This window comes from Phoca vitulina, unplaced genomic scaffold (genome assembly GCF_004348235.1).
Source record: "Phoca vitulina isolate PV1807 unplaced genomic scaffold, GSC_HSeal_1.0 scaffold67, whole genome shotgun sequence".
In the NCBI taxonomy this organism is placed as follows: Eukaryota; Metazoa; Chordata; class Mammalia; order Carnivora; family Phocidae; genus Phoca; species Phoca vitulina.
This window is the reverse complement of record NW_022589770.1, coordinates 13,975,131-14,119,309: the sequence shown is the minus strand read 5'-3', so window position 1 is coordinate 14,119,309 and position 144,179 is coordinate 13,975,131. Positions and strand designations below refer to the sequence as shown.

General features: G+C 41.1%; 2 protein-coding genes across 2 annotated transcripts in view; one reads left to right on the top strand and one right to left on the bottom strand.

Annotated features, from left to right (window-relative positions):
• Positions 1 to 3,118, top strand: part of UHRF2 (ubiquitin like with PHD and ring finger domains 2) — a 91,639-nt gene extending 88,521 nt beyond the window's left edge. The window contains exons 15-16 of the mRNA XM_032392290.1: positions 1,036 to 1,134; positions 2,085 to 3,118. Of these exons, the coding sequence (XP_032248181.1) occupies positions 1,036 to 1,134; positions 2,085 to 2,231 (246 nt within the window). The 3' untranslated portion in view covers positions 2,232 to 3,118. The remainder of the gene's footprint in view (positions 1 to 1,035; positions 1,135 to 2,084) is intronic.
• Positions 3,119 to 24,255: 21,137 nt separating this feature from the next.
• GLDC (glycine decarboxylase) lies at positions 24,256 to 119,135 on the bottom strand. The gene is made up of 25 exons (XM_032392352.1): positions 118,635 to 119,135; positions 118,013 to 118,091; positions 100,247 to 100,382; positions 91,503 to 91,667; positions 85,437 to 85,514; positions 84,290 to 84,437; positions 83,587 to 83,783; positions 81,519 to 81,615; positions 76,426 to 76,531; positions 74,652 to 74,791; positions 74,025 to 74,105; positions 71,750 to 71,847; positions 70,956 to 71,040; positions 70,753 to 70,794; positions 69,242 to 69,384; positions 54,402 to 54,477; positions 46,638 to 46,763; positions 45,061 to 45,210; positions 43,593 to 43,705; positions 42,043 to 42,184; positions 39,043 to 39,154; positions 32,474 to 32,569; positions 28,265 to 28,437; positions 26,504 to 26,584; positions 24,256 to 24,957 (listed from the first exon to the last, which is right to left on the bottom strand). Exons 1-25 carry the CDS (start codon positions 118,887 to 118,889, stop codon positions 24,814 to 24,816), a joined length of 3,063 nt encoding a protein of 1,020 aa, XP_032248243.1. The 5' UTR covers positions 118,890 to 119,135; the 3' UTR covers positions 24,256 to 24,813.
• Positions 119,136 to 144,179: the final 25,044 nt, after the last annotated feature.

The following is a 144,179-nucleotide window of genomic DNA, read 5'->3' as shown; positions in this document are numbered from 1 at the left end:
TAAACATTGGTATCGGGAAAATACGGGATTTTTTTAGATTGAAGCAAAATACCACAGAAGATAATCCTAGGAAAATAAATATGTTGATTCTTTTTTTTTTTAAGATTTTATTTATTTATTTGACAGACAGTGAGAGGGAACACAAGCAGGGGGAGTGGGAGAGGGAGAAGCAGGCTTCCCTCAGACCAGGGAGCCCGATGTGGGGCTCAATCCCAGGACCCCGAGATCATTACCTGAGCTGAAGGCAGCCGTGCAATGACTGAGCCACCCAGGTGCCCTAAATATGTTGATTCTTCAGAGTATTAGATACTACAGAGTATTTGTGCTTTTATTTTCATAGTTTAAAAAATACTGAGGTTTTGGGGCACCTGGGTGGCTCAGTGGTGGAGCATCTGCCTTTGGCTCAGGTCGTGTTCCCAGGGTCCTGGGATTGAGCCCCACATCAGGCTCCCTGCTCGGCAGGAAACCTGCTTCTCCCTCTCCCACTCCCCCTGCTTGTGTTCCCTCTCTCGCTGTGTCTCTCTCTTGTCAAATAAATAAAATCTTCAAAAAAAAAAAATTGAGTTTTCATAACAGCAAAAGATTGAATAAATAACATGTGTTCATATACTGGAATACCACCCAGCTTTTTTGATAAAAGATCTGTATGTAATGACTGAGAGAAGCTGTCCATGATTGTTTTTTTTTCCCTTGCAAGTTTTTATTTAAATCCCAGTTTGTTAACATATGTCCGTGATTGTTTTAAAGGGAAAAATAGTAATCTCTGGAATGTGAGGTTTAAGGGGAACGTTCACTTTTTAATGCCATATATTTTGATTTTGCACATTTTCCAGTCCAGTTCTAAGGTTTAAAACTAATGTGTATATCTTAATGGAATGGAGTTTCTCCGTTTTGTATATTTGCTTCTAGTACCATCACTTTTTTTAATACAAAATGTGTGATAGTGACAAAGACATTTTTTCCCTAATTACTTAGAATCTTATTAATATTTTATGAAATACTAACCTTTTTTCTTCCTCTTGGGTACCATTCTAGAATTTTCTGAAAAAATTGGAACAATCTTTTATGTGTGTCTGCTGCCAGGAGCTAGTTTACCAGCCTGTGACAACAGATTGCCTCCATAATGTCTGTAAAGTAAGTAGATTTCTTTCTCATTTTATCTTGTTTAGGACAAGAGGGTTCACTAACCTCCAGACGTGTTTTTAGCATGTAAAGCATTTTTCCATGAAACAGAACAGTTGTGGAACCTTGTGAGCTAAGAAACATTTCATTACATTTTGGCAGTAATGCGTGTTTCAATTCTACAGTAATAGTTAAATATGTATAGTTGAGGTATTCTATCATATTTGGAGTTACTGAGGAGAGGTTGAAATGGAGAAGAAAGTAAGGTGTTGTTGCTGTTTTCTATGTTAGAGCATATGTATGTTTCATATAGTGCAAACTGAATTCCATCCACTAATGGAATCTAAAACATACTCTGTCTGGCAGCATGCCCAGAGGAGTTGAATATTGTATTATTAGTGTGGTGTAAAGGGAAAAACTGAGTTTTAGTCAAACCGAGGTTGGAATCCTGCTCTACTGCTCAGTGGTTATGTGCCCTGACCTAACCTCTGAACTTTAGTTTCTTTTGTAAAATGGAAGTAAACCTTTCGCATATGTTTGTGCCTGACCTATATATTTCTGGAAGACACATTCTACGTTTAAGTGATTTGTTGAAACATATAACTTAGTTCTAAGTAGGGGAGTCCTAAATTTTTTTTTAGGTGTTCTGTCATGAAAGATCAGGATTAAAATGCAACCTAGAAGATGAGGCTAGTGGAAACTATACATAAATTCTAACACTCTCATTTTATTGGATGAGGAAATTAAAGGACACGAAAGTTAAAGTTTCACAGTATGTGCTAGAAGTGGAACCTGAAGCCATGACTGTAGAGTAGTTTTCATAGTGCAGATTCAGACCTTTACAGTTGTTCATCCTAAGTTTCTAGTTCCTATTTAAAAGCATAAGTCATTGACTTTTCTACATGCTATTACTGTTATGAAATTGGGTATGTTTTTGTTTTTGTTTTTTGGTTTTGCCTTAGGATTGCTTACAGCGCTCCTTTAAGGCTCAAGTTTTCTCCTGCCCTGCTTGCCGGCATGATCTTGGCCAGAATTATCTCATGATTCCCAATGAGATTCTGCAGACTCTACTTGACCTTTTCTTCCCTGGCTACAGCAAAGGACGATGATTTGTCTATTTCTACTGTGTTGCTCTTGATGGCTTTTTGGACAATAAAGAATCTAAAATGATTGGGGGGAGGGAGCGGGGAGGGTGGAAGCGCAATGGTGGACCATATCTCTCACGTTCTGAAGCAGCTAATCCTCTTTCCTACATAGCCATTATCTTGTGTGTGTAGTAAGAGGCCCATTTCTCAACTGTCTTTTAAATATCAAAAGGTAGTTCCTGTCAGTAACAACTAGTTTTAAATGAGTAAAAAGTCAAAGCCTCAGCTCTAGTTGATATCCAAGTTAATGATTTATTTTGCAACTACCTCAGGACAGAAAAGACTTATGGGGATTTTTTAAATCATTGAGTAATTAGTTAAATGAAATTTTAGCTACGCACTGCCTCCCAAATATTAGTTGTGCCTGGTTTGTGTAATTTGATTTTACAGAGGAAATGACACTCAAGATCTTTGGAACGCAGCTTCTGTATTGTGCATAATACATTTTTAATGTCTTCTTCCATTACAATGTGTTTTGCAAGGACAGGTTCATTTTTTAGCCCATTTTGTGAGCTCCATTGTGCTTTTTTCTGGTGTTTTATGCAAGTTGACTACTAATGACTAATGAGAACAATATGAATGCATTGTTGCTGCATTAGTGTAATGTGGTGTGGTTTTGCACTTAAAAGAGGTATTCAGATGCTCTAGTTGTAAATGTTCATGAAAAGCCTCTTCTGTACTAGTCAAACTGCTTTTAGTGAGTCTCACCAGTGGTTTTACATCTGCAGAGCATTGAGGGCTGGGCTGACTTTTGAGAGGACTGAAATTGCTTCATATTGTGATCCTAAATTTTATATTCACTATATTCCCTAAAGTATACCTTAATAAATATTTTATGACCAGAAAAATAGCTCATCTTTCTTCACTTTTTTACATTTGTCTGGCTTATAGTACATATTTTTAAGAATTAATCACTTCCAGAGTATTTCATTGTATATTTTAAAACAGACATTTTCTATAATTCTCTATTCTTGATTTTTGGTAATACGAAATAGTATGAAATCTGGGTTTGATTTTTTTCTTTACTTTTACTAAATTGGAAAAATTTTCAAAATAAGTACTTAGTGATTGTTCTTTTATCTATAACAACTTCAGTCTTGCATTCAGTTTTAGTATTATCAGTGCTACTTATTTCACTGCCATGAGAAAACATCTTTCTAGTCTCTGAAAGTATATTGTTAATATTTTCATCAAAGTTTTAATGATTGTTATATTTTCATCAAAGTTTTAATATGATAAAAAGTTTAATATGAGAAAACATCTTTCTAGTCTCTGAAAGTATATTGTTATATTTTCGTCAGAGTAAAGATTTAATACCAGTTTTCCTGCTTCTGGATTCAGAGCCACACATAGCACCAATATTTATTGAATATTGCTTTGCACTAGTCACTTGTACGTTTTTATGTGTATTCATTTCATCCTCCTGACAACCTTTAGAGGCAGGTACTATTATCCCCATCTTATGGATGAACATCAGAGGTACAGAAAGGTTAAGAAACTTGCCAAAGTTCGTACGTCAAGGAAGTGGCCCAGCTGTGCTAGAAACAGGCACGGACGCTGGCAATCTTACTTCTGGGCTATATAAACTCTCACATTTGAATATAAGCCAAGCTAGGTTGGGTGCTTTTCCTGCCTTCAATTAAATTCAAAATCAGGTCCTGGGGATCACTTACAGCATAGTGATTGGAACTGTTTTTACTTAGGGCTAGTTATGGACATTGGAATAGTTTTCATTTGAAGAATCAAATAGGGCCTTTTTAGATTGAAATGAATCATTAAATTGCATCATCTAGTGTTGTATTTCCTTTGGCACTGGCCATCTCTCTGTGTGAAGGGTGGGAAACAAACATCTCCCAGTTTCAGCTACTTGAACTGGTTTAGTTCTGCTTTTATTAGCAAAATAAGTGATTCCCACAGTTAAGCTATGTTTTTTCTTAACTTTGCTATAATATTATGGACTAGGAAAGAAAGTGGACTCCAGCTTAACATGTTCAGGAGCCAAGAATGGCCCCAAACTAAGCAATTTTATGTTGCTTTTAAACTTTTTCAAAAGACCTCGGGTTTTTTTTACATAAACATTTTGGTTTGATATAAAAGATACAGACTTTTAGAAAATAACCACAATACCTTTGCCACACATGTAAAAAAAAAAAAAACCATTAACAGTTACATCATCAAATGTCTAGTAAATGTTCAAATTTCCATTGTCTAAAATGTCATGTATAGATATTTTAGGTTTGTTTATGTCAGGATCCAAATAAGGACCTTACATTGTTATTAATTGCTATCACTTATGTATCTTTTAATCTGTATATATCCCTTCAATTTTCCTTTACTTTTTGCAATTTGTATGTTTAAATTATTCTGGAGCCTTTCTGACAGAGCAAGATTTTGCTGATTATAACCATTGCTGGTATGGTTTAACCTGTTTTCTTTATTCTATGCAAATTGGTAATTGGAATTCAAGCATGACCAGATTCAGGTTTGATCCACTGCCCCACACCCCCCACACCCCCCACACCCTGGGCCAAGACTTCTTCATAGGTGGTATGGTTATTCCTTCAGGTGGTATACAGTATTTGGTTGTCTCTTAGGCTCAAGTTTGAAAGAGTAGCTTCTCACTGGATTCTGTTACATGTAGTAGGTTACAGTGATTGCTGTTAAGTACTCAGCCACTTTCATATGGGTAGGATTTTTTTTCTAATTAGCATAAGCAGGGCCTCTAGTTGTAGAACTCATTCTAAATAATATCGTTCATTCAACAAATATGTGCATGCTAGTATGTTTAAGAATATTAGGTAAACTTTGGGGAGTTGGCAATCTAAAACACCCTAAGCTCTCTCATAAGCTTGTTATGACAGTTTGGCTAACAGAAAGGGGGACCTGCCTGTATTACAGCTTTGGATTTTAGTATAGAGCCTACATACGAACTGAAGAGAGATCTGCTCTGACTTGCCCACTGTGTACTATTTCTTTTCTGCTTATTAGGGACCGAACCTTTTCCCATTCTTCAGGACACCCTGAAATACAGAGCTCATGACTCTACCTGATTTTAGGGAATTGAGCTTGATAATTCACTTATCACCAGCTTAAACTGGGAAGAGTTTTCCATGCTTATCTCCTGTATGCTGACTGGTCCACACACCAGACGTTTGAATCCCTGAAAGAACTGATTATTTAGTAACCTGGATTAATCAGACGGTACAAAGAAAAAAATACAAACACCAAACACAAACACAAAACATCAAGAACTAGCTAGAGGGACCAGGCAGGCAGACCAAGTTACAACTATTAAAAAAATGAATGAAAGAACGAATTTTACACTATATCCTCAAGTATAAAACTGCATTGCATTGCTAGAATAACAATAAGGTGCTGTGTGAAGAGTAGTTTGAGATTAAAATTCTCGGAAGTAAATGGTTGAAAACAAGAGTAACAGACAAAACAGTGGACAAAATCTGAACATATTACTGTGTATTCCATTATATATGGATATTCCACGGTTTGTTTATTCATCTGGTGATGGATATTTGAGTTTCTAGGATTTTGCTATTATAAATAGCTGCTATGACCCTTCATCTGTAAGTCTTTGGGAAATAGTTTGAAAGTTTCCTATCAAATATGTTCTTACCATATAATCCATCAATTTCATTAGTATTTACTCAAAACAAATGAAGAGATGTTCTCAAGTGGTTTATACCATTTTACACTCCTGCCAATCATGTATGAGAGTTCTAGTTGCCCCACATACTAACGCTTTGCTTTTGTCCTCTTCATTGTAACCATTCTGGAGGATATGTAGTTTCTGTAGGACACAGGAGTGGGTTGAATATATAGTGACCAGAATGATGAGTAGTCATCAGTACTGTTCTTCTGGTATTTCTGGCTCTCAAGTGCATGTGTTAGGATTGTATATCTTAGCCTCCTTGTGGTTGGCTAGGGTCATGTGACCAGTTAATCAGTGAGCTGTTTAATAAATGCTGTGTGTCACTTCAAGACAGAGTGTTTCATCGCCCTCCAGAGTTGTTTTTTTTTTTTTCTCCCTTCCATGGAGATCAGTAGTACCCAGACAGCTTTTCTAATAACATGGGTCCCAGAGTGAGAATGATACAGAGTTCCCCTGCCCAGCTTACAATGGACAGGTAACCATGAGTGAGAAGTAAATCTTTTTAACAACCTGACATTTTTGAGTTAACATGACCTAGCCTATCCTGACTAATGGAAGCATTCTTAAATTCCTCAGTTTCTCAGTAGACAAGGAATTGAATTTTTTAAATTAGTGTTTTAATAATTTAGAACTAGAACTTCCACTATGTTTAAACTAAATTTTTCATCTCTAAGTCAGTTGCCTACATGCTATTGATTGGTTGATGGTGTGGTAGGCAACCTGTAAGATGGTCCCCGATGATCTCCAGCACCTCATCTTCATTCCCTGTTGTAATCTCTTCCCTTTGAGTGTGGGCTAGACTTATTTTTTTTTTTTTAAGATTTATTATTTCCTTATTTTAGAGAGAGCAGGGATGGGGGGAGATTCTTTTTTTTTTTAAGATTTTATTTATTTGTCAGAGCATGAGCACAATCGGGGAGAGGCAGGGAGAGGGAGAAGCAGGCTCCCTGCCAAGGAAGGAGCCTAACGCGAGACTCGATCCCAGGACCCTGGGATCATGACCTGAGCCGAAGGCAGATGCTTAACCGACTGAGCCACCCAGGCATCCCGAGAGGGAGTCTTAAGCAAACTCCACGCTGAGCACGGAGCCCAATGTGGGGCTCGATCCCATGACCCTGAGATTATGATCTGAGCTGAAACCAAGAGTTGGACACTTAACTGACTGCGTCACCCAGGCACCCCTGGACTTACTCTTGTAATGAATAGGATGTAACCAGAGTGATGGGATATCACTTCCAAAGTGAGGTTAAAACTAATGTGGCTTCCATTTTGGGTACCCTCTCTTATTCACTCAGAGAAGCTAACTCCTGTGTTTTGAGCTACCTTATGGAGAGGCCCATGTGGCAAGAAACTGTTGTCTCCAACCAATAGCCAGCAAGGTCCTAAAGCCACGGGAGTGAGCTTGGAAGTGGATTTTTCCCCAGTTGAGCCTTCACCGGTGAGGTGACTTCACCATTCATTCCAGTTGAGACACCCTGAGCCAGAGGTGCCAGCTAAGCTGCTACTGGATTCCAGACCCACAGAAACTGCGATAAGGAATGTTGTTTTTAATCACTAAATTTTGGGATAATCTGTTATGTAGCAATACATGACTAATACAGATAGGGTAGCCTTAAGTGTCAGTTTGCCCAGGACAAACCAAAGTTGTATTCGTTGTTCCAGAGTGATTATGAATACAATTCACTTTTCCTCTTGTAAAGTACCCCAGCAGTCCCTCTGAAAATAACACCAGCATTTTTCACAGAACTGGAACAAACAATTCTGAAATTTGTATGGAACCAGGAAAGACCCCCAAATAACCAAAGTAATGTTGAAAACCAAATCTGGAGGCATCACAATTCCACACTTAAACCTCTATTACAAAGCTGTAATTATCAAGACAGTATGGTATTGGCACAAAAACAGACACATAGATCAATGAAACAGAATAGAGAGCCCAGAAATGGACCCTCAACAGTATAGTCAACTAATCTTCGACAAAGCAGGAAAGAATATCCAAAGGGAAAAAGACAGTCTCTCTAACAAATGGTGTCGGGAAAATTGGACAGCCACATGCAGAAGAATGATACTGGACCACTTTTTTTTTAAGATTTTATTTGGGGCGCCTGGGTGGCTCAGTTGGTTAAGCATGTGCCTTTGGCTCAGGTCATGATCTGAGGTTCCTGGGATTGAGCCCCACGTCAGACTCCCTGCTCAATGGGGAGTCTGCTTCTCCCTCTTCCTCTCCGCTCCCCCACCCCACTTATGGGTGTGCATGTGCGCTCTCTCTCAAATAAAATCTTTTAAAAAAATAAAGATTTGATTTATTTGAGAGAAAGTGGGGGGAGGGGCAGAGGGAGAGAGAGAATCTTAAGCAGATTCCCTGCTGAGCGGGAAACCCTATGTGGGGCTTGATCCTGGGACCCTGAGAATATCACCTGAGCCAAAGTCAGACACTTAACTGACTGAACCCCTGGACCACTTTCTTACACCATATACAAAAATAAATTCAAAATAGATGAAAGACCTAAATATGAGACAGGAATCCATCAAAATCGTACAGGAGAACACAGACAGGAGCCTCTTTGACCTTGGCTGCAGCAACTTCTTGCTAGACACGTCTCCAGAGGCAAGAGAAACAAAAGCAAAAATGAACTATTGGGACTTCATCAGGATAAAAAGCTTATGCACAGGCAAAGGAAACAGTCGACAAAACCAAAAGACAGCTGACAGAATGGGAGAAGATATTTGCAAATGACAGATAAAGAGCTAGTATCCAAAATCTATAAAGAACTCCTCAAACTCAACAACCAAAAGTAACAAAAAATCCAGTCAAGAAATGGGCAGAAGACATGAAAGACATACAAGTGGCTAACATGCACATGAAAAACTCAACATCACTGGTTACCAGGGAACTGCAAATAAAAACTACAATGAGATATCACCTCACACCTGTCCGAATGGCTAAAATCAACAGCACAAGAAACAACAGGTGTTTGTGAGGATGTAGGAAAAGGGGAACCCTCATGCACTATTGGTGGGAATACAACTGGTACAGCCACTCTAGAAAACCTTATGAAGTTTCCTCAACATTAAAAATAGAACTACCCCCGGGGCGCCTGGGTGGCTCAGTTGGTTAAGCGACTGCCTTCGGCTCAGGTCATGATCCTGGAGTCCCGGGATTGAGTCCCGCATTGGGCTCTCTGCTCAGCGGGGAGTCTGCTTCTCCCTCTGACCTTCCCCCCTCTCATGTGCTCTCTCTCTCTCATTCTATTCTCTCTCTCAAATAAGTAAATAAAATCTTTAAAAAAAAAAAATAGAACTACCTTGTGATCCAGCAATTGCACTACTAGGGATTTATCCAAAAGCTACAAAAAGTGATTCAAAGAGGCACATGCACCCCAATGTTTATAGCAGCAATGTCCACAATAGCCAAAACTTGGAAGGAACACAGATGTCCATTGACAGATGAATGGTATAAAGAAGATATATGCACACACACACACACACACACACAAAATGGAATATTAGCCATCAAAAAGAATGAGATCTTGTTGTTTGCAACAATGTGGATGAAACTAGAGGGTATTATGCTAAGCAAAATAAGTCAGAGAAAGACAAATATATGATTTCATTCATATGTGGAATTTAAGAAACAAAAAAGATGAACATAGGGGAAGGGAAGGGAGAATAAGATCAAAACAGAGAGGGAGGCAAACCATAAGAGACTCTTAACTCTAGGAAACAAACTAAGGGTTGCTGGAGGGGAGGTGGGTGGGGGATGGGGTAATTGGGTGATGTGCATGAAGGAGGGCACGTGATGTAATCAGCACTGGGTGTTGTATGCAACTGATGAATCACTCAATACTACCCCTGAAACTAATAATACACTATATGTTAACTAGAATTTAAATGAAATCTAAAAATATATAAAGTGCCCCAGTTTAGGGGTCCCTGGGTGGCTCAGTGGGTTAAGCATCTGACTCTTGATTTCTGCTCAGGTCATGATCTTGGTCGTGGGATTGAGCCCCACATTGGGCTCCACACTCAGCAGGGAGTCTGCTGGAGATTCTCTCCCTCTCCCTCTGTCCCTTCCCCCACTCACATGCTTGCTCTCGAACTCTCTCTAAACAAAACCTTTTTTTTAAGATTTTATTTATTTATTTGACAGAGAGAGTGAGCACAAGCAGGGGGAACTGCAGGCAGAGGGAGAGGGGTAAGCAGGCTCCCCGCAGAGCAGAGAGCCCGACTCGGGGCTCCATCCCAGGACCCTGAGATAATGACCTGAGCCAAAGGCAGATGCTCAACCAACTGAGCCACCCAGATAAAATCTTTTTGAAAAATAAGTGCCCTAGTTTAGGTAAGATCACCTTATTGATAGACTCAATTAAGGTCTCTAATGACTGGTGTGGGATCAAGCTCCAAGTCAGGCTCCATGCTCAGCATGTTTCCCTCTGCCTCTCTCTTCTCTCTCTCTCTCTCTCAAATATGTAAGTCTTTTAAAAAAAATCTCTAATGACTGGAGCACCTGGGTGGCTCAGTCAGTTGAGCGTTGGTCTCAATCTTAGCTCAGGTCTTGATCTCACAATCATGAGTTCGAGCCCCACATTGGGCTCCGCACTGGGTGTGAAGCCTATTTAAAAAAAAAAAAAAAAAAAAGATCTCTAATGACCTAACCCTGAATTCACTTTGTTTCTGAAAGTATTCTTTCCCTCATACCCAGGAATTTAATAACATTCTCTCCTTGAGAAAATATGGGTATTTTTTAAAAATCTCTGGTGAATTGCCATAGATGAGAAATGATACAGGTGTGGAAAGCATAGCAAATTTCTGTTTGGAGGGCACCTGGGTGGCTCAGTAGGTTAAGCATCTGCCTTTGGCTTGGGTCGTGATCCTGGGGTCCTGGGATTGAGTCCCATATCGGGCTCCCAGCTCGGTGGGGAGTCTGCTTCTCCCTCTCCCTCTGCCACTCCCCCTTGTTTGTGCTTGCTCTCTCTCAAATAAAATCTTTTAAAAAAATAAAATTTCTGTTTGGGTCTTCTGTATATCTCTTGTTCAAATTGGGATTTTCCTGGTCTTGATATGATGAGTAATTTTGCATTGTATCCTGGACATTTTGAGTATTATGAAACTCTTGTTCCTATTTAAATCTTCTATTTTATAAGACAGTCAAACCGTTTAGGTTCAGAATGCGCATTCTGTCCCACTTATGTGGTTCATTGTCATTTTAATTTTCTAAGCTTTTGTTTGCGTTGCTATTCTGGTCTGCATCCACTTGGGTCCTACCCAGAAGCCAATCTGAAACCTGGGCAATAGTCCACTCATAGTTCATTTTGCTGTGTTGATTATGGTTAATTTCATGCATGGTCTGCTTGAGGAACTCCCCAAGACTTCATGTACAGATTTAAAGGAACCCTTTGTGCAGCTCCCTTCTCTCTACAATCCTCCCCAATCTCCAGTGGAGATGGTTAAGGTGCTGCCTCTTTACAGCTGGTCACTTGGTGCAGGGCAGGGTGGGCTGCAAGGCTCCTCCCCATAGGCCTGGCCCCATCAGTGCCTAGGGGGATGGCTGTTCACCAGGAGTGGGACAGGAAATCAACTGGATTTTTCTTACAGGTCACCCTTTTCCCATTCCTTTGGCTCTGAGGGCAGGCTTTGGGGGGGGGGGGCAGCAGGTAGCTGCACCCATTGATGTTTTTGGGTTGTAGACTTCCTTTGCACCCAAGCCAAAAGAAGGTAAAAAGAAGGCAAAAGAAAAACCCCAGGAAACTTACTACCAGATCATTCCTCAAGTTCCAAAATGCCTAGCCAGGCTTCCATCATTTTCTCACCTTTCAGAGTCTTGATTGTTGCTTTATGTATTTCATCCAGGGTTTTTAGTTATATTTAGCAGCAGGGATAGAGTGGAATATACTTACTTTATCTTGTGTGAAACTTGAAGTCCCCCAAGTAGCCTTTCAAAAACGGATTTTTATCTACTAGGAAACCAAAATACGTTTAACATTAAAGGAACTCTATTTGAGAGGAAACTAACATTAAGCACTTATGTATCAGACCCACTATACTAAGTAATATTAAAACTTTCCAACAAACCAACCAATAAGATAATTTCCTTTTGTTATAAAACACACATGAGCCAGGGGTAGGAAAGTAACGTCTATGCCATGTTCTATGTCTGTTGGGGTTTTTGCTTTTTTTTTTTAAAGATTTATTAGAGCACACAGGGAGAGGGGCAGAGGGAGAGAAGCAGATTCCCCACTGAGTGCGGAGCCCAAACTCCAACCAAACGCTCAATCTCATGAGCCAAAATCAAGAGTCAGATGCTTAACCAACTGAGCCACCCAGGCGCCCCTGCCTGCTTGTTTTTAATATATGAAAAATTACAAAGAAATTGTAACAAACACTTTGCGTATAGACTACTCAGTATCATAGTTAACCTATTTGTTTTTAAATAAAGAACAAAATACTACAAATGAAGTTGACAACTTTCATTCCTCATCCTGCCCATATTCCCCTCCCCCACCCGAGGATATTATCCTGAATTTAGTGATGCCTTCTCAGTTTTACTTGTTATTATGTATTCATATATAGGTATTCATAAAATACAGTATTTCAAGTGTTAAGTTTTATGTAAATGGTATATTGTATGTATTCTGCAATTTGCTTTTTCACCAACTTTATGCTTTGGGTTAGTTTTCTCTTTTAAAAAAGGGAAATTTGGGGGCGCCTGGGTGGCTCAGTCGTTAAGCATCTGCCTTCGGCTCAGGTTATGATCCCAGGGTCCTGGGATCAAGTCCCACATCGGGCTCCCTGTTCGGCGGGAAGCCTGCTTCTCCCTCTCCTACTCACCCTGCTTCTGTTCCTGCTCTCACTATCTCTCTCTGTCAAATAAATAAAAAATCTTTAAAAAAAATAATAAAAAAGGTAAATTTATTATGATACTGAAATATTTAGACTTACTCCTCTCATTGCATTTTGTTTTCTATTTATCTTTATTATGAAAAGAGCAGGTATAATTCCTGGCTTACCTTTCCTTCTTGTCCTTACCTTTAAAGAGGGTTTGAACCTGCCCTCTTCCCCTTGCACTGGACCAAAAGTTATTCACATTTTAAATCAGTTATTATTATTTTTTACTCACTCTTTTATAATTTTATTTTTTATTTGAGAAAGAGAAGGGAGAGGGAGACCAGCAGACTCCTCACTGAGCAGAAAGCCAAAGCAAGGCTCCATCCCAGGACCCTGAGATTATGACCTGAGCTGAAGTCAAGAGTCAGGCGTGCAACCAACTGAGCCACCCAGCCGCCCCAATTTTGTACTCATTCTTTTTTTTTATGTTAATCACCATACATTACATCATTAGTTTTTTTTTTTTTTAAAGATTTTATTTATTTATTTGACAGAGAGAGACACAGAGAGAGGGGGAACACAGAGAGAGAGGGAGCACAAGCAGGGGAAGTGGGAGAAGCAGGCTTCCCGCTGAGCAGGGAGCCAGATGCGGGGCTCGATCCCAGGACCCTGGGATCATGACCTGAGCCAAAGGCAGACACTTAATGACTGAGCCACCCAGGCGCCCCTACATCATTAGTTTTTGATGTAGTGTTCCATGATTCATTGCTTGCGTATAACACCCAGTGCTCCATTCAATACGTGCCCTCTTTAATACCCATCACCAGGCTAACCCATCCCCCCACTCCCCTCCCCTCTAGAACCCTCAGTTTGTTTCTCAGAGTCCATAGTCTCTCATGGTTCGTCTCCCCCTCCGATTTTCCCCCCTTCATTTTTCCCTTCCTACTATTTTTTTTGAACATATAATGTATTATTTGTTTCAGAGGTACAGGTCTGTGATTCAACAGCCTTACACAATTCACAGTGCTCACCATAGCACATTTTTGTACTCATTCTTAAGTTTTTAACATACCTATACTTTAGAGCATGTAAATATTTATAAAATGATCATTGTCTCTGTTTTTTTTGAATAAGTATCTCACCCTATTTTTATTACCCTTCAAATACCTTTTCTGATCTATTTTCCATGTGTTTATTATTTTTGTTAGAACTCTTTAAGACCTGAGGGCGCCTGGGTGGCTCAGATGGTTAAGTGTCAGCCTTCAGCTCAGGTCATGATCCCAGGGTCCTGGGATCGGGTCCTGCATCAGGCTCCCTGCTCGGTACAGAGCCTGCTTCTCCCTCTCCCCCTGCCATGCCCCTGCTTGTGCTCTTCTGTCTATCTCTCTGTCAAATAAATAAATAAAATCTTTTTAAAAAAACCTCTTTAAGACCTGAGTTTTTTAAAATGTGTGACTTACTGATTTACTGACAAGTTTTGTCTATTTCTTTGCTCACTATTTCTTGTTGAATACTTAAAGATGTTTTTGTATCATAGACCTTCCAGTGAATGTCTATTTTCAGTAAATTTTCTCAATCTTTGCATGTCCTCTTTATTTTTCACACTGTTAGAAAAATTGGTTTGGTTTAGATCTAGGTTGCTAGTTATCTTTCTTCAGCATCTTATAGACATTCCATTGTGTTCTGACATTCCTTCTTGCTGAAAATAGTTGGATGTCAATTTGTCATTGTTTTGAAGGATGTAGCTTCTCTAATAGCTTGAGTTTCACTGAAATCCATCTAGGTGTGGATTAGTTTTTATTTGCTTGTATTGGGACTCATTGTATACCTTTAAATTGGGAATGCATGTCTTCATTCTGGCAATTTTTTACTTTCTCCTAAAAACATTGTGCTTTTCCTGTTTCCTCTGTCTCCTTGATCTGCTTTACCTTAACATCTCTTACATTTTTCATCTCTTTACTCTCTGCTATATTCTAGGTGATTGCTTATATCTTTCTTATAATTCACTGAATTTTCTTTTTTAATCTAGCCTACTGTTTAACCATCTAAATAAGTTATATTTGATTTTAAGAACTATTTTCTTGTAATTTTGTTTTCACATTTATCTATTCTTGTTTCATAATCTCATTTGTGGATTTTAGTCCTTGTGTTTTCTCTTTGAGCATTTAAAACATATTTATTTCAAAGTTGTTTTCTTTCTGTCATTTCCAGTTCCTTAAGTAAGAATTCTGCCATTTGTTGGTACTTAACGTTGAATTTCATTATGTTTTGTAAATTTGTGAGCTCATCTTCTGTGGCATTTTCTTAGAGAGTTTTCCTTATGGCTTATTTCTGTGTGCAGTCACTTCCTTTGGAGAAATTTTTAGATTTGTTTCTTCTAGGGCCCTTATAAGTTTCCTGAAACTGAACCAGTTGTTATGTGAATTGTATTGAATCTTTGTTTCCACCCGTGGCCTCGGATGGAAAGCTTGTTTCCTGCTATGACCTCCGGCCAGTAGATCCTGATATTTCAGTTCTCCTATTGGAACAGGCTTCCCCAGTTTTGAACATGCCTCATTTCTGCTCCTTACTATCTATTATAAATACAGCCTTGATTCCTAACATTCGTTCCCTGGCATTACTGAAACCCCAATCCTAAGACACACATCTAGTGCAGCCTCCTCCATGGCCCAGATGGTTTCAGGCCCTATGGGTTCCCTCTTCATTTCTGCCACCTGGAGCTTTCCTTTTTCTTCCTCGATAACCAGTTCTTATTTTCCTGTTTTTGTTTGTTTTTCATTGGGTGGAAGAAGAGTATTTTCCCAGCCTGTGCATTTGCAGCAGGGATGGTGACAGTTCCCACGTCTGTGGGGTCTGTGTCCAAACAGAAGAGCACTGTCAGCGTTTTTCCTACATCGCTTCTCACACACACCTTGTGAGGTAAATGGCATTGTGTCCGTTTTACAGACAAGGTAGTGATTTCAGAGTTACTCACCCTAAGTCACAGGTAGTTAGCAGCAGATAGAATTTAAACTCTATTTAAAGGCTGTGTGTTACTTTCTACTACTTTTTCTACATCACTGTTTGTTCATTTACTACAGTATTTACTTTTAATTTATACCACATCCTTTTGCCCTTTGAAAACCAGGTTTGGACGCTATCTTAAAGAGAACTCATGTGCAACCTGACAGTTTCATCTAAAAATATCCAAATGGTTATTGCCTGGTGCATATTTCTTTTAGAGTCTCTTCTTATTTTCATACTATAAAAACCTTGGGTTTCATTCTTAAAGGCAACTAATTTCTGGGAAATACTGAAATTGTCTTAAGAACTGTACTGAGCCTGTTTAACTGTGGCACCTTTCACCATCTCCTCGTGCTTAGGAGCATTAGATTTCAGATTAACAGCAATTTTCTGAATGGCAGGTACTGTCCCACGCTAAAGCCTGTCTTTTCGACAAAGTACAGAAAAAGTGCTGACCTCCACAATCCACCTCCTCCCTCCCCACATGGCTGGCACCACATACTATACTCACTCCTTTGCTATTTGCAAGTTTATTTAACAGCCTACCCAGCTGTCTCTTTCCATGGAAAGTATTTTCCTCATTGTCTTTTGGAATGCATTTCAAGCAGCTTCTTTTAACCAATAAAGATATCTAGTTTTTCTATTTTGGGAAACTTTAATATTCCTCTGTAGTTCACGTTGGATAGAATGTCTTGAACATAAGCAAGTTATTTTTTTCTTTCCATTCTTTATGCCCAGACTTTAAAAAAAGATCTGTTTGCATCTAATTCTGCTTTGGCTGCTCCTACTGCAGCGTGTAGCCGTTTTGTATCAAGTTCCCAGTGGCAGCACTGTTGGGGGAAAGTCTGCATGTTTTTAGGATGACTGACATCACTCCTGGTGCTGTTGGATCACACCCTTTTTTCTGGAAATTTATAACTTTGGCTGTTACTTAAAGCACTTAAATCTTCAGAATCTCACCAAGTTGGTTTTTTTTTTTTCAAATGATCTTCAGAAGTTCCGTTATAGACACGCCACACCCTGATTGATAACACTTTTATTGGTAAGGTTAAAGCACAGTGCAACAAACAGATCAAAAGCACACTAAAATTTCTCTTGCATTGGTTCTGAAAACCCTAGGCCTCAATAAGAGAGGTCCAGACACCCAGAGAGTCAGATAGGTCCATTAAAAAAATCTGTACTTGATTTTTTTCAACCCTCCATCAATTCTGTTGAATTTAGAAGAAATTACAGGCAATCTCCAACTTGCATTTTAGAAGCTAATTTGTAAAAGAATGATGGCCACGATCTTTGACTCGATGTAGGTTGAAAATGCAATAATCTCATTTGTATGAATTTGTACAAATATTACCTATAGGAGCAATGATACAGAGGAAAGGGGTAGGTTCCCAGGTTAGCATATAAAAGCCTATTAAACCATAATTTAGCAACACTGCTTTTATGGAAAAGGTATCTCTTACCAGTCCCAGGCACCAGAGTCCAACCCCGTCCCAAAATGACTACATTTTTCAAAATTTGGGGATGGGTGATCTGAGAGCACAGATTGTAACTTCTTTAATATCAGAGACTTCTCTCCATCCCCAATGAGTTGTATGTATGAAAGGTGGGGAGGAGCTATGGGAAAAGCCCTAGATGAGAGGAACAACATATACAAAATTGGGTGGCTGGAGCTTGGCAAGGTAAAGCACCAATGGGGAGGCACCCCTGAGCTGGAAGGACTCCAGGGCATGAGGAGGGAGGAGGGGAGGATAAGATCGGGCATTCAGTGAAGCAAGCAATGAGAACTGCATATGAACAGGAGCAGGAAGAAAAGAGCCACGGTAGGAAAAGCACATCATACTCTGATGTATATAAACACACTACACAAATCATGCATATCAGGGTACCTGTATACGTAGACAGTTGGTAATGAACAAGTGGGTCTTCCAGCACCTCAGCCTCCCATTCTGGGTTACTGCAATGGTCCTGGGAAGTTTCCACCAGCCCTCTCCTCAGGGCTTTGCTGCAACCTGGGCTCAGTTTTCAATTTTGCAGACTTTCTAACCCAAGGGCACTGCCTTCCCTGCCTCCCACTTCCCTACCTACGGCCTCAGATTTAGGCTCCCTTAGCTCAACAATCTGGCTGCCTAGTTGGTTTCCAAAAAAGACTTTCCCTTCCAACCATGGGCTTCTCTCTCTACCCCTTTACCAAGAGGCCACCCTGCTGTTGACCTAAGCCCCTCCCAGAATTGCACTCAACATCCTTTTTAACCATCCCCCTTCCCCATTCTCATCTTGCTCCCTGTCCTCTTCCTAATTTGGTGGAGTCCTCTCTCACTTTCTGACCCATGCCTTATTTCTCATGCTCTTGACTCCTTTCTCTTACTTCACACCGTGGAGATCCTTCTCCCATCTCTCCTACCCCACCACTTCCTGACTCTTCTGTCTGGTCATTGAGCTGATGATATTCTTTCTCTTTCCACATATTAATCCTTTCCTTCTCCCCATCCTTACCAGAGGCCCTTCCTATCTCCTCCCCCATTTCCTTCTTGCATCTTTCTCCCACTTTCTATCCTACTCTCTGCCTTCTTGTCCTCCATTACAGATCCTTCCATCTCTTCCTGACCCAAGGACCTCCACCCACCCCATTTCTTTTCTCCTTTTCTTTTTCCTCAAAGCCCTTCACCTGAGTCAGGGTCCCTTTCTTCTCTGGATCCTATTTTCATTCCCTGTGATCTTGACTCTAGGCTAAAACCCCTCCTCACCATTCCTAACTCCTAGAAGTCCCACACCTCTCCCCAACCTCAGCTTTTATTCCTCATCTTCTCTTTCCCCTATCCAGGGATTCAGCCCTTTACATATGAAAATAACCAAATGCTGGGGCGCCTGGGTGGCTCAGTCGGTTAGGCGGCTGCCTTCGGCTCAGGTCATGATCCCAGGGTCCTGGGATCGAGCCTTGCATCGGGCTCCATGCTCAGCGGGAAGCCTGCTTCTCCCTCTCCCACTCCCCCTACTTGTGTTCCCTCTCTCCTGTCTCTCTCTCTTTAAAATAAATAAATAAAATCTTAAAAAAAAAAAAAGAAAAGAAAAGAACCAAATGCTACAATGGAGATACTAATGTGCTTCAAACATGCTTCTCTCTATTCCTGAACACTCCCGCTACCCTTTCCCCACATCAAGTTATGGCTGTCTTCTTTTTTTGTTTAGATTTTAGTTGAAAAATCACCTCCTCAGAGAATCCTTCCCTACCTACCCAATGTGAAAGGGTCCCAGATCCCCCACACATACCATTTTATTTTCGTTTTCTAAAGAATATTTAACACTCAAGTCTTGATTGATGTGGTCTGTTTGTCCATCTAGCATTGGTGCTCCATGAAAGAGGTATCATTTAGAATGGTGCCTGGTACAAAACGGCTCAGTCAGAATTTGCAAAATAAAAGTTCATGATTTCTGGTGCCAGACACTATGCTAAGTGCTCACTTTGTGTTATCTCATTTAATCCTTACAAGCCTGATTCAAGTACTTTATTATTGTTATTTTACACCTTAACAAACTGAAGTGCACAAAGGATAAGTGAATTTGCCTATTGTCTCGAAACAATTGGCATATCTGAGAATTCAGTCTAGATCTGTATGAAGTCACAGTCCATATTCCTTCTACTTTCTCTGGCCGTCCAGAGGAAAAGGGTGCTTAGGAATGTAAAGAAAAGGAAAGGGAATGGATCTGAATGCAAGGTAGGTCAAACTGGGGTTGGAGTTGAGAATAAGAGCTAACACTTAACACGCTGTGTCAGGCACTGTTTGGAGCAATATATTGAAACTTCACCTAGGAGCGGTAGGTAGTACCATTTTACAGGTAAGAAGACAGGCTGAGAGATGCCATTTATCCTCTCTAAGGTCCTACAGCTAGGATATGGGGAAGCTGGGAGCAAGTAACTCCAATTGCCATCCTGCACTATCCTCATCAGCAGGAAATTAAACAGATACACAAGAGTGGTGTACTATGCGTTGGGCACTAACTCCTGCTTCCGGGATTTTGTTTTCTTCATGGAATGACCTCAGGTAATGGGACAGTCCTCCCTCCTGGCCTACTTCTCACTGCTCTCCGTAGAGGAGACAGTTCATCCATGGTACTCCACTAGTGCTGGGGAGACCCCCCTCTGTATCCTCCCTGTTCACCTGGGGTCAGCATGGGGCAGCACTTCTGCCCTGGTGCATCTGCTGCACAGACTCAGTTTCCCTGAGTGGGTATCCCAGGCTTAGACTGGCGAAGCACTGGAGGGACAAAAATGGAGAGCAAGCCTTAGTGGTCTCAACTAAAACGGCATTTACCAATCAGCTTTATTAGCAATAAAGCTGATTATTTTGAACTCAAAAAAAAAAAAAAAAAAAATTCCTTGATCCTTGATGCAATGCTGGTAGGAACAAGCCTACCAGATGAGAGAGCGTGGCCAAAGCACTGGTTTGCTTCTACTCCTGAATAGCCTCCTCCTGCCATAGGATCCTCAATGAAAGCAAGGGAAAGAGGGATTTTTTTCGAAATGGTAAGATTTGCACAAAAAATGCAAGGCTAGGGGCGCCTGGGTGGCTCAGTCATTGGGCGTCTGCCTTCGGCTTGGGTCATGATCCCAGGATCCTGGGATCGAGCCCCACATCGGGCTCCCTGCTCCACGGGAAGCCTGCTTCTCCCTCTCCTGCTCCCCCTGCTTGTGTTCCCTCTCTCGCTGTGTCTCTCTCTGTCAAATAAATAAATAAAATCTTTAAAAAATTTTAAAAATTTAAAAAAAAAAGCAAGGCTGACAAAGTCCAGCCTCTTACCCACCTTCAGCCTCCCAAAACCCATCCTTTACTGTTTGAAATGTGAACAAAGAAGGCTGAGAAGTAGTACCTGGAACATGTTAGAAATGCAGATTCTCTGGCTCTGCCTAAGAACTGTATCAAACTCTGAGGCCAGGGTCTAACAAGCCCTCCTGGTAGTCTGTACACACTAAGGTGTGAAAATCACTGCCCTAGGACACATACCTGACCTTGGCCAATTAAAAACCCTACTAAACATTCTGACCCGGAGCCCTGTGAACCTCTAAAAGTGCTAACATCTCAGCTCCCAAACTACTTGTCCCAGATGGCTTCTTGTACCCAAAAGTGGTACCTACATCCTTTATTTGGATGATAGGCACCAGTTTTGTCATTGGAAAACTTGGCCCCTGTATTTATATAGAGGTTTCATGGGGTTTCCACACTGGGCCCTTGCCCTCTATCATACACAGCAGCAAGGCAATGATTGTTCTAACAGTGGCCGGCCCCAGGGCTGGGAGAAGGCAGAGGGCAGTGCCCCATTTATATGAAGTCTGTGCATGTCTACCTCAGATCCTCATCTTCAAAACTGCTCAAAAGGCACATTCGACACAACACTGTATAAGTATTTAATGCTATTGAATTGAATAATTTTAAATGGTAAATTTTATGTATATTTTACCACAATAAAAAAGAGCTGGGGATGGGGGGGGGCGGGCATCCTGTACAAAGCCTGTGTGCCTTGTCTTTAAGGCCTGGCATTTTGTACTTTAACAACTACTTGCAGTAGGTATTACAGCAGGAAATACTGGTTTCCATGACAGTGTCCCTCTTTAAGATGAAAGATCATTCCTTTACTCAATTCCTATTTCCTGCTGTTGAACATACCCTCTGTGGAAGACCCTGGCTCAGCACTGGGAATCCAATGATGAATGAGATATGGTCCCTGCTCTCAGGGAACTTAGTCTGGTGAAGCAGAAGAAAACCAAGGAAACAGGGAAACAGGGTAATTACTAATTGTGCTAAGGGTAAAGGCAAGCAAGCTGAATGCCAAGATACAAAATAATAGCACATTTCACAGACGTGTGGAAGACCTTTTTCTTTTTTTTCTAAATGAATTCTTGATTTCTCCACACAATCCCTAAGCGTAACAGTCCCTTCCTGTTGAAAGTAGGGCAGGTTTTGGTGTGAACCAGTTAGCCCCTGGGAGGGCTCAGAAATTGATTCCCACCAATCCTCATCCCTAAACTATTCAGGATTTGCTCTTTCCTGAAGCTCCTCTTCTATTTAGATCCAAGATTTTTTTAAGATTTTATCCATTTATTTGAGACAACACAAGCAGGGATGAGGATCAGAGGGAGAGGGAGAAGCAGACTCCCCACTGAGCCACTGAGTGGGGAGCCAGATATGGGGCTCGATCCCAGGACCCTAAGATCATGACCCCAACCAAAGGCAGCCACTTAACCAACTGAGCCACACAGGGCCCCCTAGATCCAGGATTTTTTTCTTTTTTTTAAGATTTTATTTATTTGCCAGAGGGAGAGAGAGGGAGAGTACAAGCAGGGGGAGTGGCAGGCAGAAGGAGAAGCAGGCTCCCTGCCAAGCAAGGAGCCCAATGTGGGACTTGATCCCAGGACCCTGAGATCATGACCTGAGCTGAAGGCAGATGCTTAACTATCTGAGCCACCCAGGTGCCCCGATCCAGGATATTCTTAAACATGCTTGTTTTTTTGGGGGGGAGAGGGGTGTGGTAAACAACAAAGCATAAAAATAGATCCAGGGCATTCTTCCAAAGATGCTGCAGACTCCAGGCCTAGGACATCAGGTCATTTGATCGAGTGGCCTCCGTTTCTTTATCTGGAAAACGGGACTAAGCTACCACTCATCCTGCTAACTATAGGTTTTGGGATAAGCAAATAAGATGAGAGAGGAAAGTGATCTTTCTGAACCATCTATCAAGGACAAAGTGCTTTACCAGCGTCAAGTCATTTTCAAGAACACAGCAGCATGACGAACAACGACAAATAGCTTCCTGGGCATACAAGGCTGTAGTTGTTCAAAAAGGACCAGCCTGGACTCAGGCCCATCCAGATTCGGGGCTGGGCGCAGGTGAGAGTGAGGACCCGTCAGTGCCTGGCCTCCAAATCCAGGCAGAAGCCAGAAGTGGCAGGGCGACCCGCGTTTCTGAGGTAACGCGACTGGCCTGGGCTCACCTTGGTTTCCACGGTAGGCCCTTACCTGTAGCTGACCCATTCCTTGAAGCAGGCCAGGAACGCCGGTTCGGCCTGCCGCACGTATGAAACTTGGTTCCGCTTGCTCATAGCTACTCCGGGGGTGGGGGTGGGGGACTGTGGAAGACCTTCTTGAGGAAATGCTAAAATGAACAAACAGGAGCCAGTAAAGCAAAGGGAGCAGGGGAGAGTGCTCCAGGTGGAGGACACCACTCGGGCAAAGACCCAGAGGTAGGAAAGATGTGCACAAGCATCAGGTGAACATACGAGCAACTTAATAGTGAAGGACAATTTGAATATTTAATCACCTGCATTTGCCTCTGATACACTTTACAGTGAAAAGAAGAGCTGCTGTTCACCTTTGATGATTTGTTTCCATATGCTGTCCTTCCTCTGAAGGGACTATTCCATACCCTGAGGGCTAGTCTGTGTTGAGAGCCTGGTTTCCAGCTCAGGGAGGCAGATCTCCAGGGATACAGTGACCATGGCAGTGTGGTAACCTGTTTTGACCAGCTGCCACTGGAGTTCTGCAGCCTGGGTTCAAATTCAGGTTCTCCCTCTAATCAGCTGTGTGACCTTGGGCATCTCGCCATACCCTCTTGTGTAAAAGTGGACTGTTGTGAGGTTCCAATGAGATAATACATTTTAAACACTTCAAATAGTACCTAACCCCAGAGAAGAACTCAATAAATATTAACCATTTAATTATAATGTAAAAACAAACAAACAAACATGGATCCCATCATTTCTCTACTGCTTAGTTAGGCTGAAATAAATTGTTCTACAAACATTTGAAGTGTGAGAATAAGTGAACCGCTTGCAGAGCATTCAATAGAGTACTAAGACCTTTCTTCAGTTGACTATTGTAATAGCTTGAATAATGGTTGATTGAGTAAGCTGCCATGCAAAGAACCAAGTAATCGAACAAGTGCTCACAATCAGGGAAGAAAATCTGAAGCATTTGCTGTATCTAGGGGAAAGTTATTTTGTGGCAGCCATGCTAGTTGCCTACCTGAAACCCATATCCCCCCTTTTATTTATCTAACAAACTCCTGACTTCCTCTGGGGCACTAACATACCCAGGTAGAAGTGGCAATGTGAAACAATTCTGGCCAAAAGCAAGCAGAAGTTACTGGGTGGAGTCTCTGGGAAAGCATTTCAAAAGAAGTCAATGTGGATGGAATTTGCCTTTTTTCTTTGGTTTTTCTCCCTTTTTCCTATCTAGAATGGTTATGTGATGTCAATATGCAGGAGCCATCTTAAGACTATGAGGATGAAGATTACATACAAAGGAAGGCACAAGAGAAAGACTGAGGAACACTAGACCTTGGCTTATTATCTCTGGACTTAGTGTCTAATGAGAAAAACTGCTAGACAAAACTGATTAATGTAAAAATGGCTATTGGGTTGGGTATTCTCATTGCCCTTCAAATCTCTCTGAACTTAGGCTATGTGGAAATAAGCATGAAAAATGGACCAAGAAGGCATTCTTCAAATTGAAATGCTTTTATTAGAATACTAATAATTGCAGATAAAAGGAAACCACACACATGGGAAAGGGAAAACACTCAGAAATGCTATTACAGATTAGGCAAATTAGAGAAAAATTTTCTTCAATGTATAGAAAATGTAAACATTTGCCCTGGGATTCCTCACAGATAGCACAGTCCACAAGGACTTATTTGGACCAAGAATCTATCAGAGTCTACAGTATAACCTCTATAATGTCTCTGAACTTCCTACATTGAAAGTTAAAGTTCCTAGCACACCCAAAATTTTCTATGAAAAAAAACTAGATGGTTCCTAATCCAGGCAACTGGAACATCAACTGCTACATGTGGAAGCAGGCACTGAGGCACGTTGGTCTTCCAACGAGTTTCCACTCACTATGCTAATAGTATTTACATTTACCTTGACAGAGATTACAAAAATATACACAGTATATAAAACCCCAAGTTGAGTCTGGGATGGGAAATTATATAGTTCTTGCTCATCAAGTGCTCCAGAGAAAGACATCCAGTCAGTCGCTTGAACTTAGGGAGACAGGACTAAGAAGAGGCCCTCTTCTGTTCAGAAAATGGGGACTCATAAACTTCCATGGGTGGGCAGGTACAAACCAGGTGCTGGTCTCCATAGATGTCATCAATCCGGGCAATGGTTGGCCAGAATTTGTTCTCTGGTTTCACAAAGGGCTGCAAGGGACAAAAGATGGAAATGTTCTGGGGTATTCTGAAACATTTCTCTTGGGGAAAGAGGAGACTGCAGTGATGTCCCACAGCCTAACCCCAATAAGTGCCCAAAAGTAGAAGAAGGTAAAACCCACACTCCTATTTTTTATTGCAGCATTATTTACGGTAGCCAAAATATGGAAGTAACCCGTGTCCAACAGATGATAAAGATGTGTATGTATATGTATGTATACACACATGTGTGTGCACACATATACACTGGACTATCACTCAGCCATGAAAAAGAATGAGATCTTGCCATTTACGACAACATGGGTGGACCTAGAGAGTATTATGCTAAGTGAAATACATCAAACAGAGAAAGACAAATACCATATGATTTCACTTACATGGATCTAAAAACACAGAAAAAAGAAACAGACCCATAAATACAGAGAACTGATAGTTGCCAGAGGGGAGGGTGTGGGAGATGGGCAAAATGGGTCAAGGGGAGTGGGAAATACAGGCTTCCAAGTATGGAAGGGGTAAGTCAGGGGGATAAAAGGTACCACATAGGAAATAGAGTCAATGTATTGTAATAGCATTTGTTATGGTGACAGATGGTAGCTACACTTGTGGTGAGCACAGCATAATGTATCAAGTTGTCAAATCACTATGTGGTATACCTGAAACTAATGTAACATTATGTGTCAACTATATTCCAATACAAAAAAAAGCTATAAGCGACCCCTTCATTATTGTCCCCCCAAATCCAATTTTTGACTCTTGTCTCCACCCTGCCAGACTATGGAGTACCTTTTTCACGTAAGACTCAGAAAGGAAACAAAGACTGTATTTGGTGCATTTGGGGCTGTCTCCCTGTTGGACGACAGTAGAAATTTGACAGGGATTCCTATTTGGTCTTCCTCCACTGTGTACCCAGTGGATTCCCAAGCCTATGGCTGACACTCTGACCTCAGAGCCCTGAAAGCCAAAGCCTATGCTCTGCATCACTTGTCATGACCTATTTAGGAAAGTGTCCCACATAGGGGTGCCTGGGTGGCTCAATGGGTTAAGCATCCAACTCTTGATTTCAGCTCTGGTCATGATATCAGGGTCATGAGATTGAACTCCATGCTGCTTGTACCTCTCCCTCTGCTCCTCCCCCCCCCCCCCAAAAGCTCTCTCTTTCTCACTCACTCCAGTAAATAAATAAATAAAATCTATATTTTAAAAAAAAGTGTCCCAGGGTGCCTGGGTGGCTCAGTGGTGGAGCATCTGCCTTCGGCTCAGGTCATGATCCCAGGGTCCTGGGATCAAGCCCCACATTGGCGCTCTGCTCAGCGGGAAGCCTGCTTCTCCCTCTCCCACTCCCCCTGCTTGTGTTCCCTCTCTCGCTGTGTCTCTGTCAAATAAATAAATAAAATCTTTAAAAAAAAAAAAAAGCGTCCCACATACAGTTACTATAATGAGGCTGCAAGGACGGGAGCCCCACCAGATAGGTGATGGCCCTTCATACGCACATGAACACTCCACCACCTGGCACAGGCAGCTTCAGAGGAGAACTTACAAGTGGGAAAGCTGCCACCTCTCTGGAATAAGGCCGATCCCAGTGGGAGGATGTGACGCAGGTCAGGGAATGTGGAGACATCTGAAACAGACACAGATGGGAAAGGGATCAGAGAGAATACTGCCTTCTCCTCCTGTGCTTTGTTCAGCCAGTGAGCTGATGGAAGCCCAGGGACACAGCGTGGTTGTTTTGTTTAATTTCAACTTAAGGGGGAAAAAAATGTTGATAGGAAACTATTGTGAAATATTTCAAATATCAGAAAGTTATGGTAATATATTAGAACATCTACCACCCAACCAACATAAATCAACATTTTGTCATATTTGCTTAATCTTTTAAAATAAACATTGCAGAGGGGCACCTGGGTGGCTCCATTAGTTAAGTGTCCGACTCGTGGTTTTGACTCAGGTCATGATCTCAGGGTCCTGGGACTGAGCCCTGTGCCAGGCTCCATGCTTAGCCAGGAGTCGGCTTGAGATTCTCCCTCTCCCTCTGCCCCTCCCCACCCCAACTTGTGCTCACTGTCTCTCTCAAAATAAAGAAGTCTTAAAAATAAATAAATAAATAAAACAGGGGTGCCTGGGTGGCTCAGTCGGATGAGCATCTGCCTTTGGCTCAGGTCATGATCCTGGGGTCCTGGGTTGCTCCGAGGGGAGCCTGCTTTTCCCTCTGCCCGCCCCCTCTCCCTGCTTGGGCTCTTTCTCTGTGTCAAATAAAATGAATAAAACAATGTTGCAGATACATCTGAAGCTGCCTATATATCCCCTCCATCTCATCTCTTACCCTACTCCCCAGTGATAACCACTATCATGAATTTGGTGTTCACCATGCTGATTGTTTTTATACTATTACTGCATATATGCATAAACAGCATATAGCATAGTTGGGCACATTTTAAAATCTTATCATCCTGTATTATTCTCCACTTGTTTTTGTAACTCAGTATTATGTTCTTTAGATGTCTATTGCCATTTTTAAAAATGGCCTAAATCCTTAAAGAATCAGCAGTATCCACAGAAAAGAGAAATAATAATAAGCAAGATGCCTTCTCCTGCCAGCCACTGGCCTGGGTACTCCACCTTCAGCTGGGCACCTTGGAACTTGCCTGAGCTTCCCCAAGCATCTCAGACTTGTTCTCTGGCTTGGGGCCATAATAGCGCAACCAAAGTCTTCACAGTGTTTTCAATTCATGACCGCCCCCCCCGCCCCGCCCCTGCTTAATAATGCCTGGACCTAACGAGAGACTTACAGCTCACAATAAACATGTTTCAGATTTTCTCCAAAAATAGGCCATAACATTATAAAAGGCCAAGTACCAGTTAGTTGTTCTAAGAGATAACTACTCCAACATAAGAACTTGTCTTTATCCAGAGTTTGTGAGGTAAATAATCTCACTAGAGTGCATCAAACAGAGACATAGAATAAGAATAAGACTCCCTAAATAGATAGCTCTTCAGCCTCTGCTCCCTCCTTTGGCAACCAAGTTGGGTGCACGTGGGAGGTATACCTCCCACAATGACAAAACAATTACATAAACAAAATTAAAACATATCTCAAAACATCCACTTTATACTTGAGTAACTGCTACTATGTTGTTCAAGAAGATTTAAATTTGCAAGCAATGAATTTGTTCAGAAGAATGGTCTTAATCTAGGCAAGAATAATCTCACCTTCTGATGGGAGTTCAGGGGTTGCTGGCACCCTGTCCATACCCAGTCTTCTCTATGGGACATTTCGGATAGAGTACCAGCGCCTACACACCTTCAGTGGATTGACCCTGGGGTCAATGCGGCCCTCCTCGATGTCAGCAATTTCCTGCCGAATGCTGATCATGGCATCACAGAATCTATCCAGCTCTGCCTTGTCTTCTGACTCAGTGGGCTCAACCATGAGAGTCCCTGCCACCGGCCAGGACATGGTAGGGGCATGAAAACCTGCAAAGCAGATAGGGGGACTTGTGTCACTAACCTTGACCTCCCCAATTTAGAAGAGACCCTCCCCGTCGTGTCAAGGAAATCACTGGATGAATGTGCTTACGTATATAATTTGCATATATATATGGATTCATCTCAGCACTGTTTATGCAAGAAAAAAGAAAAACTTAGGAAATAAACTAACATCCAACAATAGAGGATCAGTTAAGCAAGTTTTACAGACACTTCAAATGTATGTAAATTTATATTTGCTAAATTGGGTAAACATTAAAAAATATTAAGTCAAAAAAGCAAGCTACATAATGATGATATTCCATTTTTATTAAAAAAAATGTGACAAAGTGTTTATGTATATATATCTTATGAAGGAAGACACTTTGAAGAATAAATACTAAAATTTTAACAGGGGTTATCACCAAAGTATGAGACTAAGATTTTATTTCACTTTGATTTTGTTTTAGAATCTATAATGCTTGTGTTTTACTTGCAATTAAGAGAAATTGAAATATCATAGCCTATCACAAGTTAAATAACAAGATAGCAACCATAAGCCTGAAGTGAGTGCTACTGTCCCCATTTTATAGATGAGGAAACTGAGCCTTGACCATGGAAAGCCTTTTGTCTTTACACTGAATACAGGCTGAAGGTATTTCTGTTTCCAAAAGTTTTCATATGTAAAATGACACATGCTTGAGAGAGATTTCCTGGACAAAAGCCAAAAACAACCTTTTCCCACTTCTTACCCTTTTTCTATGAAACTGTGAAAAGATGACGAACAGCCCCAAAGTTGATATATCTGTCAGTTAAGTTTAAATGGGTCCCAAATTCTGATCTGCATAAATCACATGGCGTGCTTTAGGGTCGTGCCTGTGTGCTTTAAGGGATTGTCTCCTCAACATGTTATAAACATTTTCAAACAGTATATTGAAAAGACTATAGAGTGAAGACCCATACACTGTTCACCTAGATTCTACAATGATGCTCTGTTTGCTTAATCACATATCTATTCATCCTTCCATCTTATTTTTGATGCATTTCAAAGTATGCTTCAGTCATCAGTACACTTCTCCCTTAAATAGTTCAGCATGCATATTATTAACTAGAATTCAATATCTCTTCACATGTATTTGTGATAAAATTTACATAGAGCAAAATGCACAGTTTTGACAAATACATATGTCACTCAAACCAGAAAAGGATATTTTAAAAAAACAAAAAACAAAAAAAAAACAAGCTAATCTCATTACCCATTAAGTCCAACCTCAATTCCATGCATGAGCAAATTCAGCCCAACATATTCTGCTGTAGTGGTTCCCATATCTTAAAAGAATCAGTTGTCTTAGGAACACAGATTCTTGGATCTTCACCCTGATTCAGGAAGTCCAAAGTAAGGCTCAGAAAGCTATGAGTCTTAAAAACTCTCCCTGTGACTCATCACTCACTAAGTTTGGAAACCTCTGCCCTAAGGCAGTGTGCCCCACATCGGGCTGTTAAGACTCATCTGCGGGATGCTTGTTAAATATACAGGTTACGAGGCTTCTCCCCTGGAAACTTTGATTCAGTAGGTGTGATTAAGAATCTGTGTTGTCATTCTCAATTGCTATTTTCGGGGTTTTTGGGGGTGGTTTTTGTTTTGTTTTTGTGTGTGTGTTTTTACTTAGCCATTCATTCATTCATTCTCTCACATTTTTTTCAAGTGTATTTATTTAAGTAATCTCTACACCCAGTGTGGAGCTCGAACTCACGACCCCGAGGTCAAGAGTCGCGTGCTCCGCAGCCAGGCAGCCAGGCACCCCATTCTCTCATTTACTAAACATGTAAGTTCTGAGGTGCTTACTAAGTGCTAGGCACCTGTACAATTCTAGACTTGGGGCAAGTGTGGCAATCACCCTATCAAACACCAAAATAATGTCAAGTTTGGAGACAGACCAAGACTTGGAAATACTGGGTCGTGACTTGCACTACAACTCCCTCCTCGCCCGTCCTCTCCCTCCCTGCAAATGCTGCCGCCGCCACACATGTGATATGGACAACACATCTCAGAAGCGAAGCTAGAGCCCACCTGAATCTCCATCACTCAGCCATTAGCCAGGAGGCTGAGTCAGGTCACGGGAGCAACCAAGAGATTTGGAGGGAGTAACTGCTAATTTCATTAATGAAAACTTTCTCTGGCTTTCCCATTTATTATAACTCTGCCTAATAAGATCATGCATCCAGGAGAGGAATGAGCCACACATGTGGGACTCCCATTATGATGCAGTTATTAAATTACTGAAGCTTTCACTTTCCTTATTAAGAGAAGTTATTCAAATTATTAAAATTCAGATAGGACTCCACACCCACTGAAAGGCAAAGTTCTCCCCACCTTAGCCTTTCTGAGAATTGAAGCGTCTTTGATATTATTGATAATGTCACTAAAACATGTATTTCAATAAGGACTGTGCTGAATGAACATCTACTAATTCACAAGGGCCTGTGTCTTTCAAAATTCTTCCAGGAAAACTGCACTGTCTTTATGAAACCATATTCCTGTGGTGGAGGAAATTCTTCCTAAGGTGAAGGAAGCCTATTCCTTCATCTATAGAAGCAGCTGAAATAGCTATGCCATGACTGAGGTGCTTATAAAACTCAAATGCCATTGGTCTTGAACACTTCTACAGGTTACCTGCTCTACTTCCTTCACCATTACACCAATTGATCTCTTCATGGACTCCTTTGTTTACCAAGAGTGGAACAGGAGTAAGAATTTACCAGAAACATAGGCAAGACAACACCAAAAAACAAACAAACAAAAAACCACAAAACCCAAATAATCCAATTAAAAGTGGGCAGAAGACATGAACAGACATTTCTCCAAAGAAGGCATCCAAATGGCCAACAGACACATGAAAAAGTGCTCAACATTGCTTGGCATCAGGGAAATCCAAATCAAAACCTCAATGAGATACCACCTCACACCAGTCGGAATGGCTAAAATTAACAAGTCAGGAAATGACAGATGTTGGCGGGGATGCGGAGAAAGGGGAACCCTTTTGCACTGTTGGTGGGAATGCAAGCTGGTGCAGCCACTCTGGAAAACAGTATGGAGCTTCCTCAAAAAGTTGAAAATAGAGCTACCCTACGACCCAGCAATTGCACTACTAGGTATTTACCCAAAGGATACAAAAATACAGATTCAAAGGGATACCTGCACCCCAGTGTTTAGAGCAACATTATCTACAATAACCAAATTATGGCAAGAGCCCAAATGTCCACCAACTGATGAATGGATAAAGAATATGTTGTATATGACATATTATTCTGCCATAAAAAAGAATAAAATCTTGCGATTTGCAACAACACAGATGGAGCTAGAGAGTATAATGCTATGCAAAATAAATTAGTCAGAGAAAGACAAATATATGATTTTCGCGTATGTGGAATTTAAGAAACAAAACAAATGAACAAAGGGGGAAAACAGAGAGAGAGGCAAACCAAGAAACAGACTCTTAACTACAGAGAACAAACTGATGGTGACCAGAGGGGAGGTGGGTGGGGGGATACATGAAATAGGTGCTGGGAATCACAGAGTACACTTATCATGATGAGCACTGGGTGATGTATGAAGTGTTGAATCACTATGTTGCACACCTGAAACTAACAAATACTGTATGTTAACTGTAAATGGAATTAAAATTAAAAACTTAATTAAAAATGTAAAAAAAAATGAAGCAACATAGGAAACAGCAACCATTTTCTTTGGGGTTTTTAATTCTATTAACTACAAAGACTTCTAGGATGCCAATGGATTCAAGATATATGATTTAATATCTTTTGAAGGGTATTACCAATGCACTCATAGGGCAAGTGTTTTCTCTATCATTTTGAAGCTTGCCTAGAATCCTGGGCTCACCGTTTAGCCTATGGATCAGTTTACTATGGTGCCTGCACATTTGGTTTGTGCCTTGAGGAAGTGGCCCATAGCCAGCATGAAAAGCTGCATGAATGTCAAAAACCTAAGTTGCCCTAAAAGCAGTTCTCCCACAAGGTCACTCACCATAATCCTGAAGCCTCTTGGCCACATCCACAGCCTCAATATTTGCAGACTTTTTGAAGGGTCTTGTATCCAAAATAAATTCATGAGCCACATAACCTGGAAAATTTTTTCAGCTCAAGATTAGCATCAGCTTGTTTTACCCAAACAAATGAACAAATAAATCAGCTTAAATCACATATCAATGAGTACCAAGAAGCCTGATCACTTGGTAAGTTTATAGTTGGCAACAAAGACCTCGTCTACTTTATTAATAAGTATAACTATAAAATATAAAGATAATTGTAAAATTAAAAATGTTTTTAACACATCAGGCCAATGTGTCACAACACACCCCGGAGCCAAGAGGCTGATGGGAGGTGGGACTTTGGTGCCAATGCACTGCTGAACTATTTGCCTGGAGATTTCTTGGGGATGAGGTTTTTTCTACTCTGAGGTTATAAAATCTACTTCCAACAGTTAAACATGTCATCACAGGCCTGACCCTTTTATTACAAAATATTTCTAGAGCTAAAGATCCACTGATACTGTTTTCAGCGACTCTGCCCCCAGCATCAAATAACTTCCTCCTGCGTGTGTGTAAATACATAGTAAACCTAGACCTGTAAGGCTCATACATAATTGTATGTGATTCTTCAAAGGGGCTCTTGAGGTTTTGGGTTCAGGCTTCAAGCTGAGAATTAGAAATCGGAGCTGTCAAACACCACACCACAAATGGCAAGAAGCTGAAGAAGCCAAAGGCCCTGGGAGTCCGTTCTCTTTGCTCTAGTTTGTAAACTGACAGCCTCCCCCGGCCCAGGCTGCTATCTAGCTCCCCAGCATGAGCTGTTTGATCCCCCACCCATCAGCAGGAACAAACCATCAACTCAGTCAGCATTTTCATAAATAGAACATTTCTGGGGGCTTCCAAATTCCATGGCCCACACAACTGATGAGTTTCCTTCCAAGAAAGTATCTGCTCATGAGATAATAATGTACTCCTTCTTCTTAACCTACTTTCCTGACTCTCAGCAAACAATGACTCTACTTACAGATACGTGGAGCAGACATAATTCCTCAAGCCTGAGAAGAATAGCTCCAGTCATTAATAGCCCCTGAGATCGTCCGGAACTGCTCTGCTTCTTATGTAATGAATAGATAAGAAAGGACTGGTTTTGTTAGAAAATGAAAGTATGAGAACCTGAAGCTTTAAATATACTGTCACTGAATATTTTTTAAATATTCTTTCTAACAGTGATGGGGATTAAATTTGTAAGAAGTGGGATTCAAAAGGAGAAAGTTGTATTCATAGCTAGGTAGTCGGGGGGAAAAGGTACCTAAAAGGAACGACCAGTTGGAATATTGGGCGGGGGTTGGGGGGGGGAGGAATGGTGAGACCATTTAAGTCTAGGAATCCTAAATACACAATTGTCCCTACCCCATTTTGGTAGCCCAGCCTCAACCTTTGACCTTTCTTCTCTGAGCCTCTGGCTGCCACCCCAGCACTGTGACAGTGACACAAGAAAGAAGGCTAATGAAGCTCACTGCTCTGAAGGATGCTCAGTGGGCAGGAGGGGAGGAGGGACACATGATGGAGGAAAGGAGTCACTCTTGCTGGCAGGCAGAGGGCAGTCTTCCAAGGAGAAGTTCAGTCACGCGGAGCCCAGCCCAGCACTGCTAACACAAAGCCTGCGTCTGCAGGGCCCCCACCACAGCCAGGCGGTTTGGGAAGAGCTCCATTTTCAAAATGAGGTTCAGATGTTATTTTCTAAATCCATATCCTAACGTGTTCAAATGGAAACGGTGGAATTTCAGCATATTCTTTCTTTCTGTACTTGAGCCCTGAAAGGGGTGAAATGGAAACTTGGTGGCTGTTAGAGGCCAGATGCCAAGATGTTCGTCTTTGTTTACACTTTTTAAGGAGAAAAGATAGAAGGGGCGCCTGGGTGGCTCAGTTGGTTAAGCAACTGCCTTCGGCTCAGGTCATGATCCTGGAGTCCCTGGATCGAGTCCCGCATCGGGCTCCCTGCTCGGCAGGGAGTCTGCTTCTCCCTCTGACCCTCCCCCCTCTCATGTGCTTGCTCTCTCTCATTCTCTCTCTCTCAAATAAATAAATAAAAAATCTTTAAAAAAAAAAAAAAAAGGAGAAAAGATAGAAAACCTTCTATGGCATATGGTGAGTCAGGAAAATTTGAAGTAGAAATTATATAAACTGATCAGCACAAGTTTTAATTTCCTCTGAGTAGACGTTCCTGCTGGGCCTAACCATGACTATAGCGGAGAGTCTGAAAAGATACCAAGTCAAAGGAACAAGGAGGGGATGGTGGCATGATGGAAAAGCAAAATAAAAGTGGCTTGGCTCTAAGCTTGGAACAACTTCCCTCCCGCTCCGCATCCTCAGAGTGATTGCCTAGAGATAAACGGAACTCACTGGCTAATTACTCTATAAAGCTTAGGTGAGCAATCAGGGCTTGGTCAAGCTTTTCAGTTGCAATCCAGGGACCATTACTAATAGAATCAAAACTGAAGGTTTCCCTGGAAATGAGGTCGGGTAGGTGGGGCCTCTGGCCTCAGGAGGGTCACCTGCTGGCCTGGGATGTGAAGGCCCATCCCCTGAGGCCCATGTCTACCCATAAAGGCGACTGGGAAACCAATTCAGGAATAGGAATTTCCAGGCAGCATTAGGTTTGTCTAAGGTCAAAAAGGGATAGGCATTTAAGAAATTAAAACATAAATAAAACACTGGGATACTAATAAAGTTGCCTACTCCGCTGACAGAAACTCCATTTAGATCAAACAGTGAGCTTAGCCTGCCAAGAGTAGACATCCGTGAATTTTTTTTAATTCCTCCTTTAAAAAAGGTACCATCTTAAAAAAAAAAATTCTCAACTGGATGTCTTTCAATAAATAAGAATTTATCATTAAAACAAACAAACAAACAAAAGGTACCATTTTACCTGAGGTAATTCCTTTCTTTCCTCATCCGAAATACTACTGCTTTTCCCCCATCCCAATTCTTGCCTGTCACTTCCTTGCTTCACAAAACCATAAGCCTCAGTGGTTTAGCTGGTATTTTCAAATCTCTCAAAAGAAATGGTTCATAAAGGGAAGCCTGGAGTTCATTAAAATTATTGCCTCGTAGTCATCTGTAATTCCAAAGTCTTATATAGAACTAGTAAATATGATTAAGATGATTAATGGTCTTTTAATATTGCCATTAGACATCTTGGACTACAATGCGTTTATTAAGAACATTTCTATTTTGGGCCCTCAGGAGGTACAGTGATAATTCTTTTTTAGGCCCTAGAATACTCAGCTTCAAATTATATAATGAATGTGTTTACCAGACCAAACATGAGACAGTTTTTTTATTTCATGAACTTTGGGATTGGGTAATAAAAGTCTGTAATCACCAATATATCTCTGCGTGGGATGAGAAATACAATTTATTATTTGATTCTGGGATAAAATGTCAAAACAAATGGAAATTGCATCTATCATTCTGTGCTGCAAATCCCCTAGGACTGTGAGACAGTCTCTGCTTAAAGCAGTCACTCAAATGCTAAGCACATGGTAGGCACCTGAGTAGGCTTGCTTGTTCAGTTTCCTCTCTGCTAGACCGCCACCATACCCCACATGCAGTCCCGATCACACACATTCTTGCTTTAAAAACTAAACTTCAGATTGCACAACTGTGTGAACACACTAAAAATCAGTGAATTGTACATTTAAAGTGGGTCATTTGTATGGTATGTGAATTCTGTCTCAATGTTTTCAAATAAAGTTAATCATAAGTAAATTTCAAATACCTTAAAAAAATAAACAGAAAAAAACCCTAAACCTCGTCAATTAAAGCAAAAAAATCATTTTTCAACCACAGAATGGCAAAGATACTTTGTTTTTGGTTGGTGTTGTTTTTTTCAGCCTGGCACTTGGTGTTCACTAGGCCCTGGTGTGATGGTCACTTCATATGCTATTAGCATGAAATAAATTGTTACAAAGTCTCTGTGGGGACAACCAGGCCACACATACCAAGAGCCTAAATGCATTCATACTCTGAAATAATAATTTCTCTTCTACAGCTCTAACCTCAGGAAATAATCAGAAATGTTTTTTAAAAATCTAAATAAAAAAATATTCCTTGTAGCAAATGCAAAGCAAACAACTAGGAGGAAAACACAATTACCTAAATCCTGGTATATCCATATAATAGAATCAATGTAGCTACTTTCAAAGAACATTTAATGACAAGGGGAAATGATCACAATATAAGATAAAGTTAAAAAACAGGACACAAACTGTATTTGTATTATGATATCATGGTCTAAATGTAAGATAAGAAGAAATACAGCAAAATATTAATAGTGGTTATGTCTGCTTGACGAAACCGTGGATCATTTATGTTTCCTTCCTCATGGTTTTTATTTTCCAAATTTTCCATGTTGAGCATATGAAAATTACTTACATAATCAGACAAAACAAGTATTTAAACTAATCCTGAAGGCCGACACATAAGCAGGATGCATTTCACAGGGCAGGAGCTATATTTGAATGAATTAATTAGTAGCTCTTGTAGATTCTTTAATACCCACCTCAGAAGCATTTTATTGTGCTGCTTAGAGACATATTGCCCACAAGTTTCTTTCCTAATCTCTGGGGAGCATTCCTAACCAGACCTACTAGTTATTTAGCTCTTTTCTATTTTCAAACTACAGAACTAATCCTTTGGATACCTATTTTTAAGGCAAGACCAGCCTTTAAATTAAAGATCACAGATGCAGATGTATACTCCGCCTGAGCTGGAGAAACAAAGAGCCCAAGAGAGGCCTCATTCTTTCGGCCCATGCTGCTTACTGACTGCTAACTCTCTGCTCCAAGCTCCAAGTCCCCATCTGTCCCTGTCTGTGACTCCGTGCCCACAGCCAACTTGCTGCGTGTCTCCTCCCATCACCTCCAGGATGACTTTGTTCGCCCACCTATTACTCCCTCTATCGTAGCTTCAGTCTCCCCTCTTCAACTCCTTTTCTCTGGCAGGTGAGTATCATGTTCTTTTCTTATTTCAAAGCAAAACGGCATCCTATTGGAGCAGCCCCCACCTGTCCCACTGCCTTCGCTACGAAACTCGCCCAAACCATGAATGCCTCTCCCTTCTTTTCCCCACCCTCAGTCCACTTCTCAGCTCATTTCCATTTGGCATCTGCCCTATCATTTTTGCCCTAATTCTTTCAAAGGTGACCAAAGTGTTCCTAATTGTTAAAGGCAGGTTTTGTTTTGTTTTGTTTTGTTTTGTTTAAGACTCCCGTCGTAAGACCAGTCTGTCTCTCCCGGTTGTGCAACACCGCGGACATTTATGGTGGGCCAGGAGTGATTGACAGGTACGGGTGCTGGAGCATGGAAGCAGGCACAGTCTTTACCCTGCTCAAGGTCTGACGGACAGAGCCAGACAACCGAGTGGGAGAAATCCTCAGTAGTGGAGGGAGCAAAGGAAGGAGTAGTTCTCTGTGCCAGGGAAAGGAGGCTACAGGGATCAGATGAGGCCAGAACAGAGACAGACAGGGCAAGCAGGGGCTTTTCTCGGGAGAGGCACTGTGACAAACGCTGCAGAGGCTCTAAAGCTGCCTCAGGCATGGAGCCCGCCCTCATCAGGTACGCCTTTCCTGCTCATCCCTGTTAATGTAGCCATCTGCTTGAGGGGTTTTGCTCTAGTTTCTCAAAACTCTTTTCTTGGGTTTCACCAGTTCGAAGAGTCTGCTCCTAGATTCTGTGCCCAAAGCCAAATTTCTGCAAATCTGTCTGGCTCCGTCTCCTCCCATCACTTCCAGGGTGACTTTGTCCCCCCTTCTATTATTCCCACAATTGCACCTCTATTATCAGCATAAGAGGCTTACCTAGAATCGCTCTTCACACTCAAATAATCAGTAACTAAGTCCTATTGATTCTACTTCTAATAGGATGTTCATCCCCTGCCATTTTCTTAATGACTTTACCATTCTCTTAATCCTGTCATTCCCCTGCTCAAAAAACCTTCCATGGCTGTCATCTGGCTCAAGGGTAAAGATGAGAGCCTTCTGAGACCTTCAAGGCCCCAAGCTGCCTCTCCAACTTCATTCTTATCTGCTCCCCTTCCTCCTATCCCATCCATCAACCCCCCAAAGCCTCCCACCACCTAGACAATTCTGGCTTGCTGCAGTCTCTGTTTACTGGGGTTGCTCCTCTGCCTTCCAGGCTCATCTCAAAGGGCTCCTCCCAGAAGGCTCTCCCAATTATTCTGCCCAGTCTGAATTACTCCTCTTCTAGAGGCATTCCCATAGCACTTTGGGAGGTAATGAGCTCGCGATATTTATGTATACATCTCTCAGTGGTGTGGCTCCTTGTTGACCTGGGCTGTGTACACTAACTGCATCACACAGCCTTCCAAATAGTGATACTCCTAAACTGTTCACTAAATAGAAGTTATTTCCAAAAAATCTATGCTTTTCTCTGGTATATGCTAAGAAACAGAAGTTTCCTACCCACTGCAGAAAACCACATCTACTAGGTCAAACTTGGTCAAGAAAAAACCAAGGTGATGGTAAACTAAGGTTGATACTTGCCTCTTGCACCCCGGAAAAGGACTCTGTAGTGTTTTTCTAATCGCTTGGCCATGTAGTTGGCATTTAATATAGCAATTTCTGTGGCCTGTTTAAGGCCCTTGCCTCCCATCATCTGCAACAGAGAGAAAAAGAGTCATCAACCACAGAATAGGTAAACCCAATGGACACTAACCAAAGACACCCCCAAATAAATCCCACCTACAAAGGGAGTCAACCCACTATCACTCTGGATTACAGATGGGTATAAAATCCCAACAAGGAGGTCTGCCAGTCTTCTCTAAGCCTGAAATAAATTTTGGTTTTCTTCTTGGAACATAACTTTTAATATTTCTTATAAAAATAACAAAGTAGTAACATAAAAGTAATAAGGAACAAAGTAACAAAGCTTACAACAGGGCAAAACTGACTGCTGATAATTGTGTTATCTAAAGAGGAAAAAGAATAAGAGACTCTTAATCACACGAAATAAACTGAAGGTTGCTGGAGGGGAGGGGGATGGGGTAACTGGGTGATGGACACTGGGGAGGGTATGTGCTGTAATGAGCACTGGGTATTATATAAGACTGATGAATCACAGACCTGTACCCTGAAACAAATAATATATTATATGTTAATTGAATTTAAATTAAAAAAAAGAAAAAATAAAGAGGAAAAAGAATCTTAGATTACATGCATTTGGGAGAGTTTTTGTTTGTTTACTGTGAATCTGAGATGTCTTGATAATTGCCAGAAATCTCGTGCAATCTTGACCAAAATCCCCACTGAATCAATTTTGTATGGTTTGTCTTACAGTTGTCCATAGTCAGGGTCATTTATATGTTTAACAACTGCCAGGGTTGATATTATCCCTTTCTGGTATTTTCTAAATCCCTGTAGTTATACAGGGTGAACACTATCACCAGCAAAGAGCTTAAAATCAAGATTGCACCAATTTTATTGTTGACATTCTTCCCAGAACACTTCATGTATGACGGAGCCTTGTTATATACCAAATACATAACTAATATAAATCAAATGAGAAAGCATCAAATAAAACAGGGACACCAACGTCCAAAGTAAGGAGAGGACACATCTTGCCAAGCGGGACAAAGAAGGATTACCAGAGTAAGAGCTAGAACTTGAGTGGAAATCTAAAAATGGGTAGAATTTGGAGGCAAAAAGAAAGGGGAAGGAGCTCCAGGTGATAAGAATAACAAAAACAAAGGTGTAGAAGTGAAGGCACAGGGTTGCAGTCTGGGGGTTACTGTAGAGGCTGGTGAGCTGTGACGACCTCCTACAAGCCTCAAACCTTTGCTATGAAGAACTTGGATTTGGTTCAGGCAGCCAACGGCTCTCAACTCATGCATCAGACTCACTTGGAAAGTCTGATGGCCCAATCCCTACCGCTCATAGGCTGAATTTGATTCTCTCTGGGATGGGGCCTCGGCATGTGTGTTTTGGGAAGAATCCCCTAAGGATTCTGTGTAGGCTAGAAAGACTGAGCAGTAAAGGCAAAGGGAAACCAGAAGATAATTTGGGGTCTTAGAGGGAATCCTGCACTACTATAGAGAGTGTCCAAGATGGACTGAAGCAGGGAAAGAAGGTAGTTCTAGAGCAAGTGGCAAGTAACAACAGCCTGAAATAAAGAGAGGGGTCAAGGTAGTTTAAAACCTATTTTATTTATTTCATTTATAACTGAGGTTCTGTCTGGTATTCCTGGCATATGGCCAAACCAGCTTTGGGGCATTTATTTTCTGTATGTGGGAAATAATCTCTAACCCAAATATATCCATAACAAATAATCCAGGTTTACAGGATCTAGGGACCAAAAGGAACCTGGGAATAAGATTCTGTTTGCAAAGAAGCAGACCTTTATTATGATTGTTTTGTTGTTACTATTTGTAAAACAACGCAAGTATCATTTTTAAAAGGAGGTTTTAGTCTCTGAGGTACAGAACTGTTGTTCCAGCTACCCAGAAAATTTTCATTAAGAAGCATAAATGCCACCCTGTTTAAGAATAACAGTCAGCCCCAGAGAGCCATCCACTATGACTTGCATAGCTGAGTTTTGGAGTCTTGTTTCACCAGAAGCCACCCTTCCTTTAAGGAGGGAAGCCAGTTTGGGAAAGATGCCCTAATTAGCTGCTGAACAAGTGTTCCTATCCAATGCACAGTCTTGTCAACCCAGGAGGTGGGCAGGCCCGTTTGAACAAGAGCTGTATAAAATAAACTCTGGCTCTAGAGTTTTTTGGAGAAACACAAAGAAAGGAAAGCTGTTCTCTAACAAAGTCTAATTATCCCAGAGAGTTACAGTTCTACAGTAAAGGGCAGAGCTTTGGGAAACTACCACATAAGCAAATTTCTGCTATTTTTTGTCTTATCTTCCAGGTTCCTAAGAAATATAAAGCAATGTGAGATTTATTCCTAAAAATTTATCCCAGGATTTCAACCAAGTGTAATTACTATGTGCACTGTTCTTCACTTGCAAGCGGCTATACAAATCCTACAGGAAACTAAAATGACGTAGCCAGAACATCCACATGACTCATGGAACTTAACTTGGTCTGGAAAAACATATCTGGCATGTCAGTTTCTGTGATGTTAAACCCACTATGAGAACCCAAAGGAAATAGCATCATGAAGAAGAGATGAAATAAAATTTATCTGATCTCTTTAAGAAGGTTTCTTCCACCCAAGTCAGCAATCTTCACTGAACCACATCTCAGATCATAGATTTCTTTTTTTTTTTTTTAAGATTTTATTTATTTGAGGCAGGGGAGGGTCAGAGGGCGAGAGAATCTGTAGCCGACTCTGAGCTGAGCACAGAGCCCCATGCGGAGCTCAATCTCATGACCGCAAGATCATGACCTGAGCTGAAACCAAGAGTCAGACGCTTAACCAACTGAGCCATCCAGGCACCCCTGGATTTCTCCATTTTTAAGTCAAGGAGAAAGTCTCCAGTCTTAGTTTCCCACCCACATATCACATCCCCCGCCCACCTAACACAGTCACAGGCCTCACCTTAATATAGGCCCACGAAATGGGCAAGATGGAACTGGAGCCCCACGGGGCTGCGCTAACAGTACCCACAGGTCGGTCATCCTCACTTGGCTTTACCGAGATGATGGGATGACTGGGCAGGAAAGGGGCAAGATGCTTCTTCCTGTTATTTTTAAACACAAATTCAGCAGATATAAAAAAAAATCCAGACCAACCAAACAGGCAAAACAGGCAAGAGCTGAGCCCTCTCAGAAAATGCTATTTCTAGTAGAGGAACTCAGAGTGGAAAGGACCTAACACCTGCTAAGAAACAGATGTTCAGGAAGGATTCCTTCCTTCCTCCTCTTCACCAGCCATCAGTGTCCCAGTGGTTCACCCAAGAACTACAGCAGGGGATTTGGCAGAATTAGACAGCCATGAAAGAGCTTGTAAGCCACGGACTCACCAGGATGTGGGGACATCCCAGCCCCACGCCCCACATTCTTTCCCGAGGAATCTAAGGGATAGAGGGTGCTGCTGAGAGGGAGCCCCATGGGTCTACACATCAGAGGCCAGCACATGAATATCACTCCCCCACCTCCCCTACAGTGGAGGTACTGAGGCGCCCCCACTTGTTATAAATAATAATAATAATCAAAAAGAAAAAACATGAAAAAGCAAGAAGCCAGGTTCCCAGCAACCTGAAGACTGGGCCCTTTGGTCCATTTTTGGAAAACTGAAGAAACTCAGGAAATGGCTGCTCAGCATCATTTTCACAAGGTGATTCAACTTCACAGTATAAAAAGTTATCAACAGCTATGAGACATTCCTTTAGTGTTATTCTGACTTCATCTAATTATTTCTAGTAATAAGGTCTGTTTCCTCCTTACTTTTCTCAGATGTAATAAGAATCCAGGCTGCAAAGTGTTTAACACTTTACATGCAATTCACTTCTTTCTTTTTCTTTCTTTGTTGAGAACACTTAAGTTCTACTCTCTTAGCAAATTTCAAATATACAATATAGTGTTGTCCATGATAATCACCGTGTTGTACATGTTACACATCTTATAAAGTTTGTGCCCTTTACCAACCTCTCCCTACCCACCCCCCTGCTCCCCAGCCCCTGGCAAGCACTTTTCTCCTCTGAGTTCCTTTCATTGTTGATAGATAATTCATGTTCAATGTAACCATCAGCTGATTTCTTTTTAAAAAGAATGAATAAAGAAAACCTTCTTGGAAATCTAAATTAAAGTCTAAGAGACACTTGCAGGTGCTAATATTCCAGTTCAGATTCATAATGCCCCAGTAAACTCCCTATTCATTGCTCTGCTCACAAGCCTGCCCTGTCTATGTATGACTGGGAGCTTAGTGTGGCCAATCGAGCACTGTGGTTAATAAAATCTACTTATGCTCCTCTTTGGACATTCCCTAAGTCATCCTTCTCACTGCTTCTCTCCCAGCCCCTCCAGGAACACTAGATATGAAGGTGTCCATGACACTTGAAGACCCTGATGAGAGGAACAGCGAATTGGGGGCCATTCTTTCATTCTTAATCTCTAAAACCTTCCTGAAACAAGCAGCCCAGAACTCACACGCCGATGGGCCCCATGCCAGGGCCGCCTCCTCCGTGGGGAATGCAGAAGGTCTTGTGAAGATTTAGGTGTGAGACATCAGACCCAAAATCTCCAGGACGACAGATTCCCACCTACCACACAGGGAAAGAGCCAAAATCAAAAGTCAAGAGTTGAAAGGGTGGTCTGGAAAGGTGGTCGTGCTCCTGACTGTGGCCTCTCCCCTTAGAGGAAAGGTAGGCAGAGCTGTTCACAGAATGTTCTCAATAATGGCCAAGTTCTGCAGTCAAAACCTCACATCCCATAGGCAGCCTGGCTTATGGTTTCTATGGAAACAGCCACTGACCATTTAGCCTAATTTAGATTTTAAAATACAGATTTGAATATACAGTCAATTCCTAATTTTCCACCACAAGAGGGAGAGGAAGCACCCTGAGCAAAAGAAAGGGAATTACCTCCTTGCTGCAGAAAGAGATTACTTTCACCCCAGCAATAATAGCTCCCCCTGCATGGTTGGCTTTGAGTATCATGTACTTTGGGTACAGCAGTGGAAGGGGATGGAAGGCCACCTGAGAGGATGCTGAGCCAAAGGAAAGGAAGGGAGGCTGACGGTTTTCCTGAGACCACCGTAATACCAACTACAACATTCAACAGGCCTTTCTGCCACTTTGGCATTAGGGCTAATTTTCAATGTGGCCAAAGATGAAGAGTGCATTAATGCTACTGAAGCGATAGACAATCCCTGGACCACACTGACAGAGGGAATCAGACAGAAGTAAAGAAAAACAAAGAATTTGAAATGGTAAAGTAAAACAAACCAAAACCAAAAACAAACACAAAAAACAAAACCAACCCACAACCACAACCACAACAACAAACAATGACCAAGAAGTTAAGAAAACTCTGAAAGATGATGACATCCTCTGCTGGTGTCCCCTACAGCATTTGTTCAAGGGTGCACATTACACACAACCCTCTCCCTCCTCCCTCTCTCTCTCTCTCTCTCTCTCACACACACACACACACACAAGTAATCAGGAATCAGGATTGGCCCTTCAGGGACAGAATTATTCAGCCACTTTACACTGAAAAAGTTGAAGCCAGATTAATGGCTTGTTCATTGTCATGGGATGTTGTGGGAGATGAACATCCACAGTGGCCAGAATTTGAACTCCCTTAGAAAGGGAGTCAAGTGACCTTCTTACTGGTAGCACCCCAAGAGAGATCACAACCTCTGACGAACTAAGGACATTCAGTTCATTCCCTGCATCCTGTCAATCTCTTTACCTCCTCCCCAACCTCCACTATCGCCCCCTTCAAATCTAATCTCAGTCAAAGTGCAGTACTTTGCTTGAAAGTGGTAATAAAGAAAGCCAACCACAGTTCTGAATTCAGTTAATATGTTGTAAAACAACTGTCCAGAAGTCAGAGGAAAAAATCATCTTCTGACTTAACCATTTTCCCAGGGAGTCCCTCTTGCGTTGCCTACCTGTGCATTCATATTTGCCCCGTCTAGATAGACCTGTCCTCCGTGTTGGTGGATCAGGTCACACACGTCACCAATATTCTCTTCAAACACTCCATTGGTGGATGGGTATGTAATCATGATTGCTGCTAGGTTCTCCTTGTGTTTATCCACCTGTGGGATAGAAAAGAGCAGAGGTAGACAAAGGAGGAAATGTTTATTGGCCAAATCCTTTCTTTTTACTTTACAGGATTAGGAAAGATTAAGTCTTGGACTTTTCATGTCTAGAATTCCCTCAAAGTATGATGGCACTAACAATTCACAGCCATTACTCTTTTCTTAAGTAATTCCAAAGAAATAACAAAATGCCTTCAGGCTAGGTCTCCATGATAAAGACCTAAAAGACTATTAGGAAGATTTTTGGGTATTTTAGGCTCAACTCCCCAAAGTTTTCCTTTGGTTTTAGTCATCTGAATAATTATTTCAGATCTTTTTGGTTGCAGACATGTCTGTTCTCACAGCTAATCTCTCTCTGCTCATCTGGCCATATCCACCCCTATTCCATTTCCCTCTCATTCTGTTGAAATTAGAATTCCCATAAGGAGTGTTCTGCTCTGATAAAAAGAAATCTCCCTCACATTTCCTTTTCACAGAAAGCAAACATATATAAAAGGCACATTCCTGTTGTTTTGGCCAGTGAGTCAGAGCACGCTCATGTGGAAATGAAAAAAAATATTTTTTAAAGGTCATATCCTATATTGGGGAAACTTAGTAATTACGACTACTGCCCCAGAATATCTGTTGGTAAAAACTTTGTGCGGCTCTGGAAGGGTGGGCATGGATGGGAGACATGAGCAGTGCTGTGTGTTTTCAGCTTCCTTTGAAGGCAGTTGCATGAAGTTCTCAGTCTCCGTGCCTAGTAATCCCGACAAAATCACATTGCTATTCAACCGATTTCCTTCCCTCTTAAGATGCAGCCTCCAGTCCACCAGGGGAAAGCAGATACAGTTGCTAGGCAACCTCTTCCTGGAGGTTGGGAGGTTGGGAGTGGGGGTTGGTGTTGTAGGAAGGAGGTGGAATGCTGCCCGAAATTCAGCAGGTAATGGCTGGGACAGTCACACACATTTGCAAAAATCTACATTTATGTTTTAATTCCCAACACAAAGATTGAGAATAACTGTGACTGCTAGTTTGATTATTAATGGGGGAAGGGAGGGAAGGTTGGGCAGGAAGGAGAAGGCAGGCAGGCCCTGCAAGGAGTATCCTTACTATGACCATGAATAATTCATTCAGTTTCTTACATATGCATTAAGAGGATGGGATTTCAGTTTAAAGGACCTTCTCCCGGTTAGTGAAAGAAGCAGACTATGTTCAGTTTTATTATGGACCAAAAATGTGACTGTTGCTTTCTATTTTTCTGATAGAGACGGTTAGGTTTTCTGATATTACTCCATTTTCCCCAGACCCATTCAGAGGAGGAACTGCAGTCTTTTAATTAGAATGCAAAGAAAGATAAGGTTGATATAAACCATCTAGTCCCTTCTCCCCACCACCTCTTCCCAACCCAGACCTCCCCCATCTGTTTAGTGGAAGATGGGTACCATGGCCTCGAGGTGAGCTGTGTCAATATTCCCGTATTTATCCACCTCCACAGGCTGAATCTTCATGCCTGCCATGTGAGCACTTGCGGGATTGGTCCCATGTGCTGATTTTGGAATGAGGCAAACCTTAGGAATGGAATGACAGGAAGGAGAAAAAATCATCACCAGACTATTCACAGCAGAAAAGTCCTACAAATGCTTGGAACACAGATTAAATAGGCACCACATGCTTTATTTAAACTGATCACTAATGCCTTAAAATCTGCTACAATTTCAATATTACTATAGTGTAAAACAATGTCCAAAAGAGGAGTTTGCATCTGAATCCACAAATATTGCTCTTTAAAGACTCCTGAAATATTAATTAGTACTCTCCTCCCTTATCTCAGCATACCAAAAACCAGACCCAGGCTTATTGTGACCTTGTCACAGTTATAATATGTAGAAAGCATCATATAAGAACATGAAGTTGGAAGTTAAACTCTAGAACCCAAGTGCCCAAATCACAGTTTCAGTGCTCTGCTTGGCTTTGCTGAGATTCAGGAAGAGATGATAATTGTAGACATAATTCCAAGGCCTTCCAGTGCTAATACCTCAGTCACCATTTACTGGATGCTTATTCTGTGCACTGGACTGTTCGTTGCCACAAGAATCATAAGGTGAGCATGAAAGCATGTCGTGTATTCACGGACAATGCTGGCAAATGTATAAACAGGTGCCACAGGAACTCAGAATAGGGATGTCACTTCAAGTGGAAGAGGTAAAGGGAAAGGATTTCCAGAGCTAGAGCCTAAGCTAGCCTTTAAAGATGAGTTGAATTCTTACAGAAGGTGGATGGTGGGTACAATTTTAGAATGCCCAGATTTAAATCATTTTCATTTCCTCCTACAAATCACGTGAACAAGCAAACACACATGCTGGGGTAGATGTGATGATGCTGTGCTACAGGAAAGTGCATCACAGAGTTTTTCCCAACGGAAAGCAACAAAGAGAAGCAATGATCACCCTGAAAATAATCCTCCTTTTTTTAAATACCAGGACCAATACTGCAACCCCTCGAAGAGAAATGGATGGGCATTATAGTAATGGATTTATGAAGGGGAAACTTTGCTTACAGCTGTTTCCTCAAAAACAGCAAAGTTGTCTACTGAAGAAAAACACACGTGTACACAAAGGCAAACTGTCACTCTTCTGTTGACAGAAAGTTGGTGCCTCTTTTGAATGGTTATTGGTCTCATGCTGGTTATGCAGTGTGTCCTCAAATCCTTTTTCTAGGTTAAATGCTTCCCTATTGTATTGACTCTTTAATTTCTCAGAACCAAAGTCCCTTGTCCTTTCCCATAAATTATTTTTATTCTACCACAGGATCTTTGGATAAAAGGACCCCTTCTGGGCAGAACATTGATTAAGAAGGAAAAAGCAAATATTAAAAATGTATATAGTCAACTATACCCAAATTAAAAAATTTTGAATGAATATAAAATATTGGTTAAAGGCCTAAATTAAGAATTTGTACCAGGGAAGTTCTGCTGAAATAAAAACATTCAAGGTAAAAATGTCAACTATCCTGTGGTACACTGAATAATGGGCCGCTCAAAATGCCCAACCCTGATCCCCAGAATCTATGGATGTTACCTTATGGCAAAACAGACTTTGTAACTGTGATTAAATCAGGCTCTTCAGATAAGAAATTATGGATCTTGAAATCTGGATTATCAGTTGGGCCCTAAATATATTCCCCAGTATTCTGAGCAGAGGGAGGCAGAAGGAGGTTTGACTACAAAGGAAGTAGAAAATTTCATGAATGAACAAGAGGATGGAGTGATGGCAGGAAGGGCCCCAGCCAAGGAACGCAGAAGGCCTCAGAGAGGCAGAGAAACAGATTCTCTCCTGGATCCTCCAGAAGGAGGCAGCCTTGCCAACACCTTGACTGTAGCCGAGAGAAATCCAATTTTAGACTCCTGGACTCCATAACTGAGAAAATAATTTTTTGTTTTGTCAAGCCACTAAGTTTGTGAGAATTTGTTACGGCAGCCACAGGAAAGTAATACATACCCTGACGTAAGGCATCAGAAAGAAAAACGTCTCAGTGGTTTTGTCAATGACTCATTTATAGGTTGCTGTTACACATTTCTGGTTTTCTATGTGGAAATAGGAAATTTTATTTAATAATTTTTTGGGAAATTCTTAATGGTAATTTTTCCTCACTTTAAAATTGTGGGGTCACAAGGGACATGGAAATAACAGGACCCAGATTTGGTGCTTTAGTTTATCTAAAATAATCCTCTTTGGTGCATTTATGCCCATTTAGATGGATGCTCTGTTTTTCCAACTCCGCAATGTACCTGGTGTAGACCCAACCCATACCTCATCCTCCAACACTTGCTGAATGAGTGAGGGATTAAGGAGCAGTGTTCCTTTGCAAGGGAAATAAATTTCTTACCACTAATAAAATCTAACAACCAAAGGCTACTACTTCATCTCAGGCAGTTGGGAAGAGAAAAATATTTCCATACACGTTCGGCGGGGGGTGCGGTGGTGGTTTTTGGTGTTTTCTAAGGGTTAATGTTTCCCCTTTGTATAAGAATCTCATCTCTGATCAGCAAATCTGAGTTAATATTTGACTAGCAAATTGAATTATTAATTATAAAGGGTTTCAGATAGTGCCTGGTAAGTATTTGTTAAATAAATTTATATTCTCCCAAATTAAACTGGTAAATCAGGAACTTGGCTGTTGCACTTTAGGAACCTCTGAAATTTAACCTAAGAGCAGACGTGAAAATAACTGCCCAAAACAGCTTGAAATAAGAACTATCAGGAACCCGGGAGGTTCTGAAGCACATGATTTCCCCACACTCCTTTTCAAAAAAGGATATATTTTACTGGATTCCATTAGAGTCTATTGTGCAGTAGCAGCTGCCTTGGACTTCTCTGATGTGGAAAAATCCTCCCTGATTATTTGAGCAATAAGTCATTTTCTTCTTCTCCAACTGAAAACACTGCTTTAAATAAAATCTTTAATCTAGAAAGGATGCCAACATTTCCAAACTTAAGAATTCTGTATTTCTACAAGCTCGGGGGCTGGGCAGCCTTCCCTGCCTCTCCCTCCCAAAACTGCTGCATCAAGTTCCCCCGTCCTTCAGAATAGAACAAGGACACGTGGTGATAGCAGTGTGGACAACAGTGAGAGAAGAAACATCACACACAGGGGGATAGACAGAGAAGGGAGGACTGAAAAACACAGAGAGGGAAAATGGGCAAGAAAGGGTCCGGGAGTCAGAGAAGAACTCTGCCCAGGTGCAATCAAAAGTTCTTTCATCCCTTCTCCTTGACCTTTCCGGTTTGGTCCCCAACTCCTGGACATTCACAGATATTTCCTGGTGTCACACTGGTGAACTAGGAAACAATGAGGGATGGGAAGCATCACGGAGTAGACGGAACCTGGGTGTTAGCTGGCCCTTCGTTATTAGCTCATCTCCAGCCTTCCATAAGCACCACATTGTAGATCTCGAGGTCTCTCTACAAAGCCTCTGGGCAGGAGAGGGGTGAGGCAAAGGAGGTAACATGGTCACATAGGATGAACGGATCCCTTCCCAGTCTTCCCAGACACCTTGTGGTTAACGAGGATAACAAGGAGGCATTCCAGTGGCTACCTCAACATGAGGAAGCCAGAGAGGAAAACCAGAAGGGGACTTTTACTGTCAGTCACCTGGTGTCCTTTCCCTGGGCAACGAGAGCTTCAGTGTTTCCTTTCTGATGCTAAAGAATAATTCTAGTTCTAAACTAACCCTTCCTTAGAAAATTAAAAATTTCAGGGCGTCGGGGTGGCTCAGGCTTAAGGTTAAGCGTCTGCCTTCGGCTCAGGTCATAATCCCAGGGTCCTGGGATCGAGTCCCATGTTGGGCTCCCTGCTTCTCCCTCTCCCACTCCCTCTGCTTGTGTTCCCTCTCTGTCTCTCTGTCAAATAAATAAATAAAATCATTTGAAAAAAAAGAAAGAAAGGAAATGAAAGAATTCAAAACTACTAGAAAACCCAAGTGAAAAAAACCAAGTTGGTGTGTCAGGGACTGTGTCTATCTTAGTTATGACTTGATTTAACTCTGGACTGGCACACATAGTACCTTTTTTTTTTTTTTTTTAAGATTTTATTTATTTGAGAGATAGAGAATGAGAGAGAGACAGCACATGAGACAGGGGAGGGTCAGAGGGAGAAGCAGGCTCCCTGCTGAGCAGGGAGCCCGATGCGGGACTCGATCCCGGGACTCCAGGATCATGACCTGAGCTGAAGGTAGTCGCTTAACCAACTGAGCCACCCAGGTGCCCCACATAGTACCTTGTATATGACCAGTATTGAATAATTACTCAATTAATGAATGTCCTCTTTTTCAAAATTCTTTGAAAATCAGTTCGACTGCCCAACTAAGTTAAAGGCCTGGGAAAACACACCTGTGGAATCAGGATAAATAAACAGGAGAAGGAGGAAGAAAATGTTCTTTTTTTTCCCCTCCTTTTTTTTGAAAGGGAAGTAAAACAGTTTTTAGATTCTTTATTGCAAAATACAGGCAACTACCCATAAATAATCTAGTATTAATAACACCAGAAATGGACTGAGACTGGGCCACCACCTACTGTACCCCACTTACTTGGGCAGCCAGAACGAGCCTGGCACCCTTTTCTCTAACTCTCCTGGGATGGGCAGTCACTTTTGTCCTGCTCCCAACCCCTACCCACTGTCCCCTCTAAGAACTCCATGTCTAATCAAACCATACTGGCTCATAGTTTGAATCATCTAAAAAATGACTAAGGCTTTTTATTCCCAAACGGCCACTCCCTGATATACATGAGTTGCTGTGTCATTTCTTTGAGGATAAATGAGGGGGGACAAGCCAGTCTGGAAAATCTGTGAAGTCCCAGAAATGGAGGTGGAATGGGGCTGAGTCTGGTAAATATCTAAGTTCCTGTCTTGTTTTGTTTCACTGTGAAATTTGCAGGATTTTCATCCAGAGGGAACCAGGGAACAGTGTAGCTGCCCCCCCCCCGGCTCCCAGTGCTCAGGGGTGTCACTGCTAACCACGCCCCGCCCTACGTGCCACATGTAGATCCCAGGGAGCTAGCAGGGGCATGGGCAGGACATGTCTGCAGCCAGAAGATGTCGGCAGTCGGGGAGTCTCTACAGTGGCCAGGCCCACACTCACACCCTAAACTTCTCAGGCCTTCGCAGAAAGACATGGAAACCATCAGTTGTTTAGAGTGAGTTGCCAATGTCATAGCATGGTTTAAAACACAAAAAAAGTAAAAGCTCCAAAGAATACTGACTGTTCTCTCTCTTCCCTTAGTCCTATAATTTGTTTACTGAATTGGCAAAAAGCCCCAATTCAGAGGTTTTACTTTTACATGAAAGCTTTTCTCAGTGCTCTAGAAAATAGCATCCATATTCTTGAATCCCACTCTATCATTCAGGCTCCAAGTGCTCTCCTCCCCTCCAGAAGGAAGACCTGGAAGGACAAGGCCAAGGCTCATCACTGGGTGGCTTGGATCTCTGCCCTTGACTTCCTGCAAAGGCGTTGGCCATTCCACGAGGTAGCCCCAGTGCTCACTGCACTTGGAGATGCCTTCCTCTGTGTGAGTGGGACTGGTTAATCAATTGATCCTACTAAAGGAAATTCTTCATATCCACACTGGATGTTTGTATTGGCCTGTTCACTGCCAAGCCTGCCTGTGGAGCGCCATGAGAATGGGCAAGGAAAGCCATTTTATTTGGGTGCTTGCGTTATCCAATTTGACCTCCTTTCCACAGTTCAGCTTATGAGACCTCAGCAGGAATTTGTAAGCGTGCTTACACAAGGCTCTGTGTATATGAATATATGTCTTTTTTTCCCTTCTAATATAACAAAAGAACAGCTACCTTCTGATATTAAGAATTTGGCATATACTTAAAACTTGCGCTCTGATTTTTGGCCTGACTTCCGTTTGGAAATGGTGAAATTAGAGAAAGTGAAAGTGTGTGTGTGGGGGGTCTTGTCTGAGGAACAAACCACGTGGGCACAGGCAGCGAGGGCAGGTGCTTACCACCTGGTGTGAATGAGTCTCGCTGCGCTTTGTTACTTCTCCATAAATGGGGAATGACCCTCAGATATCACGGAATCTGTGGAATGCCTGCTAGAACATTTCTCGAACATCACAGAATCCGTGGAATGCCTGCAAGAACGTTTCTTGAACGTCAAAGCAGTCCTTTTTGTTTCTCTATACTTATGAACAGTTTGCCGTCAAGTGTGCTTTCTTCTGCTAGAGCAGGGTCAGAAAACTGCAACCTACAGGCCAACACTGTACCAATCCACTACTGTTTTTATATGACTTGTGAGTTAATTTAAAAGGTTGAAAAAAAATCCACATTATTTCCTGACATATGAGAATTACGGGACATTCAAATTTCGGTCTCCATAAATAAAGGTTTACTAGAATACAGCCATTAAAAAAAAAAAAAAGAAGAACTCCATGTCTACAGCTCAGTGGAAGTTCTAGCTTACTGTTGCTCATCACCAAAATGAAGACCTCAGAAACATAGTCTCTTTTACCACACTTGGAAGCCTAGGTCAGATAACTGCTAGAAGCACTGCCTCTGGGGATTAGTGGAGTCCAGTCAAGACCATTAGCACGTCTGCTGGTCCCTACAGAGGCCCCAAGAGCAGTTTGGACCCTGGAGACTAGACTCTCATACCCAAAGCAAAAACTGAAGCAGAACCATGAACTCTGCTCCATGTCTTCTTTTGCTGCTTAGAGATGACAATTCTCAATAGGGAATTTACTTATTCAGTAAATATTTTATTAAACATTTATTTATGGGGTGCCTGGGTGGCTCAGTCAGTTAAGTTTCAGCTCGGGTCGTGATCTTGGGTTCGTGGGATTGAGCCCCACGTCCAGTTCCGCGCTGGGCATGGAACCTCCTCAGGATTCTCTCTCTCCCTCTCCCTCTACTTTTTTAAAGTAACGTCTACACCCAACGTGGGGCTCGAACTCATGACCCTGAGATTAAGAGTCACATGGTCTGGGATGCCTGGGTGGCTGGTTAAGCATCTGCCTTCTGCTCATGTCATGCATAGGGCTCCCTGCTCAGCGGGGAGCCTGCTTCTCCCTCTCCCACTCCCCCTGCTTGTGTTCCCTCTCTGTCTCTCTGTCAAATAAATAAATAAAATCTTAAAAAAAAAAAAAAAAGAGTCACGTGCTCCACCAACTGAGCCAGCCAGGCACCCCTCAATAAAAATTTTTTGAGCATACAGAAACGAGAACTGTGCCTAGTCACAGTAGGAGTTACAGAACAGTTAAAGGTTGGTCTCTGCCCTTTGTCCAGGCCTAAGACCTGGAATTGTAACATTCCTGTCCTTTCCTTCCTTTGCTCCCAGGAGAGTTAGAGAAAAGGGTTCCAGGCTCGTTCTGGCTGCCCAAGTAAGTGGGGTACAGTAGGTGGTGGCCCAATCTCAGTCCATTTCTGGTTTTATTAAAACTACAAGATTATTTACGGCTAGTTGCCTGTATTTTATAATGAGCAATCTAAAAACTGGCTGACTTTTACACACTGGGTTTGAGCAAATGTTTTCTCTTAAAATGGTCCAGTGAAATGTCTTGGGGACAAGGACCGTAATGGCCAGTTCAAAGAAATCTGTCTCTTGATTATATGTTCCCTAGCTACTTACAAGAAGGCTTAGAGGGAGAGAGTTGGACCCACTGCCACCCGGTGGTGAGCACCCACCACCTGTCCATACTCACTGTCCTGTGTCCCTCTCCTTTCCCGTCGAAGTAAGCTCGGATGGTGGCCAGCCCAGCATATTCCCCCTGGGCTCCGCTGCAAAGATAAGAAGAGCATCAGGGCTTTGGGCCTCTTTACTTTCATTTACTCATTCAATATTCTTTGGGCATGGGCGGCATGTTCACCAACATGTGACCCAAACACACTACCTGACACCATGGAAAGCTCACCAAGGATCGCTGCACCAGCCTATAAGTTCTTGAACAACCACAGAATGGCACTTGGTCTTGGTACTAAAGCTCACCCACTGCTACTCAGAGATGAGCCTTTCAAGCCTTGCTCAGGACAATGCACCTAAGAATTCATTTCTATTACAGAAAATTTCAAAATTATACAAAAACAGAAGAATATAAGGAGCTGCCATGTACCTATCACCCAGCTTTAACAATTCTCAGATATGGTCAATCTTTTTCCAACCATATCCCTCACTAGCCCCCTCACTCTGAACTAGATTATTATTTAGGTAGGCTCCATGACCAACCTTGGGCTTGAACTCACAATCCTGAGATCAAGAGTTGCATGCTCTTCGGACTAAGCCAGCCAGGCCCCCTGAACTGTTATTTTGAGGTAAAACTCAAGCATCATTATCATTTTATCAATTCAAACTTCAGTGTGTATCTTTCAAAGATAACAATTATTTTTTAAAATACAGCTACAGGGGCATCTGTGTTGGGCAGTCAGTTGGGCATCCAACTCTTGGTTTCGGCTCAGGTCTCATCTCAGGGTTGTGAGATCAAGCCCCACATTGGGCTTCATGCTCAGCATGGAGTCCGCTTGGGTTTCTCTCTTCCTCTCCCTCCCTCTCCCTCTGCCCCTCCCCTCCACATGTGCGTGCGTGCACACGCTCTCTCACTTTTTTCTCTAAAATAAAGGAGGGCAGGGGCGCCTGGGTGGCTCAGTTGTTAAGTGTCTGCCTTTGGCTCAGGTCATGATCCCAGAGTCCTGGGATCGAGCCCCGCATCGGACTCCCTGCTCGGTGGGAAGCCTGCTTCTCCCTCTCCCACTCCCCCTGCTTGTGTTCCTGCTCTCGCTCTCTCTCTCTCTGTCAAATAAATAAATAAAATCTTTAAAGATTAAAATAAAATAAAGGAGCGCAGACTGATGAATCACTGACCTCTACCTCTGAAACTAATAATACATTATACATTAATTGAATTTAAATTAAAAAAATAAAAATAAAATAAATAAAATCTTTTTAAAATATATATATGTAACTACGATTATTATACCTAAAACCACAATTTCTCAATACCACCACATTTTTAGTCAATGATCAGATTACCCCCAAAGGAACTATGCACTTTGAATGTGGCAACATTCCCATTAGTCTCTTGGGTGAGCTTTCCCAGGCCCCACATGCACGTGGCTGCTAGAGGCTGGCCATACCCAACTAAGCAGTCCTTGAAGGCACCACTTTTAAAGCACACTTAATGACTAACAGTCCAGTGAGTGATGCTGAGTCAATTCATAAACTGTTACTTAACGTTTTCAGTAATCTCTGCAGGAAGGAAAGGGAAGTGAGTAATAGGTTTCTAAATCCCATTCAAAATGCGTATTTCCTCTATTTCGCAAAATTACACCATTCTTTAACTCTGGAGAAGGCCCAGTGGTTTTGGCATTCATCCTTTCTAATCACCCCCATAATATTGAGATCATACTCTAAAAGCACACGGTTTAACAACAAACTAGATAAACTTCTATTTCTAAACCAAAAGCTAAAATTTTGAGCACTGGAATTTTTTTCGAGAGAACACTAGGATCGAACAGTTGGATTTGAAATGTTTGCAAACTGTTGTGGGGACACTGATATCTGGTGTCAGGAGATAGCAGAAATGAGGACTTAGGAGAGGACAGAGAACAGGGTAGCATCTGGGGGTGAAGGGCTTGGAGTGTGGCTGGAGAAAGAGAAGGAAAATGGTGATTTGCAGAGCAATGAAATAGGGTAGATGAGCGAAGTAACAGTAATAAGTATAAACTGCTCCATTAATTAAGCACTTCCTATTTACCAGGCATGCTGCACAGAATAAGCACAGGGAAACAGTAGCCCTTGTTGTGGTGGTCGCCACCAAGCATTTTTCATCATCCTATTTAATCCTCCCAATACGCCCATGAGGTAGGTACCATTGCCCCCATTTTGCACGAAAAGAAACTGAGGTCTGAGTATTACATGCCCAAATGGCCAACAGTGGCAGATTTTAGACTTCAGTACAAGTTGGCCTCTCAAGGAGGCTCATGCTTCCCATGTAAGCCGTGCTGCTCCTCTGAGCATGCTGTGCTCCCCAAAGGAGTCAGAGCTGTGGTTTTCCTTCACAGAACCCTTGTCTGACTGAGAGAACGAGGAGGTTTAGCTACACATAAAAGAAGACCTGTCCCTGTAAGACCTGGGGCATGCAGTCCCTTATCGCTTACACTGAGTGAGCTCTGCCTCTGCTCTCTTCTAGGGAGTGAGGCAGACGCCGGTCTCCCATTTTCCAGGTTTTGGAAAAATAGTTGTAGTTCACATGATGTTTTTATTTTGGGAGCAGAAAAATGAATATGCTTCAGCAAACCACCCACATCACTAGCTACTTAGCCTCTCTGTGCCTCTGCATTCTCATCTCTAAAATAGGGATAATAAATTGCACCCATATGCACTCATAGCATTTTGCTCACTCTTCTGTTAATACACTCCTATACATGCACTGTACATGGAAAAGGATTATAGAACTCATATTTACTTTGTGTGCCTGTTTGTCTCAGAATGTAAGCTCTGAGAGTAGGTCCTAGGTCTCAGAATGTATAGAACAGTACTCTGCATGGAGTAGATCTGCAATAACTGCTGAGCAAATTTGTTCAAAATTGAGTTACCATCTCCAGCCCAGGCAGTCAACATTGTCATCCTTTCCTCCATGGAAAGGAGCCTCAACTAATGGCCCGGTGTTTTTCTCACAACTTCTGCTCATCTTGTTTTGTTGGAAAGCCAAACAAAGTGCTCAGACCAGGAATGAAAGAATCTGGAACTATGAGCCCGTAATCCAAGAGAAAGGAAATATGCTAAAGATTTGATAAAAAATGCTGGATGCGGCACCTCGAAAAGTGCAAAAGGTATGTTCTAAAGGCCACATAAGCCTTATTACTGGGGTTCTATTAAAATAAAGGGAATTATGAGCGCCACCTGTTGGTGGAAAATTATTATGAAAAATAACTGCTTGGCTCCATAACCCCGATTGAGAGTCTATCAGAGAACTAACTACTCACGTGGAGTAGCAGCAAGGATAGTGGTTTTCTGACATCTATTTAAATTGAAGTCGTTGGTGGCCTGGACCTGCAGAGCTGGCCACAGAAAGAAGGACACCAGTGGGCGGGGAGCCTCAGCCCCACAGAAGTGCTAAGTGAGCATACGCTTCAACTGTCTTAGAAAAACAAAATCCTCCAGTCTTGGCATTTATTCAGGCTGCTGAAAGAACTGCTACATATTATACTGCTTAACACAGAATGAGTGAACTCCAGCGATGACTTCCTCCAGAACCCAGACTCACTCTATGGACTAGAAGAAGCTAGAACAAGAGCAATGTGCCACAAGGTGAAGATAAGATGGAGTTGATGGGGTTCCACAGTTTTGTAATGACTTAACGTAGACTCTATTAGTATCAGTGTAGCATCCTAAGTACAATTTCAGGCAGCTACTCAATGTGAATTTATTTGAAGATGACATAACAGGGCCAGGGTGATAGTTCAGCTCTTTTGCCAAGACAAAACAAGAGTTTAAGGACACAATAAACGTCAAAGATGTTTATCACTTTAGCTTTACCTCTGCTAAGAACCCTGGGCAAAAAGGTTGGGATTTAGAAATACTACAGCTTAGTTCTACCTGGAAGGGTTACATTTTTACATCTTTGGAACAAATTTTTATTGTACCATTACACAAGATCAATCCCAAGGGACAGTTAGAGACTTCTGCTGTATGTTACAAATACGATAGCAGATGATCTGTCTGTGATGAAGACGACTTAGAGAGGACTGTAAAGAACATGCATGGCCAGTGGTCACAGGTGGAAAGCACTTCCTAAGCATAAAACTAAAGATGGATTAAGATTATGAATGAATTGCATCCTGTAAAGAAGGCATTTTGGTCAGTTACTGTGTACATTTATCACTGATCACAGAAGTAATCTTTGACCAGTCATGAAAAAAACTCTTCAATCTGCTGAAAGAATATGGTGACTGACTTCACAGACACCAAAGAAATTCCTCAGAAGTTGGCTGCTTTGGAATATTTAGAGACAGATTATCATAGCTGCTCTTTTTAAAAGAAATATTTCTTCATGGTTTTTATACTTATATATAGAACACATTTTACAAGACTGCAGAATGTTATAATTCACGATTTAAGGTGACCCCCAGAGGTCACCAAAAGTCCTGCTGAATTATACTGCAATTGTACTAAGAAAACAGTATTTGTGTTCTCTACTAGGATACTGTATTTATACAAATCAAAAGCAGCTAAAAATGTGCCCTCAAGAATTCTTAATCTCAGGAAACAAACTGAGGGTTGCTGGAGTGGGGGGTGGGGTGGGAGGGATGGGGTGACTGGGTGATGGACACTGGGGAGGGTATGTGTTCTGGTAAGCGCTGTGAATTGTGCAAGACTGTGGAATCTCAGATCTGTACCTCTGAAACAAATAATGCAATATATGTTAAGAAAGAAAAAAAGAAGAAGAAGAATGTAGCAGCAGGGGAAGAATGAAGGGGGGGAAATCGGAGGGGGAGAAGAACCATGAGAGACGATGGACTCTGAAAAACAAACTGAGGGTTCTAGAGGGGAGGGGGGTGGGAGGATGGGTTAGCCTGGTGATGGGTATTGAGGAGGGCACGTTCTGCATGGAGCACTGGGTGTTATGCACAAACAATGAATCATGGAACACTATATCTAAAACTAATGATGTAATGTATGGGGATTAACATAACAATAAAAAAATTAAAAAAAAAATGTGCCCTCAAGAAAATGATCATGTTATGGATCCTACCATTTTAAAATTTTGGTGCCAGTAATTTAAGATTTATACATTTTTTTTTTAAATTATCAAGTATCTAGATTTACCAGATCTATTCTTGTTTTAATTTTCCTCTAGATATTCTTATGGAAATAATTTTATATTTTTAACCCCATTATTATATTTTGCACACTGATGGCTACATTTAGTGTGTGACTTAAGAGAAGTTCTCTTTTATGCTGTTTATAAGTCAGTGGGCCTATTCTATTTCTTTTTAAAGATTTATTTATTGGGACACCCGGGTGGCTCGGTCAGTTAAGCATCTGCCTTCAGCTCAGGTCATGATCCAGAGCCCCATATCAGGCTACTTGCCCAGCGGGGAGCCTGCTTTTTCCCTCTGCCTTCAGTTCCCTCTGCTTGTGCTCTGTTTCTCTCTCTCTCTCAAATAAATAAATGAAACTTTAAAAAAAGAAAAAATAAAGATTTATTTGCAAGAGAGAGAGAAAGTGGGAGAGGGGAAGAGGGAGAGAATCTCAAGCCGACTTCCCACTGAGCACAGAGCCCGACACAGGGCTCAATCTCATGACCCTGAGTTCATGACCTGAGCCAAAACCAAAAGTTGGAGGCTTGACCATCTGTGCCACCCGGGCACCTGCGGCCTATTTTATTTTTAATAATAGTTGCATTTCCTGAGAAGTTTCTTTTGGTATTTTTTTAATTATTACATTTAAAAAGACATTCTTCATGAGAAATCATTCTTTTATGAATAAATTGTACATTTAAATATGAAGTGTATTGTTTCCCTTTAACCATCTATATACTATCTAACAACTAGCATCTAGCCCATTGTATACATTGCAACATATGGAAGCTAAAATATATATATCATTATCCAATAAAACCAAGATTTCTGTAGATATAAACAAGTTTATTTGAAAATTTATATGCAAGGCAAAGTAACTAGAATAGCTACACTTTGAAAAAGAAGAAAGTGGGAGGAATCAGTCTATCTGATGCCAAGACTTATTATATACCTACAGGAATCAAGATTTGTGTTACTGGGGGATGGACAGACATGTAGATCAATGGGTTAGACTATAGAAACCAGAAATCAATTCACGTAAATAAGCCAAACTGATTCTTTACAAAGTTGCAAAAGCAAAGTGGTGGAGGAACAACAGCCTTTTCAACAAATAGTGCTGGAGCAGTCAGACACGCATAGGTCGACCCAAGGCTTTTACCTTTATACAAAAATTATCTCAAAATGGATTATGGATTTAAATGTAAAATACAGAGCTAGAAAACTTTTAGGAATAAACAGAAAAAAGTCTTTAGAATCTAGGACTAAGCAAAGAGTTCTCAGACTTGAAACCAAAAGCACAATTCATAAAAGGAAAATTGATAAATTACACTTCACCATAATTACTTTTGCTCTACGAAAGACCCACTAAAAGGACAAAAAGACAAGCTACAGAGTGGGAGAAAATATCTGCAAACTACGTATCAAATAAACAGTAAAGACATCAAAGACAGCCCAAGTAGAAAATGGTGCTGTGATGATCCAACGCATGAATGTGCTTAGAAATACTAAGGAAGGGTCGCCTGGGTGGCTCAGTCGGTTAAGCACCTGCCTTTGGCTCAGGTCATGATCCCAGGGTCCTGAGATCAAGTCCCACATGGGGTTCCCTGCCCCACGAGAAGCCTGCTTCTCCCGCTCCCTCTGACTGCCACTCCCCCTGCTTGTGCACTACCCTCCCCCCCTGTCTGACAAATAAATAAATCTTAATACTAAGGAAGTCTTCCATTAGGATGCTGGAGATTTGCTGGGTATTCATTGTTGCTGTTTTCATGTTTATGTGGGAACGCACAGCCTTTTAGTCTCCTTACTAGTTAGGGAAATTTCCCATTTTGTGTGAGTCTGGGGAAAAGGCAGGGTCCTAAACCCCCTATAGAAGCGGGAAGGGACCAGACATTCCCAATCACTACTCATTAACAAAGTGTTGGACACGTGACCCACTCCCAGTCCATAGGATACTCCAGTAGCCTGGGACTTCATCAACCTGGAGAGAGTGACCCAAGGAATGGGACAGTCACAGATTTTCCAGTGGTAGTGGTGACTCTTCCCCTGGAGTAACCGTGATTTATTCTCTGCTGCCAGCCTCCCTTGGGTCTTGCCACCTAATTCATAGGTGGATTTAAGTTTATATTATATTATTATATTATATTATATTATATATTATAAAGTAATGCATTCATGTGATTTAAGAATTTATATCAGTAAAACAAGCAACCCCCTCCTATTCTTCCCAGTCTCACTCTCCAGAAGGAAACCGATTAATGATTTCTTGCTATCTATGTTTTGATGTTGGGCACTTTGATGTCAAACTCCCCTGATCCAAGAACTTCTTTATTTTAAAAATACCACCATCAAGTGCTCAGGAAGTGACCAAGTGATCCAAGTGAAATTAGCTAAGAAACTGACATGGTAAAACCGATCCCAGTAAGATGGTCAAACAGCTACTGTGTCAAAATGACCCACTTTAATCCATGGCAACGTAGTAAGACACTCCCAGGGAAATAAGGTAAAAAAAAAAAAAAGGCACTGATTCCTATCTTATGAATGGAATAAACAGGATTAACTGACATTTTCCCAATACACACACCTTGGAAGCAATAGGATTTTAATCAGTCTAATGCTGTTGCTTACCTCAAGTACCCAAAAACTGCCTGGATCTTCTTCCAATGAGCATATAATAAAAACCTCTCAACATATTCTGGAATGTTCTTACCAATCTGTATCTAATTTGACATAAACTGAATTCTATACTTAACCTTCAATTTCTGGTCAAAAATATCTGAATAGATCCAGTTCTAACCATTCTGATATCTGAAGTGTACCTTAAAGCAGCAGTTCTCAAACTGAAGTTCCCAAACAAAGCATTAGCATCACCTGGAAACCTGATAGAAATACAAGTTCTCAAGTACTGAATCAGAAAATCCTGTGGGGGAACGCCTGGGTGGCTCAGTCGGTTAAGCATCTGCCTTCGGCTCAGGTCATGATCCCAGGGTCCTGGGATCGAGCCTGGTATCGGGCTCCTTGCTCAGTGGGAAGCCTGCTTCTCCCTCTACCTGCCGCTCCCCCTGCTTGTGCTCTTTTCTCCCTCTGACAAATAAAATCTTAAAAAAAAAAAAAAACTTGTGGGTGTGACCAAGTGTGAGATCCACTGCTCCAAGCCTTACAAACTGCAAAAATCAAAACATACTTTTGAGAGTTAAGAAAATTGGGGAAGGGGAGGTCTTCTCTTCACTGCATTCAATGTCCCCAAAGATGGCTCTCTTCATCCTTCACCCTTCTTTCTCTTCTTCCTGGCATTCTGAGTGCTTCTTTGGGAAATCAGTCTCTAACCAGAGGAGGGTCTCTACTGTCTGGCGTCCCAGCGTTCTCTGAGAGGTGGATTGTGGAGCTGCATCAGGCTCCATAGGAAAGCATTATCAGAGGTTACCAATGATAGGAGTCATGTTAGAGCTAATCAGTGCCATCAATCATGAGCTCAAGAAAGGTGGAGTGGGAGGGCGCCTGGGTGGCTCAGTTGGTTAAGCGACTGCCTTCGGCTCAGGTCATGATCCTGGAGTCCCGGGATCCAGTCCCGCATCGGGCTACCTGCTCAGCAGGGAGTCTGCTTCTCCCTCTCCCCCCTCTTGTGCTCGCTCTCTCTCACTCTCTCTCTCAAATAAATAAATAAAATCTTAAAAAAAAAAAAAAAAAGGTGGAGTGGGAGGTAGCAACTATCAGGTGTTTGATTCTCCTTTCTGCATCTCCTGATAGGCACATGATGGTCGTGACTTAGTCTTCAAAGGGCACTTTCAAAGTTCAGTCCACTGGAAGATACTAGTCATCTAACTAAACTTTCCTCTTTGGTATTTGTTTAGGGCAACACACTCTGCAACCCAGTGATGCACATTAGAATCACCTGGGGAGGGTATTAAAAACCGTGATTCCTGAACTCCAACCTCCCCCCTCAGGAGATTCTGATGCAACTAGTTTGTGGGGTAGGGAGAGCATCAGTATTCTTCAGAGGCTCCCCAACTAATTCTAATAAGCAGCCAGGACTGTGAATGCCTGCAACCCCAGTGTTTTTCACAGTATAGTGGCCAAACCAGCATATTAACATCATCCTGAAATTTGTTAGAAATGCAAATACTCAGGCCCCAACCCAGCCTTACTGAATCAGAAACTCCGGTAGTGAAGCTTAGCAATTTAACAAGCCCCCCGGTGATTCTGCAGTACAATAAAGTTTGAGATCCATAGATTATGCCCTGTTTACACCTTTGTTTAAGAGCCTTCCAGGTGGAGATTCTGGAAAAGCAACTGACAGCTCTATCTACATTCATGATCGTAGTTTGCTGTTTTTTAAAGATGAAAACAACTTCCTTACTCTTATAAGCCAAGGGAGCTAATAATAATCCCGGCTTGTCTTTCACTTTAAATATCTGTGGAAGGTGTTAATTACTGTTTCTGTCTCCCTTAAACATTACATCATAATTCTAACCCAGCAATTCCTGGAGTGTATTTATGAGCTGTTGAATGATTTTAAGAGTGTCACACTATTATGGGGGAACAAGTCAAAGCAAGCCATGCTAGGCATAGTAGAAAATGGAAAGGTAATGAAATATTTGGGTATTTTCTTCAGCAAACTGGAAATGCTCTCCAGGTTTGTAGATGCAGCAAATAAATATGAGAAATGGGGACAAGTTTCTTGACATTTTTGTTTCAAGTCTTTTAGACACCTTTTTGGAATCTAACGGTCCCAGGAAATAGACCAAGTAAAAGTTCAGCTACATGAATGAAAGATTTCATGCCACAATTGATCATAATAAAATCCTTTATCAACCTTAATTATCAGTCATTCCTCAATTAAACCTCAATCAGATCAGTAACACAGCATTTGCTTTCTTGCTGTGTGGGAGAGAAACCTACATCATGACTGAGAAGCCGTTTGGAGGTCTCACATATTCTGGATGCTAACCTTTCCTTTGAGCTGCTGAATTCCCTTTCAGAAAAAGAATCCACTGAAGAGAAAGGTCCTGTGGCAGTGTATATCTAGGTAGGAACTATTAGAGAAAGACCAATAGCCTTCTGTGAGCATCATGTAGATCTCCGCTGGACCAGATGATAGTATGGAAGGGCCCAGCAGCAAAGATGAGGTGGAGCCATCAGGGCCACATGCAGAACACTCAGGTTCATGCCTGAAAACTGTTCTCCTACACAGGCATCTTAGAACCAGAGAGTTGTGTTATGAGTGCACTTGGTGTTAAATATTCTATTCTGCAGAGCTTGGTTTCTTTGCCCACGGTACAAGACGTTCTCACTTTATGTTTGAGTACTGTGTCACTGCTAAGACTGAGGTAGTACATGGTTTGCCTCCAAACCCAGGCAAGTGTCGAAGCCAGCTTCATCATGCCATTAGGGGATGCAGAAATCCTCTGAAATCAGGAGACCCACCGTAGAGATGAATCTGCAAGCATCCTTACATTGTGTTTGTTTCATAATATGCATGTTCCCCACAATAAAATTAACTTCTTTTTATATTACATACTAACATGTATCATGGTTAAAGTTTTTAGTAATCTAAAAAAGCGTTAAGGACAGGGAAGGGGAAAAATTAAAATTAAAAATTAAAAAGGCCTAAAGACAAAAAGTATTGAAGTTCTACCACCTTAAGATAACTGTCCTTCTTTTCAGATACCTTTTCCCACCTATACCTCTGCATTGATACATAAATCAGTATGGCCATTCCTCAAAAAATTAAACAGAGTTACCATACATCCAGCAATGTCACATCTGAGTATATACCCAAAAGAATTAAAACCAGGGACTCAGGTATTTGTATACCAATGTTCATAGCAACATTATTCACAACAGCTAAAAGGTGGAAACAACCCAAGTGTCCATCAATGGGCAGAGATAAGCAAAATGTGGTCCACACATATACAAGGGAACATTATTCAGCCTTAAAAAGGAAATGTTGACACATGCTACAACATGGATAAAGACATTATGCTAAGTGAAATACACTAGATACAAAAAGACAAATATTATATAGTTCCACGTACGTGACATAACTAGTAGTTGATTTAGTAGCAGCAGAAAATAAAATCACGGTTGCCAGAGACTGGGGTAAGAGAGAAATGAGGAGTTGTTGTTTAATTGATACAGAGCTTTGATCTGGGAAGATAAAAAAGTTCTGGAGATGGATGGTGCTGAAGCTTACAAAACAATGTGAATTCATGCTATTGAACTATACTCTTAAAAATGGTTAAAATGGTAAATTTTCATGTTATGTGTATTTTACCACAATAAAAAATTTTAGAGTTGCAAAATATTACTAATGCTACTTCCTAAAAATTTTGCCATATTTATCTTTTAAATATCATATAACAAAAAAGGAAAAGAAATTTTAGATGCAAAACTTTTTGGTGACTAGCCTCTAGAACTCTATAGACATACTGACCAACTCCAATTAGGTATAAATGAAAACACCAGGAAATAGTACCTTGATGATAATTGCGACTGCACCCCATATTTTAGAAGTAATTCTAAATTTCAGTGGCTGAGATGATACAGTAAATTCTCCCTCTGTACAGAATATTCAAGAAAACTTGTATTTCTTCTTACAATAAATATGAAGCCTACAACAATACCTTGGATTGGAGTGGTCACTAGCCAGCAGTAAATCATGATGAACTAACCAATAAACAGTTAGTCCTGTGGTAACTAATTATAATACTTAGAATATAGATTATGAGACCTGGATATATAATTCACGTGTGGAGAGATTAGCACAAATAAACCAAGAGGGTTTTAACAAGATAAAAACAAAATCCTTACACAGAGAATATATGGTGCATCCCTTCCTCTTTTTTTTTAAATTTTTTTATTGTTATGTTAATCCCCATATATTACATCAGTAGTTTTAGATATAGTGTTCCATGATTCATTGTTTGTGCATAACACCCAGTGCTCCATGCAGAACGTGCCCTCCTCAATACCCATCACCAGGCTAACCCATCCTCCCACCCCCCTCCCCTCTAGAACCCTCAGTTTGTTTTTCAGAGTCCATCGTCTCTCATGGTTCTTCTCCCCCTCCGATTTCCCCCCCTTCATTCTTCCCCTCCTGGTACATTCTTCTTCTTTTTTTCTTTCTTAACATATATTGCATTATTACATCCCTTCCTCCTTTCCCCAAACTTTAATAATCTCTGGAAGCATCGTCTATCTTCCCAACAAAAGAGTAGGGCATTTCCTCATCTGTCACAGCAGCCTCTGCTAAGAACCAGAAATATCCCTCAATAAGCCTCAACTTTGGGCGCAGCTCCTGTCACTTTCAAATCGGTTCTTGGCAATGAGTGTTATATCTGGGAATCTGTGAAGGTGGAGAAGGCATCACTGACAGAAACGACATCCTAATAACCATCTCCTTCCCTCCTACAAAACTGAGATGGAGTACTGAATCTCACTGCCAATCACATGAGTGAGGAGAGCAGGACAGAGAAAGAGCATTATCTGTAATAAGAAAAACAACAGAGAAACTTCTACGACAGTGGTTCTTACCCTCGCCTTCAAATTGGAATCACCTGGGAAGCTTTAACGACATACTCAAGCCTGTGTCCCTTCCCTCACCCCAGTCTTTCCCTATCAAGATTATAATTCAATCTGGGATTGTGATATGGACACCAGAACCTTTTTATAAACCCACCACATGACTCCAATTTCCAGCCAGGGTTGGGAACCATTGCTTTAAGGGAAGGCAAGCTTCCTCATCCTTAGGTCAGTCTTTCAGGACCCTGGCTGGGCCCTCAATGAGCTGCAAAAGCTAATGACTTAAGAGTTAAAATAGTCCTTAACAATTACTCTCCTATATGACACAGACGATGTAATCATAGTCCATCACTAGAGGGCGAAGTTTCTTCATCTTCAACATTTAATTAAGGTTTATTGCCTCAGATTAATAATTCACTAAGGTTCCTCTCTTCCTTTAAAAAGGGGGAGGGGCTTGATGATGATGTTTTAATGAAGGTATGAAGCCAGACTTTCATGAATGTCATTCCTTCCTATTTATAAAATCAGCATTTGAGAGGCTACTATTAAAAGAGCTCTGTGTCCTTTCATTTGCCATATGCCCCCATCTTAAAGGGTTTGTATTTTATAGGATATACTGTTTTCACAAAGTGCATGACTTTGCTGTATAGCTTATGTTACCAAACAGGAGGTAGGGCTTGATTGTAGCTAAGATCTGATTACTTTCTGTTTCAGAGAGTGAGATGATAAATGTCCCAGTTTTAAAATCATTTGATTTTTGGGGCGCCTCAGTGGTACAGTTGCTTAAGCCTCCAACTCTTGATTTTGGCTTAGGTCATGATCTCAAGGTTGTGAGATCGAGCCCCCAGTCGGGCTTCTCGCTTGGCGGGGAGTCTGCTTGAAGATTCTCCCTCTGCCACTCCCCACCCTCAAATAAATAAATCTTTTAAAAAAATCATTTGATTTTTGTATCTTGAAGTCTACATTTCTAACAAGCTCCTGGGTGATGTCAATGCTGAGGCTGCTGGTGGAGAATTACACTTCTTGTGGAGAATCCCTCGGCAGAAACGCAACTCTTCTGAAGATAGTTAAATGTGAATTCATGCTGATGAAAGTGTTTGTCTATCCACCTATCTCTCTATTCCCATGAAGACAGATCACAAACCCAGTGGATTCCAAATTGGCTGTATATCAGAATCATTTGTTTGCTTCTTAAAAATATGGTTTCTTAGTCCTAAACCCTGGAGATTATGATCAGTAGGCCTAGAGTGGGACACAGACATTTGTATTTTTAACAAGTACCCAAGAAATGTTGCTAGAGCCCTCTGCTTTTAAAAAAAGTCACTGTTTGGGGCGCCTGGGTGGCTCAGTCGGTTGCACGTCTGCCTTCAGCTCAGGTCATGATCCCAGGGTCCTGGGATCGAGCCCCACATCGGGCTCCATGCTCTTAGGGAAGCCTGCTTCTCCCTCTCCCACTCCCCCTGCTTATGTTCCCTTTCTCTGTCAAAAAATAAATTAAAAAAAAATTTTTTTTTTAAAGTCAACCGTTCTTCAGAGTTTTTACTTTACAGATAAAGAAACAGAGGCCAGAAGAGGAGCAGGGAAATTTCAAAGTTAGTGACAGCACAAACCAGGATCTAGGTTCTCCTGACCCTACAGGATTGAGATGTTGCTGCTTGTTAGGAGTTAACATGTGTACTTGATTCTAATTCTAATGCTATGTCATTGATGGATATAGTAACTAGTTTCCAAAGATGACCCACAATGAAACACAACTCTGGACATTCACACCCATGTGTTGTCCCCTCCTGCATTCAAACTGGGCTGGCCCTGTCACTTGCTTTAACAGCTAGAATGCTCTGGAAGTCATGCTGTGAAACTTCAGAGGCTGAGCCTTAAGGGGTTTTGTAGCTTCCACATTCTTCCATCATGGAACACTCCACTTTAAACCTAGACATCATTCCAGGACGAATGAAGCTCAAGCAACCACATGGAGAGGGCTACATGAATAAGAACCAAGGCCCAGGTCAACATCCTCAACTGAGCTCCCAGCCAACAGCCCATCATTAACTTGCCATCTATGTGAATGTGGCTACTTATTGGATATTCTAGCCATCCACTCCAGCGGAGTTGAACTGTCTACTCAACTCTCAGAATGATACGAAATTGTCATTTCAAGCCTCAAAATTTTGGGGGTGGGTATTATACCACAAGAGATAGCTAAAAGACAGGAGAAGAAATCTCTTACCTGTTAGGCTGGAAGGAGATTCGGTCATAGCCCGTGAGTTCACATAAGTCTTTCTCAAGCTCTCGGAAAAGTTGCTGATACCCTTGAGCTTGGTCCAGAGGCACAAATGGGTGGATGTTTGCAAATTCTTTCCATGTGATAGGCTGAAGAGCAACAGGGGAGAAAACACATGCATATGTACAATTGTAATAGTAATAACAATAGTAAACTTTAATAATGATGATGATGATGAGTATAGCACTAGCTAGCACAAAGAGTATTTACTATGTGCCAGGCACTGTTTTAAGCACTTTAAATACATTAATTCATTAAATCTCACCACAATCTTACCAGGTAAGTACTATTACTGCCTTCATTTTATAAGTGGGTCAGAAAGGCCTAGAAAGGGAATTTACACAAAAATATAAACTTTTTCTATCTTTTCAGGAACAAAAAGTCCCCAAAATAGATTTATATCCATGAAACCCAGTGAGTTGTTTCACGTATGGTTTACTTGGACTCATACAGCACATGTATTTATTCTCAGAACAAGACAAAAACAAAAGCAAATGGGGAAAATGCTTCCAATCACAATATAAAGTGATTTCCTTTGTCTGATGTGATTTGTCATATCAGAATAACCCTATGGAAAAAAAGGAAGAAGATAGTTTTGCTAAAATGGATCCTAGCCTAGGAGAGATACTTACCAACCACAAGAGCAGGTTACACAACTCTTCTGTTGACACAAGAAATAAATGAAAACCTCCAGTCTCTACCCTTCTTGCACTGTGAATGGATTTCTAGAAAGAAGGCTTAAGGTTCTGAATTCTACTGAGCTTAACAGCTACAAGTTGATAAAAGCATTGCAGGTTTAAAGGGGGGAATAGGAGCGGCATGTGGCTGGCTTAGTCAGTAGACATGTGACTCTTGGTCTCAGGGTTGTGAGTTCAAGATTTTTAAGATTACTTAAAAATAAAATCTATACTAAAACAAATAAATAGGGGATAGGAAGGCATGAATCTATAAATAAATAAATAGGGGATAGGAAGGCATGAATATTATATATTTAATTATTTTAATTTAAATTCAATTAATTAACATATAGTATTAGTTTCAGATAATTTTACTCAAATTTAAATGATCAAGTTGCGATAAAATTGGGGTTTCTCCTAAGATTGTTGAACAGCAACATAAAGATGGGGGTGCCTGGGTAGCTCAGCTGGTTAAGCATCTGCCTTCGGTTCAGGTCATGATCTCAGGGTCCTGGGATTGAGCCCAGCATCAGGCTCCCTGCTCAGTGGGAAGCCTGCATCTCCCTTTCCCTCTGCCCTTCCCTGCCCACTCAAGCTCTCTCTCTATTTCACTCAAATAAATAAACAAAATCTTAAAAAAAAAAAAAAAGAATAGCAAGGTAAAGAATTATTCAGGTAGGTATTAAATCAGTCCCAGTAGCTTTCTCTAGTTATCTAATTATGTACAAGCTAGAACACTGCTCCTACTAAGTTCCCTCTTAAGAGAAGTGTCCTACTTACTGCGAGTTCAGATGAGCTGTTGAGCTTCATGGTACAGGACCCCTTTAAGAAGCATATCCAAAATGTATCACATTAGTGATTTCCTCTTGACCCTCTGATTTCCCCACATGGCCACCCCTCCATCCCTCTTGCAGCATGTAGCTGCAACCCAAAGAGGTGAGACCAGGGTTGAGGTTAGAGGTAAGAATAAAGACAACAATTACCAGTGGAATCATGCTGTGAACAAGGGAAATGTCTTTGTTTTCCAATTTCTTCATATATCGCACAATATTTGTTTCTGAGTGATAGCTGTGAACACAAAACACATGATTTGGGGCATTATAATGGGATAAGAGTCCATATACATCCTCCTGAAATATAAGACACACAGATCTACCTTCAAAATACAGATCAAATTGAGCCATGGGCAACATGCCAACAAAGCATCAGAGGGAAAGGCATGGAACCCCCACGAACCTCAGGGGATGCAGTAGGACAAGAAGCTTCTGTGGGCAGGAGAGGAAGGTTGGGAAGAGGACTATGTTGAGTTCCTGGGTATGAACTTCAGCCTAGCAACCATGCATCCAAACCTCTCTTCCTGACAAGTGGGCTTAGGGATTACACTGCCAACGTGTATGCCAATCAGGAATGGAATCCTTATGGCCTTGGTTTATTAGTGAGCCATGGCTGAACCACAATAACCCAAGCCATATCATAGTTGGATCCAGAAGCCACTCTCTATGGGCACCTGGATGGCTAAGTCGGTTGAGCCTCCCACTCTTGGTTTTGGCTCAGGTCATGATCTCATGATGCGTCATGAGATTAAGCCCCATGTTGGGCTCCATGCTTAGTAGTAAGTCTGCTTGAGATTCTCTCCCTCTGCCCCTCCCCCAACTTGCACACTCTCACTTGCTCTCTCTCTCAAATAAATAAATCTTTAAAACAAAATTTTTTAAAAAGCAGCCACTCTCTATTGTACTCCCAAGCCACAGCACATAATGCATACAACCACACAAACCTGTTGAACACTTGATGTGTGAGGAAAGAGCTAGTTCTCTTGAAAGCAGTCCCCGGAATACCTCTCCGCTCCTCGCCCATGCTTTCAGCAACCAGCTCCTGTGTGGAGAGACCACAGACTAAACAGTGGAAAGCATGCCTGGAACGACATGTGGAGATCCAGGCTTCTGGCTGGCATGTACCCCGACAAAGCACTAGAGATCTACTACCACCGCCCAACCCCCTGGCATCTGGCATGGTGAGGTAACAGGTATCAGGAGTCATGAATTGGGCGGAGCACCATTTCTAAGTTCTACTGACCTTTGCCAGAAGAAAAGAGGAAAAATGACAATTTTTATTGCCACCCCCTCCCTGGCAAGACTTCTCCTGCATGTTCCTTGAGTAATGAAGCAAGTTACATTAAGTTATTTTAAAGGGCTATCAAAAAAGTTATGATGGGGGGGCCTGGGTGGCTCAGTCAGTTAAGCATCCAACTCTTGATTTTGGCTCAGGTCACAATCTCAGGGCCGTGGGATTGAGCCCTGCTTCTGGCTCCACACTCAGCGGGGAGTCTGCTTGAGATTCTCTCTTTCCCTCTCCTCTGACTCCCAACTCCATGCATGTGATTGCTGTCTCTCTCTCGAATAAATAAATATTTTTAAAAACCAGTTATGATGACAACACTCAAGTAAGTATTCTCACTTGACAGTGCTTTTATCTGTGAGAACAATTCTAATAAAATACATGTGCCAAGACCATTCAGTGGGCAAAAGGATAATCCCTTCAACAAACAATTGCTGAGAAAAGTGGATATCCAGACGTAAAAGAATGAAGTCAAACCCTTACCTTATACCATATACAAAAACTAACTCAAAGTGAACTAAGGACCTAAATTTAAAAGCCAAAAGTATAAAACTCTTAGAAGAAAACAGACACAAATCTGCATGATCTTGGATTTGGATTTTGTTTCTCAAATATGACACCAAAAGCACGAGTAACAAAAGAAAAAGTAAATAAAGTGGACTTCAATTAAAATTTAAAAACTTTTGCATATCAAAGGACACTATCAAGCATTGAGACAACCCACAGAATGGGAAAAAATGTTGCATATCATATCTGATAAGGGTTTAATATCCAGAATATATAAATGCATGGCTTGTTCCTCATGATAGTACAGCCATCTAGAGCCTTCAGTGGGTGCTCCATAAATATTCCTTAAATGCATGGAACCTGTGGTTAAATTTAATGCAGAGTTCTAGAGAGAAGATGGCTTATTCACTCCTATTTATTAAGGCTTAAAAAAGAACAGTGTGATATCTCTTTGATGATTTACAACTGTTATCTGGTACTGAAGTCCTCTTCTTAAAGAGTACATAGACGACCAGGATGGCACCGTTCAGCACACGGTCAGCACTCTGGAACCTATTTCTACTTGTATGGGAAACGTTTCCTTCCATTGATTCATTCAACAGTATTTACTGAGTGCTTCCTATGCACCAGGCCCTATAGAGTGTTGTGATTAACATCTTGCCACAGGTTTAGGTAGCTACTGACTGCTTCTCTGTCATCTTCATTCCACAGAACTATAACCTTTCCTCTCACATGGCCCTGCTAATTCGTTGCTTTAGAAACCAACTCAGTCACACTGAACTGCCCCAAGTTCACATTGCAATCTTTCTCCTCTAAGCCTTTATTGTTGCTTTTCCCAGTGTCTGGAACACCTCTGGCCCCATCCTCCTAGTTCTTCAATTGTGCCATCTTAGATTGGATAACTCCTACTCATCATTCAGAACTCAGCTTAGGACAATTTCTCTAAGTCTTGGTGAGAAGCTCCTCCTCTGTGCTCACAGAGCATCTTCAGACAACACCCAGCATAAGATATCACCTGGATTTTAATCTTGTGCATGTCTGAGTCCCCATTAGACTATAAGCTCTGTTGGGGCAGGAATCATGTCTAATTCACCACCATCCTCAGGGCCTAACATAGTACCTGCCACATATTAGGTGTTCAATAAATGAGTATTTTCCCAGAACTGACATAACCAAGACACCAATGTCACGGTTCTCCATGTTAGTGATAGTTTTAATTAAACACCATTAACAATCCTCCCACATAGCCTGGCTGTAAGGTCCTAGCTAGGGCCCACAGCAGTGACAACCAGCTATCAGGGATGGTCAGTGGCATAATTTTAACAGCAGGCCACCCAGTGTCACACTTGGAGCCACAAGAGGGAAAGTCATCTTTGACAACACCTCAAACAGTCATTATGAGAAATGCATCTTCTCAATTTACTTACTGCAGACGATTCACAGCCAAAGATCCACAACAAGTCATCCAGATCTTTTTCATTGACTGTTTCATCAAGAGAAATCCCAAGCTACAGAAATGAAAATGAAAGGGAAAACATCAGCCCAACACCAAGACCAGTGGAGAAACCCCAAGAGAAGTCAAAGGGAGGAAGGTGCTGGATAAGACCCCCAGTTATGCCAAAATATCTGGGTGCCATTGTATCCAAGTTGGCGCATGGCTAGATGAGTCTGAGACTTTACAAAGTTTAGAGTTTTAGGAGCCACTTCTGGACTCCAACAGTCTGGTGGGTCTGGTAGGTCACCAGATATACTTAACCTTAATTTATTATATCACTTATCATAGTCTTTACCTTCAACAGTCATATTGTGAAGGGTATTATGAGCAAAATATGTGCCTAAGAGTCCCATACATGAAAACACAAAGTCTTAAGTAAAGCTAAGAATGAATTATCCTTTATTTGAAAGTCACAATGTTCCAAGCGGGAAATGAAAATTGTTTAAAAAACATAGATTGTGCCCAAAATTCCAATATTGATTTTTTTAAGAAGAAAATTTTTACTAAGAAAAGTCAGGAAACTTTAAAGTAGTTTAAAAAGTGGAAAAGTTTTACTTACTGTGCCATCCTCAAAGAGCCGAAAATTGATTTGCCGCTGAGTGGCCCTGTCCAAGACCTCCTTCACTGAGCAGCCACACTGAATCTTCAAAGTGTCAAAGAACAAGTCATGCTGGAGTTGATGCCCTGCTCGCTTGAGACCTAGACAAGATAGGAGAGCCACGAGTCCCCAACACAGAAATCTGCTCCACGGCCCCTGACCTTTCACAGAGAAGTAAAGAGGTAAACTCTTTTTCTTTTTTTTTAAGATTTTATTTATTTATTTACTTATTTTAGGAAGAGCACAAGAGGGGGTAGAGGGTGGGACCAGCAGACTGTGCTGAGCGCAGAGCCCAAAGCAGGGCTCAATTGCAGGATCCTGAGATCATGACCTGAGCTGAAATCAAGAGTAGGATGCTTAACTGACTGAGCCATCCAGGGGCCCCAAGAGGTAAATTTTAACTATAGTCTGTTCCTGATTTTAGCCAGTGTTTTGATAGCTGCTTTTTTTTTTTTAAAGAAATTAAAAGTTTGTCACTATGCTATAGAATATTATGAAATAAATACATATAAAAAAAGAAAAATCACCATAATCACCATACAGAAATAATCACTGGTTACAATTTAGTGTATATTACTCTAGAATTGGGATGTGTGTGTGTGTGTGTGTGTGTGTGTGTGTGTGTGTGTGAGAGAGAGAGAGAGAGAGAGATATCACATATTTCTTTACACTTTAAAAAATTTGTAATACACAAAGAACATTTTGCTTTTCTACAGATCGATATCCATGTCATTATTTTTAATGGTGGTATAATATTCAAATATATGCATGTAAAATAATTTAATCACTTATTATTGAACATTTAGGCTGTTTCTAAGGTTGTGGTATTATAAACAATGTTTCAATGGATACCCTTTACATCCTTAGGTGATTATTTCCTTTAGATACATTTCTAGAAGTAGAATTTTTGATTCAAACTGTCGGCACATTTTAAAAGCTTTTGATATGTACTGCTTACATGCCCTCATGAAAGTTATACCAACATGGGCGCCTGGGTGGCTCGGTCAGTTGAGTGTCTACCTTCAGCTCAGGTCATGATCTTAGGGTCCTGGGATCGAGTCCCACATCTGGCTATCTGCTCAGCAGGGAGTCTGCTTCTCCCTCTTACTCTCCGTCTGTGTTCTCCCTCTTTCTTTCTAATAAATAGAAAAAAATCTTTAAAAAAATTTTATACCTACATCAGCATTCTTTTTAATCTTTACCAGTGTAATGGGAGAAACACTATTGTTTCAATTTACATTTCCTTAATAGTAAGGTTGAAATTTTATGTTTACTGGCCATTTATTTGTATATTTACTTCTTTTAAAATTACACTTAGGCACCTGGGGGACGTAGTCAGTTAAGCTTCTGACTGTTTCAGCTCAGATTGTGATCTCAGGGTTCTGAGATTGAGCTCCGTGTCAGGCTCTGCACTTTAAGACTCTCTCTCCCTCTCCCTCTGCCCCTCCCCCTGGTTCTCTCTCTCTAAAATAAAATAAATAAATCTTAAAAAAATAAAAAAATAAAATTACACTTAATGTCCTTTGCCCATTTTTCTCTGAGTGATCATCCCTCTTGTTTATGGGGTTGGGGAGCAAGTAAAAGATCTCCATATTAAAATTTTTAACACTCAGTCTATCAGAAATGGCGAAATACTTTCTTATTTGACTTTCAATTTTGTATACAGCATTGGACATACACTGAGTTTTCTATTTTACTTACTCAGGTTTATCAGTCTTGTTATGAAGTGACTCACCTTCAGACAAAATCAAAGTGGCATTATGTACCCTCCTAGCAATATGCTCCAGCCCACGGGAACCATGGTAGATTGCAAACATGGCAGCCATGTTTGCCAAGAGAGCCTGAAACAACAAAGAACATTTAAGGAATCATATTCAACAATGTGATGAAGACAGTTAGTGGGAAGGAGTATTATTTTGACTTGAAATGCCACAACTGAAAACAGCGACAAAAAAAGTGATCAGATTTCCTGCTTTCTCTATGAGAGTGGGGGATGATTTATAACCTGCCTATCTCAGGGGCAAACACAGCATCCAAGACACCCTGGAGTCACGATACTAAACTTTCAAATTTGACCACTATAAAGGAGGAGTTTCATCCATGTAATATAATCATGTCACCCATAAGGGGGAAGATGGGGCTGTCATTAAACATCGAGGAGCAGTATTTCATGTAGGAAGACAGCGGAGTAATAAAGGTGTCAGGGGAAAAGAAGTGAGATCCAAGAATTTTATATCCATCAAACAATTCAAGGATAAAAGCAACAAACAATTTACAAATACACAAGAACTCAGGGAACACAATTATACTGAGAACTTAAATAAAGCCCTAGAAGCTGAATTTCAGCCAACCAATGGATGAATGAATATTGTGTGGGAAAGGACTACCAAAAATGAAAATGCAGGACACAGGGGAATAAAACCAAAATGAATTGGCAGGACATGTATTAGAGAAAATCAGCACCTATTGGCTATTCCCTGTTCACAGCAAGGTCACTTTCTCAGGTAAAGATATCTCCCTTGACCACGGGATTGAGGTTTCACAAGAACATTTACAGGGAAGCGTGTGTTTTTGTGTGACAGAAAATAGAAAGGAATGGCACTGGAATCTCTCAGAGATAAGAGGCATAGACAGCGATGCTTCAGTGAGGAAGTCCTGCATGGGGAACAAGAAAAGGACCCACTGTGATGGCATGTTGAGTCAGGGAAGAAGATAAAAGAAGATAGCTAGGATAAGATACTAAAACGAGTGGCAACGTGGCAAAAAATGATGGAGGCCCACCTCATGCTTCTCTTCCTCTTGGTCCCATCTCTCATTTGCTTTATCACCCTAGATCCTGCCAATAAGCAATCTTCTAACCATGCAATATCATCCCTACCTCCCAGGAAACTGGTCCCAACTCAGGTCTCAGATTCCTACCCTGCCCAGCCTATTCCGTTCTCCCACTGCCACTCCCATTTTACTGGTCCAGCACCATAAACTCTGAAGTTTTCAGTCCCACTAGTGTGAATTTTCTCCTAATGTGGTCATCTTCACAGCCAATCACCACAGAGTGGGAAAGGCACCTGAGAAACACAATGCTTTTAAGTTGGCTGATATTCAATATTGGATCTATTTTGTTCGGTGCACATTTTCTCAGCTAGGCTGCCAGAAGCATCCCCATCTATGGGACCACTGCAAAACAAGAAACAGTTCTCAAAAGATGCCAGAAAGCGATGCCTGGGTGGCTCAGTCAGCTAAGCATCTGCCTTCGGCTCAGGTCATGTTCCCAGGGTCCTGGGATTGAATCCCACATTGGGCTCCTTGCTCAGCAGGGAGCCTGCTTCTCCCTCTGCCTTGCTGCTCCCTCTATTTGTGCTCTCTCTCTCACTCTCTCTCTGACAAAAAAAAAAAAAAAAAAAGATGCCAGAAAGTGAAGCCAACAGTCAAAGAAAATGCAGAGGAAAGGAAGAAATCTGGGGCACCTGGGTGGCTCAGTCAGTTAAGCATCCGACTCTTGATTTTGGCTCAGATCATGATCTCAGGATTTTGAGATCAAGCCCCGAGTTGGGCTACGCACTGAGCACAGAGCCTGCTTAAGATTCCTTTTCTCCCTCTCCTCACTTTCCCTCTCTAAAAAAAGAAGAAGCAGAAGAAGACATCTAAGAACACAGAAGTAGACTTTCTTGGACCAAAATTCCCCAAGAGAGTATAGAAGCTTTGTGGACTCTGTATAACAATTAGAAATAAATACAGAAGCACTACAACACATTCCAGCTATGAAGAGGGCAAGTCAAACAATACATGACACTGTGTATCCAAATGCTTATGACTACTGCTGGGGAATAGAAACTCAGGCCTGATATTCACAGAATCCTCTGGAATCCTCTTATCACAACAACCCTGTATAAGTTGGTTCATGTCCCTTTTTAATGTAGAGATGACTCTTTCCCACAAAGAGGAGACTGTATCAGGTGACTGGTCAACAAACTGATGACAAGTATAGAATCATTTTTAGAAATCTCAGAAAGGAATTAGAACTCCAAAGGAAGTTCAGAGAAATGAAGACCAAGAAAATTCAAATTTCCTGGATAACTTGGACAAACTTAATATGATTAGTATACAAATAAAGTAATAAAAAATAAGAGTAATCAAAAGCTCATGATTAAAAGTTGCTCGAAATCATTAGTTATAAGGGAAATGCATACTAAAACCACAATGAGATATCAGTTCACACTCACGAGGATGGCTATAACTGAAAAGACAGGCAATAACAAGCACTGGTGAAAATGTGGAGAAATTACAACCCTCAAACGCTGGTAGAGGGAATACAAAATGATGAAGCCCCTTTGGAATACAGTCTGAAGTTCTTCAGAAAGTTCAATTTAGGTTAATAATATGGCCTAGTAATTCTACTTCTGGGTATATACCTAAGAGAACTGAAAACATATGACCCCATAAAATCTTGTACATGAATGTGCATAGCAGCTTTATTCAAAATACTTAAAAGTGGAAACAACCCAAATATCCATCACTTGATGAATGGATAAACAAAATGTGGTATGTCCATACAATGGGACAGCCATAAAAAAAAGGAAGTACTGATTCATACCACAATATGGATAAACTTTGAAATCATTATGCTAAGTGAAAGAAGCCAGGCACAAAAGGCCACATATTGTAAAATCCCATTTGTATGAATGTCCAGAATAGGCAAATACATATAGGAAGAAAGTAGATTAGTGGCTCCCAGGGGCTGCAGGGAGGGGAGAAGGATGGGGAGTGATTGCTTCATGGGAACAGGTTTCCTTTTGGGGTGATGAGAATGTTCAGAAATGAAATGCTAGTGATGGTTGCACAATTTCACAAAAATACTGAAAACCACTGAACTGTATACTTTAAATGAGCAAATTTTATGGAGAGTTATAGCTCACTGAAGAGTTAATAAAATGCAGATTACACCTCAACACAACTGACTTCAGAGAAAGCTAATGAAAAAATTGCTTGTGGTGGTAGAACCCAAGAAATAAGAAAACATAAAGAACAGGACGTGATGCAAGTTCAGATATCTGTGAAATATCACAAGTTTATAGAAAGAATTTTAAAAAAGAATTCAATAACACACTTTCAGAGAGCTTTGTACCACCAACAATGCAAAACTAACTGCATTGTGGAGCCTATTATGCTCAAGAGAAAAGGGGCAGCCATGAGAACACAGAGCAGTTGCTAAAGAAGCAGAAGGCTGGAGTTAAAGGCATATAGTGCTCAAGGAGCATCTCAAAAGATATCAGTCATCTCCTAACAAAAAAGATTAATTGCAAAAAAAAAAAAGATTAATTGTATGCTTATAGACAATGACCCTGGAGTTATGAGCAACTTCTTTATGCAACCAATCAATTATGAAAAGAAACTCATAAATGAAATAGACAATGGATAGTTGGAAGTTCTCCAGAATGAGAAGGTAAAAATCAGAGAAGACAGGGGCACCTGGGTGGCGCAGTCGGTTAAGTGTCTGACTCTTGCTTTCAGCTCAGATCATGATCTCAGGGTCCTGGGATTGAGCACCACATCGGGTTGCACACCCAGCGTGGAGTCTGCTTGGGATTCTCTCTCCTGTCTCCCTCTGCCCCTTCGCCTCCCTCACTCTTTCTCTAAGATAAATAAATAAATCTTTAAAAAAAAAAAAAAATCAAAAGACAGAGTTGCGCTATTTCCAAGGCAAACATCACTTTAATAATTGCTGAAAAAGAGGCCTTTGTTCAGCCCAAATTCACCTGTAAAATTAATTTCAAACATTGAAGCAGAAAACCCCTTAATGCATTTATAACCAGACAGGCACCTTTTGGAAGAACATGAGCAGAAAGAGCAAGACAGGAGCAATCAGCTGCACAGGAAGGAGAAATATATAAGCAGGGAATTCAACAAATGAAGGGTAAACTATGGAAAGTAATAGCATCATGTAAAGTTCAATTTGCTGTCAACAGAGGAAAAGCTCTTGACAGCTGGCTCCTTCCTGTGATAAAAGAAGAGCTCTTGGCTAAAAAGAAGCAGCCACCTTTTTGAGGCAACAAAGAAGACAAGAAAACCTACTGAGGAAACTAGTCCAAAGACCACCGGCTAGAGAACCAAATATAAGAAGACCTTATCATCTACTGCCCCTGGAGAGTCTAAAACCTGGTGGTGGTGCTTTGAGCCAGTGCCCTGAGAGAAAAAAAGCACCGTATTGCCCACTGAGGTGTTGGTAAGATCTCCTTCTCTTACCCTGAATGGAGAAGATGGACCTAGAATGGATTGGATGCTCAGGAAGAGTCCTCCACCTAAGCCTAGAAACTTGGTCTCAAACACTCCTTCCTCTGACCTGAGCCCTGGGCAACTTCCAGAATCGTCAGGAACTTAGGAAGCTCCTCCTCTTTTAGTCCATCCTTTCACGAATGCCTGTCCTGAGTCCCCAGTAAGAGTACTCCACGACCACCACCAACAGGTCAATCTTGGTCACTCCCTCAAGCACAGTCACATTGCCTCCCTCACCACATTCCTAGAGGGCTTCCATTTCAACCTTAAGAGAAGGTGCCCGATCACCCACCACCCATAATGGACCTGGCCCGATGGCCAAGAATGCTAGAAACACTGACGTATGCAGTACATCCATACACAGAGCTCCAGGAAAATGCATCGTATTTTGGTTCTGACAAGACCACAGGGCTTCTCTACCAATAAGATCACAGCACTTCTGATGTACACACTGGTCAGTAGGTGGTGGACGAACGAATGAACAATCGAGTGAATGCATGAGCAGCTCATTTCTGTAGACTATGCACGGTTTAGTGGCAGAGCAGGCACGTGACCGACCTGAGCCGTACAGATGTTGCTAGTAGCCTTGTCTCTCCGGATGTGCTGTTCCCTGGTCTGAAGAGCAAGACGGTACACTTCTTTCCCAGTGGCATCTCTGGCCCAAGAATAAAACATCTAGTTAACACAAATGATCATAGCACCAAGGGTGGTCACAAAGGGACCTGTTTCTTTCCTTCCCAGATTGAAGGGAACCCAGAAAATATATTTGGCTGCAAGGCCATAAAGAAACAATTCTTAAGCCATCCTGTTCTAAATAGGACTACTAATTTTTAGTATATACTTTGAGGGAAGAACCGAGATATACACAGAAAGACCAGCAACCTTGAAAGGAAACTTCCCTGGAATTACCCAGACTAATATAATGATGGTGAATGAGGATTCAATTTAAAATTAAACTTAGGGAAGATTAAATTTCACTGTGAGCATCTTGGCAGACACAGAAAAAAGGGAAATATCTGACAAAGGAGTCAACTTCTGCCCTGGAATCTAAAGCAACTGTACTGCTACAAAGAAAAAGAATGTGTTGAATCAATAAATTGTACACCTGAAACTAGTATTGCACTGTATGTTAACTGGAATTTAAGAACTTAAAAAAAGAATGTTAATAATCTTACCACTTGTCTCTAAGAAAAATTTTCCTTCTTTCCTAATACAATTAAGAATTTGGATAGGGGGACCCGGGTGGTACAGTGGGTTAAGCAACAGACTCCTGGTTTTAGCTCAGGTCATGATCTTAGGGTCGTGGGATCAAGCCCTGAGTAGGGCTCCTCACTCAGAGTGGGAGTCTGCTTGAGATTCTCTCTCCCTCTCCTTCTGTCCCTCCCACTCGTGCTCTCTCTCTCTCAAATAAATAAATCTTTAAAAAACAAAAAAAGAATTTGGGGACACTTGGGTGGCTCAGTCGTTAAGCCTCTGCCTTCGGCTCAGTCATGATCCCAGAGTCCTGGGATCGAGCCCCGAGTCAGGCTCCTTGCTCAGTGGAGAGCTTGCTTCTCCCTCTGCCTGCCGCTCCCCCTGCTTGTGCTCACTCACTCTCTCTGACAAATAAATAAATAAATCTTAAAAATAAATTAATTAAAAAACTTAAAAATTTAAAAAAAGAAAGATTCAACAGTCTTATCCTTTATTTCATCAAGCTCTGGGTCCATTTTTTCAGTAAGATAAGAAGTTCAATATAAAAATCAGCAGAAAGGGGCACCTGGGTATATCAGTCGGTTAAGGATCTGCCTTTGACTCAGGTCATGCATGACCCCAGGGTGCTGGGATGGAGCCCCACATTAGGCTCCCCGCTGAGCAGGGAGCCTGCCTCTCCCTCTGCCTGCCTCTCCCCAACTTGTGCTCTCTCTCTGATAGATAAATAAATAAAATCTTTAAAAAAAAATCAGCAGACAATAATTAATATATTAAATTCTTTTTAATTAGAAAACTTTCTGCCTCATCTCACCTGGTGAAGATATATCACTGAAAGAAACAAATGTAAGAATACTTGAAGAAACTTATTTTTACACTAAAAAGCGAGGTGCCTCTTGCTATTATGTGATAAGTTGCATTTCAAAAATTCAAATTATTCACTAATACAGGCTATTCACTTGGGCTAGTAAGTCTAACTTCTTTGAAAGGTCTAAAAGGGCATGTTAAATTTCCCCAGTAATAATCATGACATTCATCTAAATTCTTAATCTGAGGAGGTGTATCAATGAGAAGCACTTGAGAAAGTACATTTAGAAATTACTAGAACAAACAAGTAGCAGGCCTCTAGGAAATAATGTGGATTACAATGTGTACATGGTAATCTCTCACTGTGCTTGTGTTTTACCTAACTGTGTGGCATGACAATGCATTTGAGAATGAAAGTGGTGAGATATAAAACCACCTAAAATGTCCAGTCTTTCAATGCTTTTGTCAACCTAATTAAATTCACTTATGTGACTTGAATACAAGTATGTTGTAAATTATTGTGCATGGCCCAGTTAAATTCAGAGAGAAATCAACAACTTTTGTAATCAGAAGAAGAAACAGGGAAAATAATAACACAATCAAAGGGGAGAAACATGAGCTTCATTACCTTGTTACCCCCACCATTCTCCCGGGCATCATCCTCACCAAGCTTTCTCTAACAGCAAAAAAGGCTGCATGTGGTCCGCCATAGCCCAGTGGCACTCCAAATCGCTGTGAGCTGCCTAGGGCAATGTCTACCCCAAATTCTCCAGGAGGCCTCAAGATACACAGAGCTAAAAGGTCAGTAGCACAGCAGGCCAGGCTCTAGAAAGGACACAAGAGAGAAAGTGGTCGTAGTTGTCACCTTCACCTGGCGAGCAGTGAGAGAATAGCAAATTATCTGCAATATAAGCAGACAGACAGGGTTGTTTCATACCCTGTGAATTCCATTTACTCACTGATTCATTCAAAAATATTTACTGAGGGGCACCTGGGTGGCTCAGGTCATGATCTCAGGGCCCTGGGATCAAGCCCCACATCAAGCTCCCCACTCAGCAGGGGGCCTCTTTAATCCCTCTCTTTCTGCCCCTCCCCCTGCTCAGGCTCTTTCTCTCTCTCTCAAATAAATTAAAATCTTTTTTTAAAAAATTACTGAGTGCTTACTATGCACCAGAAATTAATGAACAAAATAAACCTGAGAAAAGGAGGCAGGAAGGAGAGAGTTTTACCATTCTAGGTGATACAGTTATGGAAACTAAGATGCATTAAAAAATCATAATTCAAAGTTGGGACATGCCTCCATGGACCCCCACAAGGAGAGATTTGCCTACCCCAGTCTGATGGGCCCTCTCCACAAGCTCTGTGAAGTCTTCCACCTTCCCCTCGGTGTCTGGGTACTGGAAGAGCACTCCACTAACATCGTTTCCACTGAAGTCCATTTTATGGGGTAATTTCAGCTCAATGAGAACGCCATTGTATCTGGAAAGACAGAAGACAAAGAGCAATCACGCTTTTGGTTTTCAAGAGAAAATAAAACCCCTTACAATTTATTTTCAGTGATAGAGTGCCCATATTCAGTGTCCTTCCTCATTGCCCCCCACCCCCACCTCATCCTGACACACACACACACACACCCATCTCACACCTGACCTTTCATTGGTAACAGAGCTTCACACCATCTCGAGTGCTTCTGTTTCTCTCTTCCACACTTACCACACCCATTCCCCCCTTTCTTGCCAGAACCTGCTCCTGAGAGGGTCAGGAACATGGCTTCCTAGGACTAAAGAACCAATTCCTGCAACTACAGAGCAGTCACCACTTTCACCTGGGATCAGTTTTAGGTGAATGGAAAACCATCAATAAGACAAAGAGAAAGACCTTTCTTAACCACCCAGTTCCAATTCTATGTGAGAACACCCCTTCTGAAGGGATGGTGGTATGGGGTTGGGGAATATTGCCCCGTTCTTACAAGAAGAGAGCAAACAGACACCCCGGCAGGTGATAGTTGTGCTGTTTTTATCTGATTACAGCACTAAACAAATACAGTACGCTTGCTTTCGTCTATATCATACCACACCTAGGCTTTATATGGATCCCTTATAAACTATGTTTGCAGTTGCACACACTAAACTCTAACAACTGTGTGAGAATTCCATTTTTTCCCTCTACTTCTCAAGCCTTCCAAAACATTGCTGAAATTATTTTAATATTTTTAATTTTTTTTTTTTAAAAAAACAAACAACATGGTTACTCAATATAAAGCAAAGGCAACTAAGGCCACTTCTGTATTCTCTCAATTCTGACACATTTTACTTACTAGGCAAGATCTCAGGAAGAAAGTGGGAAGGAAGCGAAACTGAACAACCTCAATTTAAACCAGGTTCACCTCCAATCAGTTTGGAAGTAAGAGAGAGAAGCAAAGGTGGTGAGCATGATATATATTATCCCTGAGTTCAAAATATGAATGAAATTAATTACTTGGCTCGAGTCTGGACGACAGCTATTGTCTGTGGGTGGCAACGCGGGTCAACAAAAAATCTCTTCCTCTTGTTGTGCCTGTTGAAAAGGAAAATCACATTCAAACATGAACATTAAAGAAATCAAAGTATCTTCTAAGAATGCAAAGCAAAGGTGGTACTTAGGGAAACTCTGAGCACAATGTAAAAAATGAGTCCTTAATTCTACCGATCAGAATTCTACTGAAATCCAATTTCCGTTCTTGAAAAGAAAACCGTAGGCCCAAAATGGAGTCACTTGTGCTAGGTTCATGTCACCAAACTGGGGCTTCATACATACCTGATTATAGTTTCAACCTTCCCCAGTAATATAATCTTAACTGGTCAGTCTAGAATTTCCTGGTAAGCACCAATGAGGTAATTCACCTAATAAGACTCTTTTTGTCCCCCAAAGGAAAGTGACCTTGCTCTAAATAATCTCTTTTTTGTTTATGACTTCCTTGACACCCCCTTTAAAAACCTTTCCCTTTCAGGGGCTGCCTTCAGTTCAGGTCATGATCCCAGAGTCCTGGGATCAAGCCCCACAAATGGTCTCTCTGCTCAGTGGAGAGTCTACTTCTCCTTCTCCCTCTGTCCCTCACCTTGCTCATGCTCTCTCCCTCTGTCTCTCAAATAAAGAAAATCTTAAAAAAATAAAAAATAGGGTGCCTGGGTGGCTCAGTTGGTTAAGCGACTGCCTTCGGCTCAGGTCATGATCCTGGAGTCCTGGGATCGAGTCCCACATTGGGCTCCCTGCTCGGTGGGGAGTCTTCTTCTCCCTCTGACCCTCCCCCCCTCATGCTCTCTCTCTCTCATTCTCTCTCTCTCTCAAATAAATAAATAAAATCTTTTAAAAAATAAAATAAATAAAATAAAATAAAAAATAAAAAAATAAAAACCTTTCCCTTTCACATTGGACAGCAACATGTAAAAGAATGAAACTGGACCACTTTCTTACACCATACACAAAAATAAGTTCGGAATGGATGACAGGCCTAAACATGAGACATGAAACCACAAAAATCCTAGAGAAGAACACAGGCAGTAACCTCTCTGACATTGGCCAAAGCAACTTCTTACTAGATATGTCAACTGAGGCAAGGGAAACAAAAGCAAAAATGAACTACTGGAACTTCATCAAGATAAAAAGCCTCTGCACAGCTAAGGAAACAATCAACAAAACTAAAAGGCAATCTACTGAATGGGAGAAGACATTTGCAAATGCTCTGATAAAGGGTTAGCATCCAAAATATATAAAGAACTTATAAAACTCAACACCCCAAAAGCAAATATTCCAGTTAAAAAATGGGCAGAAGACATGAATAGACATTTTTCCAAAGAAGACATCCAGGTGGCCAACAGACACATGAAAAGATGCTCAACATCACTCATCATCAGGGAAATACAAATCAAAACTGTAACAAGATATTATCTCACACCTGTCAGAATGGCTAAAATCAACAACACAGGAAACAACAGGTCTTGGCAAGCATGTGGAGAAAGAGGAACCCTCTTGCACTGTTGGTGGGAATGCGAACTGGTGCAGCCATTCTGGAAAACAGCATGGAGGTTCCTCAAAAATTTAAAAATAGAACTAACCTATAATCCAGCAATTGCATTACTAGGTATTTACCCAAAGGATACAAAAATACTGGTTCAAAGGGTACACGCGCCCCAATGTTTACAGCAGCATTATCAACAATAGCCAATTGTTGGAAAACAATTGGAAACAGCTCAATTGTCCATTGCCTGATGAATGGATAAAGAAGATGTGATGTGTATACACACACACACACACACACACACACACACACACACACACACGCACTGGAATATTACTCAGCCATAAAAAAGAATGAAATCTTGGGACGCCTGTGTGGCTCAGCCGGTTAAGCATCTGTCTTCGGCTCAGGTCATGATCCCAGGGTCCTGGGATTGAGTCCCGCATCGGGCTCCTTGCTCAGCAGGGAGCTTGTTTCTCCCTCTGTCTGCTGATCCCGACTGTGCTCGCTCTCTCTCTCTCTCTGATAAATAAATAAAATCTTAAAAAAATTAAATTGAATTAAATTAAATTAAATTAAAAAAAAGAATGAAATCTTGCCATTTGCAACGATGTGACTAAAGCTAGGGAGTATTATGCTAAGCCAAATAAGTCAATCAGCAAAAGGCAAATACCATATGATTTCACTCATACGTGGAATTTAAGAAACAAAACAGATGAACGTAGGAGAAAAAAAAAAGGGAAGTAAACCAAGAAACAGACTCCAAACCACAGAGAACAAACTGAGGGTTGCTGGAGGAGCGATGGGTGGAGAATGGGCTAAATAGATGATGGATATTAAGGAGGGCACTTGTGATGAGCACTGGGTATTGTATGTAAGTGATGAATTACTAAATTTTACACCTGAAACTAATTTTACATTGTATCTTAACTAACTGGAATTTAAATAAAAACTTGAAAAAAATAAAATTAAATCAGATGTTAAAAAAAATCCTTTCCCTTTCTGTAGCCCTTTGTCGCTCCTTTATTTGCTAGAGGGGATGCTGTCCGATTCATGAATCATTGAATAAAGCCAGTTAGATCTTCAAATTTACTCAGCTGAATTTGGGTGTTTTAAAAAAAAAAAAAAAACACCATTCCAACCCCATTTAGCAAAATCAATCTTAAACTGGCTTAAATTTCTTTTAAATATGCTAAGTTAAAAGAAATAAAAACAGGATAGTGATGGGGTACAAGTAGAAATAAAAACTAACTCTTGAAATAAAAAATATCTGAGAATTTTACTGCCAAAGAAGCTTATCTAAACCAAATGTCCTCATTCGACAGAGGATGAAAAGGACTCAGAGAAGTGACATGGGCAGGGCCACACAGCTACTCAAGGACCTAAATGCTGGGAGTTTTCTAAAAGTTCCTGATTTCAGGAAACGAAACTGATGGAGATTGTTAAAAAGAAAACCATAGGCCCAAAATGGTGTTTCTTGGGCTGCGCCCAGTCACCAAACCAGGGCTTAATACCTAAGCTAATTGCGGTTTCAACCTCCTCCAGAAATGTAGTCTTAACCTGTGAGTCAGGAATTTTCCGATAAGCACAAAGGAGGTAATCTGTCACATGAGCTTTCTCCATCCACCAAAGGCTAGAAGAGGTCATCTGTATAATAAGACCCCCTGTCATTCCCCCTAAGGGAAGGTGATCTTGCCTGAAACAAATCTTTCTTTTCTTTTGCTTATCACATTCTTGCCCCACCCTCCTTCCTATAAAAAAACCTTTCATTTTGTACAACTCCTCAGGGAGACTTTCTACCTGCTAGATAGAATGCTGCCCAATTTATGAATCATTTAATAATAAAACCAATTAGATCTTCAAATATGCTCGGTTGAATATTGTTTTTTAACAGGATACATAACAGTGCATGTATCATGAGCACATCTGGGTAAAAAGGGTGGGGAACACATGTACATTGTGCTATGCATTTAATTTCCCAGAAAGATACACAATAACAACAGCTTTCTCAATGGAACAGGACTGAGAAACAGCATGTTCACTTCATTATATTTTCTACTGTTTGCATATTTTTCCCACTCTGAACAGGTATTTTTATAATAAACATAAATTTAATAGAGGATTAGGTAGAGTTGTATAGATAAAAAAAGCTATTAATTATCCAAAGCACAATGCTCTTCACAGTGTGAATCTAAATAAATTGGGAGAAAAGAGCCATTTGAGCCTAAACGACCTAAGATGGAAACAAAAACACTGCTATTTTAATTTTTATTATTATTTTATTTATCTTTCCAAAGATAAAAACCACAAGGCTGCTTTTCAAATTAAATGCAGGCCCGAAGATACGAGAATTAAGAGAGAGGAAGTAAATCTAGCATTTGCAGAGCAAATCAAGCATTTGCAGAGCTATAGCTCATTAACTCAAATCAGTTCAGGACCAAATCCCCGAACCATCAACCAGAAAGGCCTCAGCTTCTCCAAGTGTGAAATGGAAGCTCTTAAGAAAGAGAGGCAGAGGGAGATGAGAAAGCAGCAAGAAGGTGGATAAGGATGAGATAAGATGAAAATGTGAAAAGCTGAGAATAGAGAAGCATTCCTTTCTGGCTGTCTAACCAGGATGAGGAGGAAGAGCCTAAGCCCACCTCTAAGGCTGCTTGGGAAGCAGAATAACCTGTGGCTGGAAATTTAGAGGTTTTCATACCTGCTAAGCAAGTTTGGGGTTCACTATGGCAATGTTGTGATTTATGAGAAATATATATTTGGTCATGACCAAATTTTTAATATATCAATATCAAAATATTTCATATTTTCATTTATATTTAGTCTTCCTCCACAGTTCTTGGCTCGTAGCCCCCCAAACTTCCTAACTGTGGAGAATGTAAAGATGTCTTTTTTTATGTTAATTAGGTGACTTTTGAAGAATGTCCATGGATGGGGTTTGGTTGCCAGAGGAGCCAACCCTGTGATTAGAGGGCTGGAACTTTTAGTCCCACCTCCCGACCTCAGAAGGAAGAGGGGTTGGAGGTCAAATCAACAGCCAATTGCCAATGATTTAATCAATTTTGCCTATGTAATGAAGCCTCCATAAAAAACCATAATGGACGGCATTTGGAGAACTTCGGGTTGAAGAATGGGTGGAGATTGGAGGCGAATGGTGTAGCTAAGAGAGCATGGATGCTCCACGCCTTTCCCACATACCTTGCCTTATGTATCACTCCCATTTGGCTATTCTTGTTTTTTCCCTTAATAATAAACCAGTGATCTAGTAAGTAATGTTTCTGAGTTCTGTGAGTTGCTCTAGCAAATTAAATGAACTTGAGGAGGGTGTCCTGGAAACCTCTGGTTTATAGCCAGGCATGCAGAAGCAAAGGAAATAACGTGGGCTCGCCACTGACATATGAAGTGGGGTGTGGTGGAGTGAGTCAGGGGGGCAGGGCAGTCTCGTAAGACTGAACCCTTAACCCCTGGAATCTGATGCTATCTCCAGATAGATTGTGTCAGAATTGAGTTGAAGTCTTGGACACCCTGCTGCTGTTAAAGAATTATTTGTTGGTGTGGGGAAAACCTCGATGCACACATTGGACTTGGTACCAGAACCAATTTAACCATCCCTAAGTATCTGGAAGCCAAGAAAGAGAGTTACATGGGCATTCAGAGCCAGAGGCACAAAACCTCACAGACACACCGTGAATATGGGCAGATTTCCCAACCAGATGACATCTACATGTGAACTCTACCAGGAAGGTAAGCTCAAAAGTACTCACAAGGCCAAGAACAAAGGAAGGTGGGGAACTGGAGAGCAATTGTTAACTATATACCATGACCCAGCAATTCTACTTCTAGAAATGTATCCTCAGGAAATCATCAGAACTTTTGACAAAATTGATTCTAAAGATGTAAAACAATAGCATCTGTAACAGGAAAAGATGGTATCAAAGTGAATGTGTAACAATAGAGGTGAGGTTACATAAATTGGGGTACTTTCGTGCAAGTGAGTACTACCAGGTAGTCAATAAAAGCCATGTCCTAGAAAGCTGACTAAGGCAAATCTTCTCACAATATATTGTTAAATACAAGAAAACAAGGTATAAAACATTTAAATACAACCTAAAACAATATGCTTCATGAAAGATGGCATTTGTGTATTATAGTACAGACTGCCAGTTCTTACCCAATATCCATTCTCCCCTTTACCAATAGTAATAGAACCCCAATACGTAGGGCACAGCAGTGTGCCCATCTAATAAAAACTGCATTTCCCCAGGTCACTTGTAGGTACGGGTGGTCAATGAAGCATAAAGTTTAAAAGCCACTATTTTTTCAGATTTTTTTTGTTCTCTCAGCTGACTGGCATAATGCTACTCTGTGTGTGTGTGTGTGTGTGTGTGTGCGCGCGCGCGAGCGTGTGCACGCGTGTGTGTGCGTGTGTATGCGCGCGTGTGTGCGTGTGCGTGTGAGAAGAGGTGAGTCACGGGGCACTGCAGGGCTAGCTCCGCCCGCCCAGCGGGAGATACTGGAGGATGTCCCTCGCCCTGTGGGCCTCTTACCTGTGGCACAGCTGCATCGCCTCTGCGGCCGCTGTGGCCTCATCCAGCAGGGACGCGTTGGCCATGTCCATGCCTGTGATGTCGCACACCATGGTCTGGTAGTTTAGTAAACTCTCCAGTCTCCCCTGAGACACTTCTGGCTGGTATGGAGTATACTGGGTGATCCTATGAAAGACACAAAAGGCCATGTCCAAACTGTGACTCCACTATTCAGAAAAGTGTACAAAATGTCTTCACTTTGGAATTCAGTAACTGAAATTTAAGTTTTTGTGTTCTTTGAGAACTGTGGATCAGTCAGCTTCCCTTGAGAATTATATATCAGTAAGGAAGCTCAGACTTAAATCACAGTAACAATATTATCTTTTGTTTGGGCATATTCAGTACTTATGTTTCTTTCTATCTCTTTAAGGTACTTCTTAATCTTACATTTCTATTTTAATAACCTTATCGTATGTGTTTTATTGTAAGCTGGTTCTTAAAATCCACTTGAGCTTACCTATGGTAATATAAACAGAAATTTTACTTCCTGTTATCTTTCTGCTAGCTAAAAGCCTATCTCAATCACAGTCCACAACAGGAAAGCATCTAAGAATCTACTATCTAATACTCAAAACTGTTGTTTTATGGGGATCTTTGTTTAATACTAAGCAGGAGGAATTCTGTGTGCTCCTAGGAAATTAACAGAGGTCTATTTAAGAATCCTGACTATTCAGGGGCACCTGGGTGGCTCAGCCGGTTAAGCGTCAGCCTTTAGCTCAGGTATGATCCCAGGGTCCTGGGATTGAGCCCCGCATCGGGCTCCCCACTCGGGGGAAGCCTGCTTCTTCCTCTCCCTCTGCCTGATGCTCCCCATTTGTGCCCTCTGTGTCAAATGAATAAATAAAATCTTAAAAAAAAAAAAAGAATCCTGACTATTCAGTTATTAAGAGTCTGCAGAAGTTAACTCAAAATTCAAGGATATAAATGGTTAGAAGGCAGTATAGACATGAGTTTTAATATTATATCCTCTAGTTATTAGCCACAAATATTTCTTTAGGTATTTGAGTTAACACACTTAGTGCCTTCATACTTTTTTTTCATTCCTTCATTCACTCATCCTACAAATATTACTGTATGCCTGTAAGTGCCAAGAACTAGGATAGGTTCTGCTGATGATACATCATAAGCAAATGGATAACAGTCCCTGATCTCAAGAGTATACTGTAATGGGGAAAAAGAGACAATAAATAAATGAAATCATTTCAGAGTGATAAATATTTTAAAGAAAATAAAATCAGGTGGTATGATAGAGGACTTGTGACACAGCTGCTATCTTTTCACCAAGAATCCATTCACTCTACCAAAGTGGGTCGGACTGGGGTCCATGCTCCCACACGTGATTGACATGGTTTCATAAATCTATTGTTTTTGTTCTTCTAAGCCAGAAAAGTATTAGGAAAAAATTAGGCTTTTTTTTTCAAGCCCTATCCCTTTCTGTCTTGCTCTGGTAATCATGTGCAGGATATTTCTATCCTTTCTCTTTCCTTTTTGAAGGCTTTGAAATTAATACTTCATATATTTGAGGGGGAGTGGGTGGGGAAACTTGCCTTACCAAGAAGTAAAGCGTCAAGACTTTGAAATAATCTTCCCGAAACTTTTATTGGCACAGTTGTGTGCGTGTATGTGTGTGTGTGTGTACAGCAGAGTACATTTTTGCTTCAGTTAACTCCTTGAACAGCCTGGCTTAGCAACTGTAAATCAGTTTGCCAAATTCTAAGTGGGTGGTGAACTGGAATGAATGAGGCACACAATACATGTTGTAGGCAAAGTAGAAAAGGAATCCGAGTAGAATTGGGGTCATACAAAAGGCAAAGACAAGGAGCAATTGTGACCTCACATCAGATAAGACTTTCACACACAGCATAGCCTGACACCACAAAGACATGCTTAGATTGCCTGGCTAACATGAAGCTTTCATTTACTCAGAGTCATTATTTTACATATAGACAGACACACAAACTTGCTCATGCACACACCCGAGCATACACATATTAGCTAGTCCATCCAATAAATGGGAAAGATTCAGTATACCCATAGACACAGAAAATACAATAGGAATAGAGAGAGCAATACTCCAGAGAATTCATCACAGCACGGAATATTGAAAAATTAGTAATAACAACAATAGAAGAGCAACAAAACTAAGTGTCCATCGAAAAGAAAACAATTAAATAGACACTATGCATACATAATACTACACATTTATTGAAAATGATGTATAAAAGAATAATTTCTGAATGGAGATGCTCCTGATATATATTTAAAAAGTACAGTGCCAAATACCATGATCCCATTTCTGTAAATTTGTAAAGACAAATGAACCAAAGTGTAAACAGTGGTTTTTCTCTGGGTGGTAAGATTAAAAGTAATTTTTACTTTCTTTTTATTGTATTCTGAATGTAAAAGACCTCAGCTACCATTTATTAACCATTTTCTGTGTCAGGAACTTATTTACAACCTTTTTCTGATTATCTTACACCTGTTTATTGTAAAAAGTTGGAAAACTCAGGTAACTGTGGAGACTATAAAATCACCCATTATCCCAAAACTCCAAGATAACAACAGTTATCATTTACATGCTTTCTTTTCAATGTTTTTTTTCTCTTTTGTGAAAGACACACTCAACTATCCTGCCCATCTTTCTGTTGTGCTGTCTGCCCCTCGTTGATTTGTGACTTTTCTTTAAGATCCTTTTTTTCTCCAACTTTGTTGAGATAATCAACAAAACAATATATATTTAAAGTGTACAAGGGCACCTGGGTGGCTCGTCAGTAGAGTATCCGACTTAATTTTAGGGTAGTGTGTTCAAGCCCCACATTGGGTGTGGAGTCTACTTAATAAAATAAGATAAAATAAAATAAAATAAAATAAAATAAACAATATGATTTGATATACATATTTTGTTAGATGATTACCACAATCAAGCTAATTAATTTACACTTTTCTACATCATAATCATATTTATATTTAAAATAAGATTATACTCTATTAAAGTCTTCTGCCCTGATTTTATTTCTTAACATTATGCCATGGACAATTTCTAATAACTTTAATACTGTTCCACAACATAATTTTAATTGTTATGTGGCATTAAATCATCTTATTTACCATAATTTATTTAAGTCCCCTCAAATTAAATATTACTTTTGGTTTTAAATATCAGAACTAGTGTAACAGTGAACAGCCTTCTCTTTGTCTTATTTCCTTCAGATAAATTCCTGGAAGTGGAATTCTGAATTGTATATGATAATTAATTTTAAGGTTCTCAGATATTGCCATGTTCCTCTCCAGAAAGATCATGCCCTATATGTACTCTCTTAAGTAGTATAGTGATTCACAGATTTCCCTGCATTATCATGATACTAGTACTAAGAAGCCCTGGGTTTCAACCTTAATTCTTTAATGTACTACCTGTGAATTGGGACAAGTAACTAAACCTCTCTTCCAATTTCTCCTGGTGATCAATGAAGATAACATCACCTATATCATAGGTTCTTAGCACTCAAAGGAGGTTAATATATACAAAGCATGTGGAACGGTAAAATCCTGCCCAAATATTAGTTGTCTTAAAAAGGTTTTTTTCTGGGCGCCTGGGTGGCTCAGTTGGTTAAGCGACTGCCTTCGGCTCAGGTCATGATCCTGGAGTCCCTGGATCGAGTCCCGCATCGGGCTCCCTGCTCAGCAGGGAGTCTGCTTCTCTCTCTGACCCTCCCCCCTCTCATGTACTCGCTCTCTCTCATTCTCTCTCTCAAATAAATAAATAAAATCTTTAAAAAAAAAAAAAAAGGTTTTTTTCCCCCTCTGTTTTGATCTTTAAGAGGATTCACTCATAGTTCTGTTCAGATATTATTAGATATTTGTATTTGGAAAGGGTTTTTTTCTGAAAATTTATCACATCTCATGTCAGCTTCACACTGCCTATTCTTCCTCCAACTAGATCCCCAAACAAACCAGTTTCTCCTTCCTAAAAATTCTTATTCCTTCAATGCTGTGCCAATTCTCAAAGTAGAAACTGCAGGTCTTTTGAGCCCAAATCATGATCAATTCCCATTAGTCTTCCTTCCAATGTCCCATATCCACCCTTTTATCTTTGTTGCCTTACTGCCCTAATGCTGTGCTTAAAATAGGAACTTACTGAATATCTGTGGTGCAGAAGTGTGTAGTATTTGACTTCCCTGCTTAAATGGAGATGGCTCCCCATTACCTACAGGAAAAAACCCAAACCTCCCAAGCACAGTCCTCCATACCTGAGACTGCACTGTTCCTTTGATAACAGACTTTGAGATTTAATACTCTCTTCCCTCACCAACCTTTCTCACCTTACTCAACACTTTCATAAGCCCAAAGTTAGGCTGATGCTGATTAGCCTTTCGAAAGGTAGAGAGTTTTGTAATTGTTTTCTTGCAAAAATAAACATATGATCCCACTTCTTTTACTTACAGTCTACCCATTTTCTACACCACTAAAATATCAGGTATTAAAGGTCTTAACAAGCCTCTATTAAAAAACTCAAGCCAGTGAGTCTGAGGCCCAAGGACACTAACAAACCCTCATTTCAGGAGAAAAATGCTAACAGAGGGCCTGCTGTCATGTATGCAAAGGTTTAGTTGACTCAATTAGGCAAAATGTGGTGATTAAGAAAGTGTGTCTGTGATCTACATTTTCTGTATTTCTTTTTTTAAAAAAAGATTTTATTTTTAAATAATCTCTACATCCAACATGGGGCTCAAACTCTCAGTGCCAAGACCAAGAGTCACATGCTCTACCAACTAAGCCAGCCAGGCACCCCTACATTTTCTATATTTCAACTGACTATTTAACTCATTTCTATTTATAGATATATTTTAATATATTTTTAAAGCATCTGTACATCCAAGAAGGCATTTTGTCAGGCTCAAACAGGATGCTTGATATCTTCAACATGGCATTAACATTTATCCCAAAATAATCAGTATTTTCTATGACTTTTGGGCTGTGACTTTCTTGTGAGATTGAGAAAGAATGAGGTATTGCAGTAGGACAAACATTCATAAGATTCTCTCATTTTAATCCCAGTGCCAAAGTTACACAAAACAGAAATAGCCACAAAGAAAATGTTAAGTCCTTTTATATTAAATACTGATGCTATCAGCAGTCAAAGTTTTGTTAACAGTGGGCCCCATAAAATAAAATTCTGGACCTGATGCAAGTTTTCTTATAAGAGCCCAAATGTTTGTATTCTTTTGAAGCTATGTTGTCCATTTATTTTCACCTCACGTCACCGGAATTTGTTGGTGCCGTCTCTATGGAAACCATTCAGAACAGAAGGGTGATACTGTGAAATCTCCTCACCCTCATGTGCACAGTCCTCCCTATCAGTGCTGGTGAGGTACAGTATTACCCTCTGGTTCAAACCAACTTTCAGTGAATGGAAAGGAGCAATATTTAAAATGCTCCCAAAAACCAGGACTGAAAAGCAAAAACAACATTGTCTTCCTCTCAAAATGCTGGCAGCTCCTAAAGTAAATTAACACATCCACTCACAGCCAGGAAGCAATATGGTGAATACTCTATGGCCACCAAGAGTGAAGGCCACAGGCCAGTATTCAGACAGCTAAAATGCGCAGCTCATTCATGTACTTTTGAGGCTTATTTTGTAAGGAGAAAGACAGGCCATTCCCTTTTGAAATCAAACTTGGAGTTCAACCATGCAAACTTTTATCAGTACCACAGTGGGAAAGAAGCCTCAGCAATGCAAATATATTCGCACACACACCCAAAGCAAAAAAACTAGTTCTTTGATGGTTCTTTCCTTTCTCTTACTGATGAAGAAATGAAGCATACTGAAACTAAAAGCTCTGGCCAGGGATGGCAAGGCAGGAGTGATCAGGCCAACAGATCTGGCTCCTGTAATGATGGGACATGAGCAACTTCATCCAGGACAAGGCACTCTGGTCAACCAGGACTGCTTTGCTTCCCATCCATCCAGGCTGACCACCGCCCTACCCTAGACAAATGCTTTGTGCCTCAGAACTACAGGTCTGGACTTGAGGCAGCAGATGACGACGGTCTGAACTGATGGCCAAACACATCAACTCCTCACAGACTCAAATGCACAGAAACCAGTTATGCTTGTGGGTGGTATGATGGTAAGTGAGTATAAGTTCACATGTCATAGTCGCCACAGTGGGTTTATTCCTGTACTAAGAACACTTTGTGCAAAGTTTGAAATTAAATAGGGTATCAGGTTTACTTTTCAAAATACCAAAACTGAGGGCGCCTGGGTGGCTCAGTCGGTTAAGGGTCTGCCTTCGGCTCAGGTCATGATCTCAGGGTCCTGGGATCGAGCCCCACGTGAGGCTCCTTGCTCAGCAGGGAGTCTGCTTCTCCCTCTGCTCCTCCCCTCCTTCTTGTACTCTCTCTCTCTCAAATAAATAAAATCTTTTTAAAAAATGCCAAAACTGTCAAAAAGTTCGTATTCCTAGATGAGTCTGCATATTAGTGTGTGTGTGTGTATTAGAGATGGCTTGATGTTTTAAGGAGAGAATGAGGGAGCAGGGAGGGCACGAGCAGGAGCTCAGTGGAATCAGGGAAATGAAAAATTACAAAAATCAGGAAGGAGTGTAAAATTCATCTGGGTTTGCTAACTGGTGCTCATAGAAGTTAGGCTCCCACCCTGCACAGAGGCTGAGAGGGCCCTATCTTTAGGTGTTGACTACAACAAAACAGTAAAAATTTTTGGCAGCTTTGAGTTTTTTGCACAGGTACTTTCCTATTTTCTGTTTTTAAGGTAAAAAAAAATGGACTAATGGATGTCTCAATAGTCTGTCTTATGATGGTAGGTGGAGAGCCTCTTATATAAGGCAATTATTTATAAGAATTCTGATCACTGAGAATTCAAGTTAAATCTAACAAAATTTATTAAATAAAATATTTCACAAAAGATGCAAAGTGTTCAGCAATTTTTTAAGATTTATTGCGGTGGAGGATGTACTTGGGTATTTCAAAAGCTCATGTGGGGGCAATTTATGATTTCCCATAGAGAAGCCTACCTTCCCTTTACTATGTTGATTTTTTTATATATGCTAACCTGAGAGACAATCTTTACATCTTGCTCTAAATACCTTTGAATTACAGAGGCAATTGCTTATTCTGTCCTCACATAATATTGGTTGTACTAGAAATTAAAGTTACTTCTTATATCAAGTGCTATGCATTGAAACTTGTTTTTTAAATGTTAATTGGCACTGCGGTGCCTGGGTGGTTCAGCTGGGTGAGCATCCGACTCTAGATTTCGGGTCAAGTAATGATCTCAGGGTCCTGGGATCAAGCCCTATGTTGGGCTCTGTCAGTGTGTAGTCTGCTTGCGATTCTCTCTCCCTCTGCCCCTCCCCCATTCACGCTTTCTCTCTCTAAAATAAATAAAATCTTGAATAAAACAATAAATATTAAGTGGCACTGTGTATATTAATGTAAAACAATGTTAATTTACTCAACTTTCCAGCTTACACCACCTGGTATATCCGTGTAAGATGCTAATTTTTATGTATTGTTATAGTTTCAGGTTATTTATAATATTTGATGTTTTGTAAAACTCAAATACTACTATACTGTATTTATGGACCAAATAAATGGCATCTGCATACTTGTCATACATGCTTGCATAGTTAAAATGGTAATTTCTTATACCAACTAACTGAAAGAAAAAAGTCATCTAGGAATTATTGCCTCCCCACTCCATTTCTATGCTAGAAATAAGTGCATACATTCCTTTTGAGACTAAGTTCTCAACTGAAATAAAGTTTCAATTTAAAGATGCTGGTGTATACAGTGATGCTGATCCAAAAACAAGAAAAAGAAAGGCCCAGGAATCCCCATCTTTCCTCCTCTACAGTCAGACAATATTTCCCAATGGGCAGAGAAGCAGATGGGCGGGTCTTTGGAGCCAGGACTTCTCCCTGACAAAAATATCCAAGGTGTTGAGATGTGAACCTCTGTTTGGTTCTTCCTGTCATACAGCCAACTACTGTGTATATGAGATGTGGGATGAGCACAGACCACACACCTGAGGATGTGCGGCTCAGCCCTTTCTTTTGCTGTTTCTAGAAGAGCCTGTTCACAGAATACATATGTTCTCTTTCTCTACAAAGTGCTAAGTAATAAACCGGATATTTTAATCTCCATTTACCTGCTACTACATCTGCTTTTTCAATTGGTCATGTACAGAATATAAGGCGGGGGTGATAAAGGATACTCCTAAAATCCTGAGAAGATAATGGACTAAGATTCTGACTCACTGAGTAAGCTCAGACATAACCTTTAAAAAAAAAAAAAAGACATAGCCTTAAAATCCCAGTGTCTCCAAAGAATAAAGCCCTGAATCTGCCCACCTACAAGTTGACATCTTGCTCAATATGTCAGAATACAAAGACAGAACAGACATTAAATTAGAGAAGACGAGATTACCAGCATCCACATTTTAGAGCTCTAAAATTTTTTATGGGAATAAAAGTGGAAAGAAACTCTATATTTCCTCTACATTTGAGTAAGGAAATTTCCCAAGCCAGAGAAAACCAAGTAGGTTCTTGGAGGTTAGAGACAACACAGGAGTGTAGACGTCAGTGTATAAGTTCTGACACTCCAAGGGGTAAGGAGGTGTGGGGAAACTGGGAGAATCATGCAAATCAAAACATAGTACTCTTGTTTTCAATCTAATAATACATTACCATCCTGCATTCTCCAGTAAATTCCGCAAAATCGTCTGTGGCACGAAGCAGTTATAATAGCCCATGCCCATATACGATCTCCAGATCTGGTTTTTGCTGGAAATGGCATGCAGAGTTGTAAGGATTTCATTTTCACCTGATTATAAGAAAGAGAGAAATATTACAGACAGAAAACATCTCAAAAGAGAGCTCCAATTATAGTTTAAGACCTTTGTTTTCTTTGAATATATATATGAAAACAGCTATATGAAAATATAAGAATCAATCCCCCAGCAATACTAAGTACTGTATGCAGAAATCTCAAAAATCCCAAAACAGCACTCAATTACCCTCCAGTTTGGTTCCTCGTAATTTTTTTTTTTTTGGCTCTTCTTTTTTTTGGCTTTGTTAGAATTGCCCAACTATAATACTTGCCTCATTCTGAGTTTCTTCTGTTCCCTTTACATTTCTGTGGTATTTACACCAAATAATTCTGCTTTCTTGGCGTGCCTTGGTGGCTCAGTCGGTTTAAGTGTTGGACTCTTGCTCAGCACAGCTTCTGCTTGTCCCTTTCCCTCTGCTCCTTCCCCGCCCCCCCTCAAATAAATAAATAAAATATTTTTTAAAATTCTGCTTTCTCTTATTAAAATATTGTTTTCCCTTTTAAATTGCCTTATACCAATATTGGTATAAGTCTTAAATAATACATGACCTATATTTTTCTCTAAAACTCCTCTACTAACTCTGATGTTTTTTCCTTTGCGTCACTTAAAAGACTACTTACAAAAAGGCCTTCACCCAACAGTATAAAGTATCAGTTGTAATAAAAGATGCAGTTTTAACCAGCATTCCCATTAGGACACTTTGATAATTAAGAAGGAATAATAAAAGTTCTTGGATGCAGGTGACACCCTATTTGAGGTCATTCATATAATAACGACAAAATCTGACTTCTGAGCATTACTCTTCGGCAGGAATTGTACCAAATGCTTCTCATGCAGCTCAGGAATCTGAGGCATGCGCAGATCACTTGCCTGAGGCTACGCGGCTTTACACTGAATGGTTACAACCCAGTCTGTCTAACTCCAGATCCTACACTTTCCGCACTGGGCCAGGTACAGACCTGCTACAGGTATGGCACCTACACTGAAGGACAGTTTCTAGATCAAATGACCTTACATGGTTCTTTCTCTGCCCTTCTGCATAAAGATACATCATTCTGCTAAAAATTTAACTACTTGGTCAGATGTCTGGCTCCTTTACGATCTTCTCAGGGATTCAATCACTTAAATCTTAGAATTGTCTGATTTTATTGTTACTATATCAGAGAAAAATCTATATACAGCAGTCTCTAAAATGGCAAACTAGCTAAGAGGATGCTTCACTTTGTTTTAATCCTACTGAACTCTATGTAAATACTACTCTCATTAATCCTTCTTTATCCTCAAAGAAAACACTTTTACCCTCCATCCCACCTTCCCACTCCATATGCTTTCACAAGAAATAAGTTCACAAGAGATGTGTCATTTTGCCAGACTAGGTTAAGGAAAGAGAAGACAGTTTTGTAAGTATCAGTTTCATGAGTAAACGTCATCCAACTGCCTTTTGACAGACAATCTTACCTTCTTCCATTGAAAGTTTAGGAAATGTAAGTGAAAGTTCAATAAATCAGTATCTGAGGAGATATGCAAGCACGGCATCCTTAGGAGCAATCCTGCAAGAAACCCAATCACTTCCCAAAGCGTCCTTCGGAGAGGTTGATTGAGAACCCATTACCAGCTGGGATTGACTAGCAGTTTCTGGTAGGCACACAATTCAACAAGGCCAACTCCAATTAAGATCTTGTGCAAGAGGGATCCCTGTTCCATATTACGTCATGAGGACAAAAGGTCTAGCTCCCAAATGAGAATGGTCTGTGAAGGGCTTTATCTGTCAAATCAAGAGTTTAACCTTTAGGAATAATAGAGTAATGAATAATATGATCTTTCCTACATTATAGAAAGATAATTATTGATATGGTGGCTAGGTCAGAGGGGAGACCCTGGAAACAGGGAGATATGGTAAGAAGCTAGTACAGGAGGGAGATGGGAAAAGGAGTGTTGTGAATTGAACTGTGTCCTCTAAAAAGATATGTTGAAGTCCTAACCCCTGGTACCTGTGAACGTGATCTTATTCGGAAATAGGGTTTTAATGATGTAATCAAGTTAAGATGAACACATGCTATATTAGGGTCAGTCCTAATTCATGACTGCTGCCCTATAAGAAAAGGGAAATGTGGACACAGAGCCACACATATGAGGACAACACCATTTGAGGACAGAAGCACTATAGGATCAAGTTTTGCTTCTCAAGCTTGACTTTTTCTTATTTACCTTCTTTTGGGAACAAAGTGAGTTAAACAAATAAGCAGTCCTCTGTACACCAAGGACACACTAATGGACACTCTTGAGTCATCAAGAGTAGGGTGGGTTCTTGGCTATGCTTCTGAAATGCTTCCCATTTACTCCAGAGCAAACCCCACAGCAGTGCACATTCTTCTCTTCCTTCCAACCTGACAAAAACAGCTTCCTCCTGTAAACAGGCCCAATTCCAGTAACTGCCTTCCTTAATGTGAATGGCCATGAAACTAACCAGGGGGGGGAAATGAGACAGACAGAGAAAGAGACAGTGTGTCATTCTCCAAATGCTTGCCTACAGTCAGTCACTGTGCATTCTTGTGCACCCCCAGCCACAGAAGTCCTCAAGTAGTCCTTCAGGAATTCAAGCAATAATTTCTTTTCTTACAGAATAAATGCCTGCTTTTGACCTTGTTTATTCCTCTGCCTCTGAGCATTGCATAATGCCCTGGTTCTAATGTACCAAGAACAGAGTTCAGTGACCTCGGCACCACTCTCTAAGAATCCACAGGTGGATCTCACGCTGTTCCTCTTCACAGAATTCAGAATGAATGATTTCTCCTTACATAATTCCACATAAGAGACTTTCTAATAGCAGCTCCCTTGTCACCAGCACCTAAAATATCAAGCAGGGCTTTGTACCAACCACTACACCAAATAAATACTTTCTAACAGGAATAAACCAATTTAGCTATTAAATAGTCAATGCACTCTAGGCCCAGGTTTTTGTTTTTTTCAAGATTTTATTTATTTGACAGAGAGAGCACAAGCAGAGGGAACACAAGCAGGGGGAGTGGGAGAGGGAGAAGCAGGCTTCCCGCCAAGCAGGGAGCCCGATGCGGGGCTCGATCCCAGGACCCTGGGATCATGACCTGAGCTGAAGGCAGACGCTTAACCGACTGAGTCACCCAGGCGCCCCTAGGCCCAGGTTTTAATTTTCCATGTATGTGAATTTTAACAAGAATAGAAAAAATGTCATTAGAAAAGACAGGCAGGCTGTACTGAGTGCATACACACATTGTTCCCCACCCTTAAGCCTTATCCCTATGGTTACTTTTTGTGTCAATTATATGAAAAAAATGTATCCATGCTTTGTTTTTGGTTTTTGGCAATCTTAAAATATTAGGCCTAAGTTTCCAGAGAAAGTATATATGATTCTGCAGTTTATATTAAAAAAGGAATAAATACATATGCATATGCTATATATTAACAGAATATCTATGGAATGATTCTCAGGAAACTGATAGGAGGAGACTGAAGGAGTCTTGCTTTCTCAAAACTGACATATCTTTCTGTTTTTTAATTTTGGACAATATGCCTGTTATTCAAAAATTAAAAATTCAATTAAAATGTTATGCGCAGAACAAAATCCTCCTTGTGAAATATATGAGTGCAGACAGCTGTCAGTCCCCACAGTGGCCAAAAGTCCACAGAGAATTTTCTGGAAGTCCAGCAGCACCCAGTGCAGAACAACAGCCACTCAAACCAGCGTCGGAGTCTCCCTCCCACTCCCTGCCCTTCGTGTACTTGGCAAGATACTCAGAAAAGGTCTCCAAGGAAATCATCAGGACTGAAAACCAACACAATCATATTTGAATTTGCCCAGAAAGGCCTTTTTCTGCCAGAGGCTGAAGGGGAAAGCTGGGGCCAGAATGTTAGGACAGAGACTGCCTTAGCATATTTTTCTTGCCAACCTGCAGATCCTTGGCTTCAAAGCTGCTCAGAAAACCATGGGGTGGGGTCAAGGGTCTCAATCAAGATAAACAGACCATGAATGATAGCACTTGTCAGGACATTTTCTGATTTTCTCAGTGGAACCTGGAATTTGCATACAAATTCCATTGTAATTTGTAGCCTTTCTGTAGCATCACCTAATCATTTGCAGCACCCCTCTCCTCCCCCCATAACAGCCTGACTTAAACCCACTTACCTAGCCCATAAACCCTACTCCCTCTCATTTGTCAAATTTCCTCCCCCAACAAAGGACAGTTTCACAACCAAAGTCTGTGAATCACAGAATTTCTTCATTCCAGGAAGGTAAACCAATCTGTAAGCTCTGGGTAGTGTAGAATAAGGACATGGAAACTCTTCAGATTGAAAACTCTTTGAGATTCAGAGGGGCACCTGCCCTATGTGACAAGATGTGGTTGGGACAGGACAATGCAGGCCTGACTGGGGCTATGATCCACCTGACCCTAATCCTGCCAGGTTCTTCCCCATCTTATTGCTCAGTTAATTAACATCCCATTGCACCCAGCCCCTCATTACCCCCAGGGGCACCTCCAAAGCCAAAAGGAGCTGAGGCATGTCCCTACAGCCCTTCTTGTTCACCCAAAAGAAATACAGGTTCAAGATCTTAATACTAGCTGTAAGAAAATGAGAACAACATCCCACAGTGGGGAAGTGGGGACAAGAGGCACGATGTCTGTTATTTTCCCCCTGGTCTTGGGTCACAGTACTTTCTACGGGAGGCCTCCTCTATCACCTCTCTTCATTTAATCTATGAACACTTTTTTTTTTATTATGTTCAGTTAGCCACCATACAGTACATCATTAGTTTTTGATGTAGTGTTCCATGATTCATTAGTTGCATATAACACCCAGTGCTCATCACAACACATGCATTTTTTAAAGAAATGTACAGAGAAACATTGCAATTCACATTTATCTGGAATACCAGTTTACCTATATAATCAGGGCAAATGGTAAGTTTTAAATGAGAATCAGGGTGGAAGTCCTGGAGTATTTGTCAGCCAGCAGAGCAAAAACAAGAAGGGAAGGATATGTTCTAGGAGTCCAACTCAAACAATTTAACATGCTTGCAGGAAAGAGATAATTTTTTATAGATGAAAGGAATAGGCGTAGGGAGAAAGTTATAGTCCAACCCAGAATCTCACCCACTAAATTATAATCTCTTGGGGTGCCTGGGTGGCTTTAGTCATTGGGCGTCTGCCTTCGGTTTGGGGTCATGATCCCAGGGTCCTGGGATCGAGCCCCGCTTCGGGCTCCCTGCTCGGCAGGAAGCCTGCTTCTCCCTCTCCCACTCCCCCTGCTTGTGTTCCCTCTCTCGCTCTCTCTCTCTCAAATAAATAAATAAAATCTTTAAAAAAAATAAATTATAATGTCTTTGTGAGGAGGGGCATAGCAGGTTGTTAGGCACATAGTAAATGCTCAGAAAATACAGGTGAATAAAGGTGTTGCAATGAAAACTCGCCTAAATTCCCACAAATATCTAGCTCAATATTCACAATAATCACCCATCACAGAATCTCATGATGACAAAGCAATGCACAAACTGTTCTCATGTTTAGTTCAAATGCATCCTTAAAAGTATGGGCTTCAGAGAAACATTTATAAATGGAAAACCCACAGCTATTAAGTTCTGTGAAATAACACAGTGCATTAATTAATACAATAATTTCAGAGTTTTAGAAATTTTATTTCCTCATTGTTTAATCAGTATGTTGATGATGTGGGCATTGAGAATCCTTACTAAAATTCTGTTTGCATTTTTATAAAAATACTTTTGGGGGGGTTAAGCATCCACTACTTGGATGCTCACAATAGCTGTTTTGAACCTTACCCACTTTTCTCTAATGTTCAGTCTCATGTTTCCTGTCTCTCACTCACATCACCAGATGGGCAACCCCTCAACTCTTCTTACTTCTGAGTGTCCTTACATCCTCAGGTGGATTTTACTCCCTCTTACGCCTAAGAAAGGCCCAGAATATGCGAGTAGGGTCCACAACCCCCTGCCTGAAAATTTATCCTCCAGCTTCTTTAATTACTTCACTTCAGACAGCTCTGCCTCCTTTTACATGCTCTATTTCCCAGCATCCTGACTTCCACTTTTCTCCCCATATTCCATCCCTAGGACATCTCACTCCCATGAATTCATTTAGAAGACCACTAAATCTGGAACTCCATCTCTCATCTCTCTCTCTTGAGCTCTAGACTCATTATTTCCAACTATTGTTTCAACATTTCCAAATGCATGTTCCATGAACACCTCAAACAATTCTGCTCAAACATTCATGATCTCTCCTTCCTCCAGAACCCTCTGCTCCTCCCTGTTTCCTGTTAATGACATTACTATTACCTCGAGACACTCAGCCTAGAAATTGACAGCCCACCTGTTGCCCCTCTGGATCGACCACCATGTTTATACTAAAACCGTAACTCCCATAGGCTGCTCCCAGCCAATTACTAAGAACAGCAAGAGAACTAATGCAGACCCATTCTTGCAAGATGTGGGAACCCTCCCATGGGTGACTTTAGCTCAAGGACCCCCATTTGACCAAAACTTTCTTAGATCTGTGCTTGCAGCCTAAGATTTTCCTAGCCATTCCTCCCCTTCTCTCTCCCCTTCCACCAGGGTGAGACCTCACAGTCTAAAGACTCCCCTGCCTTCTCCTGTTCCCACTCCCAACAAATTTCTTGCATATCTAATATCATCCTGGTGAGTACATTTTGGTGGATCTGAACTAATGCACACTTCACCTCTATAAACTTTCCAACCATCTCCCAGCTGGTCCCCTTGCCTCTGATCTCAGAGGCACTCTGCAAAACACAATCATGTCATTTCCCTCTGTAATAACTGTTAATGTCTTCTCATTACAGAGACAAAACAAATTCCTTATCATGGCTCTGAGCCCTCTATATATTGTTTTCAGTGCCTTTCTGCAGACATGTTCTACATACACGGTCATTCACCATATCCCTCAAATAACCATGCCTCTGCTCATGCCTTAACATCAGCCAAAGCATTCATCCTATTTACAGATCTTACTGCTACTCAATATCTATCTCCCTATTATAACCTATAGTCAGGGATCATATCTTTATCATCTTTTACCTCTTGACTCTTACCCTCAGTGACTGAAACAGTATCTTACCTCCAATAGAAGCTTCTCAATAAATGAGAAAGGGAAGAAGATGGAGGAAGTTATAGAAATAGATTTGATGATAGTAGCTTATAACCCACTGGTGACAAAGGTGAGTGGGGTGCCACATTTAGTGTGTAGGCAAATGGTCCTGTGTACCTTAATACTCCTTAGCAGTAACACTATATTTATGATACAGTATGACTGATTTCATTGATAGCATTGAATTTTTATTTTTTTTATTTTTATTTTTTTAAAGATTTTATTTATTTATTTGACAGAGAAATAGACAGAAGAGCACAAGCAGAGGGAATGGCAGAGGGAGAGGGAGAAGCAGGCTCTGCACAGAGCAGGGAACCCGATGCGGGACTCGATCCCAGGACCCTGAGATCATGACCTGAGCCGAAGGCAGACGCTTAACCATCTGAGCCACCCAGGCACCCAATAGCATTGAATATTTTTAAAAGTTAAATAAAAATCATTGTAAATTTAAGATAGGAAGTATGTGCTAATTTGGATGAATGTGGCAGTTTTAAAAAAAATGTCTGCAGGATGTTTTTAGGGCAGTGAAACTATTCTGTATGATACTTAGAGGTGGATACATGTCATTATACATTCCTCCAAATCCAAAGAATGTACAACACTAAGAGTGAACCTTAATGTAAACTATGAACTTTGGGTGTTGATGTGTCAATGTACGTTCATCAGTTGTAACAAATGTATTGCTCTGGGGGGTATATTGATAATGGGGGAGGCTATCTGGGGGCAGGAGGTATGTGGGAACTCTGTACCTTACATTTAATTTTGCTGTGAACCTAAAACTAATCTAAAAAATTAAAGTCTAATAAAAAAATACATCTGCAAATTTGTTTACAGTCCCTTTCAAAGGGTGGAGACTTAGCATAATATCCTCTAGGTCTATCCATATTGTTGTAAATGGTACGATCTCATCCTTCTTGTGGCTGTGTAATATTCCTTCTTGTGGCTGTGTAATATTACATATTAATATATGTAATTACATATGTAATATTACATATTACACAGCCACAAGAAGGATGAGATCGTACCATTTACATACATACATACCACATCCTCCTTATTCATTTTTCTATCTATGGATACAGGTTGCTTCCATATCTTAGCTATTGTAAATAATGCTACAATAAACATACAGGTGCATATATCTTTTTGAATTAGTGTTTTCTTTTTTTTGAATTAGTGTTTTCATTTTCTTTGGTTAAATACCCAGTAGTGGAATTATTGGATTGTACTTTATTTCTTTAACTTTTTAGAAACTCCATACTGTTTTCCACAGTGGCTGTACCAATTTACATTCCCACCAACAGTGTACACGTGTTCCTTTTTCTACAACATCTTTGCCAACATTTGCTATGTTTTTATTTTAGCCATTCTGATGCATGTAAGGTGATATCTCATTTTGATTTGCACTTCCCTGATGATTAGTGATGTTGAACATCTTTTCATGTGTTTGTTAGCCATTTGCATACCTTCTTTGGAAAAATGTCTATTCAGGTCCTCTGCCCATCTTTTAATCAGATTGTTTTTTTAGTGTTGAGTTCTATAAGTTCTTTATATATTTTGGATATATTATGCTAAATGAAAGTCAGACGGAGAAAGACAAATACCATATGATTCCACTCGTAAATGGAATCTAAAAAACACAATAAACAAAAAACAGAAGCAGAACTATAAATACAGAAAATTGGGGGCGCCTGGGTGGCTCAGTCGTTAAGCGTCTGCCTTCGGCTCAGGTCATGATCCCAGGGTCCTGAGATGGAGCCCCACATCGGGCTCCCTGCTCCGCAGGAAGCTTGCTTCTCCCTCTCCCACTCCCCTACTTGTGTTCCCTTTCTTACTGTGTCTCTCTCTGTCAAATAAATAAACTCTTAAATAAAAATAAGAGAATTTGATCATTGCCAGAGAGGAGGGTGGGGAAATGGGTGAAGGGCAGTGGGAAATACAGGCTTCCAGCTATGGAATGAATAAGCCACGAGAATAAAAGGCACAGCATAAGGAATACGGTCAATGATATAATAGCATTCTATGGTGACAGATGGTAGCTGTCCTTGTGGTCAGCATAGAGAAGGTATAAACTTGTCAAATCACCATGTTGTGCGTCTGAAACCAATGTAACATTGTGTGTCAACTATATTCAAATATAAAAAAATTTTTAAGTGAAAGTTAATTCCCCTTCCCTTGAATTCAGGGCAGACTTAATGAGTCACTCTAATCAACAGAAAATGGTGTTAAGTGATGCTATTGGAATTCCAAGGGTAGATCATAAAAAGGATAGCTTTTGCCTGGCTTTCTTTCCCTCTTGAATCACTGGCTCTGGGGGAATCCGGCTGCCATGTGAGGACAGGTAGGCGGCCCGTGGAGAGACCCATGTGGGGGCACTATGACCTCCCACTCACAGCCAGCCCCAACTTGCCAGCTGTCACACGTGAGCCACCCTGCAGGCGGCTCCTCCAGGCCCAGATGAGCGACCGCAGTGCGACCTCAGTATTGTGAAAGACCCTGAGCCAGAACCATCCAGCCCAGCTGCTCCTGGAACTGTGAGGATAATAAATGTTCATGGTTGTTTTAAGCCACAGAATTTTGCAGTTAATTTCCTATACAACAAGAGATAACAGATGTAATAGCTTCCTCCCCCAAAAAGGTCAGTTTTTAAATTAATATTAAAGAATTAATTTCATTTATATAAAATATATTTGATGATACTGGATAAATTCCATGATCCTTTAGCAAGATGAAGAGGAAAAAAAGTTGTTTTTACATTTTAAAAAGTTCTTTGTCCCAGTCACAGGACCTATTTTATTTGGCCTCTCATCACTATATGTTTACATGTTTGTATCCTTTATATGTCTAAAAATAAGGAAGTACAAAACACTTTACTTTATTATTTCTTAAAGATTTATTTGAGAGAGAGAGAGAGAGTTAAAGAGAGAGAGCAGGAGCAGAGCGAGAGGGAGAGAGAAAATCTTAAGCAGACTCCACACCGAGCACAGAGCCCGATGTGGGCTCAATCTCACAACCCTGAGAACATGACCTCAGCCGAAATCAAGAGATGGACACTGGGTGGGAGGATGGGTTAGCCTGGTGATGGGTATTAAAGAGGGCACGTTCTGCATGGAGCACTGGGTGTTATGCACAAACAATGAATCATGGAACACTACATCAAAAAGTAATGATGTAATGTATGGTGATTAACATAACAAAAAAATTTAAAAAAAAAGAGTTGGACACAAACAACTGATCCACCCAGGCACCCCCACAACATTTTAATGCTAAAAATGATAACTTATACAGGTATCAAGTTTGTATTCTAATTTTGAAAAGAGGGGGAAAATTTGGATAATTTATTTTAGAATTCATCTCTTTTAAAATTAATATTTTTATTTCTCCACTTCTATCAGGATATACCTCCACCATTTAACTAAAATACCACTGGTATAATAAAAAATATATATGGTCTCCGGAATTTGAGTAACAGGATTCTTTTGTTATTCATAAGAAGCCCTTTGAGCGGCGCCTGGGTGGCTCAGTCAAAGGTCTGCCTTCCGCTCAGGTCATGGTCCTGGGGTCTTGGGCTCTAGCCCCAGGTTGGGCACCCTACTCAGCAGGGAGTCTGCTTCTCCCCCTCTCTCTGCCCCTCCTCCACCTCATGTTCTCTCTCAAATAAATAATCTTTTTAAAAAATAAGCCCTTTTGATCACACCTGAGTTTATGCTAATGAAGTGATTGAGAGTGGTGCCCTACATAGCCTCAGGATGGGTCTGGCTAGAAAGACCAAGAAAAACCAACTGATTAGAGGGTTGGGACTTTCTTGGCCTCACCCAGAGACCTCTGGGAAGGAGAGGGGTTGGGGGTGGGAGGATACAGATTAAGCTCTATAAAAACTCTTGAACAACAAGTTTTGATGATTTTCTGGGATGGTTAACGCATCCACATGCCGGTAGGGTGGTGAACCCCAAGTCCCACAGGAAAAAAAGCTCCTGTGCTCAAAACCCTTATGGACCTCGCCCTATGTACCTCTTCATCTGGTGGTTCATCTGTATCTTTTTTAACATTCTTTAAAATAAATCGGTAGGGCGCCTTGGTGGCTCAGTTGGTTGGGCGACTGCCTTCGGCTCAGGTCGTGATCCTGGAGTCCCGAATAGAGTCCCGCATCGGGCTCCCTGCACAGTGGGGAGTCTGCTTCTCCCTCTGACCCTCCCATCCCTCGTGCTCTCTCTCTCAAATAAATAATTTAAAAAATAAACTAACTGGTAAACATATGGAAATGTTTCTCTGAGTTCTGTGAGCTGCTCTCGCAAATTAATCAAATCCAAGCAGGGGGTTGTGGGAACCTCCAATATAGTTTGTTGGTCAGAAGCACAGGTGGACTTGGGATTGGCAATTAAAGAGGGGACAGTTTCGTGGAACCAAGCCCTTAACCTGTAGGATCTGATGCTATCTCCAGGTAGATAGTGTCAGAATTGAATTAAATTTGTAGAACACCTAGTTGAAGAATTGCTTTGTGGTGTTGGAACATACCCAGAATCCCCAAATGACTGACAGCATAAGTATTCTGGTAAGATTCCATCAATGATGAGATTCCAACAATACTAAAATACTTCCCTAACTGTGCTTGCCATGTTGCATTTGCCTTTTCTTTTTCTCAGTGAAGATACTGCCTTTATTTCTTTGCATTTTTTCCTTATATACACACCAAAAAAACAGTCAATGTAAAGATAATTGCTTTTGCTTCTAACTCATTTATGTTGTTTCAGAAACCCTTATTTCTCTTCTTTATTCAACTTCACATTTCTGAGCACTCATAGCATTTTTTCCATAGTTCTCATGGCACCTGGGACTTTTTAACTTTCTGACATAATTTATATTAAGAAGGTAAGGAGTAAGCTTCTTGAGAATAGTGATTATGTTTATTCACCGATTTTTCCTCACAGTGCTTTGCACATACTAGATGGCCAATGAAATTTAGCAATTCGGGCAATAGACCAAGGTTATCACTCAGATCAGCAGCTGTCTCCCTAAAAAGAATTAATGACAAAAATATAAGGACAAGACAGATTCTATTGTGAGAGACTAAATACACAAACAATGGCTAGACCATATACTACCACATAACTTTCACCCACAACCTGCAGCAACCTGCTCAAGAAACCAACACCCTTTCTAATACAAACAACAACAGAAGCCAGTCTTCTGTAAGTTAGACTTACAGAAAGCCAAATTGCTATCTTCAGTGACAATTCAGCAAACTGTACAATAACTTATGTAATAATTGGACCAAAATTATTGGCCAGGACTTGATTAATAATTGACAGCTTCCTGAAGTTTGGTCTTGGCTTCCAATGTAGGACCAGCCATACAAAGCCAAATATGCATCCTTAACCAATCACACAGGATCCCCTGATTCTACTTGCCCCCCTACATCTTCTGCATGCCAATAGCCCCCAACATGGGCATACCTGAGCCCTTTCCTTTATTTCACTATAAGGCTTTCCCACTCCTCTGCCAAAACAAAAGTCTGATTCCCTTGCTATAAGTTCAGAATAAATAGGCTTTGCTTTTCTCATTTGGTTTGTCTTCATTTATTTCCACAGGAAATAAGGAAAACATGTAAGGAAAATCCATTGGTATTATCCTAAGGATAAAATAATTCATATAAGCTGGTAACTTGGTCAGGAATAGGCCAAGGGAGAGCCTTGTCACAAACTCTATAGGCAAAACCCAATGATGTATGTCATCCAGCTGAAAGACACCTGCCATCCACAGTCTGGGGAACAGCTATTCTGTTTAGGTGCCCTGGAGGTCAGTGCAGGAGAGTGCTCAACCCCACCCAGGTGACACAGTCACCACCTGCAGCTGCATTACACAACATCCCCTCTAGTAACCATTTATTAAACACCACTCTAAATGATGTGGCTTAGAACATTAAGTTCCCACAAGTTCGTCAAAAGTATTGTGACAGCTCAGCTGCTTGGTTCTGGTCGAATAATTTGAACATTAGAGGGGTTAGTTTCTTCTCTCTCTTCCTAAGCATTCTCACAATAAGCAATGTGCAATTTTGTGTAAACTTTAAACCCTGCAGCTTCTGTGAAGTTATAAGCTAATTCAGTCTGGTTAGCTTGAGATGACTTCACTGAAAATACTACACAGCAAGGCACACCGTAGCTAAAAGTGATTGGGTTGGTTCATAAAGTACTTTTAAATTTGATAATAATTACAAAATATATAGTTATTGTAGAAAATCTAGAAAAAGCAAGGGAATAAAAAGAAAGCTAAAATCATCCATCATGGCCCATCCAGGGAAATGAATGCTCCCATTGACATATATCCTTTCAACTTTTTTTTCTTTATGTGTGTATGTGGGTGAAGGAGGGTGGATTCACTTGAACAGGATGACAACAGGGTTTTGAATTGAGTAGTTTTCCTTATTTCTTTGAAGCATGATTTACTGAGAATCCAACTGATAATCAAGGTATTCTTTCAAAGCACTTAAATGTCCAAGGGGAGGGGAGCATCCTCATGACAGATGAATCATCTGTACTTTCTTGATTCTGTCAGGCCACTCTGTCCTGTACATGATGGTCCCTCTGCCTGCAGCAGCCTCCCCCAGCCTTGTCCAGTAGAACATCACTATTCATCCTTCAATACCCAAACCTAGTCCTGCACCTGTGACCCCTTCCCTCTCCCTGCTAGTGGCTGAGTGTTCCCACATCTGTGCTCTCAGCATGCCACTGCATTTCCAACAGAGCAGTTGGCAAATGGCAGGGGGAATCTGGCATGACTGGATTTGTGCATATCTGTAAACAACGTAGACAATGATTTAGACTAGTGGTTAGAGGGTGGACAGTGGAGCTGGGCCGCCTGAGTCAAATTCTGTCTCCACTGCACGTTATGACATATCCTCTGTATGCCATGGTGTCTTTATCTTTAGAACAGATAATGGTGCTTACCTCACAGGGTTGTATAAGGACTAAACTAACACATGCAAAGCACTTTTAAAAGTGGCCAGCACATGGTAAGTACTACATAAATGTTTGAGATTATTAAATTATGTGTAAAAACTAACCCAAGTATCTCTGTGGTACTTATAGCTCTCAGTCTTCTTTTTGCTCAGCAATGAAGGCATTTAAGACTCATATAACTAACTAGCTCTTATTAGTTTCCTATGTATACAGTGAACAAATATTGGGTCTAGAATTCCTCTCTGACTACAACAGAGCATGGGCATTCAACATTAAACCATTTGGATAATGCTGCTCCACTATGGAAATGCTACTACTGGAAGTTACATGGACCAATTTCCTCTCCCCAGGTGGAGAACATTCATTAACCATGACGTGTGCACACCTCCGCAAAACACTGATGCCTGTCTGACACATTCTGTGCCTGTACTAAGCAGAGCTTACTCTTCCAAGAAGCAAGCTTTGTTGGAGAGCCAGTCCACTTACAGGCAAGGAAGTAGCGGGGTTGGTGGCAGGGGGTCCTCCTGACTGGGCAGTATTTTTTGAGCCACCTCAGAATAACCAGATGAAACCAGCCCCAAATCTCACAGAAGCCACTGAGTTTAAAGTTTAAAGGTAAGTTGCAAATTACTAACAGGAGCCTGATTCCAATGAGACAAAGGAGGAGAAACGGAATTCCCCAATGTTCACATTATTCAGCTGGAAATGAGTAGCTGAACTTTTTTTTTTAAAAAGATTTTATTTATTTATTTGACAGAGAGAGACATAGCGAGAGAGGGAACACAAGCAGGGGGAGTGGGAGAAGGAGAAGCAGGCTTCCCACGGAGCAGGGAGCCCGATGCAGGGCTCGATCCCAGGACTCTGGGATCATGACCTGAGCCGACGGCCGGCACTTAACGACTGAGCCACCCAGGTGCCGTCAACTTTTTTTTTAGATAGGCAACTTTGACATGTTTCCTAGGCTCTAATGCTCTTTAAAAACATCTTATTTTAGAGTATACTGTAAAAAGGGCTGACCTAAACATTTTCTGACTTTGAAAGTCTCAGAAAGGCATTACCTAAGGCTTGCTTTAAAAATATACAACTCGGGGGTGCCTGGGTGGCTCAGTCGTTAAGCGTCTGCCTTCAGCTCAAGTCATGGTCCCAGGGTCCTGGGATCAAGCCCCACATCGGACTCCCTGCTCAGCGGGAAGTCTGCTTCTCCCTCTCCCACTCCCCCTGCTTGTGTTCCTGCTATTGCGCTCTCTCTCTCTGTCAAATAAATAAATAAAAATCTTTAAAAAAATAAAAAAATAAAAATATACAACTCAGCTGGGGCACCTGGGTGGCTCAGTCATTAAGCGTCTGCCTTCGGCTCAGGTCATGATCCCAGGATCCTGGGCTCGAGCCCCGCGACAGGCTCCCTGCTCAGCAGGGAGCCTGCTTCTCCCTTTGCCTCTGCTGCTGCTCCCCCTGCTTGTGCTCTCTGTCAAATAAAAACTTTTTTAAAAAAAATAAAAATATACCACTCAGGAGGTGCCTGGGTGGCTCAGTGGGTTAAAGCATTTGGCTCTTGATTTCAGTTCAGGTCAGGATCTCAGGGTTGTGGGATCGAGCCCCATGTTGGGCTCCCTGCTCAGTGAGGGAATCTGCTTGAGTTTCTCTCCCTCTGTCCTTCTCCCTGCTCACTTTATATATAAATAAATTCTTGGGGCACCTGGGTGGTACAGTCTGTTAAGCGACCAACTCTTGATTTCGGCTCAGGTTGTGATCTCAGGGTCCTGATCTCAGGATGGTGACCTCAAGGTCATGAGATCAAGCCCTGCATTGGGGAGTCTGCTTGAGTTTCTCTCTCTCTCTCTCCCTCTGCCCCTTCCCCCTTAAGATAAATGAATAAATCCTTACAAAAACATACAACTCTTCACTTTTTAAACATCCAGTAAATCAGGATTATTATTTCCTAAAATTGAAATAGATAACGCTTCCAGCTATCCTTAGGTCTCAATCAGTTCAATTGAACAAAATGTGCTATTTTATCTTCTAAAGGCAAGGTCCCTGCCATCAGGAGAAATGGTTCACATTTGAAACCAACCAGGGAAGCAGTCCTCATCATAGTTTGAGTTACATTAGCCCACTGGATCTGGACTGGCTTCATACCTCAAGTTGTCTACTTTTTTTTGGAGGGGGGAGGGGCAGGAGAGAGAACCTTAAGCAGGGTCCACACCCAGCTCGGGAGCCTGAGGCCGGGCTTGATCTCACCAGCTCCATCTCACGACCCTGAGATCATGACCTGAGCAGAAATCAAGAATCAGACACTTAAGCCACTGAGCCACCCAGGCGCCCCTCAAGTTGTCTACTTTAAAACAAAATAAAGTTTGGGGCACCTGAGTGGCTGAGTCTGTTAAGGGGCTGACTCTTGATTTCCACTCAGGTCATGATCTCAGGGTTGTGAGTTTGAGCCCCCAAGTCAGGCTCTGCACTCAGAGCAGTCTGGTTGTCCCTCTCCCTCTGCTCCTCTCCCGGCTTGAACCCATGAGCGTGCTCTCTCTCTCTCTCTCTCTTAAATAAATAAATAAATAAAATCTTAAAAAAATAAAATAAAGTTTGCCATTTATATATCCTTTCTGTCCTAAAACCTGAAACAAAACAAAGTACCTTCTCTTTACCTGACTCCAAAAATATGAGACAGCATCTCTATGACTCAAAACCAGATAACCTCCAAGAGAATTCTTTCCTGTTTAGGGAGGGAGAGGGTGCTCTTCAACTCTGCCTAACTAATCCTTTGACATGTGAATTCATGCCTAAGCCCATGGAAGTCAAGTGCTCACATAAAAATACCTTTGAAAGTCAGTCAGTCTTCAGACTATTAAAAATATTTAAATGTATAACAAAATTCTAATTCTATGAGTAAACTAAGCTTTTTTAACCAAGCACAAATCTTATTTGCATGTTTCCTTATAAAAATCATTTGAACTTGAAGAGTACTGCTGCCTTACACTAGGCGTAAGTAATGAAATTGGACATGAGATAAGAAAACAATGTGAAGCTCTAGTCCTATAAAGAAAATTGGGTTAGGAGAACACATGTCTGCATCTCCTATTTTTGCCACTTCCCTAGTTGTATGATCATAGGCAATTCCTTTTTCCCTTCAGAGTATCCTGACTTGCACAGAGGTGAGGACACTTCTCAACCCAAAGGATATGAGAACCATGGCCTGGGAGGGACGGTTGCCTGGGAAGTGGGGAGTCCTGCACGCGCGTTTGTGCACTGCCTTCCGCTGGGAAGTTTGCTGGCGCCTAGATAAAAACCTAGAAAGGCGAGGCATGGACTCCAACCTAGGGTACAGAACTGACTGCTCCGGGAACTAAATATTCCACCATCTCCCGTCCCTTAAGGTACCGCCGCTATTTTATTTGAATAAACATATTCCCAGTCCTGGGCAATCCTAACCCAGAGCTGGATTTTCAGAGACCATAGAAGACAAATAGGCCAGAGCAAGCGGAGTCTAAGGGAGCCCTCCCGGCAACTTACAAACAGGATCTTCCATTTTCAAGGGTCTTTTCAAGCGGATGCTGGCGGGGACTGTCTTCTCAATCAGTTCATCAATGCTCTAAAATTAAAACATAAGTCCGTGAACACTGAAGGGAGAGGAAAGTGCTTCGGGAGTTGAAAGAGTCACCTCTGTGTTTTGCATCTACAAAGGCTTGTGGTAACCTCATTTAAAATCGCCTAATTAGGGTTTCTTTTTTAAAAAGAAAAGAACAACTCTGAGCAAACCAGAAATCACTTGGAGGAAAGCAAATGAATTCGGTTAGTGATTCCACCACTCCAGGTTTGATTTCAGTCAGCAACCGGAGATAATCGGATAAACCAGGAGGTCCTCCTTTTGCAAAGTTAGGGTTCATCAGGAGGGCGAGTTGGGTTGAAAAACATAAGGTTCTGAGGCGCGAAGAGCGGGTGGAGAAAGTAAACGGGTGAGAGAAAGCTAGGGCACAGGAACCGAACTCGCGGGCTCGCTTCCACGCCAGGGCCCCAGACCCGGGAGCGGGTCCCACGCGGAGCAAAGCGGAGCTCCGGGCGGGGGCCGGGAGGCCGCGCCGGCAGAAACCGGGCAGGGCGGGATGAGGCCCTAGAAGGCCGGTGGGGTCCTTACCGCCAGCCCCAGGGCCTGTAGCATCTCCCTCTGGTCTTTGTCCCCGGGGCCGATGTGCCTCCGAGCGAAGTCGTCGTGTCTGGGCAGGAGGCGCTCGAGGAGGCGCGAGTCCCCAGCCCTGCTGCTGTCCCCGCCGCAGCTGCTGCTGTCACGGCCCCGCGGTACCCAAACTGGTCCCTTGCCTCCAGCCAGGCGGCGGCCGCCCCCAACTCCACAGCCCAAACGCAGCCCCCAGGCCCTGGCGCACGTCTGCATGGTCGCGGCCACAGTCCCCTGCCCGGCCCGCGAGGGTCAGCCGCGCTCTCGGCCTCTTTTGGTCGCAGTTCTCCAGGTGGCGGCTGCCTTCTGCCTGGAGCCCCTTATCGTTGGACGATTCGCAGGACAGACGGATGGGCGCTTGTGGGCAATGAATGGGCGTAGCGCTCAGCCTGAACACGCGCGCAAAGTTGTTGCTCCACGCGAGGCACCTGCTCGGCACACTTTAAGCGTCGTCCTGCGGGCGGGCGGTGGGATGGGGCCAGGAAAGCCTCGGCCAATGGGAGTTGACAGAGGGGCGGGGGCGGGGCACACACCGCCCCGCCCCCTCTCCTACTCCCTTCTCAGGCCCTCAGCAGTCCTGCTCCTGACCCGAGCCTGCCATCCTCAGTCACTCCTACTCCATCTCTGGCTGATGCGGGGACCAGGGCGATCCATGAGCTCGGGGCCAAGGTCTGGGACCGCACTGGCGCTGGATCCGGCTGCACAGCTGCGGGCGAAGTGCCTGGGGGAACTCAGCTGAGATGAAGGATGATTCTGATAGAGAAGCCAGGCTCAAATAATTAGTTTCCATTCATTAATTTTAGGGCATCGTTCCCGGTTATATTTCATGGAAACCAATATGGGCAGATGAAAGTTTTTTTATAGTTATGATTGTGGGCAAGTTACTCAACCTCTGAGTTTCAGTTTTCTCATCTCACACAGTTTGATGGATTTAAAGAGATTATACATTGAAAGAATTGCCCCAACAGTAGGCTTGAGTCACTTCTCTCTCTCTGTCTCTCCCCATATATATGTGGGGAGGGAGGGATGCAAAAGATATTGAGGTATATATTTTGTATTATCATCTTAGTAGGAAAATTTTGTATATCTAAGTTCTCAGCTATCTCTTGAGATTTTTACCAAGAATGAACTTTCAAGGGTCACCCGGGTGGCGCAGTTAAGCGGCCAACTCTTGCTTTCGGCATAAGTCTGATCTCATGGTGGTGAGATGCAGCCCCACCTCGGCTGGCGCTGAGCGCTGAGTCTGCTAAAGTTTCTTTCTCTCTCCCACTGCCCGTCCCCCCACCCCTGCCTCACACACTCTAAAATAGATAAATAAATGTAAAAAAAAAAAACAAAAAAAAAAAACGAACTTCCTGGCACCTGTCTGGCTCAGTCTGTGCTGCATGTGACTCTAGGGTTGTGAGTTCTAGCCAGCACTGGGTGTAGAGATTACTTAAAAATAAGATCTTTAGGGGCGCCTGGGTGGCTCAGTCCTTAAGCGTCTGCCTGCGGCTCCGGTCATGATCCCGGGGGCCCTGGAATCCAGCCCCGCATCAGCGTCCCTGCTCGGCCGGAAGCCTGCTTCTCCCTCTCCCACTCCCCCTGCTTGTGTTCCCTCTCTCTCGCTGTGTCTCTCTCTGTCAAATAAATAAATAAAATATTTAAAAATAAAATAAAATATTTTTAAAAAACAAAGAATGAACTTTCAAAATTACAATTGTCCTACTGTGAGGAAGATAGGACTGGACGGAAGTCATCAGAACATTACTTAGACTATAGATAAGTAGAACCTGTTTTTTTCTCCTCTAAGCTTTCTCCTTCAATCATCCTCTGCACATTCTGGGTTCTGTAGCTGTCAGGCACATAGACTAGGCAGAGAGGCAGGAAAGTATAAAACAAAACAGTACGCAAAATGTGTGCATATGGCAGGCAGGGGCAGGTGGTGAGCTAGAAGGGCTGGGTTGAATGTCTTTGAACAGGCTTTCATTCATTACAGCCTTCATAAAAGTTGGGGGATACCCTCAGCGTGGGATGCCATCTCTATTCCTGTCTATACACTCTGTATCACAGGGACTAGAAGCCAGAGAACTATAATTCCCAGATTCGTATGGCTCCAGGGTTCTGGATGTTATTAATCTTCTATCAACAAAATAAACTTGTGGGAGAACTAGAAAATGGAATAAAGCAGAAATCGTTTTCTTATTTCTCTGACAGCAGCAGACAGATGCATGAGTGGTAGCAGACATAAAGTGCTTCCTTACCAGCCACCCATATTGGTACAGCAGGGCAGCTGTGTCCCTCAGTGGAACTGTCCTTTGGTTTTCCAACATAGGAGGCAACAGGAATTTCTCATTGAACTTCAGTGGTTTACCAGAAGATAGTGGTGGTCTATCTACTCTATTTTTTGCTCTTCCAGTCCTTCCAGTGGTTTTATATACACCCATTCCTGGCATTTTAATCCTCCTCTGCTTGAAATACTCCATGTTTTCTAAATAAACTTTAACATAGCCTGTATCTGAGGCCAAAAGTAGCTTTAGGAAACTGACCCCAAAGATAGGAATCTGGGATTAGCTATCTGACCTGGTTCTGTTTGAAGTAAATGAGAACACTGTCACTAGTGGAAAATGAGATCATGATAGTCTTGTCATGAAATGGAAACAGTTACTTAAATTATCAGTGGGGAATTAAGTGCCTATTGAAGGGAGGTCTTTGCTAGATGAACTAGTTGCTGGGTTAGACCACTGTGGTGGGAATGATATCTACAAGGACTATAGGGAGGGCCGGTGGTTTCCAAATGCCCTGGAGAATTAACAGGATAAAATGATAGTTCAGAGAACCAGAGAGCTTCACCACTCTAAAAAAATCTCTTAATTTCTTTAGCTGCAGGGAGAAAGTATATAAAAATCAGACCCAATGTTTGATCTTGTGGATTGCCCAGTTATCATACAAGTTGAATTCACAGCTTTATCAGGTCTCACATGTGAAAGTTTGGGATTCATTAAAAACTAAGTCTTTAGGGACATTTTGGTAGTTTGGGTTGAATCTGATTATCTTGAACCCCCAGCTTTCACTGAGTCCCTCTGACAGCTGAAGCTGTTCCTCATCCCCTCTTTGAAATGCTGACCATCCCTTGCTTGATGATCTTATAATGGCTTCACTAAAGCATTAATCTTGCAAAGGTATGTCAATACTTCTTTACCTCTAGATCCACAAGACTCAGATCTCAGCATACCGTGGGAAGATGAGTAAGACGCCTGACACCAGAGGAGAAGCCTACACAGGGAAACAATAGCAAGATATCACTAATGTATATCAGCACTAGAGGATTTCTGTGTAGGAGTGGATTCTGGACCAGGAAAATAATATTGAAATTACTGATATTCTAGTAGCACCAGAGATTCTGGATTCAGTGTATCAGCTCAATCAGTCAGGAGTGGCTCTAAGAGTTTGCTGAGTTGGTTAACTGGAACCAGACTCAACAATGGCCTTCATTAAATTAGGTTAAGATACTAGAACTTTCTAGGCATAATAGAGGAGAAGAAAGGATCCAAAGGCTTGATGAGATAGGAATGTTGGTATGGTTTCATCATATGCAATGTACTCTTCAACCCTTTCATTGTATCCCTCAGGAAGGCCCAGAGGACAATCACTTCACCTAAACATTGAGAAATCCATTGCTAAAAGGAGCAGTAATATTCTTGAAAAGCTCTGTATTTTCTGTGTCTGCACATATAATGGTAGAAGATGCCACTGTTGAAAGGGGCTCCTTGCTTTCAGTGGTAATAATAGAGTCCCAGAGTGGTAGGGGCCAGCGGCAACACTAGTAAAACAAAGAAAAGGGGGCAAGGTTGCAGTAAAGGACAGCAGAGTCAGAGTGGTAACTAATTGGGCTTGATCCACAAGGATCTTTGGTGCTCACTAATTAATGATTAACCTATGAAAATCTTAATCTGGCAAACTAAAACCTGATATGTCACCCAAATAAAGCTACACAGCCTCTCAACTAGTTTTCTTAATTTAGCTGGTTCATAGACCCAGAGCCTCCCAAATGAAGGGAATCTTGAGAAAGAACACTTGAGGGGCGCCTGGGTGGCTCAGTTGTTAAGCGTCTGCCTGCGGCTCAGGTCATGATCCCAGGGTCCTGGGATCGAGCCCCACGTCAGGCTCCCTGCTCGGTGGGAAGCCTGCTTCTCCCTCTCCCCCTACTTGTGTTCCCTCTCTCGCTGTCTCTCTCTCTGTCAAATAAATAAATAAAATCTTAAAAAAAAAAAAAAGAAAGAAAGAACACTTGAGAAAAGATCTTATGACCTTGCTATACATATACACTGTAAATCTTCTTCCTAAACTCCCCTAAAGATACCTGTGGCCATTTACCAAGTGTGATGGTTAGGCCACAGTGCCCAGATATGTGGTCAAACCTTATTCAATGTTTCTGTGAAAATGTTTTTGATTGAAATTAATATTTGAATCAGTGGACTCTGAGAAAAGCAGATTGACCTCCTCCAAAGGTAGGTGGGCCTCATCCAATTAGTTGAAGGTCTGAATAGAACAAAAAACTAATCTCCCCTGAGCAAGGGGAAATTCTGCAGCAGACAGCCTTTGGACTTGAACTGTAATATTGGCTCTTCCCTGATAACCTTTAGACTTGAACTATATAGCATTAGCTCTTCTCTGGGTCTCCAGCCTGCTAGCATGCTAGTGCAGATTTTTGGACTTGCCAGCCTCTATAATCACATGAGCCAATTTCTTAAAATCTCTTTTGATATATATACATATACTATTGATTCTGTTTCTGAAGAACACTGACTGATACTCCAAGGAAAGGAAAATACCCAGACTTTGGGTGGTTACTGGAACTTGGTTCTAAGATAATGCTAAATTCTGCAGATCTGAAACAAACTACTCTGGTCCATTAATCACAGTGGGATGTTATGGAAGCTTGATTATAAATGGAGATTTGGGACTTCTACTTTCAGTTCCAATATGTAAGGGCATGAAAGTCATCACTTCTGTCCTTACAACAAGAAAAAGCTGGATAAACTAAAAATCAATGACTTTTGGACACATCTGAAAACTGACATTGTAGGACAAAATGGCACCTTGAAATCTAATAAGACAGGATCATCCAAAGAGACATAGCCAAGATCTGCTTGCCTAGAGCAGAAGCTGCTAGAATTAGAAACCGGTAGGAATATGTAATGGTAATTATGATGAATCACTGGATGCTGACTGTGGACTAACTTGAGAGGGAGAAACTCCTGGGGACTAGTCTTAGTGGGGTCCCGCACTTTCATAGGCTTTACCTCCAGGACCCCCACCACGGTTAGGGTAAAAATCCAAGAAATATCTGCCCTCAGCACTAGAAAAAGGAAAAGAGTAATCACTGTGAAATATGTCCAGAGCCTTCTTCATAACAAAGACCTACTCTCCAAAGAAAAGGACTTCCAGAGTTTATCCAAGCTAAGGAAGGGAATTTCTCCCACTCCAGCCCCTTCCAGTCTTCTTATCTCACATAGTCGGGGGAAAAGTCAACAGGGTTTAGTGCTTCAAGGGAATAGATTGAGAACCCTGCAGCCAAGGAAAGGAGTATGAGGTGGGGTGGGGGTGAGGGAGCTATATCACTGGAGATACAGTTGGAGGTTCACAGCCCAAGACATAGGGCTATATTTAACTGGAACATTACAAAACACTTCTCCTCCACCACAACACACTACCACATAAGTAGGGCTCCAATAAAACAAATACAATTGCTGTAAAACACAGGTTGTCTCTGAGGAAGAGTACTAGGGAATCCCACAAGCAACAGGGGAAAGATAAACAAGGACACTAGAGGAATTTGAAGCCTCTGTCAATGTTAGCTACAGCAAACATTAAACACAACACAACCGTAGCCAAGCCCAGAAATCCTCACACTAAAGCCCTATTTACCTCAGTTCTTATCACCCAATACATCATGTTCAGCTTTCAATAGAAAATTACAAGACATGCAAAATGTCAAGAAAAAAGCAGTTTGAAGAGACAAATAAATCATCAGAACCAAACTCACACATGATACAGATGTAGGAATCATCAGACAAGGAATTTAAAATAATTATGATTAACATGTTAAAAACTCTAATAGAAAAGTAGACAAGTTGTAGGAACAGATGGCCAATGTAAGCAGAAAGATGGAAACTCCAAGAAATTATCAAAAGGAAATGATAGAAATCAAAACACCATAACAGACATGAAGAATGCCTTCTAAGTGATGATGAGTAGACCTGACACAGCTGAAGAAAGAATTAGTGAATGCAAACAAATCAATAGAACTTTCCCAAACTGAAATGCAGAAGAAAACAGAATGAAAAAGCAAAAACAAAAACAGATCAGAACATCCAAGAACTGTGGGACAATTTCAAAAGGTGCATAATTGGAATACCAGAAGGAGGAAAAAGAGAAAGCAGAGGAGATTTTTGGGTAATAATAACTGAAAACTTTCAAAAATTAAAATAGACACCAAATCACAGATCCAGGAGGATCAGAGAACACACTAAAGAGAAATACAACACTTAGGTATATCATATTCAGACTGCAGAAAACCAAGGGAAAAAATGAAATATATTTTTTAAAGATTTTGTTGTTGGGGCATCTGGGTGGCTCAGTCGGTTAAGCAACTAACTCTTGGTTTTGGCTCAGGTCATGATCTCAGAGTCATGAGATTGGGCCTCACACCCGGCTCTGCACTCTAGGCTGGAGTCAGCTTTGGATTCTCTGCCTCTCCTTCTGCCCCTCCCCCCACTTGTATGTGTGCTCTCTATCCAAAATAAACAAACAAACAAATAAATAAATAAATAAATAAAATCTTTTACAAAAGAGTAATCATTCCCCAACATGGGGCTCAGACTTACAACCCCAAGATCAAGAGTCACACGCTCTACCCATTGAACCAGCCAGGTGCCCCAAAAGATAAAATCTTTTTAAAAGCCAGAGAGAGAGGGAGGCAAGATGGTAGAGGAGGAGAGGACCCCTTTTCAACTGGTCCCCTGAATTTAGCTGGATGTCTATCAAACCATTTTGTTTTGTTTTGTTTTAAGATTTTTTAAATTTATTTATTTGAGAGAGAGAGAATGAAAGAGAAAGAGTGCATGAGAGGGGAAAGGGTCAGAGGGAGAAAGAGACTCCCTGCTGAGCAGGGAGCCCAATGCGGGACTCGATCCTGGAACTCCAGGATCGTGACCTGAGCCAAAGGCAGTCACTTAACCAGCTGAGCCACCCAGGCACCCATCTATCAAACCATTTTGAAATACCCATGAAATCAGCCTGAGATGTAAGAATATTTGTCCTGGAGGGTTTATTAAAGAGGGCAGACTGCGATCTTTCTGCTCCGGGCCATTTTTGCTCTGATCCTCTGAAGAGGTGCGGAAAGCCTCCAGGGAACAAAAGCCACACAGAGGACAAGTTTGCACTGAGCCCATCCCCCTGACAGGGGGTGGGACAACTCTGCCCAGGCAGGGATACCTGAAAAACAGCACAGCAGGTCCCTTCCCCAGAAGACAGTCTGGAAGAACAGGTGGATAACAAGCCTATGGATCCCACAAGACTGTGAAATTCCAACGCCAGGGGAAAATAGTATATTGAGCTCCAGGTGTTGCCTCTTGACTAATTTATTTTTCAGATAAAATTCTCCTTTTCTTTTTTTTCTTTTTCTTATGCTTTTTCTCTTTTTTTTTTCCTTTTACCTTTTTCTCGTTTCAACTAGATGCTTATTATACCAACTTATATTTCATAGTCACTTTTTTTTTTTTTTAAAGATTTTATTTATTTAACAGAGAGAGACACAGCGAGAGAGGGAACACAAGCAAGGGGAGTGGGAGAGGGAGAAGCAGGCTTCCCGCTGAGCAGGGAGCCCGATGTGGGGCTCGATCCCAGGACCCTGGGATCATGACCTGAGCCGAAGGCAGACGCTTAACAACTGAGCCACCCAGGCGCCCCTCATAGTCACTTTTTAACGTGTACTTTTTCACATCTACATTTTTTTATAGATACATGCTTAATTTTAGTCTTTTTTTTTCACTCTATTCAATTTTATCTATCTATCTATATATAAATTTTACTTTCCTTGTAATATTGGGATGTAGTGTCTTCTAACACACAGACCAAAATTCACCCAGGAACAAGAGCAACACCCTGCTTTGTCCACACTGTAAGATTATAGTCATTCTCCCCCCGCCCCCGCTTTTTAAAATTTTATTCTTGTGTTTCATGTTGGCTTTGTTTTTCTGTGGTGGCTTCCACCCACTCTGGATTTTGCTAGGGTGCATCTTGCTTGGGTTGTGGTTAATATTTTGGACTCCATTCATTTGCCCAACCATCATTCTCTGGACAGAATGACAAGAAGGAAGAAGTCACACAAAAAAGAACCAGAGGCAGTGTTCTCTGCCACAGAGATAACTGATATGGATATAAGATGTCACAGATAGAATCCAGGATCGCAATCATAAAGTTAATAGCTAGGCTGGAAAAAAAGCGTAAGTGACAATATAGAATCTCTAAGGGCAGAAATGAGATCCAATCAGGCCGAACATAAAAAATGCTATGAATGAGATGCAGTCTAAACTTGTTACTCTAACAGCTAGGGTCAATGAGGCAGAAGAAAGAATAAATGATCTAGAAGCTAAACTGATAGAAAGGAAGGAAGTTGAGAAGACAGAGATAGGCAGCTAGTAGCCCATGAAAAAAAGCTTGGAGAGATTAATGATGCCATGAAATGTTCCAATGTCAGAATTATTGGGACCCCTGAGTGGGTGGAGAGAGAGGGGGCTAGAAGGTATATTGAGCAAATCATAGCTGAGAATTTTCCTAATCTGGGGAAGGAAATAAGAATTCATGTCCAAGAGGCAGAGAGAACCCCTCCCAAAGTCAATAAAGACAGATCAAACCCCGACATATAATAGTGAAGCTTGCAAATCTTAGAGCCAAAGAAGCTACCCTGAGAGCAGCTAGGGAGAGGAGATTCCTTATATTTGGAGTGAGGAACCTCAGAATAACATCAGATGTATCCACAGAAACCTGGCAAGCCAGAAAGGGCTGGCAAGACATATTCAGGGTACTAAATGAGAAGAACATGCAGCCAATAATACTTTATCTAGCAAGGCTGTCATTCAGAATGGATGGAGAGATAAAGAGCTTCCAGGACAGGCAGAAACTGAAAGAATATGTGACCACCAAGCCAGCCCTGCAAGAAATATAAGGGGGCTTCTGTAAGCAAAGAAAGACCCCAAGAGTAATATAGACCAGAAAGTAATAGAGACAATCTACAGAAACAGGGACTTTACAGGCAATACAATGGCACTAAATTAATATCTTTCAATAGTTACTCTGAATGTAAATGGGCTGAATGCTCCAATCAAAAGACACAGGGTTTCAGATTGGATAAAAAAGCAGGACCCATCCATATGCTGTCTACAAGAGACTCATTTTGAACCTTAAGACACCTCCAGATTGAAAGTGAGGGGCTGGAGAACCATTTACCATGCCAATGGACCTCAAAAGAAAGCTGGGGTAACAATCCTCATATCAGACAAATTAGATTTTAAACCAAAGACCATAGTAAGAGATGTAGAGGGACACTATATCATACTTAAAGAGTCTATCCAACAAGAAGATCTAACAATTGTAATTATCTATGCCCCCAACATGGGAGCAGCCAATTATATAAACCAATTAATAACCAAAATAAAGAACATTAAACATTAAACAATAAAACATTAATAGTAGGAGACTTCAACATTCCACTCACAGCAGTAGACAGATCATCTAAGCAGAAGATCAACAAAGAAACAAAAGCTTTGAATGACACACTGGACCAGATGGACTTCATAGATATATACAGAACATTCCATCCTAAAACAACAGAATACTCATTCTTCTCAAGGGCACATGGAACTCTCTACAGAATAGATGACATACTGGGTCACAAATCAGGTCTCAACCAACACCAAAAGACTGAGATTATTCCCTGCATATTTTCAGACAACAATGCTTTGAAACTGGAACTCAATCACAAGAAGAAATTTGGAAGGAACACAAACACTTGGAGGTTAAAGAGCATCAGCTAAAGAATGACTGGGTCAACCAGGAAATTAAAGAAGAACTTAAGCAATTCATGGACACCAATGAGAATGAAAACACATCGGGACGCCTGGGTGGCTCAGTCCATTGAGTGTCTGCCTTCAGCTTGGGTCATGATCCCAGGGTCCTGGGATTGAGTCCCACATCGGCCTCCTTGCTCAGTGGGGAGCCTGCTTCTCCCTATGCCTGCAGCTCCCCCTGCTTGTGCTCTCTCTCTCTCTGACAAATAAATAAAATCTTAAACACACACACACACACACACACACACACACACACATCAGTCCAAAACCTATGGGAAACTGCAAAGGCGGTCCTAAGAGGGAAGTACATAGCCATCCAGGCCTCTTTCAAAAAATTAGAAAAATCCCCAATGCACAAGCTAACTTTACACCTAAAGGACCTGGAGAAAGAACAGCAAATAAAGCCTAAACCAAGCAGAAAAGAAATAATAAAGATTAGAGCAGAAATCAATGAAATAGAAACCAGAAGAACAGTAAAACAGATTAATGAAACTAGAAGCTGGTTCTTTGAAAGAATTAATAAGATCGATAAACCTTGGGGCACCTGGTGGCTCAGTCGTTAAGCGTCTGCCTTCGGCTCAGGTCATGATCCTGGGACTGAGTCCCACATGGGGCTCCCTGCTCAGCAGGGAGCCTGCTTCTCCCTCTCCCACACCCCCTGCTTCTGTTCCCTCTCTTGCTGTGTCTCTCTCTGTCAAATAAATAAATAAAATCTTTAAAAAAAAAAAAAGATAGATAAACCTCTGGCCAGACTTATCCAAAGAAAAGAGAAAGGACCCAAATTAATAAAATCATGAATGAAAGGGAAGAGATCACGACTAATACCAAGGAAAGAGAGACAATTGTTAGAACTTATTACCAGCAGCTATAAGCCAACAAATAAGGCAATGTGGAAGAAATGGATGCATTCCTGGAAAATACCAAGCCTGAAACAGGAAGAAATAGACAATCTGAACAGACCAATAACCAGCAAGGAAATTAAAGCAGTAATCAAAAACCTCCCCAAAAACAAGAGCCCAGGGCCAGATGGCTTCCCAGGGGGAATTCTACCAAACATTTAAAGAAGAAATAATACCTATTCTCCTGAAGCTGTTTCAAAAAATAGAAATGGAAGGAAAACTTCCAAACTTGTTCTATGAGACCAGCATTACTCTGATCCCAAAACCAGAAAAGAAAAAGGAGAACTACAGACCAATATCCCTGATGAACATGGAAGCCAAAATACTCACCAAGATCCTAGCCAAGAGGATCCAACAGTACATTAAAAAGATTATTCACCTTGAGCAGGTGGGATTTATTCCTGGGATTCAAGGGTGGTTCAACATTTGCAAATCAATCAATGTGTTAGATCACATTAACAAAAGAAGAGACAAGAAGCATATGATCCTCTCAATTGATGCAGAAAAAGCATTTGACAAAATACAGCATCTTTTTCTGATTAAAACTCTTCAAAGTATAGGGATAGAGGGAACATACCTCAATATCGTAAAAGCCGTCTATGAAAAGCCCACAGCGAATATCATTCTTTTTTTTTTTTTAAGATTTTATTTATTTATTTGACAGAGAGAGACACAGCGAGAGAGGGAACACAAGCAGCGGGAGTGGGAGAGGGAGAAGCAGGCTTCTCGAGGAGCAGGGAGCCCGATGTGGGATTCGATCCCAGGACCCTGGGATCATGACCTGAGCTGAAGGCAGGCACTTAATGACTGAGCCACCCAGGCACCCCACGAATATCATTCTTAATGGGGAAAAACTGAGAACTGGAATCCCTTATGGTCAGGAACACGACAGGGATGCCCACTCTCACCACTGTTGTTAAACATAGCACTAGAAGTCCTAGCTTTAGCAATCAGACAACAAAAAGAAATAAAAGGCATTGAAATTGGCAAAGAAGTCAAACTCTCTATTCACAGATGACATGATACTTTATGTGGAAAACCCAAAAGACTCCACCCCCAAATTACTAGAACTCATATAGCATTCACCAACATGACAGAATACAAAATCAGTGCACAGAAATCAGTTGCATTTCTATACACTAACAATGTGATTGAAGAAAGAAAATTAAGGAATCGATTCCATTTACAATAGCACCAAAAACCATAAGATACCTAGGAACAAACCTAACCAAAGAGGTAAAGGATCTATACTCTAGAAACTACAGAACGCTTATGAAAGAAATTGAGGAAGACACAAAGAGATGGAAAAACATTTCATGCTCATGGATTGGAAGAATAAACATTGTTAAAATGTCTATGTTGCCCAGAGCAATCTCTATCAAAATGCCATCAACATTTTTCACAGAGCTGGAACAAACAATCCTAAGATTCGTATGGAACCAGAAAAGACCCCAAATCACCAGGGGAATGTTGAAAAAGAAAACCAAAGCTGGGGGCATCACAATGCTTGACTTCAAGCTCTATTACAAAGCTGTAATCATCAAGACAGTACGGTATTGGCACAAAAACAGACACATAAACCAATAGAACAGAATAGAGTCCCCAGAAATGGGCCCTCAACTCTATGTTCAACTAATCTTCAATAAAGCAGGAAAGAATGTCCAATGGAAAAAAGACAGTCTCTTCAATAAGTGGTGCTGGGAAAATTGGACAGCCACATGCAGAAGAATGAAACTGGACCATTTCCTTACACCATACACAAAAATAGACTCAAAATGGATAAAAGACCTCAACGTGAGACAGGAAACCATCAAAATTCTAGAGGGGAACATAGGCAGTAACCTCTTTCAAGACACGTCTCTAAAGGCAAGAGAAACAAAAGAAAAAATGAACTTTTGGGACTTCATCAAGATAAAAAGCTTCTGTACAGCAAAGGAAACAGTTAACAAAACTAAGAGGCAACCCACAGAATGGGAGAAGATATTTGCAAATGACATCACAGATACAGTGTTGTAAGTGATGAATCACTAAATTCTACATCTGAAACTAATATTACACTGTATGTTAACTAACTGGAATTTAAATAAAAACTTGAAACTAAAAAAAAAAGTGAACAAGAAATGAAGATTTCCTCAAACAAAAATTGAGAGAATTCACAGCTAGCAGACATTACCTATATTTTTGTTCTTTCCTTTGTTCTTTCTTTTCTTCTGATGTTCCAAGAGTGTTTTGGGGGTTTTGTTAAATTATTTTCTTTTTGTTTAGGGAAAGTCCTTCAGTTATTTTTTTAAAAGGCTAGCTTCTTATTCTTAGTTTTCCTTTTGTGGGAATAACTTGATTTCCCTTTCATTCATGAAAGATCTTTCACAAGACAAAGGATTCTGGGTCAACTCTTCTTTTCTTGCAGCACTTGAAAAACATGTGCCACTCTTTCTGTTCTCCATGGTTTCTGATAAATCTGTTATCATTCAAAGACTTTTTTCCTATATATAAGGTATCATTTCTCATTTGCTTCTTTCAGCATTTATCTTTGTCTTTAGTATTTAGCAGTTTGACTATGATATGTCTTGGTATAAATTTTTTTGGGTTTATCTTTTTTGGGGAGAGTGGTTATCTTATTTGAGGTTTTCTCAGTGTCTTAGTCAACTTGGGCTGCCATAATGAAATACCCATAGAGTGGGTAGAAACAACAGAAATTTATGTCTCACAGTTCTGTAGGCTAGAAAGTCCAATTCAGTTCCTAGTGAGAGCTCTCTTCCTGCTTGCAGATGGATTCTTTCCTGCTAGGTCCCCACATGGCCTTTCCTTGGTGTGTGTACAAGAAAAGAGAGGCAGGTGCTGGGGCTGGGGGGGAGAGAAAGAAAGACAGAAAAAGAAAGAAATCTTCCTCTTGTTATAAGGCCACCAATCCTATTGGATTAGTTCCCCCACCCTTATGCCCCTATCCCCAAATACAATAACGTCAGGGTTAGGGCTTCAATATATGAATTTGGGGTGAGGAGCACAATTCAGTCCATAGCACTCAGGCTCTTAAAGATGTAGGTTTGTATTTTTTACCAAATTTAGGAAATTTTCAGACATTATTTTTTTCTTCAGCCCTTTTCTCTTTTTCTCCTCTCCTTCTGGGACTTCAATAACATGAATGCTAGACTTTTTGTTATACTTTCATATGTTTCTAAAGCTTTGTTCATTTTCTTCCTCCTATTTACTCTTTGTTGTTCAGATTGGGTAACCTTTACTGCTCTACCTTCAAGTCCACTAATTCTTTCCTCTGTCTTTCCATCCTGTGTAAAGTCCAGCCATCGACTTACTTTTTATATTATTTATTTATTGTATTTTTCAGTTCTAAAATTTCTATTCAATTGCTCTTTATATTTCTCATCAAGTTAAGGATTTTCCTCATTCTTGGTATGATGAGTAATTTTGCATTTTATCCAGGACATTTTGAATATTATGAGACTATGGTTCCTATTTAAATCTTCCATTTGAAAAAAAAATAATAATAAATCTTCCATTTTATAAGGCAGTCAAACTGTTTAGGTTTAGAATGCATGTCCTGGCCCACTTTTGTGGGCTGTATTTCAAATGTCAATTAGTTTTCAAAGCCTTTGCAGTGCTATTCTGGTCTGCCCCACTTGGGTGTTTCCCAGAACAATTTAAAACCTGGGCAGTAGTCCACACAGTTCCGTGTGCTGTGTTGATTATGGTCAGTTTCATGCTTGGTCCACTCCAAGGTCTGCTCTGGATTTCATACACAGATTTAAAGCATCCCATTTTCCAGTTCCCTTTTCTAATTCTCAACTAGAGAGTTGAGCTGGACTGGCATTCTTAATGCAGTGATGGTCAAAACTGTCCCATCCCATGGTTTCTACAGAGCTTGGTTAGAGGACTGCTGCCTCTGTTAGTGCAGGGTAGGGATGGCCAGCAAGGCTCCATCCCACAGTCTTGGCCAGACTCAGCTCTGAGGGGGATGGGTGTGGCTTTTTTCATGGTTTCTACCTGGAGTAGGACAGGAACAGTCAAACAGGTTTTATCCTGTAGAGTCACTCTTTTCTCATTTTTTTGGCTAGTGAGGGCAGATTTCTCTTGCACTGAAGCCTGGATACACATGAGGCAAAATAAAAACCTCAGGAATCTCATTGCTAGGTCATTTTTCAAGTCCTAAAGTGTCTACACCACCTCCTTTTCTCCACCTTTCAGACTCTTCTGATAGATGCCTTACGTATTTCAACCAGGGATTTGAGTTATAATTAGTTATAATTAGTACTCCATTTTTCCAGAAGCAGAAGTCTGGTTCATATCTCTTTTAACACTCCTGTTTGATCTGTATAGAAGACATAATTTTAGATTGATAATGGATTATGAAAATTTATGCAAATAATAATTCTAATTGGAGCTGTTCCTACTGATTACTAGAACAGATTAACATAGTCCCTTGCAACTGGTATGTGGCTGTTAATCTGGGAGAACTATTTTTCCTCTATACTAATTGGTAAAGACCACCAGAAGCACTTAATTTCACTTGTCAACAGAAGCTGTATACCTGCTATCTTACCACAGGGCTGTGTCAACTTTTCAACTTTCTGTCATGCTCTAATCTGCCAGGACCTTGGACTGTCTTGTTCTCCTGAAGGACATAATGCTTGAAGGACCTTGTGAGCAGAATGCAGCAAATTTGTCCTCGGTAAGACACATACCAGAGTGGAAGATAAACCTCATTAAGATTCAGGAATCCACTACCTCAGTAAAGTTCCTAAAGCTCCAGTGGTCTTAGTCATGTTGAGCTATCCACTTCAAAGTAAAAGACAGTTTTGTGCACCTTAAACCCCTTGCCATTCAAAAAGAGGCACATGTTTTTCCATGTTCTGTTATATATATATACTTTATCAACCTTTTCTCCCTTTCCCCTTTTTATTACTTTATGTAAGTTGTGTTGGTGGTAGTTAACATTATAAATTATCCACTGTGTATAGAATATCAAAGGGAGATTATGACTGAACTAGAAATATCATTCATAAATACAATGATTGATGAGACTTTGGCTGTCCCCTTCCAGAGGAAAAGGTGGGTCTGCTTTCCTTTGTATAAGAAATTGTTGCATTGCATTAGGAGGAAGCAGGCTATTTTTGTTGCTGTTATTTGTAAGCTTGGATATAGATAGAAAGCTCTGTATGGTTGCTGAGTAGCCAAAGAAATAGATTGCTTTTTTGTCTTCATCCAAAATGCATTCCCACTCCCTCTATTCTCTTCTCTATATCACAAATGCTGGAGAGTCTTGGAACTGTATTTCTCTGACCCCATTTTCTCCAGGATCCCGGATGCAATTTACAGTCAGCCACAAATACACTCATACAATGCTTGTTAGGCAGAAGAGAGGCAAAAGTCATTTCTTTCTTCCTCTGGCAGCAGTGGACAGTTATGTGGGATGAGGTAGATGGGAAGTGTTGTAATGACCACAGGTATTTATTCCACTGTTAGTCACTCGTCTCTATGCAACAAAACAGCAATGATGATTGGTGGCTAGTTCCTGTAATTTCCCATGTGACAGCCACTACTCACTGCTTTTCAGGACCACAGCAACACAAACCTGGAAGCCAGTGGCAGCTTCCCTCTGACTTTCTCTTCTTCAGTGTTGTAAACACTTGATTCTTAATATGAACCCTCTGCCTGAAATGCCCAGAGTGATTTCTGTTTTCCTGATTGACCCGTGATGGATTGCACTCTCTCATGTCAAGCCAGCACATCTGAAGCTCATTAAAGCCATGACTTAGGGAGTAATTCCTCCTAGCTGACAGTTTCTGCATAGGTTTTTAAAATCCCAAACAAACCACACAGATGAACTGTTTGAACCCTAATAGCCCCTGACAGTCTTTAGGTTGAGATCTTCCATGTCTAGGAATCTGGAGGAGAGAAAGTAACCAAACTTTACTGTAGAGTTATGTGACAAGAGTTTCTCAGGAATATGCATATAGTTTTCATTTACAACTATCTCACCTCAGTAGAGATTGTCACATTCTTATGGTTGGAAGAAAATATCTCAAAGTTGATCCAAGTTAGTGCTCTTTTGTATAGTTGCTTCCTTGAGTTCAGCTGTAGATGATGTGTAAATATGATATATATTGAGGATTCCTATGAAACATATATATGTTCAGTGAAGTCTTTATTCGTAACTGGGATGTAAAAATAGCTGTAAGCTAATCAGTTAAATAAAGGGGTATTTTGACCAAGAGAGGTGTCTTCAATGGAGTGGAGTGCATAAGAATTTGTGACTAAGAGTCAACATCATAAATTAAGAGATAACTTCATAAATAATTGTAAAAGAAATCTAGAAACAAGCAAGGATGCCCACAATTAACATGTTTATTTAACATTATTTTGGAATTCATAGCCCTGTATTAAAGCTTGAAACTGCATTAAGTATTGGATAGGTGGAGTCAAGTTTCATTATTTTAACTTTTATAATTAGTTGTTCACAAATAACCAACTGAAATGAATTTGAACTAACAAAAGAGTTTCAATAGTTTTTCCTTTACATCATTACTTAGAATGAGAAAAATTGCATTCATAATAACAACATAACACTTGGAAATAATCAACACTAAATACTCAAAATTTATATTATAAAAAACAAAGCTTCACTAAGAGACAATGTTTTAATATTGAAACAAAGAGGATTCTGTAAGGAAAATCTAAATATAGTAAAAAAAATGATCACTTTTGCACAAAATAATGTATAGATTTAACTGAAGTCTAGTAAAAATCCAATAGTAATTGGAACTTAACAAATATGTCTAAATTTTTTAAATTTATTTATTTTTAGAGAGAGAGAACCTGCACTTGAGCAGGGGGAGGGGCAGTGGGAGAGGGAGACAGACTCTCAAACAGACTCCCAGCTGAGCAAGGAGCCCAAGGCAGGGCTCTATCTCACAACACTGAGATCATGACCTGAGCTGGAATCAAGAGTCAGACATTTAACTGACCAAGCCACCAGGCACCCCAAAATGTCTAAATTTTAGTTGGAAATAATAAACAATAATTGTTAGGACTTTTTTTAACATAAAAAGTGATGATGATAGAACTTTAAAAGTTACAACAATGTAATATACACAAGAATCCTGACTCAGTTCTGGCTCAAAACACTAGCTGTAAAAGATAAAACTATTATATGGCATTAAGGAATTTTTGTTAATTATGTTGGGTGTGATAATGGTTACTTAGGACACTATTCCTTTCTTTTTTTTTTTTTTTTTAGAGAGAGAAAGTGGAGGGAGGGGCAGAGGGAGAGAGAGAGAGAGAGAATCTCAAACAGGCTCCACACTCAGACTGGAGCCGAGGCGGGCTCGATCTCACGAACCTGAGATCATGACCAGAGCCTAAATCAAGAGTTCTCAACCAACTGAGCCAGCCAGGAACCCCAGAACAATGTTGTTATACTTAGAGGAAATGTATGAAGTATTCAGGGAGAGGTTATGATGTCTGCAACTTATTTTATTTTATTTTATTTTTATTTTTATTTTTTTTAAGATTTTATTTATTTATCTGAGAGAGAGAATGGGAGACAGAGAGCATGAGAGGGGAAGGGTCAGAGGGAGAAGCAGACCCCCTGCTGAGCAGGGAGCCCGATGTGGGACTCGATCCCGGGACTCCAGAATCATGACCCGAGCCGAAGGCAGTTGCTTAACCAACTGAGCCACCCAGGCGCCCCTGTCTGCAACTTATTTTAAAGTGGTACAGAAATTTAAAAGACAACCATTTTGTTAGAAGATGGAGGAGGGACAGTAAAGTATCCTCCAGACTGAGAAGGCACTTTAAGACTGAAAAATGAACCAAGCCACTCCATGTCACTTACACAGTTTTATTCAGGATAATGTACAGTTGGGATGGGAGAGGGGGAAGGTGGGGAGGGATGGGAGATTTGGCAGGCAATGGTCCAGGCACTAAAAAGCTATTCTCTGCCTAGTTTGGACCTTAACCCACAGCTTTTATAGAGTGCAGAGGGAGGGATGTGTGTGTGGGGGGGGTCAAAGGGTAGTTATCTAATGTGACCCCACATGTGAACCAGTTTTCCCTACTAGTTACCTAAGTGGCACTTTCTGGGCACCAGTTATCTACCATCTGAGAGTGGAGCCTTCTGTGTGCCAGTTTAGGGAAGATCAGAACAAGCTTTCCCACGTTTTGGTCAGCGTACATTAACTTCCACAAGGCCCAGAACATGTAACCCTGAGGGAGGTCATTGCATGGGCATGAACAAGACGGAAGGCCAAAGAAGGAGTCAGTGTTATCAGCGCTCCTACACTCCACCCTCAACATCTTTATATGCCATTCTTCCATGATGACACTAGAGCCAGATATCGGGAGGCGACTTGCATCCTTATGCCATAGCAACAATATTAATATACCTATCAGACCAAAGAAAATATTTAGAATTATAGTTCTCTGGAGACCTGGTAAAGAGGCCTTTCCACAGACCCAACAGTTGGAGTGATTGTGAACTTCAATGTAAGTGGTGGTCCATTATAGGAAAATGTTTCCTGATGTGACAGAAAGAAACATCAGCAATAGGAGGCTAGTGGTGATAAGACAAATGTTTACAGGCAGTAATATGGTAAATCTTCATTTAGTAACAACATGGTAGTGGTTTGGTCTCCATGAGTCAATACTACTCCTGGCTTAGGTATTTTCCCTGAGGGGTGATACCATATATTTTGTCCCTTAGTATTAATAGAGGGTGTGTCCGTATTGCACATAGTCATCTCAGGTGGCCCCCATACTAACAACCCTACCTCTGTACCAAGTGTCAGAGACTTAGAAGCTGTTATTTGCATATGTGTTAGTCTCAGAGATCATCTTTTGGGGAACCTTCTGGTGACAAAGTCTTTAATGTGTTTTTTATTAGTCCATTCACCCTTTCAATCAGGCCTGCAGCAGTAGGACTGGATGGCAGGTAGAAAGTCCATAATATATCCCAGGCCTCTGCCCATTCTTGGACCTCATGGCTGGTAAGGTCACTTGGTCACTACCTCTCTGAGTCGGTGTTTGTACATGCCCTCTAGTTTTGTTAATCTCTTTATAGTTGTAGCCTGATTAGCTCTTTTATGGACAAAGGCTTGTATAAATCCTGTGGACATGTCCACACAGGTTAGTGCATGTTTGTGCCCTTCTGATACTGGCCAAGGGCCTCTATAGTCTATTTCCCAGTGAGAAACAGGGCATGTAGCCACCCAATATGCCCAGCATATGGCACAACAGCCATCACCTGAGGTGGCACTGGGGGCAGTCCTTGTCAGCAGCTTCTCAATTAGAATAGTTTAAAGACAAATGCAATCTTTTTACTATTTCCTGAGTGGTTTTGGGACTTCAGTGTTCTGACTCACAGTGGAACCATTCTGCTGCATCAGATGTAATCAACATTTTCTCTAGCAGAAGGTCTTGTGCCCGGGCTAGAATGCCTGCCTCATGATTGCCTGGTAGTGTGAATGGGGAGTGAGCAGACATGGGCCATACTTGGATGGCTGCATCAGGCTTAGTGCATACTTCCTAAATATCTTTCCATAGTTCTGCTCCCCACAGGGGTCTATTTAATAAAACACAGTCTTCTTTGTGCTGCTGCAATATCCATGTTGTTAACACTTTCCACACTGCCCAGCTGTCAGTGGCCAAATGGATGGGCATGGGCTCATACATCAACACAATCCATACCACTCTCAATTCTGCCTATTCACTACTTTGTTTGGTTTCTTCTTTGGGCCAAAGTATGTCAGAATCCAGGCAGATGCCAGTGGAACGCCAAACAGGCTGGTTTCCCTAACAACTGCCATCAGTGTACCATGTGTCCTTTGGAGGCAAGCCTACCCCTTCCTTTACTTGTGGGACAGGAGGCATAATGTCCTTGACTTCTGGAAATTGGGTGGGTCGATGTGTGTGACCAGCCCTACTAACAAGTGAAGTTTATGAGATAGTGTGTCATTTCTATAAGGTGCTTACTTGGGTACAAGTACTCTTAGGTTTGTTTAATGTATCCTTAATCCATCCTACCAGCAGAGAGGTTTGTAACAACATGGGCAGGTAGGGAGTCAGTCCTTCTCTTGCTGTAGATATACAGCTAATAGTTGTTTCTCAAAGAGACTATATACCTGGTTTTTGTTCCCTTCCATAATTGAGACCAGAATCCTAATGGGATTTGTCTCCCATTCTGTCATTGCCATAAGCCCCAGCCAAACCCTTCTGGATATGAATTTACAGCTAATTCACAACTCACATCTGGCATTAATATCCCCAGGGCCTGTACTTGTTTTACTACCATTTTTGCCTTTAAGAAAGCCTCTTGGGGCACCTGGGTGGCTCAGTCGGTTAAGTGTCTGCCTTCGGCTCAGGTCATGATCCCAGGGTCCTGGGATCCAGCCCCGCATCAGGCTCCCTGCTCAGCTGGAGGCCTGCTTCTCCCTTTCCCACTCCCCCTGCTTGTGTTCCCTCTCTCACTGTCTCTCTCTCTGTCAAATAAATAAATAAAATCTTAAAAAAAAAAAAAAAAAAAGAAATCCTCTTGTTCATTAGCACCTCAATCCCATTGGCTTCTCCTCTTAACCAGGGCATCTGTACTAGATGGGGAATAAAAGATTTCTAGTAATCCAGTAAACCAACAAAAGCCTATAATCCCTTTACCATTTTAGGAATTAGGAAGGTTTGTATTTTATCAATGACTGCCTCCAGCATCACTTTTGTCTTACCCGACCAGATGATGCCCAGGAACTATACTGATTGATCTAGCCCTTGGATCTTGTTGGTTTACCTCCCATCCTTGTGACTTTAAGTATGCCTGTAATGACATGGCTGCTTGAGACAAGGAGGATAAATCATCACAAGTTAACATCATCTAGATAGTGAGAAAGCACCATCTCCTTTGACAATATCCATTTTTCCAAATCTCTGGCTACTGTCCTTTGACAAATTATCGGACTATGGAGATACTCTTGGGGCAATGCCTGAAAGGTCCATTGTCTCCCATTCCATGTGAAGGTGGACTGGTCTTGGATTCAAGTCCTAATGGAATGCTAAGAAAAGTGTTAGACAAGTCCAGTACATAATGAGATGTCTTAAAGGATGCCATAATTTTTTTTCTAACAATGAGGCCATATTAGGATGGGCAGATTAATTTTATTGAGTTCCCTATAATCTTGTCATTACCAGGTCCCATTAGGTTTCTTTATAGGCCAAACAAGACTATTCAATGGGCTTTGGGCAGGCCTGATTATCTCCACCTTTCCTAATTCTCTATTGTGGTCATAATCTTGTTATGCCCCTCAAGTAGCTTATATTGTTTCATGTTTATTATTCTTTGGGTATGGTAGTTGTACAGATTCCCATTTTGCATGATCAATGACTATGGGTTTCACTACTCAAATATGCAAACTGAATTTGTCTATCATTGTGGTTAGATCTAGATCTTGCAAAATATCTATGCCCCAAAATACAGTCAGGAATGGGGGAAATATGCACTAAAAAAGAGTAGGAAGGAAGCCTGCCCATCTAGGTAGAGAAGAGTCTGTATGACCTTGATAATTTGTCCCCCATAATCACCAATAGCTTTTATTTCTTTCTGAAATTTTGAGGGGCCTCCATAAACAAGTGTGCACTCAGCTCCAGTGTCCATTAGAGCTAGTACAGTCTGTTTGTTAGTGAGAGACCAACCAATGGTCAATTCAACATCGAGCCTCTGGTTGCCCCCCACTGCATGCATTAGAGGACAATTTTGGCCCAACCCCTACTCTTTAGGGGTAGGGGGTATTCACCCCTGAAATTCCTCTACTAGTGGATGGGCATTCAGCAACACACCCAGCCCTTCTTAGCCTTCCTTCAGGGAGCAAACTGCCCTCCCTTCAAAATGCCTTCCATAGGCTCAGCAAGACTGAACTGGGTTTGTCCACATTTTCTCTCTCAGGGTCCCAGATAATACTAGGTCTTGCCAAAATTGTTTATGAGAGACTTTGATGCCCTTCCTGCCACTTTTTTGTTAACAGTATCCTCTGTTTTTCTCCATTTTTCCTTTTTTCTTTTCTTTTAATTCTAGTTAGTTAGCACACAGTGTAATATTAGCTTCAGGTGTACAACATAGTGATTCAATTCTATACCTCACCCAGCGTTCATCACAAGTGCACTCCTTAATCCCCATCACCTATTTCATCCATCCCCCACCCACCTCCCTTTGGTAATCATCAGACTCTAGTTAAGAATCTGTTTCTTGGTTTGTCTCTCCCTCACCCTCTTTTTTTCCTTTGCTCATTTGTTTTGTTTCATGAATTCCACATATGAGTGAAACCATATGGTAGTTGTCTTTCCCTGGCTGACTTATTTCATTTATCGTTATATTCTCTAGCTCCACCCATGTCATTGCAAATGGCAAGATTTCATTCTTTTTTATGGCTAAATAACGTTCCAGTTTGTGTGTGTGTCTGTGTGTGTATACATACATACCACCTCTTCTTCGATGGACACTTGGGCTACTTCCATAATTTGGCGACTGTAAATAATGCTGCTATAAACATAGGAGCGCATGTATCCCTTTGAATTAGTGTTTTTGTATTTTTGTGGTAGATACCAAGTAGTGTAATTCATAGAAGTTAGGATAGTTCTACTTATAACTTTTTGAGGAAACTCTATACTGTTTTTCACAGTGGCTGCATCAGTGTGCATTCCCACCACCACTGTAAGAGTGTGTTCCTTTTTCTTCACATCCTTGCCAACACTTGTTGTTTCTTGTGTTTCTGATTTTAGCCATTCTGACAGGTGTTAAGTGATATCTTATTGCAGTTTTAATTTGCATTTCCCTGATGCTGAGCGATGTTGAGCACTTTTTCATGGGTCTGTTGGCCATTTGGATGTCTTCTTTGGAAAAATGTCTGTTCATGTCTTCTGCCCATTTCTTGATTGGATCATTTGTTCTTTGGGTGTTGAGTTTGATAAGTTCTTTATAGATTTTGGATACTAGCCCTTTATCTGATATGTCATTTGCAAATATCTTCTCCCATTCTGTCAGTTGTCTTTTGGTTTTGTTGACTGTTTCTTTTGCTGTGCAAAAGCTTTTTATCTTGATGAGGTCCCAATAGATCATTTTTGCCCTTGCTTCCCTTGCCTTTGGTGATGTTTCTAGGAAGAAGTTGCTGCGGCTGAGGTCGAGGAGGTGGCTGCCTGTACTCTCCTTTAGGATGTTGATGGACTCCTGTCTCACATTGAGGTCTTTCAACCATTTGGAGTCTATTTTTGTGTGTGGTGTAAGGAAATGGTCCAGTTTCATTCTTCTGCATGTGGCTGTCCAGTTTTCCCAACATCATTTGTTAAAGAGACTGTCTTTTTTCCATTGGACATTCTTTCCTGCTTTGTCGAAGATGAGTTGACCATAGAGTTGAGGGTCCATTTCTGGGCTCTCTATTCTGTTCCATTGATCGATGTGTCTGTTTTTGTGCCAGTACCATACTGTCTTGATGATGACAGCTTTGTAATAGAGCTTGAAGTCCGGAATTGTGATGCCGCCAGCTTTGCTTTTCTTTTTCAACATTCCTCTGGCTATTCGAGGTCTTTTCTGGTTCCATACAAATTTTAGGATTATTTGTTCCATTTCTTTCAAAAAAGTGGATGGTATTTTGATGGGGATTGCACTGAATGTGTAGATTGCTCTAGGTAGCATTGACATCTTCACAATATTTATTCTTCCAATCCATGAGCATGGAACGTTTTTCCATTTCTTTGGGTCGTCCTCAATTTCTTTCATGAATATTTTATAGTTTTCTGAGTACAGATCCTTTGCCTCTTTGGTTAGATTTATTCCTAGGTATCTTATGGTTTTGGGTGCAGTTGTAAATGGGATCGACTCCTTAACTTCTCTTTCTTCTGTCTTGTTGGTGTATAGGAATGCCACTGATTTCTGTGCATTGATTTTATATCCTGCCACTTTACTGAATTCCTGTATGAGTTCTAGCAGTTTTGGGGGTGGAGTCTTTTGGGTTTTCCACATAAAGTATCATATCATCTGCAAAGAGTGAGAGTTGGACTTCTTCTTTGCTGATTCAGAAGCCTTTGATTTCTTTTTGTTGTCTGATTGCTGTGGCTAGGACGTCTAATACTATGTTGAATAGCAGTGGTGAGAGTGGACATCCCTGCCGTGTTCCTGACCTTAGGGGGAAAGCTCTCAGTTTTTCCCCATTGAGAATGATATTCGCTGTGGGTTTTTCATAGATGGCTTTTATGATATTGAGGTATGTAGCCTCTGTCCCTATATTCTGAAGAGTTTTGATCAAGAAAGGATGCTGTACTTCTCAAATGCTTTTTCTGCATCTATTGAGAGGATCATATGGTTCTTGTTCTTTCTTTTATTAATTTTTGTGTCACATTGATTGATTTGCAGATGTTGAACCAACCCTGCAGCACAGGGCTAAATCCCACTTGGTAGTGGTGAATAATCCTTTTAATGTACTATTGGATCCTATTGGCTAGTATTTTGG

Coding starts and splice junctions, on each gene's coding strand:
- GLDC (XM_032392352.1), bottom strand. CDS start 118,889: ATGCAGACGTGCGCCAGGGCCTGGGGGCTGCGTTTGGGCTGTGGAGTT. Junction 54,478..69,241: donor ATCTCCTTCCAGCCTAACAG/GTAAGAGATTTC, acceptor TTATCTTTGCAG/CGGAGCCCAGGGGGAATATG. Junction 28,438..32,473: donor CAAGAGGCTTCAGGATTATG/GTGAGTGACCTT, acceptor TCTGCTTTGCAG/GTTTTCATGCCCCTACCATG.